This window comes from Muscardinus avellanarius, assembly GCF_963383645.1.
Source record: "Muscardinus avellanarius genome assembly, chromosome: 5".
In the NCBI taxonomy this organism is placed as follows: domain Eukaryota; kingdom Metazoa; phylum Chordata; class Mammalia; order Rodentia; family Gliridae; genus Muscardinus; species Muscardinus avellanarius.
Genome location: NC_137790.1, coordinates 137,515,050 through 137,659,228, shown reverse-complemented (window position 1 = coordinate 137,659,228; position 144,179 = coordinate 137,515,050). Strand labels below are relative to the sequence as shown.

General features: G+C 43.1%; 1 protein-coding gene across 3 annotated transcripts; it reads left to right on the top strand.

Moving 5' to 3' along the window:
* Positions 1-34,739: 34,739 nt before the first annotated feature.
* DNAJC13 (DnaJ heat shock protein family (Hsp40) member C13) lies at positions 34,740-134,821 on the top strand (the record flags this gene model as incomplete). Of its 3 annotated transcripts, XM_080695770.1 has the most annotated exons (56): positions 34,740-34,810; positions 41,638-41,713; positions 42,418-42,567; positions 42,965-43,006; positions 48,556-48,756; positions 51,219-51,425; positions 51,520-51,615; positions 52,628-52,719; positions 55,475-55,641; positions 55,739-55,818; positions 55,898-56,067; positions 56,504-56,603; positions 58,972-59,079; positions 59,738-59,893; positions 60,837-60,893; positions 62,960-63,081; positions 69,043-69,118; positions 69,332-69,427; positions 70,148-70,291; positions 73,648-73,662; positions 74,150-74,232; positions 75,492-75,645; positions 78,602-78,705; positions 78,792-78,951; positions 80,021-80,083; positions 81,609-81,710; positions 83,784-83,888; positions 84,719-84,921; positions 86,197-86,281; positions 87,885-88,039; positions 89,219-89,264; positions 91,019-91,173; positions 92,733-92,934; positions 93,810-93,925; positions 94,903-94,981; positions 96,362-96,497; positions 99,691-99,875; positions 100,269-100,343; positions 101,541-101,660; positions 102,538-102,717; positions 103,381-103,548; positions 105,310-105,423; positions 110,927-111,043; positions 111,964-112,141; positions 117,006-117,097; positions 118,655-118,754; positions 120,251-120,325; positions 120,528-120,640; positions 122,054-122,223; positions 122,488-122,530; positions 122,841-123,014; positions 124,380-124,559; positions 124,783-124,923; positions 126,518-126,661; positions 129,824-129,923; positions 134,715-134,821. In XM_080695770.1, the coding sequence occupies 56 exons, from the start codon at positions 34,743-34,745 to the stop codon at positions 134,819-134,821; spliced, it is 6,747 nt and encodes a 2,248-aa protein (XP_080551896.1). The 3 variants fall into 3 exon arrangements, with proteins under 3 accessions (XP_080551896.1, XP_080551895.1, XP_080551894.1); XM_080695769.1 differs by lacking the exon at positions 73,648-73,662 and having other exon boundaries at positions 34,743-34,810; XM_080695768.1 differs by lacking the exon at positions 73,648-73,662 and having other exon boundaries at positions 34,743-34,810; positions 70,148-70,318.
* Positions 134,822-144,179: the final 9,358 nt, after the last annotated feature.

Genomic DNA, 144,179 nt, shown 5'->3' with positions numbered 1-144,179 from the left:
CAGAGCAGGGCTGAGGACCTGGCTTTGCAAGGTCATGGTGTCAAGGGTGCCAGAACTGCTGGGCTTTAACTGCAAAATTTCAAGTTTCTTTTCCCTTTTTTTCTTTCCTTCCTTCCTTCCTTCCTTCCTTCCATCTTTCATTTCTTCCTTCCTTCATGGTACTGGGAATTCAACCCAGTGGTGATCTTCCACGAGACTATACCCCAGCTGAATTTCAAGTTTCTAATGATTAGTGCTTTTATCTGTGATATTTCATAAGTATGTTGGGGAAATTCAGTAAGTTCACACACACACACACACACACACACACACACACACACACACAGCCTAAAACAATGGTAGCATTATTTTTAGTATAATCTTTCCTGTTGTTTTCTCCTGGGACCATTGAGGAGACAAGAGTAACAACAGTCTACCTTTTCATCTGCAAAACAGGATGCTGGAAAACAGACTAAGAGACCTACTGAATCATTTCACTATTTTGGGATAGAAGATCCTTCTGGAACTAGTTCCTTATTCTCGACACTGAATTTAGTTCTTCCAGCATAATACAAGTTGCATTTTTAAAAGAGAAAGCTGGATTTGGGTTCACATGAGCAACAGAAAATATCTTAACAAATACAACGAACAATGCTTGAATAGAGATTCGGGATAAAATTGTTTCATTAGTCAGTCCAATCATCTTGATACAAAACTTACTAATGGAAATTTACAAAGAGCAAGTCTTTTGAATTTTAATACATGTATGTGAAATTTAGTTACAGATTGAGGTTTTAGAAAGGAATGGCTTTGTGGAACACAGGTTATGCGGAACACTAATTATATGTCCATTAATGAAGCTGTTCATTATTTAACTAACTTTTTAATTAATTCTTTGGAAGAACTGCAATTATAGATTTTCATTTTCATGGGGCAGACCTAGTTCATGCTCCCAGTTGGATATGACACAAATGAATATCAGTCCATAGCTCAACAAGTACCATTTACTTAAAGTATAAGGGCATTCAACTCTTATGGCCAAATACAGATATGCCCCTTGAAGAACTCAGGGTCAGTGTAGTTAGGTCATTAGGGCTGTAATCTCCTTCGTGGACAGATCCATTGCAATGAACTTACTGGGTGGTAACGTAGGCACTGTGCTGTGTCCTGGAATATCCCTCCTTGTTTGCACTCTCTTGCTCTGGCCTCCACGATGTGAGAGCAGTGTGTGTGTGTGTGTGTGTGTGTGTCTGTCTGTCTGTCTGTCTCTTTGCTGCTATGCCAGCCTGTGCTTTTTATAGCCACCTCCTCCCCCTGCCCATAATTCTTGACAACCAATAATTTGTTCCCCTTCTTCACAGCTTTGTGTTTTCAAAGCAGTCATGTAAATGGAGCCGCACAGAATATAACCTTTGGAGACTGAACTCTGGCCCTCGGCATACCTTTGAAATTAATCTGTCATGTTACTGATGCTGACTTTCACCTACAGCTGTTGATGTTAAACTTTTTGTTTCATGTACCTATCTGCCACCTATCTTCACCCTTTGGTGAAATATCCTTATTGAGCCAACTTTTTTAATTGGGTTGTTTTCCTTATTTTTGAGTTTGAGAGGCCTTTGCATGATCTGAATGTCCTTAGTTGACATGTGATTTGTAAATATTTTTTCTCAATCTGTAGATGGTGTTTTCCTTTTCCTAACAGTGTTTTTTTTTTCAGAGCAATTTTTATTGTGATGCAGTTCTATTTAACCAAACCAAGTGTCTAGGTTAGCAGATAGCAGGTGTCACAAAGCCATTTATACAGTTGTCATTTTGGAGGTTTTCCTGCCTTTTCTTACAATAGTGCTCACAGGCTCCAGATACTCTTTCAATCTACAGAGTGTTGAGAACAAGAGCCCCGTTCTACTCACTCTCTTTCAGTGATCTTAATCACAGACAAGTGTCCGTATTTTTGAGACCCAGACACATTAGTATCTGTCAGCCAGGACTGAGCCGGGATGTGTTTGTCACTAAAATGTTATTTCTAAGGGCTCAGAGCCTCTTCTATGTCTAGTTAGAGTGAAGAGGTAACTTCGGTGGCATCACTATATAAAACTTCTATTTGTCCCAATAGGTCTTCGTTATGCCCCTTGAATGGTCTAATCATCACCATGCAAGATGGTTGGGCTCGTTTCTTTCCTCCAATACAGTCATGAACTGCATAATGTGGACCCCGACATTCAAAGATTATGAATGCAGAACAATCTTCGTGGTGCAATATCTGTGTGCGAGCAAACCCATGGTGAAGGAAAGAAACCAAGCAGAGCTCATGGACGTGTTTTTGGGAAGAGTGACACTTCCCCAAGAAGAGTCTCAGGCAGGTCCTTCAGGGGTGGTTGCAAAAGAAGGCATGCTGCTCACAGAGATGACCTCTCCGAGCACATCAACACCCCTGAGGGCTGTCCAGGGACAGGATGCGTAGGTGGGTGACTGATACTGATTATTCCGGTTCTGTGTAGGACCAGACTAATGTGGGTGTTTGTGCCTTAGTTTTTAACCAAAAAGTTTAACAAGCAAAGATGCTAAAAATAAAAATCTTATGGAATGAGGACATAAAGAAATTCTTTCTTTCTTTCTTTTTTTTGCGGGTCTGCAGATGGAACTCAGAGGCATTTGACCTCCGAGATATACCCCTGCCCTATTTTTTATTTTTTATTTTGAAATATGGTCTCACTAAGTTGCGGAGGGCCTCACTAAGTAGCCTAGGCTGTCCGCAAATCAAGATCCTCCTATCTCAGCCTCCCCAGTGCTGGGATTACAAGCGTGCGCCACCACGCCCGGCTAAGGAACTATTTCTTAACAGTTGTACAATGTTTTTCAAGTGTTATTAAAAGGGACAAAAAGCTTTTAAACATTAAAAAAAATCTAAATGCCCTTGACAGTGCAAAGTGGCACACACTGGTAATCCCGGTACTTGTCAGGTTGAGACAGGAGGACTGCAAGTTTGGGGCCAGTCTTGGCAACTTAACGAGACCTTGTTTCCAAATAAAAAATAAAAAGGGATGAGGGTCTACCACAGTGATGGGCTGCTTCTGGATTTCATACCCCTCAAAATTTATTAACAGTTTATAAAGCAAAAAGTTCCATAATCTGTTAATCATTGAAAAAATGTTTTTTTTTTCTTTTCCAGTAGTGCTATGAATAAAGCCCAGAACCTCACGTATGCTGGTGAAAAATAATTTTAGGTACATTTAGTAGGACCTAAGTGTGCAGTATTCTAAACCTACCGTAGTGTCCAGTACGCCTGAGGGCTTTACAATCTCTCACCCCTCACTTGCTGACTTACCCAGGGTGGACTCCACTTACGGCAAATGCTCTACACAGCTGTACTGCTTTTAATATTTTATATTGTTTTTTCATGCACAAATATTTTTCCTTGTGTTAAGACCGCCAACAGCATTCACTACAGTAACCTGCCGTGCCGGTTTGTAGCCTAGGAGCACAGGCTGTACCACATAGCCCAGGAGTATAGCACCCACAATCAGGTTTACGCACGCGCACTCCTGCTGTTCACACAATGGCGAAATCGCCTAATGACGTGTTTCTCCGAGCGCATCCCTGTCTTTGGACTATGACAGGACTGCTGCGGGCCCAGCCACTCCTTTGTGGGTCTAGACTGCCATCTAGTGGCCACAAGTGACCTAGGCGTGTGTACCTCCATGGAAGTTTTAAAAAATGATTCCAAATACGTGTGTGTGTGTGTGTGTGTGTGTGTGTGTGTGTGTGTGTGTGTGTGTGAGCAGCACTGGGGAATGAACCCAGGGATATTCTGGATATTCTATCTCTGAGATATACTCCCAGCCCTATTTTATTTATTTTTTATCTTGAAATAAGGTCTAAGTTGTGGGGGGCCAAAGTTGCTGAGTGGCTCTGAACTTGCGATTGTTCTGTCTCAGCCTTCCAAGTACTGGGATTACATATGTGTGCATCATTTGGGGTTTTTTTTAAGAAAATTCTTTAATTCAGGGTTTATTTGTTTATGTATTTATTTTGCGGTACTTGGGATGAAACCCAGGGGCATTCTACATTCAAGCTACACCCCCAGCCCTAGTTATTCTTCCTTCCTTTCTTTCTTTATTTCTTTCTTTATTTTATTTATTTATTTATTTTGGTGGTACTGGGGTTCCTGGAAGCCCTTCTACCTCCGGGCTACACTCCCAGACCTATTTTTATACATTTTTTATTTGGAAACAGGGTCTCTCAAGCCAGCACGGCTGGCTTTGAACCTGCGCGATCCTCCTGTCTCTGCCTCCCAAGCATGGGGATTACAAGCGTGCACCACCATGCCTGGCCTTATTCTTCTTTATTTTGAGACAGGGTCTCACTGAGTTGCAAAGGGCCTTACTAAGTAGCTGAGGCTGTCCGCGAACTGCAAATCTCTTTGTCTTAGTCCCAAATGCTGGGATTATAAGCATGCGCCACCACGCCTGGCTTAATTCAGCGATTTAAAAAAAAACCTATTATTTATTTATTGGTTTGTTCATTGGTGCTAGGGATTGAACTCAGAGGCATTCTGCCTCCAAGATACACCCCCAGCCTGGTTTTAATTCTCATTTAGAAACACGTTCTCACTGGGTTGCTGAGAGCTCGCTGAGTTGCTGAGGCTGGCTTTGAACCTGCGATCCTCTTGTCTCAGCCTCCCAAGTAGTGGGATTACCAGCATGTGCCACCACGCCCAGCTCTTTTTATTAGTTCTAACATAGGGATCCTGGGTAACTTGTCTAACTTTCCTTCTTCAATGAAGTGTGGCCTGTAACCGTCTTCTTTGCTCATTCAGAGGAAGTGATGGCCAAGCCATTTTATCACTGAAGTTCTGTTCTGATTCTATCTGGAACCTTGACAAAATGAATTCTTTGGTCATTCAGATTGAATACATCACTAAAACGCTTGCCTTATCCCACTTCCGCAGTTTTAATAAGCTCTGAGACATGAACATGTTATTAAATAGGCTTAACGTTTTTATCAAGAGAAACTGATAACTCACACTGACAAGTTATAGGGAAATAACTATCTAGCCAATCATTTTCATAGTTTTCTATTATTTTATTTTATTTTATTTTATATATTTTTGGTACTAGGGATTGAACCCAGGGGCATTCTACCTCTGACCTATAGTCCCAGGCTTCTTATTTTTATTTCGGAACAGGCCCTTGCTAAGTTGCTAAGAGTCTTGCTAAATGCCTGAGACTGGCCTTGAACCTGTGATCTTTCTGCCTCAACCTCCCACGGGATTACAAGTGTGCACCACCGTGCCTGGCTCATTGTCTTCTACTTTAAACAATGCCTGAGTTGGCTCAGAACAAGCACATCACCGAAAATGACAAAGTATAGTAACAGCAATATTGTCTGTTAGGAGAGAGTATCAGACTATTTTACTCCCAAGGAAGCACGTTGACAACCGTCCTGCACCGAGTATTAGAGGCTGACCCACAAGCGACACAGAAGCGCAGGGCAGCTTCTGTCCTTTGATTCTGGACTCCTATCTGTGTCCTGTAGAAAGCTGGACTTCTGAAAAACGCAGCATGGGTATGTTAGCAAAACATAGACAGGAAGCCGGGCGCGGTGGCACACACTTGTAATCCCAGCATTCGGAAGGCTGAGACAGGAGGATTGCGGTCGTGGACAGCCTCAGCTACTTAGCGAGGCCCTTTGCAACTCAGTGAGACCCTGTTTCAAAATAAAAAATAAAAAATAGGGCTGGGGTATAGCTCAGAAGTAGAATGCCCCTAGGCTCCATGCCCAGGACCACAATAAATAAATAAATAAATAAATAAATAAATAAATAAATACACACACAGGCAGGAAAACTTTCAAGGACACTGAGAAGGGATGACATGGCTTGCAGGAGGCCTTTTCTCAGCACCATGAGCTCTGAGCTGTGAACCAAAAATTTGCTGATGGCAGCAATACACTTCTTTGTCCTTTCTTTTTTTTTCTTTCTTCTTTTTTTTTTTTTTTTTGTGGTACTGCGGGTGAAACCCAGGGGCTTTCTACCTCCGGGCTATACTCCCAGACCTATTTTATATTTTTATTTGGAAACAGGGTCTCACTAAGTTGCTGAGAGCCTCACTAAGTAGCTGAGGCTGGCTTCGAGCCTGTGCTATCCTCCTGTCTCGGCCTCCCAAGCGCGGGGATTACAAGCATGCACCACCACCACGTCGGGCCATCTTTGTCCTTTGTAAACAGGCTGGTTTGTAGACCATAACTGTACTGAGCAGATAGCCATCCATCTGTCTGTCTGTCTACCTGTTGGAATTTGGGTTTTTAGCTTTCATTATCAGAAGGATACAGATCAGTTCTCAGTTGGGCTACGTAAAGCTCTGTGATGCCAGAAAAAAAGGTGTTTTCTCTTTTTTCTAGTTAGAAACAGACATGTCAGCAAAAGATATTTGTTTTCTTTGTTTTTTCATCAGCCAAGCCGGTGTGCTGCTGAAACAAAGTGCAGTTGTGACTCCCACGGAGCGGTCGTCCTCTGTTGGTCCTCAAATGCTGAATGGGCAGTCCAACTTCTGCAACGGCCCGCTCTCCTGACGCCAGGCAGCTTCTGTTTTGAGTAATACACTGGTTCCCCAGGAGGAAAGCCAGCCACAGACAGCAGAATGGAGACCCGCGCTTTGCAGGCTCTTTCCAGCTGGCACCTGATCAGTTCCTGCAGGTGGCAGTGCAGACCACCCTAACTCCCTATTAAACGGGTCTTGTAGTTACCTCACTGGCTGCGGTGGTCAAAAGTGGTGCCTTGGGACATCTCACTGGACACAGCGCCTTCTCCGCCATCTTCACATCTTCTCCATGGGGGCTCTGATGAGTTGATTCTGAAACCTGTAGTGACCCTAGCTGACATGCACAGCGTCAAGGGATCCATGCAAATCTGATAAGCAGTGTCTGGTTCTGAGGCTCAGGAAAGTCTGGGGTGCTATGTGGTTCACTCTGTCACCCCCAACAGGCAGGACTTAAGTCACACATGTGTGCATGTGTGCACACACACACACACACACACACACACACACACATTAAGCAGGATGTTTTGTAATAAATGTTGGTCAAGTGATGACTGACTTTTCAAGAGGCCTGCATGTTATGCCCCATCATTCATATATATTTAAAATATAGAAAAGCATATATATGTATATATATAAGAATCCTGGGCTTTGATCTCCAAGAGACCTCTGTGCCCCCTAGTTATTCATATATATAATTTTTTTTTAAAAATTGAAACAGGATCTCATTAAGTCACCGAGGGTCTCACTGAATTGCTAAGGCTGGTCTGGAACCTGCCATCCTCCTGTCTCAGCCTCCTGAGTACTGAGGTTACAGGCTTGCTCTACTGAGCCGGGCAAAGCCTCTTTCATTTGCCTTCAGTCATTTTCTTTACCAAAGCCTTCTGAGTGAGGTTGGGGTGATTTAAAAGAACACAAAACAAGCTGGACATGTAATCCCAGCATTTGTGAGGTTGAGACAGGAGGATCGAGGTTTGTGGACAGCCTGAGCTGCTTAGTGAGGCTATTTGCAACTCAGACCCTGTTTCAAAATAAAGAATAAAAAAATAGGGCTGGGGTGAAGCTCAGAGAGAGAATGCCCCTGTTTTCATATCCCCAGTATTGCAGAGGGAGAGATAAAGAAAGAGGAGAGAGGAGAGGGGAGAGAGGAGAGAGAGAAGAGAGAGATCTTTCAATTCAGGAATAAAAACTTTCATTTTAATATTTGTAACTAATTGTTTAGCATATTTTCTTTGCTTTTTTCTGGAGTGCCAGAGATTTAGCCCAAAGTCTCATGCACATACTAGGCAATTGTTGAACCACTGGGCCATACTCCTAGCCCCCTTTTCTCGGGAGAGAGTACTGGGGATTGAACCCAGGGGCATTATACTTCTGAGATATACCCCCAGTTTTGTTTTGAGACAGTGTCTAAGTTGCTGAGGCTTTAGCTAAGTGACTGAGGCCAGCCTTGAACCCGTGATCCTCCTGTCTCAGCCTCCCAAGCACTGGGATTGCAAGCCTGTGCCACCACACCCAGGTTAGTTTTCTAATATTACATGTTTCACTGATCTGAGTGTTTGTATCCACCCCAAGTTCACATACTGAAACCCTAATTCTAACTCTATCAGAGATGGAATTTTGGGGAGTGTTAGTACCCTTATAAAAGAAACCTGAAAAAGCCTCCTTGTCTCTTTCATGGTGTGAAGACATGTGGTATAGAACTGAGACATTGTCTATGAACTGGAAAGGGAACCCTGGCCAGAAACCAAGTCTGTTGGTGCCTTGAACTTGGAATCCCCAGCCTCTACAACCAAGAGAGAGATTGTTCATAGACTGTAAATTTATGGCATTTTGTTATAGCAGCTCACATGGGCTGAGACCTATTTTTCTAGTAACCAATGTTTCCATACTGGCACAGATTGAGAAGGGCACATTAAACAAAATATATGCCTTCTAAGATTATATGGGGGGGAAACGGCTGTAAAGACCATTCAATGTAGTGATCTGGTGAATTTTTTTTTTTTTTTTTATTGGTGGTACTGGGGGTGGAACCCAGAGGCTTTCTACTTCCGGCCTATACTCCCAGACCCATTTTTTTATATTTTATTTGGAAACAGGGTCTCACTAAGTTGCTGAGAGCCTCACTAAGTAGCTGAGGCTGGCTTCGAATCTGCGCGATCCTCCTGTCTCAGCCTCCCAAGCGCGGGGATTACAAGCGTGCGCCACCACGCCCGGCTGATCTGGTGAATTTTTAAAGAGTTTGTTAATCCAATCTATTTATATGCTTTTTGAAAGATTCTGTTATCATTCCATAAGTGGAAAATTGATACAACTAAAAGTACAAATATGACTATTTTAGATGTAGGAAAAATCCTTAGTGTGGAAGTCTTAATGCCCCTCGGGGGGAAAAATTAACTATAAAACTTCTAAATAGCTATGAATATATACATTTTTCTCTCCAGTGGAAATTCTTGCTGTTTATCATTTTGTAACTCTCTTAAGACCATCTGTGATTGCAGTATCATTTCCCCTTCACAGAGAGAGTGATAATACTTACCATAGCTTATGTTCCGGTCATGACAGACAATCTGAAGTTTCCCAGAGGAAAGACAAGAAGACAATCAACTTCAGTTTATTCTATTTACTCACAGTGTACCTTTCACTTATAAATAAAAACAGTTACTAAGTACTCCAGAGAATCCTGGACTTCTGAATCAGGCAGATCTGGGCTCAAAACATAACTTGGCAACATATTGAACTCAGTTGCTTTGGGTAGTCCCATTAATCCTCTGGACCTTGGGGAAGTTTCCTTTTCTACGAACAGGTACAACAGGTAACAGGTTGTTACACAGAATGAAACACGTAGTTTACTCTGGATACCCTGCAGTGGCCCTCTTACAACTCTTCTTTGATCTCTTTGTGCCTTTCCTAAACTCACATTTTCAACATATATTTATATATAGTATCTTATCACAGGAAAAAATATTTCTTAAAAAAGATACCCCCACTTCGGAGCTGGATTTAAATCCCCAGAGTTCTTCAATTCTACATTCATGGGATAAGTAAAGGAAGAGGAACAAAGTTTTGATGTCATCCATGATTATCATTTTATGTTTTTATTTACTTTTTCTTTTACACAGGAAACACATTGTTCCATCAATTCCAAATTTTCGTTTTCATGGTTATAAATACTGGAAGTCTTGATTGTTTCAAAAATCTCAATAAGCTTTAACTATCTCACAACGGCTGAAGGTCAGGAATTTGGGGGAAAAACTCTTGATTAGTTATGATCTATGTATCTACTTTGCTATCTCTTCCCAAAGGAACGTGAGGACATTTGGGGCTGCCGTAGCAAGATGCCATAAACCGAGCAGCATGTAAACAATACAGATTTCTTTCTCACAGTTCTGGATTTATGTTTATTTTTTTTTAAATAAAACATCATTTAGCATATCCTTTTCAAGTTTCTTTCATCTTGAGGATCCTGGCTTTCCGGGGCCCTACATACTTGCTTAAACTTCTTCTTCCTGTGTGATACGGCTGCCCCAGGTGTTGCCTTTTCTGCTTTTAGAATCTCAGAGCGCAAAAGGCAGGCGAGGAAGGGAGGGGGTTAACAGGGAGCAACTTACAGCAGGAAATATTTGTTTTGATTCAGGGTTTCAGGCCATATTTGGTGGGATCCATTGCTCTGGGATGGGGATGAGGCTGGACACTGTGGTGGAAGCAGGTGGGGGGAGAGTTCCTCAGCTCATGAAGCAAAGAGGGAGAGGAGAGGGAGCCGAGGAGAAGACAGCCTTCTGAAACATTTCCCCAGTGACCCAAGCCCTCTAGCAAGGTCCCATCTTCTAGTGGTCCATCCAGCTATCAATCATTGTCTAAAGGCCCACCCCCAAAATTCTTGTGTTCATCAAGAGACTCTGGGGGTCATTCTACATCCAAACCAGGACACTTTCTTTCTGCTCTTCTATCTTGTTTGTTGTGTTGTTGTTGGTCTGGTTCTTTGGTATTTTGTTCTGTACTGTAGCATGAACCCAGGGACGTTCTACCTCTGAGCTACACTCCCAGCCCTTTAAATTTTTTCTTCTTTTAATTCTGAAATGGAGTCTTGCTAAGTTGCTAAGAGTCTCCCTGAGTTAGTGAGGCTGGTCTCAAACCTGCAATCTTCCCATCTTAGCCTCCCAAGTACTGGGATTACAGGTGTATGCCATCATGCCTGGCTTGCTTTTAAAAACTTAGAAGGTATGAGTTTACCACCCAGTACTGAAGATGAGGATCTGACACAGATAGACTCTCCTCCCTTATCCTATCTTTGAGAGTTTGAGTTGTATTATTCTATTAGATATAATTATACTATTGAATATTAGTTCATCAGTTAGGTGGCATATATGGATTCTTACTAATTGTCAAAACAACTAGAGCTGAAATGATGACTTTCATCTCATGGGAGAGGATATTGATGCTCAAAGGCCAAGAATAGCTAAGGTAGAACTGGGCTTTGAACATTTATAATAGAGCACAAAAGATAGCAGATTAGATTGGTGTGCCCAAATAAGAACACATTGTCAGGAGATAGTTATGAGTAAGAAAAAAGTAATACTTTCTATAATTATATCATTGTCTCTTTCTATAGTATATTGCACTGTTTTCAATTCTCAAAGATTGTCTACAAGGTAGACAACAGGAAGAGTTGTAATAGAACCAAAGTAACTACGTTTTTTTAAAAAAATTAGGCAGCTGCAATGACTAGTGCAGTGTATGTGTTACTTTTATGTTAGTTTTTTTCTTCAAATTGCATTTATTAGTGGGAGCCTCTTATTTGGGTTTACATTGTTTTGCCATTTATTTTTGCGAAATCTACACCATACCTTTGAGAGGCGGTAACTTCATAAGGCTGAGCTTGACATACGACTCTGTTGGTTTGCTTTCCATTTGTGCTAAGTAGGTGGCTGTCTTCCTGCTGCTGCTCACAAGAAGTAAACAGTTATATTTCTCTGTGAAAATTAGTCTTACAAGAAAATAGCAGTCATATCATCTTTATGTGCTCAATGCCAGTAAGAATTTAATTGTGTAATAAAGTTTTATGTTCCCAGATGAGCAGAAATGAATTTAGTTACTATCCAAGACCAACTGATAGACATCCTTTCTTTCTAGTTACAATGAGCTTTAACAAAAGAGGAAGCAAAAACTTCTTTTTAATTTCACTGACTCGCTTTGAGTTAGGTATGCAGAGGGCAGTTGGCAGTCTAAGAATTCATGGTCAAGTTTTGGTTCATCATTTCTCAAAGATGATATTGTGAGGGACAAAACTGTAAGACTCCAAGTCTTTTTCATACTCTTAACATTCATCTATGATTTAAAAAGTCAATTCTCGGTGTTCTCTTATAAGAAAAAATAACTGTACCTTTTTGATATGAAGTATTTTACAATTATTTGTAAGCATATGTAGATAGAGTTATCAAAAACAAACACTAGGCCGGGCGTGGTGGCACACACTTGTAATCCCTGCACTTGAGAGGCGGAGACAGGAGGATCACGCAGGTTCGAAGCCGGCCTCCTCGCTGGCTTAAGAGGCCCTGTTTCCAAATAAAAATATAAAAATAGATCTGGGAGCGTAGCCCAGAGGTAGAAGGGTTCCATCCCCAGTACCACCAACCAACCAACCAACCAACCAACCAACCAACAAACAAAATGAACACTTGAACTTCCCCTTCCTTTTAGCTCATAATAGAGTCTGAATGTCTGTTTATCCTGTCATGGTTATTTCTCTGATTATAAGAAGTATAGCAAATCTGTTCTGTTAAAGAAAACTCAAAGCAAAAGGATTATATAAATAAGCTTAGACCTTGATATAAATTGCAGGGAGGGAACTAAGTTGCTGGGATCTTAGCAACCAAGTGCTCTTACATAAGTTATTTTAACTTCTGCAAATGTCTTGAAGTAAGTATCAATGTCCCAAGTTTTCAGATGAGGGAACTGAAGCTGAGAGAGGGTAAGAGACTTACCTGTGACCCCCTCTTTTTTTTTTAGGTGGGGTCTTGTGTTGTCCAGACTGGCCTTGAACTCATGATTGTCCTGCCTGGGCCTCCTGAGTAGTTGGGATTACTGGTGTGTGCCACTACGCCTAAGGCTTGTGATCTTTTTACAGAGTATTTCCTTCAAACGCTGATGGTTAAAAATACCTAAATAAAAAAATTTCATAGTAGGTTGGGAATCTTGTTCAATTCAAAGCACATAAAGCTCAAGATTTTTCTCAGCTCCAATAATGTTGAAAGTGGTAGGAACATTTGAACTAAAAAATCTTAGCAATGTATGTATTGTAAAAGAACAGTGGGTTTCTTTTTTCTTTTTTCTTTTTTTTTTTTTTTGCAGTACTGGGGATGGAACTCAGGGACATTCTACCTTTGAGCTACACCCCCTGTCCTATTTTTTATTTTTATTTTTTGAAACAGGGCCTCACTGAGTTGCAAAGGGCCTTACTAAGTAGCTGAGGCTGTCCTTGAACCACGATCCTCCTGTCTCAGCCTCCCAAATGCTGAGGTTACAAGCGTGCGCCACCACTCCTGGCTCATGGGGTTACAAAGAATAGAGGCCTTTTCCTCAACCAGTTAAAATTTCAATGTTTAAAATTGTTAAGCCAGAGAAAAGTATTTCCTTCTTCATTCATTTTGGAAAATAGAATCAAGTCTAGATAATTTCTTGTAATTAAATGAAAGCATGTTTCTGTCAATACAAAATATTGTTAAGTCCCACATTCTTTATACATGAGCATCATTACACTTTTTCAAAAGACATTTTAACTCACATTAATAGTAAAACTAGAATTCCTGGGGTGGAATTAAGTGGGGAGGAAAAACCAGGCTATGATCTACCCGCTCCCAAACATAAAATGTGGGAACTATATATATGTATACATATATAGGCATACCTGCCAAGATTTGTTGACATACGTCATTATGTTGTTAATAACTTCACATTTACCCAATTGTTAAAGGAGCACAAAAATCTAATCTATAAACATGTTTACTGTTTGGATTTTATTTTAAGCCAGTGGCAACATATTTTTTAGTGAGACCCTGTTTCAAAACAAAAAATAAAATAAAATAAAATAAAAACACAGAACTGGGGGTATAGCTTGGAAGTAGAATGACCCTGAGTTCCATCTCCAGTCACACACACACACACACACACACACACACACACACACACACACACACATCAAATAAAGTCTGTGAGTGCTTGGAGCTCACCACCTCGACTGAAGTATCTCCTGGTGCTCACTATATATCTGTATAAGATTTTCTGATATCAGTGCTGTCTGAGAAATTTAAATATAAGGGGAGCCATGGATGGAATATCATGTTTTTTTTTTATTACCAGCTCTATCTTAAAAAATCAAGCAAAATTAATGTTAACATATTTTACTGAATCAAATATGTATCCATAATATTATCACTTCAACATGGAACAAAAATTCTTTGCCAAACTTTGGTCAGTCTCCTGAATCTTCTCTGCGGCTGTCTGTGCAACTGTAAGATCCAGTTTTAGTAAAAGAAAAGAGTCAAGCTGAATTAATTTAGTCAGACCAACTTTAGTGTCTGATCATCCTTTTTATTTTACTTTTTTTGATACGGGGGACTGAACCCAGGGACTCTATACCTCTAAGCTACACCTTCAGTCCTTTATGTTATGTTTACAAACAAATCCTCAATAAATTGCTGAGGTGAGCCTCAAACCTGTGATCCCCCTATCTCAGCCTTACATATTCTGGGCTCACAGGCCTGCTGGACTTGGTCATCCTTAATATCTAGTCAGGCTCTTCATCCGCTGTCTTCCCCTGAATGACATCTGATCACCCTGGCCTGTTTTCAGCAAGAATGTTGTTAGGTCAGTTTAGCCAGAATCTCCCTTACCCCACTGACTCCTACCCCACTCCTTGCTCATAAGCTCCCAGCTGCCCATGTGTGCAATACTTGGAGGTGGGCACAATCTCTCTTCCCCACTGCAAGAACACGCCGCTGAGCATCCTTAGCCTGAAATTCTTTGACCAGGAGAGTTTCAGATTTTAGGATATCTGTGTATATTCTATCTGTTGCGTATCATCATCCAAAAATCTGAAAGTTCTCCCAAACTGGGAACTTTTTAAGTGCTGACAAAATTTCTGGTTTTGGAGCATTCTGGATAGAGATGCTTAATCTTCATTCTTGAATAACTTTGTTTGTTTGTTTGTTTAACTTGTCATCAATAAAAATTGTCAAAGAAATATTTTACATTTTTCTCATTAACTTTAAGTGGTCAGTAGACACTTGGGGTTAGTGGTTGCTGTATTAAAAACACAGTTCAAATATTACTGTGTGAGCCAGGCGTGGTGGCGCATACTTGTAATCCCCGTGCTTGGGAGGCAGAGACAGGAGGATCGCACGGGTTCGAAGCCAGCCTCAGCTACTTAGTGAGGCTCTCAGCAACTTAATGAGACCCTGTTTCCAAATAAAATATAAAAAGGTATGGGAGTATAGCCCGGAGGTAGAAAGCCTCTGGGTTCCTCCCCCAGTACCACCAAAAAACAAAACAAAACAAAAAAAAAAACAAAAACAAAAAAACAACCCCAAAAAACAAATATTACTGTGTGGTATAGCATTCTTAGGGATTTATTATAATTTAGGAAGGTCAATTTAGCAGTGATGGGGAGTTCAGTAACCAAGAGTTTGACCTGTGGGCTTTTTAAAATCTTAGACTTCTCCGGCCTAGGATACCATATTTAGGACTTAGGATACTGATGAAAGTTGTTGTCTAAAAAGCTATAAAATACATTTTTTTTTTTTTTTTTTTGGTACTGGGGAATGGACCCAGGAACGTTCTACCTCTTAGCTACGGCCCTAGACCTTTTTGCTATTTTGAAACAGGGTCTCATTAAGTTGTTGAAGTTGACCTTGAATGAACCTGCAATCCTGCAATCCTCCTGTGTCAGCCTCCCAAGTACCGGGGAGTACAGGTGTGTGCCATCCTGCCTGGCTAAAATACAAATTCTTAAAATAAAAAAAGCTTTGAAATGTTATGCATAGATAGTGTAACTTGGATTGTAAGTTTGGTATGTCTGCACTCTGAAAGTGTCAGAAAGGCTTTTGCAAACTTGCATGCGAAATTTAAAAAATGATAAATCTAGAAAGAGGAAGTTCAAAGGTTTGCCTCGGATTTGTCAATTTTTTTTTAAAGAGCAGCTGGGTGGGGACAAACTAATTTAATTCAAAACTAGGGAGAGAAGAGCCAAGTCCTTCAATTCTCTCTGACTCTTTGTGTTTCACTTCAGTGTCTTAAGAAGATGACTGAAGAATGTGTGTGAACCAAGTGAAAGCAACCAGCGGCGTGGGTCAAAGGCTCGGAGCCACATCTTGTTAACAACAGAGGAGCGGTCTAGGGATATGAGTGAGGACGAGTGCATGTGGCTGGGTAGATAGAGGGACGAGGCGGTGAGGAGGAGCAGGGTAGAGGCTTGGCACTGTTAGTAAATACGTAAATGGAGGAAGGAGAAGAAAAGAAAAAGATGCTACTCATGTAAGAGACGGCAACCTGGGCAAATACAAGGAAAGTGGTTTCTAACTACGTAATGGAAAAAGATGTCTTGGGAGGCAGGGCATTTTCCACTCGAGGGGCTGAGAGCCACTCATATTACCTCAGGCTCCTCTTAACTCAGAATCGATTTTATTGGTCCCCAATATTGAGTGGAGAGGCAGTGTGGACGTTGAGTGCTTCACTGGCCTTGATGCTACAAATCTGGTGACTAAAATCTTGGCTCAAGCTCTAGGAGGCAGGTGACCTTGAGCATGTCTCTAGCTCTGCTTTCTCTATAAAATAGAAATAATACACCCCACATCTACTCTGGGGATTGCTGGAAAGCTTGATAACTTATAAAAAGCCACAGAATCACAAGTTTCTGTTTCCATGAAGTAAATCAAAAGGCCCCTTTACTCAGTCCTGCAGTTTGTTTGTTTTTTCTCTCGGTCTCTTCTTCCTTCCTTTCTTTCTTTCTTTCTTTCTTTCTTTCTTTCTTTCTTTCTTTCTTTCTTTCATCTCCTTACCTTCTACTCCATTTCCAGTCCTGCCTCCCCACACCCATCTCTTCCTGGTACCTCCCCTTACATGCGCCTTATCTTACAGCTGCAGTACAGGAAAATCTACTCTAGGGATAAAGCAAATCGTCTGTTTCTGCCCTAGGGCAGGGCAATGGCCACACCATTTTTCATCGTGCAGTTGCATCTGCACATGACATCAGCCACTGATAGAGTCTGCAAGAAATCATAACTTCAGGTTTGCTATACAGGAAGAGTACTAAGCTCCTTAGCAGAGGTCTTTAACCCTCATGAAATAATGAACCACCCTACCTTTTTTTTTTTTTTTTGCAGCACTGGGTATTGAACACAGGGGCCTTTTACCTCTGAGCTACACTCCCAGACCTATTTTTTATTCTTTATTTTGAAACAGAGTCTTGCTAAGTGTGATCTCACTAAGTACCTGAGGCTGGCTTCGAACCTCCAATCCTCCTCTCTCAGCCTCCCAAGTACTCAGATTACAAGTGTGCACCACCACGCCCTACACTGTCTTTTAAGTTTGAGGTAGCATCAGTAATTTTTAAACTGTGGTCGTTATAGCTCAGGTTTAGGAGGAAACACTGACCTTTCCTAATAAAATCACTGTCCATGGATAATACATAATTCCCAGATGAACCTTTGTTTAGTTCCAATATTCCCTCTTTCTTCTCTTCGGGTTCCCCTCCTCCGGCTCTCATATAGCTTCCGGGAGATAAGATCCAGAGACCGTAGGTTCTCAACTAACCTGCAAAACGTAAATTCCGGAGAGGTCTGAGGATTAAAGAGCATTCAGTAAACCCCTAGATATGTGATCAGCAGACAATAAATAGGAGCTATCAGAGTTACCTGTCCAGCACGCCCACCAGCAAAGGCTTTAGGCATCTGAGGCTTTGGTCTCCTCGACCTCCCAGACTATCCAAAATCTAAACCCTGCTCAGCTGTCCACAGAAAGTAAAGAGGGGGCTCTCATCCCGGCCAAGCAGAGGAGTGAGCTGAGGCTTCGACTGCCCTCACGGATGGACCAGGGCACTTAAGTCAAGGGCTTGGCTAGAAAGATGCTCCAAACCGGGATTCAGGAGATTGACAGTGCAAATGACAGGCACCAGGCCGCCGCCCCCCCTTACAAATCAAAGGGCGTGGCCGCTGTAGGACACGCCGGGGGGCGTGGCCCCAAGCCCGCGCGCCGGGGGTGTGTCCCCGTCCGCACGCGCCAAGGGGCGGGTCCCTCGCGCGCCGCGTGCAACCCGGATCCCTTGGCGGGCTTCGTCGCTTGTGCGCATGTGCAGACGCTGGGGGGCGGGCCTAGCGGGCGGTGGACGCGCGTCATTCTTCGGAAAAGAGCGAATGGAATGCGGAGGGCGGGGCCATGCCGGCGAAGGGGGCGGGGCCGAAGGCGGAAGCGCGGGGATCAGCTGACCGGGTCCCGTGACGGGCTGGGCGGCGGCGGCGCAGGCGCAGTGGGGCGCGGCGCTCCGAGCCTGGGCGAAGATGGCGGCCTCCAGAGTGAGCCTCTGAGAGGCAGAGGGAGGAGGCGGAGGGGGCGGGGAAGCGGCCCCGCGGCGGCTCCAGGAACCCGCGGCAGCAGCGCGACAGGGCCCGGGTGGGGGAAAGGGGAAGTGCGAGGGGGCGGAGGCCGGAGGGCGCCTCGTTCCACTCCGGACGCGGCCGGCGGCGGGAGGAGCTCGGGCTGGAGCCGCTCCAGCCTCCCGCGAAGGTAAAGCCGACTCCGGCGTCTGGCGCCCTCCGCAGCCCGCGGGGAGTTGGGGGCTCAGGACCGGGCGGAGGACGGGCTGCAGAGCGCGGGCAGCGGGCTCCCTCCCCGGGCTGGGGTGGCTCCTCCTCGGCGCCCCGGGCGGGCCGGCTCCGATGACATCTGCCCGCGGCGGGCGGGCGGGCACTGCCCCGCAGCCCACCCCGCGCGCCTCCGCTCCTCGCTCTGCACCCCGCAGCCCCCGTGGGCTCCGCCCTCGGGATTCCCTACCAGCCTTGCAGCGGAGCAGCCTTCCGGCTGGATGCCGGCGACTCGAGTTTCCTAGGGTCAGCACTCCTCCTCCTCCCTGCGTTCCGCTTAGACTTTGACTTTCTTTGCTGAGCTTTGTTTCCCCTGGCTGGAAAATCAGGAGCAGCTGCCTAGCTTCTTCTCCAGACCCTCCCTTTTCCAAAATCAAGTGCCACCCCCCGCCCCCCTGCCCCAAGGCTTTTCCATTCTGCAAGGTAGCTTAGCAACTGTGGCCCTTCCTTGGCTGCTGCGATTTCTGCTCTGAAGGAGGCCTTGGAAGTTGGTGAAGTAGGACTCGGGCGCCCAGTGAAGTGGCTGTTAAACGCGTCCTCGAGACTGACAACGCTTAAAGAGTGCCTTCTTTTTACATTGCCCTGTGACTGTACGGTGCTCAGTTATAACCGCGCTTGTTTCCCCTATCAGTGGCTGGCGGAAGTAAAAATCCCTCCCTGTTATAGTGGTGGTCTCCCAAGGAATGCTTTCCTCTTTTCCCCGCGGACCCACCTTGCTTCTCTTCAAAAAGGAGGGCATCTATCTTTTCTTGTGCTGTCTATGAAGAATTTTACACAGTACGTAGTTATTTTGAGCCTTTCTGGGTTAAAATGCTTCGAAAAAAGGTGAAGTTTCAGGGTAATTTCTTCACGACCTACCAGTGATCGTGTCTTGTTTTTTTTTTTTTAACAATGTTTTTAATCTCAATGTATGTACTTGATAGATTTCCAGGTTTGAAAGTACTTCCCGTGGAATTTGAGGAAATTGCTTACAGTGGTCAAGTTTTGTAATATATTACCAGTAATCTGCGAGTTTAGGGGAATATGAGACAGGACTTGCCTTTAGAGAAAAAAGAGAAATAAAGGAAATGTATAAAAAGTGCTTGTCAGAAATTCAGTATCCTAAAAAAAAAAAAAAAAAAAAAAAACGAGATTAAGCCGTTCTTTGGTTTTTGGTAAAAGCTTCATTGTTTGACTTAATTTAACATAACATAAAACCTTGTTAGTATTTTAGGTATAATTTGAAACTGTTGAGCTATAGTACAAATGTGGGTTGGGCTTTTAATGTCACCGTGCATTCAGGGAACATAAATCCTTGTTAAGGAAAATTTCATTATACATGTTTGAAAACAGGAAGTAGAACATATAAAGGGAGGAAAAGAGGAGTCAGTGTTTAGGAAATAGAAATGTGGAGAACCTTAAGGTTAGAGTCCACTTCGTGGAAAATAACAGCATTTTTATTCCACTGAGAGGCAATGAATAGTCCTTTTTTTCTGAAGTGGTGATAAATAGTCTAAAATACATGAACATTACATGACATTAACAAATTTAGTTGCAAACAAAATACTTAGGCTAGAAAGAAAGTATATTAATTATTATGGTGGGACAGCAAAATTGTACTGATGTGAGATGTAGCTGCAGGTTCTTGTTCTGAGCTGTTTTAGAAAAAGAATAGCCCAAACTCTTAAGCAACTTTATTACAAAGGCAGAAAGATATGACAGAAATTAGATTAAAGCACTACTTCATAAAGAGAGTGAAATAGTGGAGTGACTTGAAAATAAGTCACTGGGATTCTGAATACCGAACAGTTTTTATAAAGATTTTTATCCTGTATCTTTGCTTAGTCAATCATCTTCCTGACCAGACATAGGTGGGACCCATGGGGGCAAGTCTTTTGATGTGATGGTTTCTTCCTTTAGGTTCCCCCTGTCTCCAGAACAGACCCAAGCCTTTTGTTACACCCCAAAATGTGTTAATTGATTATCAAAGTCAGGGATCTCTTGAAGGCTGTGGCATCCTCTCACATCCTTGGGGAATTTCAGCTTGTCTGCTACAAGTTATTTATTATATAAAACTTGTCTTTAGAATGCAAAGGCCCTGGGCTACCTCTATTCTGGGAACTCTGCCGGGTTCCTTCGCTGCCTGAGTGCCTGTGCAACACCCAAGCTCCATCTTTCTGTATTTTAAAATTAATGCCAAAGCATTTGAAATCAATACATTTTGAAATTAGTACCAAAGACGTTTCCCAATACCACCACATTAATGGCATCAGTGAAAAGAGTTACAAAATCATGGAAAGCATGAGAATTTAACTTCACAAATAAATGGAAGCTGGGGGCATGAGTAGACTAGACCAATACTTGCTTTAGTAAATCTGTTAAAAGACTGATAGCGGAGTCTGGTTCTTAGTAAATGCTAATTGGTGTGTAAACTCAACTGGTCGGTTGGGTTGAAACCAGTTGAGTTGACACAGGTGAACTTAAGCTTCTGTTGCACATATTTTATCCTGCTTCTCCGAGGTCTTTAACTAGCAAAGTAGAAACAAGGTTGTGCAGGTAAATGGCAGCTCAGCTTGGTTGCTACTCAGGATTTGGCCTAAATGTTTACTATTACTTTTGGTGGCAGCTAAAGGCGAGTTGTTTTGCGGTAGGCTTTTGAGGCGGTGCTTCTCAACTTTGAGTGGACCCAGTGAAGGCTTCCTTTTTATGCCAGATTGTTGTAACACTTCTTTACTATCCTGAAACATCATAACATGACCATCTTCTGGCTTTGCCTCTGGGATGAAAAGAACCAGCTTTGCTTTCACCTTTACAGCCAGTAAGAACTAGACTAACTTCAATTTTTTTTTTTTTGGGGGGGGGTGGTACTGGAGTTCCTGGAAGCCCTTCAACCTCCGGGCTACACTCCCAGACCTATTTTATATTTTTTTATTTGGAAACAGGGTCTCTTAAGCCAGCGAGGCTGGCTCCGAACCAGCGCGATCCTCCCGTCTCCGCCCGGCTAACTTCAATTCTTGACCTTTGAGACCTGTTAAGGAGTTGGGGCCACAGAGCAAACCACCAGCCTAAAGTTGGAAGACAGTGCTTGCTGGGCGAGAGTAGAGTAGATTTGCACTCACCTTCCTCAGACAGTGAGACCCTGGTAAGAAAAGTTGAGCTGCAATAGCTGACTAATTGATGAAGGCTGAGTGCACCATCTCCCCAGCTCTTCTCTACAAACCTCCTCGGCATACTCCTAGAAAAGGCTGGAAGGAACCCAAGGGAGTGCCCTGTGATGCAGACCTAGTGGAAGGGAGCAGCAGCAAAGCATTTAAGAGACCAGAGACTTCTCCCGTTCCTCCTTCTGTTTCTTCTGTGTCTTGTTCCTCATTCTGTTTCTTCTGTGTCTCGTTCCTCCTTCTGTTTCTTCTGTGGAACAAAAGCTTTATTTGTGGAAGGAAAGAAATCTTCGCCAATTAATGAACATATGTTGACATATGTTTAACAATAGGGGAAAACAACGAGGGGGTGAGAATATTATACCTGGGAGAGTGGCCTGAATCCCAAACTGCAGTTTGTAGAGGTTAGGAGAACCACGAAGGTCGCATCCTTGAGATCCAGAGACATAGTGTATGACTTACTGTGAACCTTTAATCGGAACAACAAAGACTCCATCCCCCACCCCTACCCCACACTAAGAAGTTTCAAACAGCGTTTCCATAATGGCAGAATATTACTAGGAAAGGCAGGAGATTACCAAAGAGGCACACACAAAGACTCAGATGTAGCTCTAGTAAACCAGCCCCTACCGCAGATGCAAGCTATTCTACAAATAAATGAAGCCCATGGTAACTGAGGATAACCAGTAGCATCAGAGAACCAGCCCAGCGCCTAAGTAGATTAACATAGACTGCAATAAAGGCCTCACAAACGGTGTGCTCATTTCTAGTGATGAACCTCTTCCCTTCAGTCTCTGCTGTCCTATGTCCAGCTGTCAGTGAAAAAGTCTTGAGGCATATAAAAAGGTAAAAACAATACTACCAAGAGGAAGAACCGTACTCAGATGAATGTAAGTACTATCATCCAACAGGGAATTGAAAATGACTCTTAAAGACTGAAGCAGAAAAATGGGCAAAATGATAAGTGGACAAAAAGATGAGCTACGGCGGACAGTGCAAGCAAGAAGATAGTCTGAAGGACTTTAAGGTTCTGGAAGAAGAAACTAGTGAATGAAACGTTGAGAGCTGAGCTAGGGAGTCCCGAAGGAGGTGAACACCAGCCAAGGTATCAGAAAAGCTGCTTTAATCAAATCTGGCCCCGTTGGCGCGAAGTCAGGCGGCCATGGGGGAAGGGACCGGGAGCCACGTGTCCGGAGAGTCGCACATCATCCCTGTCGGCCGGCTGAGTCACATGTGGCAGGGTGGAAGTACCTGTTTTATAAAGGGGGTGTGGGGGTGGTGTAAGTGTGGGAGCACCGATTTTCTCGCAATATCTGGAGCCTCGTGATGCCTGGGATCTTGCGGCACCTGGATCCTCGTGGTATCTCCGTTTCTGGCTTCCAGGGTTCCACCTCCTGTGCCCAGTGCGGGGTTACTTGGGGGGACCTGACCTATCAACTAGCAACCCAGAATATGTGCCCAACAAAAACATGTTTCAAAAATGGTGTGTTGGAAGGCCGGGCGTGGTGGGCACGCTTGTAATCCCCGCGCTTGGGAGGCAGAGAAAGGAGGATCGCACAGGTTCAAAGCCCGGAGGTAGAAGGGCTTCCAGGAACCCCAGTACCATAAAAAAAAAAAAAAAAAATGGTGTGTTTGAAAAAAAAGGAAAGGAAGAATCAAAACCAAGAAGGATACAGGGCATGGTGGTGCATCTGAAGAGGACTAACAAGATTAGTGTTTACTGACTGACCACAGTCAGACATGCCTTTTCACAAGTAACTGTTAAGTTAGCAAAGGGAGGTAGAAATTAGGTCTAGAAAGTTTCAAGTATGTTTACAAAATGAAATATATAAATAATCACTAACAAAGATTCCAAAAAAATCTTAAGTAAACATATTTCTTAAAACCTTTGGGTGACTTTTTGGTTTTGTTTTTGGTACTGGGGATGGAACCCAGGGGCATTCTACCTCTGAACTACATCCCCAGCCCTATTTTTTATTTATTTTGAAACAAAGTCTCACTGAGTTACAGAGGGCCTCACTAAATAGCTGAGGCTGGCCTCGGACCTCCTGTCTTAGCCTCCAAAGTACTGGGATTACGGGCATGCGCTACCACGCCAAGGCATTTTTAAGTTTTGGAAAGGGAGGGTCATAATATATCCTCCATCAAAAGTGTTAATTTTTAAAATAACAGATAATAGTCTGTTTTTTCTGAAGTAAACTATTTTCTTAGATATAATCCATATACATAGATTAAAGTAGAAGAGATGGATCTCTTTTTCAATATTTTATGTATATTGTTGAATAGAAAAGACCAACAAAATTGACTGTGATGGTGTGTATATACACCCCCTCCTCCCATTGAAATAAAACTAAAAGTGTCTTTATATTTAGGAGGATTGCTTTTTAACTTACCTTGCCTTTTTTTTTTTTTTTTTTTTTTTGCGGTACTGGAACCAAGGGGCATATCTCTGAGCTACACCCCCAGCCCTAGTTTTTAGTCTTTTTATATTTGAAACAGTCTCACTGAGTTGCGGAGGGCCTTGCTAAGTAGCTGAGGCTGTCCAGGAACATGAACCTACGATCCTCCAGTCTCCGCCTCCCAAATGCTGAGATTATAAGCATGAGCCACCAAATAAAAAGGTGTTTGCCTTTTTATTTCATGAGCATATACCCAATTTCTAGTTGAAAAGGAATATGCTTTTAAAGAAGAAAGGAGAGACCTCAAATTATTTTGGCTTCCCTGTGATAGTGGAAGTATTCAGAAGTGAATTCTGAGCTGGGCATGGTGGCACATACCTATAATCCCAGGATTTGGGAGACTGAGAGAGGAGGATCCCAGGTTCAAGGACCACCTCAGCAAGTAGACTCTTAGCAATCTAGCAAGACCCTGTTTCAAAAACTAAAACAGGGCTGGAGGTGTAGCTTGGAGGTAGAATGTCCCTGGGTTCCATCCACAGTACCACACATACACACACAAAGGCTAATTTTGATGTGGCAGATAATGTAACAGCATTAATATAACTTCTGGGCAGTTATTTGGAGATGTGATTATTAGCTGAAAGTTGACATTACCACAGGCTTTTTTAAAAATTGTAAAGCAATATTTCTCTGGATAAATCTAGTTCTTCAGCAAGCTAGGGAGCCTAAAATGGGGTCCACACCCTGATTTGTGGTTTTTGGCTATTTTAAGATACTGCATACATTACATACTGAACTAATGTTCATTTATAAGGAGGAAGTTACACTTGTTCTTGGATCATGTTAAAATGAAACAAAGAGCCAGGTGTGGTGGCTCTTGTAATCCCAGCATTTGGGAGGTTGAGACAGGAGGATAACAGTTTGCAGCCAGCCTCAGCTACTTAGTGAAGCCCTTTGCAACTCAGACCCTGTTTCAAAATAAAAATACCAAAAAAAAAAAAAAAATTAGTGCTAGGGGTGTAGCTCAGAGATAGAATGTCCCTGGGTTCCATCCCCAGGAAAGAAACAAAACTTAAAAATTAAAAAAACATCCAATGAAGTTAATCCCAGCTAACTCAGATGCCTGAAACCGGAGGATTGTGTGAGCCCAGGAATTCAGGGGCGGCCTGTGCAACGTAGTGGGATTTGTTCTCAAAAAAAGGCCAAACCAGAAAAACCCCAGCAACGGTTAAAGTTCATATGTGGCAGTTCCTCCATACACAGCACATTCTGTCTAAGACGGTTTAGTTGTAGCTTCTTAATCTGGGTAAATATTAATGTTCTCTTGGCCACTGATGCTTTTTCCTTCTGTTTGAAATAGTACTAACCTAGTGTTGTGATTCACTCGGATTTCGGATTTAAATCCAGTTACAAACAAAATTCAACTTATTTTTTTTAGCGGTCTGAGCTTTGAACCCAGGGAGATTCTGCCTCTGAGGTATACCTCCAGCCCTATTTTTTTTTCTTTTTTCTTTTTGAAACAGGGTCTGATGGAGCTGCAGAGGGCCTAGTCACTAAGGTGCTGAGGCTGGTGGTAAACCTGTGATCCTCCTGTCTCAGCCTCCCAAGTACTGGCCTTATAGGCCCATGCCACCACACTCAGCTACAAAGTTTGATTTGAAGATGCCAGTATGAAAGGTTCTTTGCGTTTTACTCGTAGTTAGTAACTTAACACTATTCCTTGGTGCACAAATTGTGTTGTTTTCCTGAGCGTAGTCATTCATCCCTGGCTAAGCGAGGCTTGTTTGTTTAACTTTTGCCGGGTGGGCACATTCTCTTGCTGGTGGCCTGGCCGTCACCTGCCGCAGACTGCCTGGGTGCTGGACACTTCATCCAGCTTTTGTTCTTAGTGTCAGAATGATGTAGGCTTGTGCTCAGTGGACCCTTAAATCCTGTACTGTTGTGTCAAAGTTGTGGCTCTTTTTAAGATCATTCTGATTTGACCCACAGATGATTGTAAATGGAGTCCAGTATTACTGCCAGTGATGAATTAGGGAAGGTAGGAACATTGGGTGACTGGAAAGCATGAAGCAATGGGATCCACCGAGAACGGCGAAAGCAGCCCTGTGCTCGCCTCTTGCCCTCAGTGATTCAGAAGAGCAGACGAGAAGCTGCAGCAGGGCTCCAGCGGGGCTGTGAAGCTGGGCAGAATGAGGGCAGGCCCGCGGGACCTGGAGGTGCTTCCAGGCGGCCAGCTTGGCGACGAGGGGTGCATGTGCGGTGTCGCAGGTTATTTTCATTAAAAAGAAAAGCGTGGGGGCCGGACGTGGTGGGCACGCTTGTAATCCCAGCACGTGGGAGGCTGAGGCAAGAGGATTGCAGGTTCGTGGCCAGCCTCAGCTACTTAGTCCCTCCGCAACTTAGTGAGACCCTGTTCAAAATAAAGAATAAAATAGGGCTGGGGGTGTAGCTCGGAGGTAGAATGCCCCTGGGCTCAATCCCAGATTACACACACACACACACACAATGTGGCCCTCGAGAGTCTGAAGAAGAACACTTGTGGGAATGAAGGATTGAAATATAAGTAATAGTTCAAGAAGATAGATTCTGGGTAAGCTGAGTAGCCTCCGACTGGCAGATGAGGGAGTCATTACCATGATCTCAGGCCACAATTCATTAGCATGTGCCTAGAATCGTTTCTTACAGGTACTGCCTGCTTGGTGCTTGACCTCAGTACTAGACATTCTATAGAATTTTCATCATGCAAAATGGGAATTAATCATTAAGAGTTTTTCCTTATAGATAATGATATTTAAACTACTTTTACAGCTTACTTAAAGTATATGCAGAGGACCTGGGTGTGGTGGCGCACACTTGTAATCCCAGCGCTTGAGAGGCTGAGACAGGAGGATTGCGCAGGTTCAAACCCAGCCTCAACTACTTAGTGAGGTTCTCAGCAACTTAGTGAGACCCTGTTTCCAAATAAAGTATAAAATAGGTCTGGGAGTGTAGCTGAGAGGTAGAAAAGCCCCTGGGTTCCACCCCCAGTACCACACACACACACACACACACACACACACAGGATATTATATGTAGAGGAAATACTGACTTGGAGATTAAATTTATTTTATGGAGTGAAGTGTCTTTTTTTCTCTAAAAGTTTCTCAAATCATAGTTAATAGGCATCAAATTAAAAAATATTATGTTGAGCTGGGCACAGTGGTGTACACCTGTAATCCCAGTATTTAGAAGGTGGAGACGAGGAGGCCAGTGCATAGTAACTTAGTGAGACCCTGTTTCAGAATAAAATAGATCTGCTGATGTAGCTGAGAGGTAGGATGTTCTATGTCTTCTTTCTGGCAAATCCAAATCATCATCACTACTCTGTGGTTCTTTACTAAGTAAAATAAGGGTGTAATATGTGGCAGTAGATCATATCACCTGACCCGTGACAGTCTGAGGTGAGTAGGGGCCAGGAGCACATGCAGTGTGGACATGTTGGACAAGAGGTGATTGACAGCCCAGGCTACTCACAACAGTGCAAGTTAAAATGTATGAGTTGTTTGTTGCTGGAAGTTTCCATTTAATATTTTTGGACCACGGTTGCCTGTGGTTGATTACAGGTCATTGAAACAGCAGAGTTAATGTGCACTGACTGGCAGGAGGGTTTGATTTAATAAAAGATTTAGAGACAGATAACTTTAACCCTCAAAATGTCTTCAAAGGTATCGGTGCCTATAAGTACTTAAAAACAAAAAAATAATAGAAGATACTTGAAATCCTCAACTACTGCATATCTGGGATAGTATGCTTATAGTTCAGCAACTATTATTAACTAGATAGTATTAGTTAATAACTTTGAATATTTATTCTAAATGAATTGTCTCAGTCCTCACCCCCTTTGGGATAGTTACTACCATTCATTTGTGTGTGAGGGTGGGTGTGGTACTGGATTGAACCCAGGGACATTCCACCTCCGAGCTACACCCTAACCCTTTTTTATTTTTGTTTTAAAACAGACTCTTGCTAGGTTGCCGAGAATTGCTAAGTGTTGAGGCTGGTCTTGAGCCTGAAATCCTCCTTTCTCAGCCTCCCAAGTAACGGGATCACAGACATGCTCCACCACGCCTGTCCTGTCCTGTGTGGTAGATGACTCGATCAGAGAAGTGAAGACCTTGTTCAGTCATGCGTTCGGCAATGGCTGTCATTATCTGTTCATCTTTAGCCATCAGTGATATTTTAAAAAATGCTCACCTCCGGTGATAGGCTAGCGATTGAAATTTCTTGAGTCTGTTCCTCTCTCTGTGCTTGTGCTAGTCATTGGCTGGCTGGGCGCGTGTGGGACTGGCAGCTCTGGGGTTTGCTACAGGGAGGCCACCTGAAAGTCTTCCTGGATTGACCCCGGAACCCCTAGATTTGTGTCCACTCATTTCCCAGTGGTCCTCTCTCGGTTGTGTTGGTACGTAATGTGGAGTATTCTTGTCCTACTTTTTATGTTTTCCAGAGTCTGTGTGAGTTGTTGCCCTCTTCAGTGAGTTGTGTGTGTGTTGAGGTATCCTCGTGGCCTGGAAGCCTTAATGTAGCTTGCAAACCAGTTGTTAGTCATTGGATATAGTGACTTTATCAAAATGTAATTGAGGCTTTCCTGAGAACATAAACTTGAAACTATGGAGAGGTTAATATATAGGTCCCAGCGCCAAATCTCATTAGTCTGGTTATTTAAAAAGCTCAATGTTAGTTAAAATGACATTTTTTGGGGCCGGGATGTAGCTCAGTGGCAAAGTGCCTGCTTTGCAGGTGTGGCGCTCTGGGTTTGATCCCTGGTTCCAAAAAAGACAAAACAAAAAAGAATACCTTTAAAAATGACATTTTTCTACTGCCAGACTCTCCCTGAAGAATATCCTGAAATTAGTAATGAGAGCTTTTGACCTTCATGTGTTTGTTTTTGAACACTGTTAAAATTTGAAGCGTAGCTACCCATGGAAGTATTTCACAAGTTTCTTTATAGGTGCTGGGATGTTTCCACTTGGAGACTTCCTTTTTCTTTTGTCTTAAATTGAGGATGGTCATTTATTTCCTTGCTTGAAATTGTGGGTTTCAAAGTTATTTCCAATAGGTACCTGACCACATAAGAATAAGAATTGAAACTAGTCCAAACTTATTTCAGGAATGTGCTGTCAAATGATAAATCTGTAATTACATGATGAGAATGGATTTGTTTTGTTCTCGTAAAGTGGAGAGAATGTATTAAGTCTTAGGTTGAGTATAGAGTGTGGAGCTGAGCAGGTTGACACAAAGCCTGCCTCAGCCTGTGTAACTTTGGACAGACGATTTGTTTTCTCTCCGTTTTCATGTCAGTAAAATGGGAATCATCGGCCGGGCGCGGTGGGCACGCTTGTAATCCTAGCATTCGGGATGCTGAGACTGGAGGATCGCAGTTCGCAGACAGCCTCAGCTACTTAGTGAGGCCCTCTGCAACTAAGTGAGGCCCTGTTTCAAAATAAAGAATAAAAAATAGGGCTGGGGTTGCAGCTCGGAGGTTGAATGCCCCTGGGTTCCATCCCTAGACCTGGAAAAAAAAAAAAAAGGGAATCATCATACCTTACCAGTTGTATGGGGATAAAAGGAGAAAAATGCATGATGACTGCCAAGCCCACTCAGTAGCACACGATGGATGAGTACTCAGTAAAAGTTGGTTATTGGGTAATCTTAGGACCTGTCATAATCTTCAGATTTGGATACCCTTCCCTCCCTGACTTTAGAATAGTCTTTCGTGGGATTGCCAGGATTCTTTTCTGAGGCTCTGAGACTCTAGCAAGAGCACTGAATTATCTCATTTATTAGGGTGAGTTGGCTACCTAGCTGCATATGTCCTGCCTCCCTTCCCGCTGCGCACCCCACCTGGCCGCAGCATGATGGAGGCCACGCTTTCCTTCATCAAGAGCATTTCCATTAGCCGGGCGTGGTGGCGCACGCTTGTAACCCCACACTTGGGAGGTGGAGTAAGGAGGATCGCGCAGGTTCAAAGGCAGCTGTACTGGCTTGAGAGACCCTGTTTCCAAATAAAAATATTAAAAAAAATAGGTCTGGGAGTGTAGCTTGGAGGTAGAAGGGCTTCTAGGAACCCCAGTACCACACACACAAAAAAAGAGCATTTCCATTTCATGGACTTATTTTGAGTAGCAATGTCACTTGTCTGCTAAAATATTAAGGGACAGAAAGTTATCAATAATGGAGACTTCTGATATCCCAAATTGAAGTACATCTTTCATTCCTTTTATATTTTTCTGTCGGCATTCTAATCTGCATCAGGAATTCAGTCAGTATTCCTCTGAACAGGCCAGGTAGTCGATAGCTGACTTCTATACCACTGTGTTGTATCTTCTCTCCCATTCTCCTTTCATCTCTTCCAGTCTAAGAACTCTGAGTCCCGAGCTTTCATCTTTGCAAGATCATGGGTCTTCAAAAGTTAAATTTCTAGTGATGCCCATGAGTTTATCCATCTGTTTTCTTGGTGTTTTCACTTTCTTTTGTCTTTCGTGTGTGTGTGTGTGTGTGTGTGTGTGTGTGTGTGTGTGTGTGTTTACTGGGAATGGAAGACAGGAGCATTCTATCTCTAAGCTATACTCCCAGTCCTTTTTATGTTTTATTTTGTTTATTCTTTGTGGTATTGGGGATGAAACTCTGGTCTGCGTGCCAGCCCTGTTTTATTTTTTGTTTGGAAGCAGAGAATTTCACCATTTGCTGAAGCAGTGCTTGAACCTGGGACCCTCCCACTTCAGCTTCCGAAGCACTAGGATTACAGGCATGAGCTCCATGCCAGCTTATATTTTACTTTTAAGCAGGGTTTTGCTAAGTTGCTGAGACTGGTCTTGAACCTGTGATCCTCCCGTCTCAGTCTCCCAACTACTAAGATTGCAGGCGTGTGCCACCCCCCGCCCAGTTCTTTAGGTGTTTTCTTTAAAAAAATCTTAAAATTGTTATTAATTGTGAGATTTTTTTTGTCTTAATTCTCCCCTAGGGGTTTATTAGGATATTCTTTTATTCCTTCTGGGTCGTGCCCTAGGTTCTTTATGGTTATCATTTTTAAACATTATTATTTTTTATTTTTAGTTACTTTTATATGGAATATTAAAAATGGCATACATTCAGAGTGTGCTTCCCCCCACTTCCCCTTCCCCTCCCAACGAGTGTCCAGGTTGACCATGCTATATTCATCCTTTTACACATGTTCAGGTGTAGCTCCTCCATTAATCAACCTCAGCCTTCTTCCTCTCCTTTTCCATTTTAGCGTTGCTGAGGTTTCCCTCCATTATCTGGAGTCCCTCTGGTATCCCCAGTGCTCCCGAGTTTGGGCATATTAGAGAGAACATATGTCCCTTCTCTTTCTATGCCTGGCTGATCTCACTTAACAATGTTTCTCTGACTTTCATTTTAATTTTAAAGATATTAGCAAGTTTCTACTTGGACACATTTTCTGCTCAGTTGGCTTGAAATAGGCTCGTGGTCCAGAGTAGCCAACCTGATATCTTAAGGTCTGGACTGGGAGCCCAAGTCCCACTCTTCAAAATCAACCTTTTCTTCATTTCTCTTTTATTCTAATCTCCAGTTATATAAAGAAAAAAAGCAATATATGTTTTACTTTTTTGGTGACTCCTCAGAGGTGCTACTTTGGTTTTCTAGCAAAATCGCTTCCTGCAAGTGACTCAGAAGGGAGGCGTCTCAGGCGGCTGGCTGTGCCACTCCAGATGCAGGGCCCAGCAATAGGCAGAGCGCCGCACCGGCTGTGGGCTCCACGGGCTGCCTGCGCAGCCAGAGCAAGGTGTCGGGTCGCTGTGGCCATCGTTTCCTTTCTGCAAACAAGAGTCTTCTCTAAACTTGGTGTTACTGGGCTATGGTACTTCTTGTCATCCCTCAGAACATGTTATTTTGTTTTCCCATCAGATTTAATGAACAGTACTCTGGTACTCCTGTTGGGCATCAGGTTGAGGTGGGCATCAGGCTTTCCAGTGAGTTGACTGCACTCCATTCATTCTCACAGTACTTACTGACTGGTTCACAGCAAGCACTTGTGTGGGTTCTGCAGGTACTAGTGAGCTAAACAGACTGCCACTCCCTGGGTACTTTGATAATAATGATTTAGATGAATCATAAATATAAGTTGGACGTTAGAATGTGAAAGGAACTGCGGGAAAAAGAGCAGGGCAGAATGGAATAGGAGGTGTAGAATAAGGAGGATGGTCACAGTTTAAAACAGGTGAGTAGGGTAGGTCTCACTGTGAAGGCAATATTTGGACTTGAAGGAGAGGAGGCATACACCAGTGCTTTGTACAGAGCACCAAGGTTCTGGCTCACTGCTAGTTCAAAAATTGGAGGAATGAAGAAAGCAATTTCAAAATAGATCTGTCTTTAAAAATGTGTTTGCAGCCAGGTGTGGTGATGCACACTTGTCATCCCAGCATTCGGGAGGCTGAGACAGGAGGAGCGCAGCGTGTGGGCAGCCTCAGCTACTTAATGAGGCCCTTTGCAACTCAGGCTCTGTTTCAAAATAAAGAAAAAAAATAGAGCTGAAGTTGTAGGTTGAAGGTAGAATTCTGCCCCTGGGTTCCATCCCCCGTACGGCCAAAAAAAAAAAAAAAAAGTTTTTGCCACCAGGTACATACCAAAGAAATGAAAACATGTCCACACAAAACCTTTTTATGCCTATTCATAATAACCAAAAAGTAGAACCAACACAAATGTCAGTCACCTGACGAATAAACAAAACGTGCCATATCTGTGCAGTCGAGTACTGTTTGGCAGGGCGTCCAGCGGAGGTGACCCTCCTGTGATGGGAATGAGCGAGCGGCTGCTGTGGCTGGCTGAGGGCGCCAGGAGTGAGTGCTAGCAGGTCTCTTATGGGGGTGATGGGAGTGTTTCTGAAGTAGCGGTGGTGGTTGCAGAACTCTGGCTACAAAATGCCATTGAATGGCACTTTTTTTTTTTTTTTTGAGGCACCCGGGATGGAACCCAGGGATATTCTGCTTCTGAGCTACACCCCCAGCCCTATATTTAGTATTTTTATTTTTGAAAAGGGGTCTCACTGAGTTGCAGAGAGACTCACTAAGTAGCAGAGGCTGCCCGCGAACCACAATCCTCTGGTCTCAGCCTCCCCAGTGCTGGGATCACCAGCGTGCACCACCATGCCTGGCTTGAATCATACATTTTAGAAGTGAATTTTTGGTGAGTGAGTTGTATCTCAGAAAGCTGTCTATACAAATGTTTTTCAATGCAATGTTTCTAATTATGAAAAGAACGCTGGATTTAAAGAATCAGGATGTAAAGATGTAGCCCAGGCTGAGGTGAGCCATAATTCAACCGTCCCACTTGCATTCTTAGCACTTTGGTGTGTATGCGCCAGTGTTTTCCAAGTGCATTCTGATTACTAAGACTGGGAACAAGTAGGCTACAAAAGAAACAGTTGCCAGCACTCACTGTTAACTTTTATTTAAAATAAAGTAGCTGATGTGGTATTTTCAGAGTTTATCATTAGCCTCACTTTAGTAGCTATCCCAATAATTCATTCTATAAGTGAAATCTGAATTTTTATAAAATAAGTGGCTCTAGGGTTTTATGCCCTTCTGGATCATAGCCAGCACTCCCGTGACTGTTATGTAGCTCCTTTGACATGTGACCCACCCCCACGTGCATTCAGCGGCTGGCACCTGCTCTATGCCCTGTTCAGCCAGGAGCCCATTAACCGATCTGCTAGGAAAGTCTGAACACTCCTTTCAGTTTCTGTGCTTAGCTTGATTCAGCCTGGTAACACACAGTTGGTGACTACTCTTGGAGTAGCAATGTCCTAGTCTATTGCTAATGGCACGCAGCTGTAAAAGCTACTTATCCATGGGGAAAGGTTACTATTCTGTGAAAACAGGCAAAGTCCTGTCAATGACAGCCTTGATTTTGTTAAAAAAAACAACAACAACATGGTTTTCCAAATGTAAGAAAGGATTTTCTTAAATGCTAGAAAGGACTCTCTTTGGGTGCTATGATGCAAGATGACCAATACAAATTTTAGATTTTGTGTTAATGGACGTGCGATATTTTATCTTTTTCAGTACTGGGGGTTGAACCCAGAGGTATTCTACCTCTGAGCTATACCGCCCCCCAGTCTATTTTTTTCTTTATTTTAAATAGGGTCTCACTAAGTAACTGAGGCTGTCTGCAAACCACAACCCTCCTGTCTCAGCCTCCCAGATACTAGGATTATAGGCATACGCACCATGCCCATCTTTACTCTTTCTTTTGAAATAGGGCCTCACTAAGTTGCTGAGACTGTCCTCTAACCTGTGATCCTCCTGTCTCAGCCGCCCAAGCACTGGGATTACAGGCGTGCACCACCACACCTAGCTTCATGCAGTACTTCATAAGGAGAACGTTGATACTTTTAATTTTGTATGTGCAGGAGGTCCCCTTTAAAGTGACAGTGAGGCCAAGTGACTGGCTCAGGAAAACCCTTTGGAACTGCTTTGGCACTTGGCAGACAATTCTAAGTGCTCTTTCTGTGTCGGGCATTCAGTGTTTGGTGATGTGAGATCTACAGATTGATTTCCTATATCTGACTTTTGTTGTTGTTAGATTCCATACCCTCAAGACGTTGGTCGAGGGCAGTTTTTGTTCTCAGGAAACCGTCCGGTGAGGTAACAATGGGCAGACCTTCACAGTACGGCGCTGAAGCCGTAGGAGCATGGGGCAGACCATTCCCTTAAGCCTTCTGGCCTGGCAGAGCTTTGAAAGCAGAGACAGCATAGCTTCCACATGGGACGTTTATGACATACTGAGTGTACTCATGTTTTGTCTTCCAGGTTTCAGCACAAAATGAACATAATTAGAGAAAATAAGGATTTAGCATGTTTCTACACAACAAAACATTCATGGAGGGGAAAGTAAGTATTCTTTTGGTTTATGTGTGCAAAGTATCATTTTAAGCGTTACTGTGTTTCAGTATCGTAATACTGTATAGTTCAGTAGCACAATTCTCTTGCAGTCATATGTACACATTTTAAATGCAGATGCTGTATTTGGAATAAATTTTTGCTCTTTTTTTTCTTTTGACATTTCTCATTTTCTGTCTGTCTTGAGAAGGAATGTATTATAAGAAATGCAAGATGACAGTAGAGGAGGGAACCCGGTTGCTCTCCTGCCTGCCGTCAGTCAGTGCCATAGTGCCCCCGCCGGGCAGGCTTGACCCTGCGGCTCTGCTCCTCAGAGCCTGGCCGTGTGTGGTCAGCACGTCTCCATAGCCAGTCCTCTCTCGGGGAATGTGTCGTTGATTCTAGGGAAGTGGGCCTCCTCTCTCTAGGCCTGTGATGAAATTTAAAAACTGGATTTGTTCTTCTGTTTCCCTTGAGATGGCGCAATCACATTTTTAGGAGTTTTCTTAGTATTGCTTCTCTTCTCTTTCTGTAAGATGGGTGGTGATTCCTCCCCTCAGATGGCTGTAAAGCTTAAATGAGTATAGGAAGGTTTTTAAGCTATGTCCCGAGCACTTTGAGTATTCAGGGAGGCCCCTGTCAGCCATCACCAGGGTGGCCTCTTCCTCAGGGGCAGCAGTGAGTGAGCATGTCGCCCTTTGACAGGTGGGCGGCCACATCAGTCCAAGTCAGGCCACACATAGGGTGGCACACGCACGCTAGTAGCGTAGTTCCTTTTCTTCACTTTCACGTTCTGGTTGATGGAAAGTGTAATCTCTTGTGGTGGTGCAGCGTCTGAACTTAGTGTTTCTGGTTGCACTAGTGAACTGGCTACGCTTGTGGAAGATTCCAGTGTCGGCTTTTGTTTCCTCTCAGAAGCCCAGTGAACTCCTAAATGAGCGAGCATAATTGTTACCCATGTGGAATGCTCGTTTCTAATTCTTACTGAGCAAAGTTAGAAAACTGGCATATTCAAAGTAGCCTGACTCTTTTTAGTTCTTTGAATCAGACTTAAAGAAAATTGTATATTTAAATGATCCTTATTTCTCCTCAAGGGTTAGATTGCCCTGGTTATCGTAACTTCCGATTCAATATGGTTGTAGCATACTGACGCATTAATTCTAAAGAACAAACTTACTGCACTACTTTTTGCTTTGTGAGCTTTTTGGTAACTGTGATCATCTGAAAACTTAAAATATTCTTAGAGAGTAGTAGTGACTAAGCCCTTTTATTTCCCCTTTTTATAACAGTTTGGAGCAGAGCTACTTCTGTGCTCTTAGCACAAATTCTTTCTTCCATTCACACCTTAAAATATAACAGCTTTTGGATATAATTTACATGCCATAAAACTCACCCTTTCAATGTAGACAAGTCCGTGGTTTTTGGTGTATGCTTAGAATTATGAACCATCACCACTGTTTTTAGAGTACTTTCATCACCCAGAAGATACTTCCCATAAAAGCTGCCTACAAGAACAGCAGCAGTGGTGCACACCTGTGATCCCAGTGCTTGGGAGGCCGAGGCAGGAGGAGCGCAGGTTCAAGACCAGACTCAGCCAGTAGTGAGGCCTGTTTCATCATCTGACTGGAGGAAGTATTCTTGCAGCTATAATCTAAAATACTGACCATCTGATTTAGAAGAAAGAAGATTTATTGTGTTACGGTTTCGGTTCAGCCCACGAGGGCCAGGGGCCGGGGACCTCCGATCTCAGCCTCCCGAGTGCTGGGATTACAAGCACGTGCCGCCACACCTGGCTATAGGGATGTTTTAAATTACCTGCAGGTATCCGCCGTTCCCTTAACGGAAGTCCAGCTGCCTTCTGGCCAAGGTGACTGGCATGGGGAGTGTTGGTGGAGAGAAGAAGGCTGAAGGGGAAGGAAGGGAGGGGAAGAGAAAACGTTGCTCTCCTGTTTTCCTTATAGGCTTCTCCTTAAGGCTTTAGGGCCCAGAAATAAATGGAAAGATTGCTTTGAATTTACTAGTCAGGACAGGTTTTTGGGCCTAATGTGCATATAACTCTAGGATCTTTTTGCTCAGGGATCTAGAAAGTTTTCTTTCCAAATACGGTAACCACTAACCACATATGACGCCTAACGTTTATGCTACTTAAGCTTAATTTACTATACAATTCAGTGGATTAGTTCTGTTTCAGCTGCTCATCAGCTGTCTCATGGCTGTCTCGTTGGGCAGTGTGGGTATAGAGTGCTGTGCTCGGATCACAAGGTTCTTTGTACAGCGCACATCCAGATGACACAGAATGTGATAAAATGCTAACAAGGGCACGATAACATATTCTTGAAGAAAGTAATGTGAAAATCCTCAACAAATACCAGTGGACCGAATCAGTCACACATGGAAGATTAGTCACTGTTCATTTGGGATTTGTCCCAGGGACCAAGGATGGCTTAGCATGCGCAAACCAACATAGTGACATACCACACTGACAGACTGAGGGTCAGAGACCACGTGATCTTCTCGATAGCTGGAGAAGGAGGTACTTGATAAAACTCATGATTCCTTCCTGATGAAAATGCTGGACAAATCAGGCATATCTCAAATAATAAAGATCATCTATAACAAGCCAATATCAACATTACACTGAATGGGGAAAACCTGGAAACTTTCTTTCTAAGGTGTGAAAGAAGGCAAGGATGCCTCTTTGTACCACTGTTATTAAACATAATACTGGGAGGCCTAGACAAAGCCATCAAGCAAGGCGGACATAAAGGGCATCCACATTGGAAAAGAGGAAGGCACGTCGTCACCATTTGCAGATGACATCATCTATACACAGAGTCCCAAAGACTACCAGAAGCACTGAGACTAATAATGAGCCCAGTACAGTGGCAGGATGCAGATCCACTTGTCCTTGTCAGTAGTGTTGCTATACACGGGAAGCCAGTTACCCTATAGAAATCAATGCAGGCTTAATTATAATAGCTAGAAAAAGCAACTCGGTGTAAATCTGACCAAAGGAGTGGAAAACCTCTACAGTGAAAATTATAAAACATCGATGACAAAAGCTGGAGAGCATACAAGAAATGGATGGAATGGTATCCTGTGTTGAAGGCTTGGAAGACTCAGTCTTGTTAGACGATTTAGTGTAATCCCTATCAAATTACCAATGGCATTCTTCATGAAACCAGGGAAATTATCCTAAAACTTGTGTGAGCTCCTTGCCCCAACCCCAAGAAGCCAAAGTGCATCTTCAGCAGTAAAATAAATAGAGCAGGAGGTTTGCACTACCAGACTTCAAAATATATTACAAGGCTATAGTGACCAAAATAGCATGGCAGTGACATTAAAAGAGACACACAGCCCAGTGGAAAAGAACAGGAAGCCTAGAAGTAAAGTCACACACCTGTAGACAACTGATTTTCAGCACAGGTGCTAATAACATGCATTGAAGTAAGGACCGCCTCTTTAATACACGTTACTGGGAAATCATATATCCACATACAGAAGAATGAGACTAGACCCCTGTCTTTCACCAGATACAAAAATTAATTTAAAATGGATTAAAGTGTAAGACTTGAAACTATGAAATTATTAGAAGAAAACAGGGACAGTAGACATTGGGATGGCCCTGGGTCTTTTGGACAAGAACCTCAAAGCACAGGAAACAGAAGCAAAAGCAGACATAAAAATTACATCAAATTAGTCTATGGCCATACTACCCTGAACGCGCCCTATCTCGTCTGATCTCGGAAGCTAAGCAGGATCGGGCCTGGTTAGTACTTGGATGGGAGACCGCCTGGGAATACTGGGTGCTGTAGGCTTAAAAAAAAAAAAAGAAATCAAATTAACCTTCACAGCAAAAGAACGAATCGGCAAAGCGAGGAGACAGACGACAGAGTCAGAGGGAACATTTGTAAAATATACAGTAGGTAAGAGTTTAGTACCTCTAAGGAATTTCAAGAGCCTGTTGGGGGGTGGAGGGACCTCAACTAACCCAAATAAAAAAATAGGCAATAGACCTAAGTTAAAATTTTCAGAAGAAGACTTACAAATGTCTAGCCAGTTCATGGAACAAATGCTGCTTTGGTATGACTAATCATTAGAGAAATGCAATCAAAAGAGATATCGCCTCATTCCAGGAAGAATGGCTACAGTCGAAAAGACCAAAGATAACTAGTGTGGGTGGGGAGAGGAGAAAAGGCAATCTTGCACGCTACTGCTAGAAATGTAAATTAATCCCGCCATTGTGAAAAATAGTTTGAAGGGTTTCAAAAAATTTAAATAGAACTGCCACGTGATCCAGCAGTCCCGCTCCTGGTACATATCCAGAGGAGATACAGTGTGTATATCAGGGACTTGTGCTCGTGTTTACTGAAGCACTGTTCACAGCGGCCATGACGCCTGTGGCCCTCGAATGACGAGCGGATACAGAAAGTGTGCCTGGACGCGAGGCAATACCAGCCAGCTCTGACAGGGAGTGGAGTTCTGTCCCTCGCAGCAACCTAGATGGAAGTGGAGACGGTGATGTTTAGTGACATGAGCCGGCGAAAGACAAGTGCTGCGTGAGGTCGCTCAGGGTAGAACCTGAGGAGGGGGTCTCATAGAGCTTGAAGAGAGCAGGCTGCGGAGGTGAGGGGGAGAGAAGAGGGCAGGGCTGGTTAGTGAGCGTGAGCTCCAGCTGGACAGGCCTGAGCTCGGGCCCTGCGTGCCTGTGTGCCTGCGTGCCTGCCTGGAGGCCCTGCTGTGACCCCACCAGCACAGCCAACAAAGCAGCCAGCAACTCCTCTGGTGTGCTGTGCACAGCCATTGCGTCTAATCACAGCATGTCACTGGGAGAAAAGATCCAGTAATGTTTCCACCGTAAAGAAGTGACACAGCTGCGTAATCCCCGCGCTTGGGAGGTGAGAGAGAGCGAACAGGTTCAAAGCCAGCCTCAGCTATTGAGTGAGGCTCTCAGCAACTTAGTGAGACCCTGTTTCCAAATAAAGTATAAAATAGGTCTGGGAGTATAGCCCTGAGGTAGAAAGCCTCTGGGTTCCACCCCCAGTACCACCAAAAAAAAAAAAAAAGAAATGACACCTTTGAGGCGCTCGATGAGCTTAACCTAATTGGTGCTTTCTTTCCACAACGCATGCATGTATGGAAACATCACACGGTGCCCATTAAGATGCAGTGTTTTATGTTTTTATGTATCCATTCAATTTAATAAATTAAAAAACAAGGTGTCAGAAGGGGCTTAGATGCAGTGAAGACTGGAACAACAGATATAAGTGAAAAGATTCTTGACTGACACTAAAACTCTTCACATGATAGCAGTTGACATTTGAGATATTGCAGGCATCTAATCCTTATATTTTTTTTTACTTGCAGAATAAAATATATTTAGTAGTTTTATTTCGGCATTATGGAGAGTCAATTTTGACATAATTGATTCTGAAAAATAGAATTTGTGAATTCATATTTCTGCTGAACATTCAAGTTTCATTGTATAATCTTTCAAATACTGACTTGAGCAAGCTCTTCACTCTTTGTCTCAGTTCCCATTAATTGGCCATGCCTTTGAGGTTTTGAGACGCTTAGCTGTTGAGATAAACATTTTCCTACCTCACCCGTCTCCTACCTGCCACTGGGAGAAGTGAATGCATGTGAGAAGGAAGTGCTTCGAGTCTTTAGCTTCCTACTCTGTCGACATGTAAACGTAGGAAAGAAAAAAGCAGGGCTGGGAATGTCGCTTGGCGGTAGCTGCCCCTGAGCTCCATCCCCAGTACCACCAAAATTAGAACTGTTGTTATTACAAGTAATATTTATGTTCCCTCCCTCTGACCCCGCCCACTGTTGTACAGGTTCATGTTTTCTTTTTCTCTTTGTGTTAAGAAGCTGAGACACTGGCTGCCTTGGTCTTTGGGGCAGCCAGGCAGTGGGCCTCATCCAGCCCTCTCAGGCTGCGTTGCCCTTGCTGCCGGGGAGCCTGGCGCTTCTGAACAGTGCAGTTCTTTGGGGGCATTCTTAAATTTCTGTGTAGTGGTTGATTTATTCTTAATTTTCAGCATAGTGTTACAGTAATTTTTTAAATTCTTTATCTAGGGGTGTGAATTATTTTTATTCTTAATATTAATTTTGTGTCTTTATAGTACCTGAGGTCTTACCCACTTAATATTTTCTATCCATAGAACTAATTTGTCAATTTTAAGTGTTTTCCTAATTCAGTTTTTACTTTTACTTTATGAATTTCTTTTCATTTTGAAATACCGATATCCTTATGTTTTTTTCTTGTTCAGATATGTTACTTTAAGTAAAGGAAGTGAAAATTTGTTTGTGGTGTGAGCTTGCTGCTTCTATAAAATTGTAGCACTTAAATGTAACAGGTGGTTGCTGCAGTAGAAATTAAGGTTCCAGGATATGGCCACGCCGACCAGTTGTGGGTTGTAGCTTTTCCTTCCTTTCCATGAAGCCTTTGTTGAAAGGATATTTTGAAAGAGTTGGTGGTGCTCATGGTTGTTAAAATAAATACGACCACTTAGAACCTTTTAGCGTCCTTAGCTGGTGCTTTACTAACTTAACCTATACTAACATCCAGTGCTGCTTGTATAGGTCATACTTTTTTTTAATGTAGGAATCATAATAGTTCACAGTAAAAATGTGTAGTGGCTAGAGTTTTATACCAATAACATTTTAGGACACTAAAAATCAGAGAATAAAAAAGCTACATTCAGTCACCATTAATTAACTGACATATTTCTACTTATTTATTAGAGTGTTCCTTTTGTGTTGGTATTGTATATGTTTTCTTTTTTGTTTGTTTGTTTGTATATTTAAAACTAAGCACTTGTCTTCCTTTATAGGTATAAGCGTGTCTTTTCAGTTGGAACCCATGCAATTACTACATATAATCCCAATACCTTAGAAGTAACAAATCAGGTAACTATGTCAGATGTTGTTAGGTATTTGTGTGAATTCTTCTTGAGGTTAAAAAACCAGGATATGATCTGTTATCCCTGCCCTGAAATCGGTATTTTAAAACAGTATCCTTATATATAATGCTCTGTGTTCAGGGCCAAATTTAAAGAAATAATTCGGGCAAAAAGTGCTTATTTCTAGGCTATCAGAGAAAATGCTGATGTATCCTTATTAACTTAGCAGTCTGTTTAATTTTAAATACTGGCATTATAATGCAAGCATGTACTACTTGCATCACGAATATAATTGGTGTAAAATACTTGTCACGGTAACAGGATTACTTGTTTATAAAGCCAAGACGGAATGAACATGAGTAAGTTTACTTAGAGATACCCTAGCATGATTGTAGATTCCTTTTCCTTTTTAACAAACTTATGAAGAGTCAGAAAATGTCATTTTATAGTTTTTCTCACTTTTAAATGCTTTAGAATATAGTCATTCGTCATTAAAATTGGAACACAGATGAATTTTTTTGTTGTCTGTGATGACTAAAACCTTTTGAAAGAATTTGAATTATAGAATTGCTATAAGATACTTCTAGACTGCTGGTGTTTTGTAAACTTTTTTCATTTAATCAGTGAGTATAAAATTAAAGTAATAAAAGCAAGCTTTGCATTTTTACCATATCTCAGCACCAGTTGAAAGAATTCTTTCATTTTTGACAGTGGCCTTACGGAGACATTTGCAGCATCAGCCCTGTTGGAAAGGGTCAAGGGACAGAATTCAACCTTACATTTCGTAAAGGCAGTGGGAAGAAGTCAGAAACTTTAAAGTTTTCTACAGAGCACAGAACAGAACTTCTTACAGAAGCATTGGTAAGAAAGATTTCGTGTTTCTGAACCACGTTCTTTTCTTTCCTAAGTGAGATAGTAACATTTAAGTACAGATAGTACTCTTTTCAGCTCCTGTGTGTTCAATGCTTGTTTTTTCTTACTAACTTTTAACTGTGAAACTTTCTCTTTTCTCTGACAGAAAGATTGGAAACCCCTTTATATTTGATGGTTTTTCTTAGCCTTTTAAAATGCACATGCAGGGCAAAGCATTATATGTTTAATCTATTTTTCTCAGTAAGGTTGCATACTCTTAAGCTATAACTTTAATAATACTTTTTACTATCAAAGTCAGGAAATTGTGGTTTATACCTGTTTGGGGTAGAAAGAATCTTTCTTTCCAGTCTGTTGTCATAAACTGTGGTTATGTTCTCTCTTTCAGAGATTTAGAACCGACTTTTCAGAGGGAAAAATCACAGGAAGGGTAAATATTTAACATTCATTACTGGTGTTTTTATTTGTTTGAATATTGTCTATTATTATAGAAATCGTTCTATAACCTTTGTGTTTCTCTTATAGAAAAGCTAAAAGGAGAAAAAGAAACCTTTTTTTGTAGTACCAGGGACTGAACCCAGCAATACTCTATATCTGAGCTACACACCCAGCCCTATTTTATTTTTTATTTTGAAACAGATCTCACTAAGTTGCACAAAGCCTCACTAGGTTCTTGGAGTAGCTACAACAATCCTCCTGCTTCACTCTCCCAAGTACTGGGATTACAAGTGTCCCTCAGCTGAAGAAACAGTTTTAATGTCTCCTGATACCATGTAATAGAGATGAATGTAGCTTTAACAGGAAGCTCAAATGAGTAGATTTAAGACTTTTAATTCTGGCAGGAAAAATTTATCAGGACCCCCACCCCCCAAAAAAATCTGTGTATAAACAACACTATAATCATTCAGATGGTCTTTATTCAGAATTCTAAGCAGTAATGTGATCCCATAAATACTGTACTGATGATAACACTTGTCGGGACAGGCAGCAGTGTTTGGTGTAGGAGTTTCTTGTTTCAGAAGTATTAAAGTTTTAAAGTTTGAGCATATGAAACTTCCTATTACGTGTTCTTGCCCTGGATTCGGCCCACCTAAAGCTAGGCGTAGTACACTCCGACAGCTTTGGGGAAAGTCACAATTGCTCTTAGAATCTTAACTTTCTCTTAGAATCTCAGCTTTCCAGCTCTGCTTGAATCATGTTACAGCAGCAGTTAAACTATGCCACAGACTTGGGGAGAAGTAATAGGAGTTTATGGGTTTTTAACTGTCTTGAAATACTGAGTTTCAACCTATTGTAGAGGTCTTTACCTCTACAGTGAAGATTATAAAACACTAAAGAAAGAAATTGAAGAAGACCTTGGGAGATGAAAAGATCTCCCTTGCTCTTGGATAGGCAGAGTAAACATCATCAAAATGGCCATTCTACCAAAAGTGACCTACAGATTCGATGCAATCCCTATCAAACCAGTGTTATTCTCCTAGACCTAGAAAAATCAGTCATAAACTTTATATGGAGAAGCAAAAGACCCAGAGTAGCCAAAACAGTTCTCAGTAACAAGAACCATGGAGGAGACATCACAATTCCTGGCTTCAAATTATACCACAGAGCTGTAGTAATTAAAACAGTATGGTATTGGCTCAAAAACAGGCATAATGGAACAAAATAAACGGTATAGAAACTAACTTACATACTTATAGTCAGTTGATCTTTGATAAAGGGGCCAAATACATCACTGGAGAAAAGACAGCCTTTTCAATAAATGGTGCTGGAAAAAGTGGCTATCCACTTGTAGAAAAATGGAACTGAATCCTTACCTTTCACCCAGCACAGAAATCAACTTGAGATGGATCCTTTGACCTGGAAGTTAGACTAGAGTCTTATGAAGCTAAGGTTCAGTGCTCCAACATATAGGCACAGGTATATCAACAAGACCCCCAAAACATATAGGCACAGGTATATCAACAAGACCCCCAAAGCTCCAGAATTAAAACAAGAATTAATAAGTGGGATGACCTCAAACTAAAAAGTTTCTGCTCATCAAAGGAAATCAAGAGTCTAAAGAGAAAGCCCACAGAATGGGAGAAGATCCTTCTGACAAATGTCTGACATTTAGAATAAACAAAGAACTTAAAAACTTTACACTAGAAAAACAAATAATCCAATCAAGAACTGGGCAACTGAATTGAATAGACACTTCACAAAAGAAGAGACACCAATGGCCAGTAGATGAAAAACATGTTCATCATCATTAGCCATCAGGGGGATGCAAATCAAAACCACACTGGATTCCACATAGCCCCAGTCAGAGTGGCACGCATAAGTCAAATAGCAATGAATGCTGATGAGGCTGTGGGGAAATAGGCACTCTTCTACATCGTTGGTGGGAGTGCACACTAGTCCAGCCACTCCGGAGATGAGTGTGGGAGTCCTTAGAAAATGGGAATGGATCCACCTTATGATCTGGCCATACCACTACTGAGTATCTTTCCAAAGGGCTGGAAACCAGAGAACTACAACAATATATGCATACCCGTGTTCATAGCAGCACAATTTACAATAGCCAAACTATGGCGCCAACCTAGGTGCCCATCAGTGGATGGATGGATTACAAAATTATGGAAGTACACACAATGGAATTCTACTCAGCAATAAAAAAAAATAAAATTACAACATTTACCAAAAAAAATGGAAGGACCTGGAGAACATTATGTTAAGTAAGATTAGTCAGTCACACAGAGTGAAGGGTCATTTTTTTTTATAATATGTGTAGGATACAGAGTAATTGGGATATAAGAGAGACTCCAGGTGATGAGAGGAAACCTCAGGGGAGCCGGGGAGTAGATATGAGGTAGGAGTGGAGGAAGACGGAGGTTCATTAATGGAAATACCACCATAGACTATGTGTGTACACGTGAATGTGTACCACCGTAGTCCAGGCTACGGTACTGGGGGGAGGGAAATGGGCATCAAGAGCGTGCGCACGTCTGTCATTGTCAACATGATTTACATGATGTGAGATTTTAATGCACCAGTAAAAGCACACACAAAGAAGAGAGAAGGAGTTTCTTGCTATGAAGGTATTACCCAAAATGCTGCACCCTGACTAATGCCTTGCTCAAGATTACCTCGCCACTAGCCCACCACCCAGTGGCTTGCACGCCTACTCCTGTGCCCCCCTTCCTTGCCCCATTAAAAGTCCCAAGCCTGGCCGGGCATGGTGGCGCACGCTTGTAATCCCCGCGCTTGGGAGGCAGAGACAGGAGGATCGCACAGGTTCGAAGCCAGCCGCACACGCTGGCTTAGGAGACCCTGTTTCCAAATAAAAATGTAAAAATAGGTCTGGGAGTGTAGCCCAGAGGTAGAAGGGCTTCCAGGAACCCCAGTACCACCAAAAAAAAAAGTCCCAAGCCTGTAAGGAGGCGGGCTCCTAACCCTCGTGGGCTCCACCACCGGCCCGTTGCCTCCTCCAGGCTCTTTTTCCTGAGGAAGCCTGCGCCTGTGGTCGGGCCATGTTCTCTTTGTGCCAAGACCCCAGCCGCGAGCTGGCGGGCTTCATGTTCCTGATCAGTCATGGTCAGGTTTCTATAAATTATAACGGAGAGTGCTTGTTTTGTGTTAGCAGAGGAGTTTTCTGTTTGTTGTCTCTGTCTGGAAAACAACTGATTCCAAAAGCATACTTGAGAGATTTTGTTTCTAAGCGTCTCTCTGGGTCAGTAAACTTCAGTCACTTAATACTGTTTAAAACTTTGAGGTAGAAACAGTATCTCTAGAAGACTGAGAGATAGTTCACCTACTTTGTATCTGGTGTCAGTCACACTGCACTGGCCCCCAAGCTTAGGCTCCACCCCAGATGCTGTTCTTACTAAACCAGGCTATGCAAGTTGAATCTGGGCCAAGTCTTCCAGTGCCCTGGAGAGTGAGGCTCCCTCCAGGCCCTTCTGACATGGCTTGTACGGTCCTCAGGGTGATATGTTCATTAGTATATCTTACTAATGGCAGTCGGCCGTTCCCTGGGAGGAATAGAGTACCCATGGAACGGGTTTGGGACATGTGAACAAGCCCACTTTGAAAAGCACCACAATTTTTTGTGGTCTCTTCCACCTTCTTCCAGCTGGAGAGGGTCAGCAGCGGTCCCTCCTTCAGTTAAGATCAATATTCTGAACACATTCTTGTGCCAAGGCAGGCCTTCTTCATCTCCCTGTGTCTTGTTCTGATGGAGCTGCGGTGTGCACATGCCGTAGGTAGGGATGCTGAGGGGCTTGAAGGGATGCCATCCTGTGCCTGTTGCCAAGTTTAGTGCCGTGACTTAGTGGAAGTGTTCATTACTTAATGCTTTACTTTTTTCTGAACACCTACTAAAGTAATGTTCTTATTTTCATATCAGAAATAGTTGTAAACTGGTCTTGGTGACACACTTGCAATCCCTGTACCTGGCAGGCTGAGACAGGAGAATCACAGGTTCAGGCCAGCTTCAACAACGTAGGCCCTCAGCAACTTAGACTGTCTCAAAATAAATAAATGAAAATAAAATAGGGATGGGGGTTGTAGCTCAGAGGTAGAAGGCTCCTGGAGTCAAATCTCAGCACCACAAAATAAATAAATAAATAATTAATTAAAAATAAATAAGAGAGAGAAAAGAAGAAAGGGAAAAAAGAGAAAGAAAGAAAATTGTGTTCCTGAGCAACCACTTTGTTTTTACCTTAAGAGCTGTGTAGTCGATCTGTTTTCCTCTCTATCTAGGTGGGTTGGAGGCTCTGGCATTTGGGCATGGGAGGGGTATTCATTTCACATGTGACACTTTGTTTTCCTAATTTTCTTTGCCTCAGCCTTTAAACCTTTTCTCTTTTATATCATATCCTTTTGTTTATAACTTCAATTAAATCTTTTTTTCTTTGTAAGAATAGTCAGCTACTTAAATTAACAGAGGCATGTTTTCTATATAAAATTTTAATTAGAAAAGCCCAAGGTCAAGTTTAGGTTTCAGAATTTATCTAGAAAGAAAATATACGTTAATGCATGAAGCCAACCCACATTGTTTGAATAGAATATTATAACTTCCCCTGAAATGTGACTTAGTTGTTTTTGTATCTAAGGTGAATTAAAATAATGCATCATGCCGGGCGTGGTGGCGCACGCTTGTAATCCCGCGCTTGGGAGGCGGAGACAGGAGGATCGCGCAGGTTCGAAGCCAGCCGCGCGCGCTGGCTTAGGAGACCCTGTTTCCAAGTAAAAATGTAAAAATAGGTTTGGGAGTATAGCCCGGAGGTAGAAGGGCTTCCAGGAACCCCAGTACCACCAAAAAAAAAAAAAAAAAAAAAGCATCATCAGCTGGGCGTGGTGGCTCATGCTTGTAATCTCCATGCTTGGGAGGCGGAGACAGGAGGATCCTTCAGGTTTGAAGACAGTCGAGCTGGCTTAGGAGACCCTGGGAGTGTAGCCTGGAGGTGGAAGGGTTTCCAGGAAACCCAGTACCACCAAAAAAAAAAAAAAAAAAATCATCATCAGAAGTTTAAGTCTTCTTCCCAAAACTCATTTAGCCTTTCTTGTAGAATACAGTTCTACTTAGGCTCCTTTTTAAATGTGAGATGGAGCCCGACTCTCTTCTTCTGGGACTCCCAGGGTCAAGTGATTCTCCTGCCCTGGCCTCCTGAGGAGCGGGAACCACAGGCCTGGATCACGATGCCTGGCTTCTTCTTTTCTCTCTCTGGTTTACATAAAATTGTTAAACAAAATTCTGTAATTCCAAATATTTTCTAGTTAAGAAAGAACATACTGTCCAAAGGTAGTGTGAACATTTTTAATTAAACAAACATTTGCTCCCCCTCCAGCTACATACACTTCATGTTATAACCTTCGGAGAGTAGCTGTAAATATTTATAAAGTTGTTTTGCTTTTGGTTGCCTGAGCAGTGACTGATACATAAAATATAACTATGGTAAGCTCCAATAAAAACTTAAAAGCAATACTGTTTCTTTCTAGAGATACAATTGCTATAAGCATCACTGGAGTGATACAAGAAGACCTGTCGTCCTGGAAGTAACTCCTGGAGGCTTTGACCAAATTAATCCTGCAACCAACAGAGTTCTCTGTTCTTATGACTATAGAAATATTGAAGGCTTCGTAGATCTTTCTGATTATCAAGGAGGATTTTGTATACTTTATGGAGGATTTAGTAGACTGGTAAGTAGCATTTTTAAAAAGGCATTTTAAAAGGGATATGACTATTTGAAGGAAAGCAGGGTTTTACACTTCATTTCGAAACTTCACGTGAATCTTATGGGAGGAAGTGTGGTATTGCCAGGTCAGGGTTCAGTGTATATCAAAGGTACCCAAGCTTGAACCTGTCTGTGGCTCTCCAAAGAGGAGAGTCAAAGGTACATCCTATGTCTGTTGTGAAGACTGGGCACGGTTATCTAAAGGGTTTTACACAGTGGGTGGCTTAATCGCCTGCAGTAACTGGTGGTTTTAGTTATCTTCACTAGGATTAGTGTTTCACCTGGAAGTGTCTCAGCTTTCTTTAAGAAAAGCAATCTGAAATCTCTTATTTTTATGAGGAGTGTTCTGTCCTTCGTCAAGCTGTTTATAATATGAAATACGAATATTCATTGGAACTTTGCATTTCAAATTCATTGCATGTTTTGCCTTGAATTCTGAATTATTTGTAAGTAAATTGTGGGGCACAGCAGAAACTACTTAAGATGCTGAGACCCTGTTTTTAAATTAGTAATAAGAAACTGAACTATAGATGATGATTATCTTTGAAATATCTTGCCTTTCTTAGTAAAACTTAAGACTCAGATCTCAAGTTTAAGCAATGTAGAGAGCTTCCAAAAAGAGAGGCCAAATTGTACTTACTTGTGAGATTTCCTTAAGACTTTTAATCCCAGTAGTGGCCTTGAAATATTACCCCTAGATTTAATGTCTTACGGATAACGTATTCTTCCCTCGGTAGTAAGGCCAAGAAAAGCCTAGCCTGTTCAGATATATGAGAGAGTAAGTATTAACAAAAGGAAAATGAGCAAAATAATAAGGTGGGGGGCTAGATAATGTAATGCATAAAATAGGATTTGCTGAGCTGGGTGTGGTGGTGCGTGTCTGCAGTCTCAGTACTTGGGGGCTGAGACACAGGATCTCAGGTTTGAGGCCAGCATCTAGTAACTTAGACCGTTCAAAGGAAAAACTAAAAAGGGCTGGGGATATAGTCTAGAGTTAGAATGTCCCTGGGTTCAATCCCCAGTATCTCTCCCTGGGCCTTTTTACCCTGGATTTCACTCTTTCCCCACTTGCTTGGTCCATCCTAGTTTCCCCCAAGTAAGAACAAACAGCAAGATAGTACTTTAACCCCTTTGAGTCCAGACTCAAAGGCGAAGGCCCAAATAAAAATGCAAGTTGCCTTTCCTCCCCTAGAGCAGCCTCAAGGCCGCTGCCTAGAGCTGTCCAAAGCTGCCTGTTCTCGGAGCGCGGCAAGCTTGCAATGATTAACCTCCCTGTGGAAAGCATTCGGCTTTTCTGGCCCTAATAGCATAATGTCTGAAATGACTAGGCCAAGCTGCATGTGTTTGTCAGCTTTGCCCATATTGCCTATTTTCTAAGTACAGCCAGGTCTCTGTGTCTCTGGGTTCTGTATTGATTGAAAGGGATTGAAAGTGTTGAGGGGGAAAATGCACGTGGACGGAACACGGGCAGACTTCCACGTCATCATTTCCCACAGTACCATGTGGAATTACGTGTAGAGTGTTACACTGCATCCGTTACTGTGAGCTGCCTCAGGACGGTTGAAGTGTACAGGAGACTGTACGTAGACTATATGCACATACTTAACCATTTTACCTAATGGACTGGGGACATCTTCAGATTTTGTTACTCATGGGGTGTTCTGGAACCAGTCTCCCACAGGTAATGAAGGACTAACTGTATGTATATCCTCTGCCTTTTCACAGAGACTAACTGAAATAAAATTTCCTACAAATAAGATACCATAAAGACTAATTCAGCAAAACGTTGATATCTTGTAATCGGTTTTGACTGTGATCAGGCTGACAGTAGTAAACTGACCCAGTCCTGCCTGTGTTTCTCAGCAGGGGAGCTATTAACATTCTGGCCCCCACATATCTTTCTTGCGTGGCAGGATTTGCAGGACATTTAACATTTCTGGTTTCCAGGCACCACATGCAAGCAGCTATACTTACTCTCCTTACCTTTGTAAACACAACCCTGTATTTTGGCTTGTAACATCAGAAGGGCCGTGACCGGCAAACCTTCAAAGATTCTACCACATAATCAGAAGGAAACTCATTATGTAAAGCGACTTAGATCAGAACTGCCTTCAAAAGGGGAATCCTGCCCTCTGGTACTCATCTGCCCCACTGGCTTGACTGAGTTTCCTTGGGAAACACAGTGTGTTGTTTTGCAAATGAGGCCCTAAGAAATGATGAGATAATTTCCATTCATTTAGTTAGTTGTGAGACTATATCCCAAACTTCTTTTATTTTAATTTAGTCTTTCAACTACCAAACACTGCTTATTTCTAATAAGTTCTACTACTTATTTTCTATTATATTTGCTATTTTAATCTCTCCTGTAAGTTGACTAAATATTGTTTCATTTCCATTGTTTCAATTTTGACGGCTAAAAATCTGCAGCATTTATTTGCATCAGAGCAAAGAGAAGAGATTATCAAAAGCGCGATAGATCATGCTGGCAACTACATAGGTATCTCACTGCGCATCAGAAAGGAGCCTTTAGAATTTGAGCAGTACTTGAATCTTCGCTTTGGGAAATACAGCACCGATGAGTCCATCACGTCTTTAGCAGAGTTTGTGGTCCAAAAAATATCACCTAGACATTCGGTGAGAACTGTGCGTTGAAAATAAAAATTTGTTCATCTGATTTGGACAGCTTTCTTTAATGACTTTTTAATATGTCTTCATTTATTGTTTGAAGGAGCCCGTAAAAAGACTTCTAGCACTTACAGAAACATGTTTAGTAGAAAGGGACCCAGCAACCTATAACATCGCAACATTGAAGCCCTTGGGAGAGGTAAGTTACAGCCTTTCTAGCTTAAGTGGAATTTCTTCTTCTTAATGAATTTAAATAATTTACATTCTTTTAAAATACTTATTCCTACAGAATGAGAAACAGAAACTGGATCTAATTATTAATATGTTTTTATTTATTGACCTTAGAACAATTAAGATTCCAGAAGTTACTTTCCAAGTCTATAAAGAGTAAAACCTTTTATTTAGTAATTCTGTGAAAAATTGGATGGACTTTTAAGAAACTCTAAACTCTGATATTGTAAAGTTTTCATTTTATTTTGTTTAATTTATTTTTTTTACTTTTTGTGGTACTGGGTATTGAATCTGGGGCATTCTACCTCTGAACTATACCCTCACCTCTATTTTGCTTTTTATTTTCTTTTTTGCAGTACTGGGATGGTACTCAGGGGCATCCTACCTCCAAGCTACATCCCCAGTCCTATTTGTTTTATTTTTTATTTTGAAGCAGGGTCTCACAAGTTGCAAAGGACCTCACTAAGGAACTGAGGCTGTCCGCGAACCATGATCCTCCAGTCTCAGCCTCTCGAATGCTAGGATTACAAGCGTGCGCCACTTGCTTAGGGCCTCGCTAAGTTCTTGAGGCTCTGGCCTTTATTTTGTGATGCTCCTGTCTCAACCTTCCAAGTACTAGTATAAAATACATACAGCACCATGTTCAGCCCAGTATTTATTTATTTATTGCGGTGCTGGAGATTGAACACAGGCATTCTACCTCCCCGCTATCCCTCTCGACGCTATTTTATTCTCAGTTTGAACAGGGTGTCACTAACTTTCTGAAGACCTCACAAGTTGCCGAGTCTGGCCATGAACCTGCAATACTCCCGTTTCAGCCTCCCAAGTACTGAGATTCCAAGCCTGCACCACCACACTCAGCTCAGTTTTATTTTTAATTAATTACCTTTTGTAAACTAAATAATATGCAATGTAAAATGACATGCCATAAAAGTAAACATTTTATTGTTGTTGTTGAAATTATTATTTTTTTTCATTAGGTATTTGCATTGGTTTGTGACTCAGAAAACCCACAAATTTTTACCATTGAATTTATAAAGGGGCAAATTCGGAAATACTCTTCAACAGAAAGGTATTTAAAAAATTTAAATTCCTCAAGCTTCTGAGGCCCCCGCGTGTGAAAGGCAAAGTGCATGATGGAGGAAGAGAAGCGCAGACGTGCGGCCCAGTGCTTTCATGTGGTCAGCTTGGGGAGCGGGGCTCGTGTCTAAAACGGCCTTCGTTCCGGGCTTAAGTCCCTAAAGACAGCAAAGATGCCGGCTGGGTTTTAAATGGAACGATGTCAAGTGCGTGTTTGTAACTTTTATTATTTTGTGGTACCGGGGATCTCACCTGAGTCCTAAGGCACACTCGGCACACTACATCCCAGCCCACTGAGGTTTTTAAAGTATTTCAAAATAGCACCTGTGACTTGCAGCATTCAGTAGTTTGGGTGAGAGCAGCAAGTTAACACGAATGCACTTTAATGTAAAGTTGGTTTTACAGTTGCTGGTGTACGTGGACGTGCTTGCTTGTTTTCGCGTCGCTGTGACTTAGCTGGGAGCACTGTCGCTCTCGAGTCCCTGTGAAGTCAGCACACACACATGCCGTTGCAGGAGAACGTCTGCGTCTCCCTTTGTGCCAGTGCCACTCTCGTGTCGTGAGGCAGGCAGTGCTTATGTTTCTGGTAGTTCCTTCGTTCCCTTTTGTTGAGTTGGACTGGGATGGAATTTGCTTTTTAACGCTAATCCACGGTTATGGTCTGTCTCACCACCATGCACAATACAGCCTATTTTTTTCTACTTTCTATAATATGACCAGTAAGAGTTCATTATCTTAGCAAGCATTCAGTCTGAGGTCGACAAGGCTGGAAGCATAAGCAAAAGGTTCTGTTTTTTCCTGAGTTCCGTATTCTGAATTCACGGGAAGAGAAGATCTGAAAGCCATGGTGCAGCTGTGCTGGGCAGAGGAGCACACAGCGCCAGCCTGTGCGTCTGCAGTCGCTTAGCACGTGCCTTGAGTCTTCCTGACCGTCCTGACTGTAGAAAAGATCTGAAAGCCATGGTGCAGCTGTGCTGGGCTGAGGAGCACACAGCGCCAGCCTGTGCGTCTGCAGTTGCTTAGCACGTGCCTTGAGCCTCCCCTGACCGTCCTGACTGTAGGCCAGGCACACCGAGCCGTCATTCTCAGGAATGCTCACGAGTGGGAAGTAGGGCAGTCTCTGCAACTTCCATTAGAAGAGACTTCTTATATATCATATAAAACGTAATTCAGAATAGAAAAAAGTTGGTTAATTAGTCTTCCCAGAATTTAAAACTTCGACACCGTTCAGAAAAAGGAGACAAACTACAGATAGGGATAAAGTATTTGTAAAGTGTGTTAGCTGATAAAAGACTCGTATCTCAAATATATAAAGAACTCTTACAGCTCAATACTAACAAAATAAAATCAGTTATTTTATTTTTTTCAATGGGACTGGGTATTTAACTTAGGAATTCTCCCTCTAAACTCCACCCTGAAACCTTTTTAATTTTTTATTGTGAAATAGTGTCTCGATAGGTTGCCGAGTCTTGCTATGTTGCTGAGGCTTCCTCAAACCTGTAATCCTACTGTGTCAGTCTCCGAAGTCCTGGGACTCCAAGTGTGCACCACCACACCTGGCAATAACCCAGTAATATATGCCTTGCAAGAGTAGATGTATGAATGATAAAAACGTGAGAAGATCATGGGTCACTGGGGAAATGAAATTAAAACGAACGCAGATCCACTAAATGGTTAACATCAAAGCCTTCCCGTGCTAAGTGCTGTGCTGACAAGGATACAGGGAAGCTAGACCACTCCCCGCTCGTACACTGCCAGGGAGAAGATAAAATGATAAGACCACTTTGGTGACTTCTTAAAAGACCAAACATATGCTTATCAGATGGCCAGCAATTCCACTGCTTGGTATTTAAGAGAAATAAAATCATATGGTCAGGGAAGGCTTTTCATATGAATGTTCAAAAAGATATTTTACCACTGCCAAACCCAAACGACTCATGTACACATCGGCTCGTGAGTGGACAGAGAAGATATATGTCCATACAGTGAGATGCCACTGAGCGGTACAAGGGACTGGACGACCAGCACACGTAGCGACCTGGGTGACCTGCAGAAGCACACGGTGACAGAAGCAAGCATGGCGTATAAGACTTCATATTGTCTTGGGAGGCGGAGACAGGAGGAGCGCACAGGCTCGAAGCCAGCCTCAGCTACTGAGTGAGGCTCTCAGCAACTCAGTGAGACCCTGTTTCCAAATAAAAAATATATAAAGTAGGTCTGGGAGTATAGCCCAGAGGTAGAAAGCCTCTGGGTTCCACCCCCAGTACCATGAAAAAAAAAAAAAGACTTCACATTGTCTTCTGTTCTTATGACTTTTCTTGAAGAAGCAGGACCACAGAGGTAGCAGATGAGTGGTTGCCAGGACTGGGGAGGATTGTTTTTTTGTTTTGTTTTTTTTTTTTTTTTTGCAAATGGGCAGAAGGAGGACATTTTTTGTGGTGATGGACATGTATCACAACTGGATGTGATGCTAAGTATATAGCTATATAAACTTGTTAAACATCTTTATTGGGTGAATTTTATTTTTTTTTACCTTGGCCCCAAGTGAAGCTGTTAAAGTGATTTTTAAACACAGGCAGGAGCTGGTGCCAGGGCGCAGGCGCTCCCGAGACTCCACTCTGGTGCTTCCCGTCTCAGCCGCAGCGCTCCCCGAGCACGTTACCCGCCAAGGGCCCCGTGGTGCGTTTTGAATCAGAGTTCCCCCTCGCTGCTGGTCCTAACGCCTTCTTCCTCTTGACCTTGCTTAGAGATTCCTTGTTAGCAAGTTTGCTGGATGGAGTGAGAGCCTCGGGGAACAGAGACGTTTGTGTGAAGATGGCACCGACCCACAAAGGCCAACGCTGGGGCTTGCTCAGCATGCCCGTGGAGGAGGAAGTCGAGAGCCTGCACCTCAGATTCCTAGCTGCTCCCCCAAGTAAGCGGTGTGGCTGCATGCCGTCCGTCACTTGATGATGGTGTCAGAGTTAGAAATGCAGACCTGAATCTTTTCAAACCTTCTCATCCCCTTACAGACGGCAACTTTGCAGATGCTGTGTTCAGGTTCAACGCTAATATCTCATACAGTGGAGTTCTACATGCAGTCACACAGGATGTAAGATGCATTGTATGAGTTTGTTCCTTAGCCTAACTTTTGGTATGGCATCTTTTTGAAGCAGTCTTCCTTCGCCTAGGGTCTCTTCTCAGAAAACAAAGAAAAGCTGATCAACAATGCCATAACAGCACTGCTGTCCCAAGAGGGGGACGTTGTTGCTTCGAATGCAGAACTCGAGAGCCAGTTCCAGGCCGTGAGGAGGCTTGTGGCTTCCAAAGCTGGCTTTCTGGCCTTCACTCAGCTTCCAAGGTAAGTTGTCTTCTGAAGTGGGCTGCTCTTGGGTATTTAAAACAGCTCACAGGAGTAAATACACATAACTTATTTTTTTGTGCACAACTAAACCTGATGTTTCTATCTGATGGTTTGGTGGTTTTTACTCATGAGAAAAGAAAAGGAAAGAGAAGAGTAGGGCTAATGTTTGTGATATTGGTCTTTAATCATGAATAATATCACTGATTCCTTATTTTAGCTAAATTCAAATGGAAACACTTGTCTTATAAGTTTTAATAAACACTAAAATAATTTCCCCCTCAAAAAATGTGCATGAAATTATATTCCAATGGTAGGACCCAAAATATGTACTTGCGGCCCCACCGCAGGGGGAGCTACGCAGAGCTCCTGCGTGGTAAGAGTGACTGAGCCGGGCGTCCTGATGGCGCTGTCCCACGCTTGCTCGTTGCCCCAGGTTTCGGGAGCGCCTGGGCGTGAAGGTCGTGAAAGCCCTCAAGAGGAGCAACAACGGCGTGACGCACGCCGCCGTGGACATGCTCTGTGCGCTCATGTGTGTGAGTAGGCGTGCCTGGGGAGGCCCCGTTTCTATGGGACTGTTTTCTGCAAACCCCGATTTTCATTGTACCAAGGAAGTTCCTGTGTCCGCCTTTGCTAAGTAGCTCTCATGGCCACGTGTTTATTGAAATCACATGGTTTAGCGTGTTCTGTACGTCGGGCATTGTTCTGTGGTGCTAAAGATACAGAGATGCTAAGACGCGGTTCCCTCTGTAGTTGCTAAAAGACCAGTAATACGGTGGGCATTTGTATATAAGGTAAAGAAGCAGGGGCTCTAGGGTCACTGGAAAACACTACTTAAGTTTTGTTTGGCCGGGAAGTGAAGGTGAGAAATCCTCAGACAGGCTTTCTAGGGATGTCAGGCTTGGTCTGAACCTTAAGGGTGGGCAGGGGTCTTCGGGTCTGGGAAGGCTTCCCCGGGTCAAGAAACCATGCACAAGGGCAGGCTGGGAGGCTACAGTTCCGTAGGGTGGGTCCCGGGTGTGTGGGGTAATCAGGAGTCGCATCTAGAGATGCGCGCAGACCGTCCTCTCAACAAGCCTCTGTGTCAAAGGGCTAGATTTGTGCCCTTACTGAGGAACGACTTGAAGAGTTTTCACCAGGGAGCAGCAGCCGGATCAGGCTCGACTTTCAGAAATCTCCCTGGTGGTGTGAGAAGAGCAGAGCAGAGGTTAGAGCAGTGAGCAGGTTCTCAGGGAAGAAATGAGATGCTAGCCAGGTGGTAGCTGGGCCTGGCGGAGGGGCCCGTGGGAAGCTGAGCGGTACTTGGTCAGTGGCACATCCTGCAAACCCAGGACATGGAGCTGAGGCGGGAGAATTGCAGGTGTGAGGCCGCCTCAGCGACTTAGCCAGGCTCTGTTTCAAACTTTAAAAAATAGGGCTGGGGGTATAGTTCAGTGGCAGAATGTTTTTGGGTTCACTCCTTAATTCCATATAAAACGGAGAAGGAAAACAAAAAACTGATCAGTAAACCTGTAGCTGTGTGACATTTTATTTTTGTATTTTTTCTCTATTTGTTGCTGGGTGGCATTTTATACGGAAGAGGCAGCTCGTTCAGGCAATTTTGAAGTTTCTGCCTCATTTCCATTTTGCATATTTTATCTAGTGCTTCCTTACATGAGACATTTGGGGAAGCCTTGTATAGGACAGACATAAGGAATCACTTGCACAAAACCTTGCCTTATTTCCAAGTGAATTAAAGTTTATCTTTTATGCTTACATTCCTAATAATTTTATTAAAGAATTAGTGAGGTAGTAACTAATAATCCCATGAAACACACACATCATGTCTTCATTACACATTAGGCCTTGGCTGTGTATTTTACGTGGATCATCTCATTTAAGCTTTATACATGATAATAAATGTTATTAATTCTACAGCTCAAGTCAATTTGCCTTGTCTTAAGTCTCCTAGGTGTAGTTGGTAGGATACAGCTCTACTGCTAAGAAATTATGATCTGGACTGTATTTCTAACTGTCCTGTTAAAGTGCTTTTTATACTGAGTTATCTTAACAGTCAAAATCACTTGGAAACAAAGACATGTACTACTAATTGCTTTTAAATGGGAAATTTTGTCTTTTTTCTTTTTTTGGTACTGAGGATTGAACCCAGGGGTATTGTACCTTTGAGCTATAGCCCATTTTATTTTATTTTTTTTATTTATTTATTTATTTTTGGTGGTACTGGGGTTCCTGGAAGCCCTTCTACCTCCGGGCTACACTCCCAGACCTATTTTATATTTTTGAAACAGGGTCTCTTACGCCAGCACGGCTGGCTTCGAACCTGCGCGATCCTCCTGTCTCCGCCTCCCAAGCGCGGGGATGACAAGCGTGCGTCACCACGCCCGGCTCTTATTTTTTTATTTTGAAGCAGGGTCTCACTGAGTTGCAGAGGGCCTGGGGCCTGTGACCCTCCTGTTTCAGCCTCCTACGTCCTGGGATTGTACTGTGCCCGGCTTAAACTTTGTCATTCTACACTTCTGAGTGGGGGAAGAGGATGGAGTTTGCCTTTAAATGAGGATACCTGGGACTTTTATTTTATTTTTATGTGGATCGTATTGAAAATGGCATACATTCTAACAATGCTTGGGTGCCTTCCCTCCCCCCGCCTGAGACTGTGACTTTTAAGAGTGCCTTATACAATGATAGATTTGGTTCTTGTCAGGCAAATTATCTATGAAATCTGAACAGATCCCAGAAGAATTATCAGTTCTGCCTGCCTGTCGTAACCACGAGTTTCCTTTTTGCTTTATACTTTAAAGGCTGTGGTTTTAATTCTTTCAGTTGTAGTGAATAATCTTTATAAATGACTTTCGTATGGTGCTAGCACATGAGACTTTATGAATTATTGCTGTTTTTAATCAATAGCCCATGCATGATGACTATGACTTAAGACAAGAACAGCTAAACAAAGCCTCTCTTCTCTCTTCAAAGAAGTTTCTGGAAAATCTACTGGAGAAATTTAATTCCCATGTGGTAAGTTGTGATGAAACTGGTCTCCGTGGAAAATGCCACGCCACTGTTGACAGGTGTCCTACAAGTGCAGCATGGAGTTTCTTCTCTCGCAGCCCCAGCGTCAGTTCTGCTCAGCCGCTAGTAATAAGATACTGTGTCATTCATCTGGGGAGGATATCTTGCCAAGCCTTTTGATTTTTCCAGTGAGATTCCAGACTTTTGTTTCTTTTTTCTTAAAAAATCGAACTGTGATAGCAACAGTTATAAACTAAGTCGAATCTTACCTTAACTGACTGCCAGTTCTTCAGTTCTTGGTCATAGTTTTGGAGATGGATATTCTATGCCTTTAGAAAGAACGGGAACAGATTGCCAGAGTTTTGCAAGTGTCATCAAAGATCGTTTTTTATTCAAATACACCACCTGAGTATACACACTTGAGACTTCTCAGTTACTCTGTTGAAATTTGACTGAATTTTAATTATGTTCTCTTTGAGAATAATGGACAATGTATTTGCTCCATTAGCAAAGGAAGTACTACCTACGAGTCCTCAAAATTTGAAGCTCATATTGAGAAATGAAAGTCAGTGTTGATGTCTGACATAAGAATAGAAAGGAACCCATTGCTGGGGCTGCTCTGGGCCGTCTCCAAGTCCTGAGGCCATGTGTTGCTTTGTTGCAGGACCATGGGACTGGTGCCCTAGTCATTAGCTCACTCCTGGACTTCCTCACCTTTGCCCTCTGTGCTCCGTACAGTGAGACAACGGAAGGGCAGCAGTTCGATATGCTCCTAGAGATGGTAGCCGCCAATGGAAGAACCCTCTTTAAGCTCTTCCAGGTGAGATGTGTGTTTTTCTGTCAGCGACTCATTTAAGAGAATCACTGTTTTTTTGTTTTGTTTTGTTTTGTTTTTAGTACTGGGGTTGGAACCCAGGGGCATTTTCCCTATGAGGTACACCTCCAGCCCTATTTTTTATTCTTTATTTTGAAACAAGGTCTTCCTAAGTTGTGGAAAGCCTCACTAAGTAGCTGAGGCTGTCTGTGAACCGCCATCCTCCTGTCTCAGCCTCCCAAGTACTGGGATTACAAGTGTGCACCACCACACCCAGCTCAAGAGAACTACTTTTTGTGTCAGATTGTTTTAAAACATATGAATGCTTCTCTCTACGACAAATGTAGCCTAGTATTAGGATCTTTATTGTGTTAGGATATTTTAGTCCACAGGTTTCTTGGTGCTTCATGGAGAGCCCTGTTGATGGCTAAGTGAACACTGTTATGTCAACTCTGCTCACCTTTTCCATCTTAGAAGCAGTAAAAACCTCATTTTCTTCAGTAGTAGCCCTAAAATTCCCTTTTCCATACAAATTCCCTAATATTAGGAAGGCTATTTGTAAACACACTGGAAAATGTTTATTTCAAACAATACCATAGTACTTATTATGTACAGATATGTCTTTGTATTTTTGTTATTTTAGTATTGTTATTGTTTGATATATCACTCAAATAAGCTTAATTATTACTCAAATGATTCTATATATTTCATTGTCAGCTGTTTCTTTGCGATATAAACTTGTGGTCGTATGTCTGTATCTGTGAACCTCTACTGTAACACTACCTATAAAATATAATCAAACCCTGACCTGATTTGGAAACGTCTCCTTCCCTAATTTTATGGCGTATAGCCTTACATCAAGCTATGTATCCTCCTCATATCAAAAGCTAACTGTGTCGGAATAAAATTCTCTGTTACTCACTGATACTTTTCCTCTTTCATTTCAAAGCATCCTTCCATGGCAATTATAAAGGGAGCTGGACTGGTTATGAAGGCAATAATAGAGGTGAGAAAACAATTTTAAACTTCCTTGAGTGTTGATTGTAATTAAAGTTGACAGAATTGCCTTTCAGTCTTTTATGGGAAACCTACAGTACTCTGGGTAAGAGAAGTCATTTTAAATCTTTATTCAAAAATTAGTTTTAAACTAGTTACAGAAATGATTCTCAATAATAAAATCTGAAACTCTTGAGAATGTGGAGTTATAAAGCAGATAAGTTTGTTCTTTTATTATTTGTTTTATTTAAAAGAATTGAAAGTTGGCATTCTGTCTCTCTTACTCTTTCCCTGAGGTTGATGGTCAAGGTATTGAAATCTCAAGGTACTGAGATTACGTAGAAATTGTTAAGGTGTCAGTTCACAGCAAGCTGCTATCAGATGAGAATGGCAAGAAAAATTCTGCCTGTGAAGCACATGTGAAACCAAGCCCCAGGCAGCAGGAAATGATATTTTAGGTCATGAGATACTTGCTGCTTTTCCAAGACAGTGGCTTTAGCCTTCTTTGTTGTTTCAAAGATAAGTCCTGGATGTGACTATCAGCTGTATACTCTGATGTTTACAGTGACATCAATCTAAAGGACTCCTGGAGTTTTAGATTCTTTTATTGTCAGCGTAGCAATTTAGATAAAACATGAATGTGCTGTTTTCTAAAAACAAAACTCAGTGATTACAGTCACCATTACAGCTCACAAGTTAATAAGAAGCACAGAGTTAATATGTCCTTAAGTATCTTTTTTTTTTGAACCCAGGGGAATTCTACATCTGAGCTCCACCCCCGGGCTCTGTGTTCAACTTAGCTCCCAGAATGAGCACTACATCTTTCACTCTTGGAGAGCTTGGGGTAGGAGAGTTAGGGCTGTGAGGCCAAGTGCAAGTGTGCTGGTGACCTTGATGCACCCGGATGTTGCTGCTCATGCACTCCACACCACTCACTCTTGTATACAGAAATATGGATTGACAGCCAGGTAGAGCCAAAGTGCTGACTTTGGCTTCAGGTTCAAACCACACGTTAGATGCATAGCCAGCGATGAGAGCTGATGTCTGTGAGAAAGACTATTTTTACCTAAATCCTGGCAAACCAGCTGCAGTGGTGAACACCTGTATCCTAGGACCTGTGAGGCTGAGACAGGAGAATTGCAGATTGGAGACCAGTCTCAGCAATTTAGCTGGACCCTGTTCCAAAAGGAAAGAAAAAAGGGGGCGGGGGTGTACCTCAGAGATTAGAATGCCCCTAGGTTCAATCCCCAGTGCCCAAAAAACCCAAAAGAACAGCAACAAAAACCTTGCCAAGTATTCTTTTTTAAAATTGTGAAGTCAGTCTCTGATCTTTGAAGAAAAATCAGGATGTGTAGAACAATACAAGGAACAAAAATAAATCTGTATTTTTACCATCTAGAGGTAACTTCTATTAGCATTTTGATAAATTTTATTATATTCTGTATACTATTAAGATTGTAACACTTAACACGTATACGCATGGTATACATGTTATACTCCATATTCGTTTAGTATTATACCATATACTTTTTTCACTAATGTGAGCATTTTTACTTTTTGACAGGTTGAAATAAGCATTAAACTTATTGGATTACCTTTGATGATTAGTCCTATTTTATTGTTTGCCAAAGTGAGACCATATAAGCAAAGTAAAATTAGTATAAACAGACCATTCATCACACCATTCATCCAAAAATAGTTTTATTTATCATGAAAATGACTATATTGTTAATAACAAAGCAGACCGGGTTTGCAGATAATTTTAGTAAGAATTGCTGATTTCCCTGAGTTACTTTTCTCCTTTGTTGGCTGATACATATTCAGGAAATAAAACTAATCTTAATATTAAATTTCTCAAGGCACAATTCAATACATGAGGCAAATTTACCTGGAAATATTTAGTCCTTATTCCAAAAGCAGATAATATCTTTAAAGTTGCCTGTGCTGCTACCCCTCCGTGTTATCCTTGATTAACTGGAAGTCACAGTTTAAATTTTTGGTTTCAAGTCAGTGTTTGAACGTGGGATAGCTTGTTCTAGATCGCTGCTTAGGGATCATCGTACCCTTTTTCCAAAGGAAGGTGACAAAGAAATTGCTGCGAAAATGCAGGAGCTTGCTCTCAGTGAAGGCGCCTTGCCCCGCCACTTACACACCGCCATGTTCACTACGAGTGCGGATCAGAGGGTGCTCACCAACAGGTAGGTTCTTTCATTGAATGTTCTGGAGTTGCTGTCTAGAGAATGGATTTAGGTAGTACCTAAAACAAGCTGAATATGTATTTGGATTACAAAGATAAAATGTTCTGTTTTCTTTCGATCCACCTCATTTTCCTTAAAGGAAGGCTGGGCCGGTCGTGGTGGCGCACGCTTGTCATCCCCGCGCTTGGGAGGCAGAGACAGGAGGATTGCGCAGGTTCAAAGCCAGCTGCGCGTGCTGGCTTAGGAGACCCTGTTTCCAAATAAAAATGTAAAAATAGGTCTGGGAGTGTAGCCCGGAGGTAGAAGGGCTTCCAGGAACCCCAGTACCACCACCAAAAAAAAAAAAAAAAAAAAAAAGAAGAAGGCTAGGCTCAGATGATCACCATCCCTACCTGTGGGCAGCGTGGAAGCGTGGAGGGGACGGGTTCATTTTCCCCCACGTCTTATGAGGCTCTTAGTCCACAGCCAAGGGGCTGGGACACAGAAAAGAGGGCCTGGAAGTTATGGAGCTGTAACCCCAGCTCCAGTCTTTCCCCTCTGAGAACCGTCATCTGTGACATGACTGCAAGTGGGAACCTTGTGTAACTTTAAATACCTCTGTTCATTTAGCTACTCTTTTTTAAATAAGAAAAAAATTTAAATATATTTCTAGCCTAAACTAGGCTTATGCCAGATTTCTTGTAGGTCAACAATTTTCTTTTTGGTAAGTGATCTCTCTTGTCCAGTAGTCATTCAGACATATACATCTGCTCACTTATTCCAGGCTAATGAATCCCAGCCCTTCTGATTTCTTTTTGTCGTTCCTGTTACACTTTCAGCTGACCACAGCATACCAGATTATGGCATTTTTTTTTTTTTTTTTTTTTTTTTTTTGGTGGTACTGGGGTTCCTGGAAGCCCTTCTTCCTCCGGGCTACACTCCCAGACCTATTTTATATTTTTGAAACAGGGTCTCTTACGCCAGCACGGCTGGCTTCGAACCTGCGCGATCCTCCTGTCTCCGCCTCCCAAGCGCGGGGATTACAAGCGTGCGCCACCACGCCCGGCTTAGTTTTACTTTTTAAGCAATAGTACTAATAGTTGACTTGTGTTTATTTTGATGCTGTAAACTTTCGTTCTTGGTCACCTATGCCATGGTGTGGTGCCTTGCCAGTAGTTTTTTTTTATTATTATTATTTGTACTGTTGGAAGTTGCCCACATAGCTCACTCGTAAATGTTGGCCACAGAAGTAGTCATCTGTATTACCTGAGAGGAAAAAGGGGAAGAGATTTCCTTAGCACTGCTTATTAGCACTGCTAGATCCCATTTATCATTAAAATACACTGTTATCTTATTCCATTAAACCCGCACATTAGCTGCTTATTGCTTGTTGGGTTCCTGTCTATTATAGTTAATCAGTCAAAATTCCCCACTGTGATCAATTACTGTATTTATCACAAAAACACTTTAATTTGGAGAAGGTTCTAAAATATTACTAATACTTGAACTGCAGTATTAAACGCTTTCGATTTGTAATAGAAATAATACTTATGTTACTTCTTTTATTCCATATTAATTAATTAATTTATTTATTTATTTTAGTGGCACTGGGGTTCCTGGATGCCCTTTTACCGCCGGGCCACACTCCCAGACCTATTATATATTTTTATTTGGAAACAGGGTCTCCTAAGCCAGCGCGGCTCCTGCCTCCGCCTCCAGGCACAGGGATAACAAGCGTGCCCACCGCGCCCACCGTGCCCGGCTGTATTAAAACTCTTTAAACCTGCACTGCTGTGAGGCCTCCTGATGCCGCTGAAGAAGTTAGACCCACAGCCAGTGGCTCCCCGAGCTTTCAGAAGGCTCAGGGCAAGTTTAAGCGCTCACTTTCACATGGCAGACATAGTACAGCTAGCTTTGCTATTAAACTTGGCTTTTCTGGGAATTTAACATGCAGAAATACATAAGCCTGAGCCAGATGTGCTGGCGCACTCTTGTAATCCCAGGACTTGGGAGACTGAGACAGGAGGATCGAGGTTCGCAGACAGCCACAGTTACTTAGTGAGGCCCTCTGCAACTCAGTGAGACCCGGTTTCAAAATAAAGAATAAAAAAATAGGGCTGGGGGTAGCTTGGAGGTAGAACGCACCTGGGCTCCATCCCCAGTACCACCAAAAAAAAAAAAAAAAAAAAAAAAGAAAAAAGAAAAGAAAAGAGATACATAAGCATATAGGTGGTTATTTTCCTAAGTTTGACGACCATTCTTAATAGCAAATGTCCAAGGTCTGTGCTGTGGAAGTTAGAAGGTCCAGTGTGGAGTAAAATCGGGTTAAATAAGTCAGTGTTAAGTACAATCAGACAGAGTTGTCATGAAGGTTAAGATTAATAAACAATTAAATGTCAGATTCAATGCAGATCTTAGACTTGCGTTTTGAACCAAAGTATGCTTTCATGTTTTAAGTGAAGTGAAAAGAAAAATTTGCTGTAAATACTTTAGGTCTTTGCCCATGTTCCAAAACCAAAAATAGTTTTTTACCTCTGGCCTTGCCAAAAAAGGTGTTCTTAGAACATAGTTGCTGGCTTTTGCTTGAGTTTAGAATTCCAGAGAAGGCCAGAATGCTGTTATCATTATAATATCAGGACTTGTTACATAAACTAAATGTATCATGAAGCCTAATTGTAATTTTACTTTTTACTTTTTTTTTTTTTATTGGTGCACTGTATTCATACATCATAGTGGGATACAAACTTTTGTAGACATATATGCACACATCACCCAGTCAGCCCCCACCCGATCCCCACCCCATTCTCTCCCCATCCCTCCTTCCCATGCTTGGCTTAGTGGTTGACATCTAGTTTTATAGCAATTTATCCAAAATTAAAAATGATAATCTCACATTACAGTTTCATTTGCCTGATACCAAGCTTTTGATGACTTAAAGATAACATTTCAATATTTCTTTTTGCTTTCTTTCTTACCAGAGAATATTTTTTTCTATTTTTCTTTTAGTTGAAACTATCATATATTTATATATTTATTTTTCAGAAAAAAAATCTATCCTACTATGGAATATGGATTCTAGATACCCAGAACAATCTTGAAAAAGAACAAAGCTAGAAGATATATATTTTCTGATTTCAAACCATATAAAGCTACAATAATTGAATCAGTGTAGTACTGTTCTAAAGGCAGATATATAAACCATTGGAGTTAAATACAAGCCTAGAGCTAAATTCTTCCCTATATTGTCAAGTTATTTTTGACAAGGTTTCCACGAACATTTGGTTGAGGAAATAATAATCTTTTAACTAAATATTGTTGAAAAATAATACTTACATGGAAAAGAATAAAATTGGACCCTTACCTAATCTCATATATAAGTATTAACTCAAAATAGATAAAAGACCTAAATATAAATCTTAAGACTATAAACTTTTAGAAGAAAATCTGGGTCATAAAACCTCACAACATTGAAATTGGCAGTGATTTCTTGGATATGATTTCAATAGCACAGGCAACAGAAGAGTATACAAACTCCCTAAAAAATAAGAAAATATTGTATATCCAAAGACAATGTAAACAGAGTTAAAAGTTAATTAATAGAATGGGATAAAATATTTCCAAATGCTATATCTGAAGGTATATTAATATTCCAACTAGAAATCCTAAAAATTAGCAACAATAAAAGCAAATAATAAAATTTAGAGATAGGTGAAAGACTAACATAAATAATGAATCTCCACAGATAACCAATCTTAGTTGTCTGTTGGATGGAAAATCTTGTTTCTCTGGTTCTGGTGTGTGTTACCTAATTCTTCTTTGTAGTTAATCTCTTTGAGTATTTTCTCTAGCGCTGGTTTTGAAGACATAAATTCCTTCAGTTTCTGTTTGTCATGGAAGCTTCTTATTTCCCCATCTAATTTGATAGAAAGTTTTGCTGGGTAGGAAATTTTTGGCTGGAAGTTGTTTTCTTTCAGAGTTTGGAATATGTTACTCCAAGCCCTTCCGGCTCTCATGACTTGGTTTGGGAAGTCTGGAGTGATTCTAATTGGTTTGCCTCTGAATGTCACTTGGCCCTTTGTTTTTGTTGCCTTTAAGATTCTCTGCTTGGCTTCCACATTGGTCATTTTGACAATTATGTGGCGTGGGGATCCTCTTCTCCGATCCTGTCTAAAGGGAGTTCTATAAGTTTCCTGGATTGTGTATCAACCTCTTGCTCTATGTTTGGAAAATTTTCTGCTATTACTTCCTTGAAGAGATTGTTGATCCCTTTGGTTTCACTTTCTTTTCCCTCCTCTTTTCCAATTATTCTTAGGTTAGCTCTCTTAAAATGAGCCCATATTTCTTCAATGTCAGATTCCTGCTGTTGGATATTTTTTTCTAGATTAGAAACTATGAGTTCATTTTTGGAATGATCATCTTCTAAGAGCGAGATTCTGTTTTCCATGTGGTCTAATCGGTTGTTTGTGCTTTGAATTGAGGCCTTTACTTCATTAATTGCATCCTTTATCTCTTTTTGGCTCTCTCTGAGTTCTTTTCGAAGCACCTCTATTATTTCTACAGTTATTTTCCTGATTTGATCTTCTAGAAATCTCTGATTTTCTGTTTTATCGGGTTCTGATGTTGTGGGGTTGTGGGCATTCATTGCTCCATTGTTATTCCTCTTTCCCATGATTTCGGAAGTTTGTGCCTTCTCTGGGTTCTTCCCTTGGGTCACTATGACTTCACTTAAGGTGCTCTGGATCTCGAGTCTGTAGTATCTCAGATCCCACTACTCCTTTACTGGGTTGTATCACAGAGTCTCCGACCCAGGGAGTCGATAGAGGCTGCTTTAAACTATGGGGGGTGCCGGGTTGCACATTCTCCTATGGTGTGATATCTCTGCCACCGCCACTCCCCCACTGGGTCAAGTCCCAGGGAGTACAGTACTGGGATTTCTCCTCTGTGGCCCGCAATTTGACTCACTGTTCTTGAGTTCGCAGATGTAGCTGTACTGGACTCGGTGAATTCGGTGCTGCTGCCGCCGGTGGCGATATGGCGCCGCTGCTATGCCCTCGGCCGTGAGGCTGGCTTATTTCTTCTTGGTTTTGAGTTCCACTCTGAATCCCTGCAGCGTGTGCTGAGCTCAGCCACTGGGAGCTTTAGATGCTCTCTGCGCTGAAAAATCCCACCTGGCTGTTCAGCAGCGGCTCACCTCGGCTTGCTGTAGCCATAAGGTGAACTCGCCGCTGCCGCCGGCAGTATGGCACTGCTGCCGCGTCCTCGGGCGTGAGGCCGGTGTATCTCCTCTGTGGCTCTGATCTCTGTTCTCAGTCCGCTTTCTCTCTGGAGCCTGGTGATTTTTTTGTTTCTCTGGTGATGGTGTTTTCTGGCTATGAAAGGCGCTGATTTTGTGGTAATGGAGATTGGTTGTTAGCGGGGCTCTTAAGCCCCGCTTTTCTCTGTCGCCATCTTCCCAGAAGTCCCCAATTTTTACTTTTTTAAGATGGTCATATTCAGGCTTAATGAAAGGTATTAGTGTAGCTATCAGGGAAGTACTTCAATTTGGAGAAAATTCCAATTTTATTTTAGTGTGTGTGTGTGTGTGTGTGTGTGTGTGTGTGTGTGTGTGTGTTGTGGTATTGGGGATTGAACCCAGGGGCATTCTATCCCCAAGCTGTACGCCCAATCCTATTTATTTTTGAAACAAGGTCTCAGTAAGTAGCTGAGACTGTCCAAGAACCTGTGGTCCTCCCATCTTAGTCTCCCAAGTACTGAGATTACGAGTTTGCACCACCATGCCCCTCTCCAATATGTTAATATTTGAATTACTAGCTCAAATAGCTCTCCACTTTAAAATTTGCGTTTTTAATAATTTTAACATGAGAATGATTTCTTTACTGTCGCCATATTTTTTATAATTATGTGATATTTTGGTTCGTAAAACTTCCTTTCTGTTGTAGCTGAGTAAAGCGGCAAACCTTTCTCCATATCTCCTTTTTTCAGGCAGCTCAGTAGACACTTGGTGGGACTCTGGACGGCCGACAATGTGACCGCAACAAACTTGTTGAAGCGCATTTTGGTAAGTCGTTCAGAATCCAGGAGGGCCTGCGCTTCCTGTCCGTAAGGTGCTCGAAGTGGCTTTCTTGGTGTGCAGTTGTAAGACTTACCACGAGTAAATGTCACCCTCATTGGCTGAGTCACGGTGTGATAGGTGTGAGCGCGAAAGTTGCCGTTCTTTTGTGCAATTGTTTTGAAATGGATTTTGTGTTTTCTTTTTCTTGATGGTTTCCAGCCACCAGGCTTGCTGGCGTACTTGGACAGCTCAGATCCAGTTCCTGAGAAGGATGCCGATCGGATGCATGTTAGAGACAATGTGAAAATAGCAATGGTAAATAGGGGCAGGGGTGTGCAGAGTTTGTCTTCAGGGTGAGGAGTACCGTCACATGCTCCCCTCCGAAAGACTATGGCGTTTAGAAATAAGTCCAGGACTCACTGTATTGAGTTGGAATATTCTCTTTATCATTATCTGAAGCCTTTTAAAAGAAGTAGAGTTTACATCCCATAAAATTCACCTCTTTTAAAGAATACATTCACTAATTTTTCATGTATTAATAGAATTATGCAGCTAATTTTAAAGAGAGTAGTCATTTTATATTTTTTTCTCTCTCTTTAACTATTTGGCACATTCAGGAATGAATTTCTGCTTTGAAATTTCAAGTGCCTGATAGGGTGTTTTACGTGTAATACAAAATTGATAAATACTGTTGAAGAGACAAATGGCGGAAAGAGTTACTTGAAGCTCCCGACCTCTGCTCACTGTCGGGCTGGCCGCCTCCCACGATCAGGGCCTCGGCGTCTCGGTGTCCTGTCCCGCTGCCTCCCTCCCTCGTCCTCATTTGCTTCCCGTCCCCTCAGAGAGGGCTGTCTTGAAAACTGCACGGAGAAGTGCTTTGCAGACAGTCTAACTTCCTGTAGGAGTTTTCACTGTTTCTTCACTGAGCCCTAACTTCCAGCATTCATCATTTGAAATAGTGCGACTCAGCTGTTGGTAGAATTTTAAAATAAATTTACAAAGAGTTATGCAATAGATTTCAACATTGTTTTATAGGATCAGTATGGGAAACTTAATAAAGTTCCAGAGTGGCAAAGACTAGCTGGAAAAGCTGCTAAAGAAGTTGAAAAATTTGCCAAAGAAAAAGTGGACCTTGTGTTGATGCACTGGAGGGATAGAATGGGCATCGCTCAGAAAGAGGTAAAAACAAGACCTGCTTGCAGACCTGTGGCGTTCCTGGTCTCCGGGGCTGGCTTCACTGCTGCCCTCAGTGGTCCTCGGGTCTTTCTGACTAATACCTGGTTCATGTATCTTCCCCAGTTCATAGTTTTATGAATGAATGTCTAGGATCTTAGTGTGCTATTTAACATAGAATTGCTCTCTTAAATTTTTCCATAAATTCCAGTTTTTGTACTTCTTTATTTCCACATATTTCCTCCCTTCCTTCTCTGCATTTTGTTTTGAACCTAGAAAAATAAGATGCGCTTGTTTAGCTTTTTTATTGAGAACTATCTAGACAGATGTTTTGGAGATAGAATTTACACATTTAAATGTAATTTATTGTGTGCCTTTAAATCTTGCAATATGAGTTCCTTAAGTCAGAGTCAGATTTAAGAGCATTTTAGTTTCATTCTTCCTCATATCAGATGGCCACTGAACCTGGGTCCCTGGCGCACTTCCTTCCATCTCTGATGTGGAGTGCAGTGGTTAAGAATGAATTAAGGTGTCATTTTCTTATTGAAGGAAAAGAATTTTAATGTCTTTCTTTTTTTTTTTTTTTTTTTTTTGGTGGTCCTGGGGTTTCTGGAAGCCCTTCTACCTCCGGGCTACACTCCCAGACCTATTTTTACATTTTTATTTGGAAACAGGGTCTCTTAAGCCAGTGCGCGCGGCTGGCTTCGAACCTGCGCGATCCTCCTGTCTCCGCCTCCCAAGCGCGGGGATTACAAGCGTGCACCACCATGCCCGGCTAATGTCTTTCTTAAAGGGCTTTTAAAATTAATTAGCAGAATAGATAGAACAAATATTATAGCCTTCTATGTCTATTTAAAATTTGGATGGGTCTTAGTTATTTAAAACTTGAACATAATAGGTAAATGATAACGTGTGTGATACGTGCAGTAGAAAGGATGACTGGACGAGCTTTTAAATGACTAGGATGGTAAAGAGAACACTGAACTTTGAATTGGTTCACTGACACCTGAGCCTGGCTCCACTAAGTCAGAAGAAAAATACCACCCTTCCGTATAGGATTGCCTTGATGTAAAAGCTAGATAATAATAAAAGCATTTCATACACATCTGGTCATAATATTGCTGTAGCCATCGAACAGTTGAAAAACCTATGGGTATGATATAAATTATTTTCATAGTTATTAAAAATGACAAGCCTCTGGCTTCAAGTAGATAAACTCATTTCTAAACTAGCAGTTGACTTAAGCCGAGTGAGTGAGTGTGTGAGTGTGTGTGTGTGTGTGTGTGTGTGTGTGTGTGTGTGCGTGTGTGTGTGTTTACAGTTCTGGGAATTGAACCCAGGGCCCTGGGCATGCTAGGCAAGTTCCCCGCCACTCAGCCTCATTCTAGCCCAAGCTGTTTGAATATAAATGACATACTGCAAATGACTTTTTAGCATTAGGTTTCTTATGTGATCTGTAGCCAGCATAAACTTGAACATAAAACCAGTTATCTAGAAATAGGGACATCTGTTATTTAAAAAACAGTAATTCAGAGTGAAAAGAATGTACATCTGATGTTTTGCTTGTTTGTTGGTTTTGTTTGCATGGAACATCTAAAATTTTGAGCAAATAATAACACCCAGTATGTTCCTGCGGAAGCTCTTTAGTGGCACCAGCTCATTCTCATTGCTGCCTGGGCTTTACTTTTTTTTTGGTGGTGGTACTGGGGTTCCTGGAAACCCTTCTACCTCTGGGCTACACTCCCAGACCTATTTTTATACTTTTCTATTTGGAAACAGGGTCTCTTAAGCCAGCGCGGCTGACTTCGAACCTGCGCGATCCTCCTTTCTCTGCCTCCCAAGCGCGGGGATTACAAGGAGCACCACCACGCCCCCGACTGGGCTTTACTTTTAACATTAACTTCTTTAGAAAACAATAATCTTGGTGACTGTTTTATTCATAAAAACACAAACATCACAATAAAGAATGAGTCTGTGCGTATTTAAACTGAATGCAAACGTTGCCGCGATTGGCTGGCCAATCTGAGTAAGCGGCATTTCTTGGTAACGAGAGTATTTACGAAGTCATTTCTACTTCTGGCTGCATTGGATTAGTATTTGCCTTTAGCTCAGGCGCAGTTTGTTTATTTCTAGATTAGGGATTTGTTTACTACCCGTGATGCTTAGCAGTGTCTGACTCAGCTCCTCCGTGTATTCAGGGTTAGCTGCGCTTATTCTCTGTGGCATTCACAGTTTCACACTGTGTGCCGCCGCCCTTTGTCCTGATGAGGGAAGAAAGCTCAAGTTCTTTGTAATTGGATGTTTAAGGGAAGCCACGTTGGTGGTGCATGAGCAGTGATGCACAGCTGTGACCCCAGGAGGGTCACAGATTCCAGCCCAACCCCAGTAAACCAGACCCTGTTTGAAAATAAAGCATGAAATAAGGTTGGAGATGTAACTCTGAGGGAGACTTTCCCTGGGTTCAGCCCTTAGTAACTTCCCCAAACAAAGAAAAGAAAAAGTTTTAAGGAAAAATTTTTTTATGAAAACTAAACTTTAAGTAATTTGTATACTTTTTTCAAGTCTCTTTGAGTTAGTTTTTATGATAGGACACAATTAAAATGTGTAGGAAACATTTTCTCATCTAACCAACAGATTTTATTATTATATTTCTTTTTTGTGGTACTGGGGATTGAGCCCAGGGGCATTCTGCCTCTGAGCCACACCCCTAACCCTGTCTTATTTATTTATTTATTTTTTAAACAGTCTCACAGAATTGCAGGAGGCTGACTTCAAACCTGCGTTCCTCCTATCCTAGTCTCCCAAGTACTGGAATTTATAGGCATGCACTACCATGCCTGGCTCACATTTTACATTTTAAACAGCATTTCCTTTTTTATACTTAATGCTCATTTTTACCTTATTGGATGCAGTTTGTTTTCTTCATTTATATAATCTCTCGCTTTCATGAAGTTGTGGGTGTCTGTGGGTCAATCTGTGCCGCTTGCACTCTGTGCTTCTCACACTGAGAGCGAGAGGCCCCTTGTCTGAAACATCTGCACAACCACTTGAGCAGACACCCTCAGGCTCGAGTCCAGGGGCAGACTTCAAAAGGTTCTCTGAAATCTCCTTCGCCGGCTGCACACCTCTCCTGTGTTCCCATCTCTGGAAAATGCTGTAGCTTTGTTTGCGTTTGAGAGGATTCTGACTGCCTAAAACTTGAGTTTGAAAAGTTGATGATTCTTTGTGAGGCTTTGAAAAGTAGATGGTCCTTTTTCTGTCTTTCTCGCGCAGTTGCATGTAGCTGAGCAGATTTAGGCTTGTATTCTCTTTCCTGTTTTCTTTAATTTTAAAAATGTTTTCCTTCTTACGATTGAATTCAGGAGAGAAACAATGCGGTGAGTTTAAATCTCCGTGTGTGTGTGTGTGTGTGTGTGTTAGCCGGCGTGTGGCATCGTGTCTACCTTGTTGAGTAAATTCAGCTCTCACCTCACGTGTGTCTGGGTTTGTTCTTGCTCCTTTTGGCTTAAATAGCCTAGAATCTTTTGCATTTTTATGGCTTTTTATTAATTGCATGTAAATGTTTGAAAGAAATGAGTTTCTGACAAGTCTTACTAGTGATCACTCTAAACTTTGTAAGATTTGGTGTTCAAACAGTAAATTTAGGCTTCTTGGAAAATATTTGGGCAGCGCTGTTATTAAGTGTGCTATAACTTAACGTCATTTATATTTTGTAGCTTTTATTTCTTTCATTACTTTTGTTTCCGTCTGAGTTTGATGAAAGTGATGTTTCTTAATGCTTGTCAAGTGACAGTCTTCTGACTCTCTTTGGTAGCCCCAGTTTGAGCACTATGTAGTTTTTTGTTTTTTCTTTTTCTTTTCCAGAATCTAAGTCAAAAGCCAGTAGTTCTTCGAAAGAGAAGACAGAGAATAAAAATAGAAGCCAATTGGGATCTCTTCTATTATAGGTAAACCTTAGGCCTCTTTCCCAGCATGCTTTACACTGATACTGCCATGGGAGGACCAGGGCAGGTTCCCTCTCTGCAGACAGAGCTTTGTGCCGCAGGTATTTTACACTGTCAAGCTCAAGAGAGAGAACTGCTAAGAATGGTTGACTAGAGAGGCCTCTGTAAAATTAGGCTTTACAGTGTTGAGTCTAGGGAGATAAAGATTTCATTAAAGCTTGGAGATGATTATTTAAGACACTTAGATCATGGGTTAGAAGTGATTGCTTAGTTACTTTAAGCCTTGTTGGAAATGAAGTCTTAAAAGAGAGGGATAACAGAAGCATAAGTAGGCTTGTGAGAAAGGAATAGCCAAGGTAGCTGATCTCAGGTTTTTCTGGCTTTTGCAGCAAGGTAGCCCCTTCTTCTCCACATTTTTACCCCTCCCCTTAACATCTGCACAGAAGGACAGCGGCACGAACATTGTAAAGATTTACAAAACTTTAACTCACAGTACTTGGTCAGGAAACTGACAGATTCATTATTCCTTGGCTAATAAAGGAAAAGGGATGGTTTGAAAACTTTCAAGGTATTTAGTGTATAGCTAGTATATCCTTAATTATATACTTTGTATTTCTTCCTAAGGAGTCTGTCTATTGCATTGACCCCCTCGCCCCCAGCTTCTTTGAAACTCATTGAAATGAGACTTTTCTAGAGGGATTGCAGATATGAAGTTCAGACTTTCAAATTTATTATAATAGCTATTCCAAGAGCACAAGAAAGGTATTTTTACAATGCCCGGTCATAACTGGCAGATTTTAGGTATTTTATTGGATAGTCTGTAAGCTTCAAATATAGAATGTTGCTCTTCTCATACATTTTACACCAAAAAGTCAAAAAATTCTTATTCCCATCCTGAAATTTGATGCATGACAAAGAGTTATTTTAACTCAAATTTGCATTAGTAGCAAATAATTGAAATAGCAGTTCAGGTTCTGAAAATCAGATATTTATTTTATACCTTAGATTCAATTTTCCCCACTATTGTGTATGAAAACATTCAAGCATAGGGAAAAGGTGAAATAGTTTTACAGTGAAATTGTGTATTTATCACCAAGATTCTACCAGTGAGGTTTTATTGTACTTGCTTTACACAGATGTTATTTTTTTATTCTTGCTAAACTTTAATTATTCCTAAGTTTCCATGCCTGATGTATGATGTAGTAAGGCTATTCGTCATTTTTAAATGCTTATTGCTATTTTCTGATTATATATGTGTCTAGGTTTAGTCAAGACCATGCCAGGTCAAACCTTATCTGGAATTTCAAAACACGAGAAGAACTGAGAGATACTCTGGAATCTGAAATGAGAACATTTAATATTGATAGAGAGCTTGGGAGTGCTAGTGTGATCTCCTGGAACCACCAGGAATTTGAGGTAAAGCTTACTTTTTACAGTACATTAATCTTAAAAAATAAAGCATATATTGTCTTTGGAGTAATTTTCAAAGTATTTATAATTATTTAACTTCTATCTTCTCATAATAGAAGGAATATTGTAAAACTTTATTCTTTGAGACAAAGTAAAAATTTTGTTAAGCAACTCAGCTTTATACCTCAGGTATAAAGGAATCATGCAGCGGTTTAATAAACTTGATCCTATGTGTTCTGGATCTGTTCTTTGTGGGGGTTTTTTCTTCTATTTTTTTGGACTTTTAGATTCTTTCATCATTAAAATGTAGACTATTTGCCTTATTTCTTATAGCTTGACTGACTTTTTGTGGTAATTAGATTCTAAATGTCACTAAATTTTACTGTTATATAAAAATATTGACATGAGACTGGGCGTGGTGGTGCACGGTTGTAATCCCAGCATTCGAGAGGCTGAGGCAGGAGGATCAGGGTTTGAGGACAGCCTCAGCTCTTTAGTGAGGCCCTCTGCAACTCAGTGAGACCCTGTTTCAAACTAAAGAATAAAAAATAGGGCTGGGGGTGCAGCTCAGAAGTCAAATGCCTCTGGGTTCCATCCCCAGACCCACACACACACAAATACTGACATGAGGAACTGGGAAAACAAGAGCAAGAAGCATCTTCATAGTAGACGTTTTCCCGTGGGTGTGGTCTAACTCAAATCTGCGTAGTGTCTGACCTCATGTTTTAACTTGTCTGCTCTACAGACTGTAGTAGCCATGTGCTCCATACTGGTTTTTTGGTCGGCTGGGCCCCATATGCTTGTTAGTGGCCCCAGCAAGATTATTACCTAGTGACGTAGCCACTGAAATCGGCAGACGTCACCTCTCCCAGAGTGCATGTTCAGCGTTAATCAGTGCGGGGTTGCACGGATGTCTAAGTTGTGTCAACCGTGCGAATTAAGTATGCAGGTCACCCCGCAGTCTGCCTTAGCCCACCCACATTTCCTCCAAGGCGTGGAGTCAGTGGAGTGTAGTCATTCCTTCCGCCTTGAGCGTTTTTTCTTTACTTTGGTTTTGGTCGTGCGTATTTTCCCGCATTTTCTCCGTGGGTGCGGTCTTTACTTTCTCAGGCTTGTTAGTTCATTTCTCCTTATGGCTGACAACTAGACATTGGCGTGGGCCTCTTCACTCATATTCACGGCATGGTGATCTCCTCGTCTCACGACTACAGGGTTTTCTTTGCTGATGGCTTCCCAGTTTTACTGCCCGCTTAGACTGTCTACACTGCGTTCTTGTATCCCATCAGTGGACACTGATCATCATCTAGAACTTTTCTCCAAAGTTGTGCTGCAGCAGTGCTTCCCTGAAGCCTCCTTCTCTTGCAGTCTTTCTGATCTTTGATCATGAATACTGCTAGGCCCTTGTCAAAAGCCTTGAGTTGCATTTGCACACAATTCCATCTCCCATCCTTCCACCTACGTTGTGTGGGTGTGCTTAGGGGTGAAGTACATTGACACCCCGCTTGTTAAATGGCACGCGTGCTCTAGTGGACTTGGCTGCCTGCTACCGGCTTTGCCTCTTTCCAGCAGTGTCTGGACAGTAGCTGTGGCATGTGAGGAAGCCTGTAGGGATAGCCACGGGCCGATGAGGAAGTCGGCGTCCCCATCGCTGTGTGTTCCCAAAGTTCATAGCGTCAGGGAGCAGAGAGCCGTCCTGGACGCACAGCATCGTTTGTGTGCCCTCGGTGCCCGCTGGAGGAGGCCCGTGCCGTGCACAGAAGCCTTCCCTCTCCTCACTCTCCTGCTTTGGCGCAGTCCTCGGCACCGGCTGCCGCCAGCTGTCATATATATTTTACCTTTCCAGAAAGTGTTGCGTGTTCACCGCTGGCTCTGCTGTGCCTGAGCAGGGCATGGCATGCACTGTATTCTTAATAAATAGACGCTGAGTGCATAGAACGCTCGGAATTTATAGAAGATGATTAAAATGGAGATGAAATACTTATACACCGTTGTGTCATTTATTTTTTATTTTGAAATTTAATTTATGCCAGACGTAGTGGCGCACGCTTGTAATCCCCGTGCTTGGGAGGCAGAGGCAGGAGGATCGTGCTGGTTCGAAGCCAGCCGCGCGCGCTGGCTTAGGACACCCTGTTTCAAAAAAAAAAAAAAAAAACAAAACAGGTCTGGGAGTGTAGCCCAGAGGTAGAAGGGTTTCCAGTAACCATAGTACCACCCCCCCCCAAAAAAAAATATATATATATATATTTATGTATTTATTTATTTATTTCCTCTATTTTGTGGTACTGGGGATTGAACCCGAGTACTCTACCTCCGAGCTGCACCCCCAGCCTTTTTGTTTATTTACTCTTTAATATTGAATTAGCCCCGCTCGGTAGCTGAGAGTCTCGCTGTTCTGCTGAGACTGTCCTCTAACCTGCAGTCCCCCCGTCTCATCTCCTCAGGTCCTGACACTGTAGGCGTGCACCACCATGCCCAACTTAGTTTATACTTTTAAGCATCAGTACTTTAGGCTTTGGGAAAGGAATTTCGGTAAACTTGTTGGGAACTGCTTCCTGCAGTTGCCTTTGAGGCTTTCCTTGAGGCAAAGAGCCTCAGTGCAGGGGTCGTGATGCTGTCCGACTCCTCACCTGGGACGTATCCCTGACACTTGACACACACAGAGGGTACCGTACAAAACACAGACCTAATGTGTTGGGTAAGGGGTGGCTGTGGCGGGGGACGCCTTGACTCACCTGTGTGTGCTGGGCACTCTGGGTGCCACCGGACCGGCTACTCCTCACTTGATTCTGGCAAACCTGGCAGGGACGAGAGAGGTTAGTTCTCTCTCATGGACACAATGAAGTGTGTGACAGTTTAAGAAATGGCAAGGTCTAAACAGAAAGAATTTTGAGAAATAGTTGTGCAGAAAATGCCAAACGTCTTTTGTAAACTAAAATAACATAATTTGTTTTTATTAATGAAGGTCAAGTATGAGTGCCTGGCAGAGGAAATCAAAATAGGAGACTATTACCTGCGGTTACTGCTGGAGGAAGACGAGACTGAGGAGAGCGGGTCGATTAAGAGATCGTGAGCCGCTCTTCACATCTCTAGTGTTTGTTTTACTTTTGGTTTCTGTGGCTATTTCTGTTAATGAACTTTTTTTTTTAATCTAGGTATGAATTTTTCAATGAGCTCTATCATCGCTTCCTGTTAACTCCAAAAGTCAACATGAAGTGTTTATGTTTACAAGCCCTTGCGATTGTTTACGGCAGATGTCATGAAGAAATCGGCCCTTTTACAGACACGAGATACATCATTGGAATGTTAGAGAGGGTGAGTCAGCGTCTACGGAGCCTCCTGGTCGATGTGCCATTTTGATATTTGTCCTTGACACTGTATTGTGTTCAGTTGCTGCTTTTGAGCAACTTTAGTGATCTATTTGCCAATCTTTTAAGTTTAAATGTGAATGAACTGGACAGATGTATAAAAGAAATAGTGGCTTCTAATCTAAAAGTAGTGTGTAAGTTTTGTTTTCCATTTTGAAAAAATAGCAAGTGGTACTAACATATCAAACATAAAAGTGTAAAATTAGTAAACGTTTTTATAATGACAGTGATAATCCAAAAAACAGAATCTTGGCATATGCTTTATAACACATGAGGACGGCGGGGAGGACAGACGGATCCACTCATGTGACAGCACATTCGAGCGTCACCTGTTAGCTGCAGAGGACTCGCTTCATTCCTTCGTCTGTGTTTATGTTCTACTTACACTGGACAGTTTAAACTTCAGTGAACTGCTTTAGAGAGAACCACTTTGCCAATTTTCAAAATAGCCATCTGTACTTGCTAGACGCACAATTAGAAACGTGCTTTGTACATTAGAAAAGCGGTTCTGGTTAACATAACAAGACATGTAGAAAGTAAAGTAATGAAGACAGAATCCTTATTGTTTATTTCTAAATCAAACTGCACTTTTGAGTTCTAATTTGTTCGTATTCTAGTGAGATTGAGGACTGTGGCAAGCCATTTGTATTTTAAGCAGATTTGTTTTTCTTTCTTGTTTATGTTCATTTAGGTGGCACATCACCTACCAGTTCTTTAGAAATTTTAATTCAAGAGTATATTGTATTTCCAATTTTACATATTTTCTTAAAGCTATACATCAATCTGCTTAATGACTTTAGAAAATCAGCCTTTTTAGAGTGATAGGTAAGTTATTGAAAATTATGGAGATTGTGTAAGACATTGAGGAATTGCAATATTGACAGAATTCTATGATTTTCTCTTTCTTTAAAAGATGACCTATTTCTTACGAGCAGTTGGTTGATGTGTGAAGTGGCTGTAATGTTTTAATTTGTGTTTCTATTCCCTTCTGATTGCATTCTTATTTGTTTCAATAGTGCACAGATAAACTTGAACGAGATAGGTTGATCCTCTTCCTAAACAAGTTGATTCTTAATAAGGTACAGTATTTGTGCACACCTACCTTACTCGTCCAGGTCGCGGGAGCATGTCCCAGCTTACCACTGAGTTAATTATCCAGAGATGATCCTCTTTTAATCTTCTTTTTAGATAAAAAATTGAGTGCTTTAAACTTTTTGAGAGAAAAGTTTTTGCCAATATTCTCTGAGTAGTCTGCCCTGATATTACAGTTGCCAGAGAAACTAATGATAATCAAATTCTGAATGCAGAGTAGTGAGGAGCAACATTAGGAGGTGATTTTTCCTTTAGGATTAAGTTTTAAGTAGGACAAATGCCAGAATTAAAATGAGGAGGTTTTAATTCATCAAAAAATCATTTTGATGATAAAAATAATTTGAATATATAGAATGAGGAGTCATTTTTCTCGGTGTTTCTTTTTAAAGATGTTTCTAACATAAAGAATTTGTGGTTGTAATATATAACATTGGTTCCCAATATATGATCTGGAAATGAAGTTAAGCAGATTTTTATGTCTTAAAATTTTGATACTAATACCAATTTCCCTAGTTTTATTCACATTTTAGTAGTAAGAATAATTTCTTAGAAGTTTTAATTTAGATAATGTCTCTTCCTAACTTCTGAGAAATTATTAGTTTTATTTAAATGTGCAAAAAAATAGCCAGACGTGGTGGCGCATGCTCGTAATCCCAGCGCTTGGGAGGCTGAGACAGGAGGATCTCACAGGTTCGAAGCCAGCCTCAGCTACTTAGTGAGGCTCTCAACAACTTAATGAGACCCTCTTTCCAAATAAAGTATAAAATAGGCCTGTGAGTGTAGCCTAGAGGTAGAAAAGCCCCTGGTTTCTACCCCCAGTAGCATAAATCAATCAATCAATTAATTAATGTGCAAAAACAGGCTGGAACATTAAAAGAAATTAACATAACATTTTATTTCTGATTATAGAAAGTTTAACAAAAATCCTTGGGTAGATAACTTTAGAACCAGAATTTTATAATACCACTCTTTAATTTTTTATATTTTTGTTTAATTGTGGGATTTGTGTGTGTGCTTAAAACGTATTTAAGTAGAAATTCTTGTTTTGATCCCATTATATCATATTTTTGTCCTTTTGCTCTACCTAATTTATGTTTCTGGTTTTTTTTTTTTTTTTTTTTTTTTTTTTTTTGTGGTACTGGGGGTGGAACCCAGGGGCTTTTCTACCTCCTGGCTACATTACATTCCCAGACCTATTTTATACTTTATTTGGAAACAGGGTCTCACTGAGTTGCTGAGAGCCTCACGAAGTAGCTGAGCCTGGCTTTGAACCCGTGCAATCCTCCTGTCTCAGCCTCCCAGGCACGGGGATTACAAGCGTGCACCACCACGCCCAGCCTAATTTATGTTTCTGGAGGACAAAATCCTGAAAATACCAAGTAATACCTGTTATATACCAATCATTTCCAAAGAAACTCCAAGCAGTCTCCTCTTTGAGAATCTTTCAGATAGCAGTATCTATCGAACAGAAAGGCTTTAGAGTATGTAAAAATAAATCTTTTCCTCTTCCAGAAAAATGTTAAAGATCTCATGGATTCAAATGGAATTCGAATCCTTGTTGACCTGCTTACCCTTGCACATCTGCATGTGAGCCGAGCTACAGTACCCCTGCAAGTATGTATCCTTGTGTAGGTTCTTTGAATATCATTTCAGGTCAAAAAAGTCAAAGGAAGCTCAAAGTGTGTCAGTAGGTACAGTCAGTAAGTATTTCTCCAGTGACTGGTAGTGCTACCGCCTGATAGAGTAATCCACACCAGAGCAGTGTAATCACCGCAAGGACAGTCCGAGATGGACAGCAGTGGTCCAGCTTAATTTGCAGTGTCTTTTGTTTGCGAAAGTAGCTGCATTTTTAATGCGGCTTATTTTGAGCCAGTGAAAATTGATTTAAACTCAGTTTACCAAATATGTAGCTAGTACTCAGCATTGATACGCTCTGGGGATGTGCTTTGTCCTAAGAAATCAGGCCTTATTGAAACCAGCCAAGAAATAGCTGCCGGGCAGCTGAAAGGCCTTTTCTTATACTGAGGTGGTAAAGCGCCCTGCCCTTAGCTCATTGGAGGTTTTTTTTTTTAAATATAATTTTTGGTTTATATTTGTTTAATTATAGGAAATGTATCACATTTGATTTTTGTCTTACATGTGATTAAAAGTGCTATGTACATATTTAGAATATGGCATTTTCTGTCAGCAGCTATGAATACTAATCACAGTGCTCGCTAGTACACCATTAGAGTGTGTCAGTTGCTGTCCTCGGATACATAATGCACTTGTTCTGTAAATCCCCAGCCTCAGGAGTCGGTTGCCATCATTTTGCCATCTATTTAACAATGAGGAGACCAAGGGCCATCGAGGGCAAGTAGATGGCCGAAGGCGCCCCACAGTTGACAGCCCGAGTGAGCGCTCAGAACTCTGCTCCTAGGCACCCGGCTGTGCCCTCTGGAGGAGTCCAACTGAAAGCTCATAGCCAAGGGGTGTTTCAAAACTGTTATGATAAAATAGGCCAACTACATACAATTCTATCCTCATAAAACATTGATAGGGAAAATTTTAAGAATTATCTGGGGCGTTAAAAGAGAAAATTATAGCAAATCTAGTTTTGAAAATCTTAATTGGTGTTATTGTTGATTCTGGAATTGGGTGACAGTCTGGACCAAAAATGGTGCAGAATTCCGTGCCCCACCACATAGGCGGATTATACTTAAAGCCAGGGGAAAGGAAGTAACATACTGAAAGTGGAAGTCGGCTGCAGAAACAGCTGGGCTGGTTATAGCTTGCATCTGTCTCATTTGAACACATCCCAACAATTGGCTAGCTCATTTACGAGCTGTGATTGGCTGAGACTCAGTAACTTGTTATCAGGGTATATTTGTGCATCAAGTTAGGTTACTGTTCTCCACGTATGGAGAAACCTTTAGAACAAATCTAAATATGTAGAAGACAGCTTTTGAATAAACTTAATGCAGTTTAGGGTAACAGATTGAAGCGAAGTATTTAAAACCTCTAAAACTTTCCAGTTAGCACTTCAGCTCTTTGATTACAGGTGCTTATTGAAACTTGTTAGAGTGAGTTTTTCTCCAAAAGAACTTTGATATTTTGAGCATACGGTTTATTGGTATTTGTATATTTATGTAACTCTTTGCAGTATTTCTTGCTACTAGAGTTTTAGTGTCCTGAGGCCTTATTAATGATCATATGGAATGTAGACAAATTGAATTTAATTTAGGTTACTAAGTGAATTTAGGAAACCATTTTCTTTAATTGCATATTACTAAGGAAATAGCCTTTTCTTTTTTAACTGTTAGGTTAGGCATCTAATCTTTAATTTTTTTTTTCTTTTTTTTCTTTTTGCGGGTCTGGAGATGGAACCCAGGGGCATTTGACCTCCAAGCCACATCCCCTGCCCTATTTTTATTCTTTAGTTTGAAACAGGGTCTCACTGAGTTGCAGAGGGCCTCACTAAGTAGCTGAGGCTGTCCGCCAACCGCGATCCTCAGGTCTCAGCCTCCCGAATGCTGGGATTACAAGCCTGTGCCACCACGCCTGGCTGGCATCTAATCTTTAACTCTTAAGGTCACATAAAATTTCTTGTCTTTCCTCAAGAGATATAAATCCCTAAAACGTTGGTTTTTGACATGCATCTTCTCTATTTCGGCTTTGGAAAATAACTCAAGCCTTTTTAATACCTAGAGCAATGTCATCGAAGCTGCTCCAGACATGAAGAGGGAGAGTGAGAAGGAATGGTACTTTGGCAACGCCGACAAAGAGAGGAGCGGCCCGTATGGGTTCCATGAGGTGCGTGTCGTGTTCCAACTCAGAGGAGCAAGGAGACCTCGTGACAGTCTCCACTTCTCTGAGACACACACACACAGATGTGTAATGTGTCAAAAACGGCTCAGATTGCTCTCACCAGCTCTGGGGTGCTATACCTTCACTCCCCCATGAAGGATTGCACTTTCTAGAGAACCTCACATGCATACAAAGTCGTGTCTTCAAACCTCACTTTAAAGCTATTGTTCTGGAGGGAACGCTCAGGTTTTTTATGAATTTTATATAGTAGCAGTCATCATCTTTTCCTCCTTTGCTGGGGTTGAACCTTGCGTGTGTGCGCAAGTGCTCTACCACTGTTCTGCGTTCTATCTTAGTAACCGTGTCACTAATGTTCCCATGAGAGGAGCAGTTAAGTTCCATGTCCACCCTCTGATTCACTGAGTCTTGGTTGTGTCCATAGCTGGGGCAGTTTCCTCTTCATCTGTGATAGCTGATTCCATCCTTCCATCTGCAGCCTCCCAGGGTTAGCTGGAATTTGGCCAAAGTGGTTTTATAGAGGACCAGGCCTTCTGCTCTTACATATGATCATTTTCCACTCTGCCTACCACTTTTACTCTTTCTAGTGTTCTTATATTCTGTGATTGATGAATTAAATGGTTATTTTTCTTATATTTTTAGCCAAATTGGTTCTTGATAGCCTATCAACAAAAACTTATTTTTTTAAATAGTGAACTTGTGTGTTTACTTCGTACTATATTACTATTTCCAGTGTATCCACCATAATACAGGAAACATTGACAGGTTTTCCATTTTATTTTGTCTGTCTGTAATAATGATGTCTTCCATCAATTAAGATGCAAGAATTATGGACCAAAGGAATGTTAAATGCAAAAACCAGATGCTGGGCTCAGGGCATGGATGGATGGCGACCCCTTCAGGCAATACCGCAACTTAAGTGGTGTCTGTTAGCCAGTGGACAGGCTGTGCTGAATGAAACTGACCTTGCTACTCTGATTTTGAACATGTTGATCACAATGTGTGGATATTTTCCAAGCAGGTAAAATGTAATTAGTGTTTTCATGGTTAATACAGGGACTCCATGACACTTTGCTTTCCTCATATGTATGGGTACTTCCTCAGTAACATCATGGGATTACTCTGGTAATTTAAAGCAAAGATGTCCTACTTGTGGCCTTAGAGGGTGCTGCTTTGGCCTTAAGAACTATTTGACAATGTTCTTAAACATATCGAAGTCAACCACTAAGCCAAGAAAGGGAAGGACGGACGGGGAGGGACTGGGGTGGGAATTGGGTAGGGGTTAAATCAGTGATGTGTACATGTATGTACACACAAGTTTTTTACCCCAATATGATGTATGAATATAATACACCAATAAAAATTAAAAAAAACTATTTGAAACAGTTATGAAGAAATATTTTGCAAGTTACATTGATAAAGTAGCTAAAAAGCAGTCTTCTAGGGGAAAAGTCAAATGATACAACACTGAGACCCAGCTATACGCCAGCAGCGGTAACAATGTTCACGTGAATTGGGTATGAATATTTTAAAACAGGGCGAGTGCCAGCCCCTGGCCTGTCGTGTTAACCACCCTGGTGGGGCAGGTGATTCTAGGCCCACGACTTGCCCCACTTGACTAGCGAAGGTGAGGATTTATTCTCTGTGATAGTCACAATTATAACTCTGGCATAGAACTCATTCCTTACAAAATATTTGCATACATATAATTTGCATATATAGTAAATTACATATATGTAATTTACTATAAATATGTATAGTAACAATATATATAATGTTACTATACCACTGATGACTTGTTGTGGAAATTAGTGTGAAAATGTCACATTGTAGCTTGAGGTAGTCATGGTTCCCTTTGTCTTCAAAGATCAGACTAGACTCAGAACCATTTAAATAGACATTAGAAACAAGACAGCATTAAAAATAAGCCTGTATTTGGAAAATGCTGATTCTAGATAAGGTTTAGGTTAATGTTATAGAACTTGATAGGCCCTTTGGGGGAACTGTCCACTTGCAGTGTGTTGGACAGCACAAAGTTGAATCAATTAAATAGTAAATAAGAGTCTTTGGCTCTTCTAGGGTACTGTTTTGCAAGGAAATCTTGTGGAAGGAAAAGAAGTCATATTAAGCAGCCAAGTAGATTTAAACCAAAATACCTAATCATGCTCCCAGCTGTTGAGAGCTTAGTCTTCATTAACAAAAAGTAAGGTAACCTGCTTCATGCCTGGTAGATTGATGTGAACATACACATTTGCGTAAGTATACTAAATGTTGACCCGTATTAAATGTTTCCTAGGGATCAGGATAACGCCATCATCCGGCCTTTGCCCAGGGTGAAAAGGCTGCTGTCAGACAGCACGTGCCTTCCACATGTTATTCAGGTGAGTTGCTTCTGTGTCGCCAAACCAGCAGTGAGAGCTTTCTTTTATCTTTTGTTTTGATTTATTTTGCTGGTACTGGGGATTGAACATAGGGGCATTCTACCTCTGAGACACCTCCAGCCCTATATTATTTTTTATTTTGAAACAGTGTCTCACTAAGCTGTGGAGGGCCTTGCAAGTAGCAGAGGCTGGCTTTGAACCTGCGATCTCCTGACTCAACCTCCCAAGTACTGGGATTAAAGCATGTACCACCACTCCCAGTTTAGGAATGATATTTTAATAATGAGTCCTCATTATTTTACCATAAATTACTTCGTTTTCAAGAAGCTTGGACTCTGATTTAACATTTATTTCACTCCTTCTTAATTGAGTTGGTATTCTGAATATGCTGTGGAAGGTTGTATGTCCAGGAGCCTAAACATGTGAAGTCTCCAGGTCCCAGAGTTACTAACTCAGAGGGTCTATGTATTAGTCATCCTTGCGATCACACTGTTGTGATAAGCGGAAGGTGCTTTCCTCCGGATCGTGGTGCAGGTGATGGTGGCAGAGCGCTGGGAAGCACGCCTGGCTGAAATATGAGTGATTTAGCCGGGCGTGGTGGCGCACACTTGTAATCCCCGCGCTTGGGAGGCAGAGACAGGAGGATCGTGCAGGTTCGAAGCCAGCCGCGCTGGCTTAATAGACCCTGTTTCCACATAACAAAAAGTATAAAAATAGGTTTGGGAGTGTAGCCCGTGGGAGTGTAGCCAGAGGTAGAAGGGCTTCTAGGAACCCCAGTACCAAAAAAAAAGAAATATAAGTAATTTACATAGAAGATATGTAGTTCTTCCTTCCGACATCTGTGTCTGTGACTTGGGCGCTCTGATCTGGCACAAGTACTTAACATTTTGCGTTGTTGCTGTTTTTCTGGTGGCATTTGACTCAAAATCGGAGTTTCTTTGGAGGCAAGTGCTTGAAGAAAATTGAGAAACCATCCTTGTTACGTTTCATGGATAAACTTTTTCAGTGTGTTTATCAGTGCTTGTTCATAGCAATTCTGCATGACTTTTCTCACCCAGATTCCTGACCATGGTGTCCATCTCTCTCTTCAGTGTGTCTAGCCCAGTTCCCAGGGTCCTGTTCTGCCGGGCGCTGCAGGCCTGTGCGCTCTCCCGGGAGCACCTCGAGAGCTGCTCTCGGGTGCCGTTTCACTCCGGCTCCTTGAGTCCTCACAGAGCATTCTGGGGGTTTCTGTGTCAGCTCCACTGAACTGAAACGGAACCATCCTGTGGCTGGCTTTCTGGTTGTTCTTAACAGAAAAGGCCCTTCAGGAAGATTCTCCAACAGGGGGCAGTTTTACCTGTAACATCACGACAAAACTACCTTCAGGCACATTTGGGATTTTTCTGAGTACATTTTAGTCAGTTCTTCATTGATCATTTAGTATCTCTGCCCTAAATGTTGTTGAATGAATCATTTTCAAGTCTGATTTAAGTCTGGATTTTTATTTTAAAACTTACATAAGAAGCTATAATCTAAGCACATGAACTAACATACGTAAAGTAAATGAGGATATTTGACGCCTTTTATGACTTGCTAACCTCAACACTGGATTCCCTTCCAGCTCCTGCTGACCTTTGACCCTATTCTTGTGGAAAAGGTCGCCATTTTGTTATCCCACGTCATGCAGGACAACCCGCAGTTACCTCGGCTCTACCTGAGCGGAGTGTTTTTCTTTATCATGATGTACACAGGTTCCAATGTGCTTCCTGTCGCTCGGTAAGGACCTTGAGGGTACTGTCTTTTAAATTCATTGAATTACCTGTGGGCACACTTACATCATTGAACTTCTGTGCATGTATCATTGCTTTTGTTTAATTTCTCATCCTAAAACCACCTTACTATACTTGTCTGATCATTCAGGAATAGATGGGTGGGGGGAGGGTTACTCAGAATTGTACCACTTCACCACATCCAATATAGGAATTTTATCATCTAGGATTTTAATATGTGTTCTAATAAAACTGTTTATATGTATAAGCGCATTTACATTTTCTTTTTTTAAAAAACGAGTAATTTTTTATATTGCTTCTTAGGCTTATTAGGAACACATATTAAAAGTTTTTCCAAACCAGGTGCAGTGGATCATGCCCGTGTCTCTGACTTTGTCCCAGCACTTAGGAGGTTGAGACATGGGGATTGCAGGTTTGAGGCCAGCCTCAGCACCTTAGTAAGACTTTGTTTCAAAACAAAAAGGACTGGGAGTATAGCATGGAGTTCCTGCCCCTGGGTTCAATCTCAGTACCAAAACAAAAAATATCTTTCGAGAACATTTAAATTATTGCCTTAATCACATATGAAATATATTTTGATAAAATAGATTTATAAGATTCCTTTTTGGGTTTTTTAATCTGTAAGAGATCTAGCCTTTTTTGGGGGGAGGGGTACTGGGAATTGAAGCCAGGGGCATTCTACCTCTTAACTATACCCCTAGCCCTTTATATTTATTTATTTATTATGTATGTACGTATGTACATATGTGTGTATTTAGTGGCACTGGGAATTGACCCCAGGGGCATTCTGCCTCTGAGCTATAGCCCTATTTATTTATTTATTTATTTAGTGTGTGGCACTAGGGATTATCCTTGGGAGTATTCTACCTCTGACTATACTCCCAGGCCTATTTTAATTTTTATTTTGAAACAAGGTCTCACTAAGTTGCTGAGGCTGCCTGTGAACCCCCAATCCTCCTGTCTCAGCCTCCCAAGTACTCCTCAGCCCTTACTATTTTTTATTCTGAAATAGGATCTAAATTGCCGAGACCAGCCATGAACCTGCCGTCTCCACCTCGCAACTTCTGGGACTGCAGGGATGTACCTCCACGCCCACTGAGATCTAGACCTTAGAGACCTAAGCACTAAATCTACACGTTGTCTGACAGATCTGTTTTCTTTCTAGGTTTTTGAAGTACACACATACCCAACAGGCTTTCAAGTCAGAGGAGGTAAGCCAGATTAATCCTCTACATACCTGACACAGTGTGAGGCTCCCTGAGCCATGGAGGTTTACTAGATTATAAGTGCTTGAGGGCAGGTGCTGTTTTATTGTTTTGGATTTTCTTTTCATCTTTACAGCACGTGGCGTGTAGAAACTGAGCTAACTCTTTTAAACGAGTAAACCCCCATTATATTGAAATTGAAGCTATGAATTATACAGAAATCCCATAAATGTTCTCCTTTAACTAAAAGACTACTGGATGATTTTTGTAATGATTTCATTATATAGCTCCATCTCACAGCCTCCTAAATAAAAACGACTGGGAGCGTAGCTTGGAGTTTCTGCCCCTGGGTTCAGTCCTCAGCGTGTGTCTCCATGCCCATCTAGAACAATTCTCTTTACCCAAAAGTTTAACAGTGAATTCATTATTTTATGAGCAAAATGCCTGAAAATTTTTATCTCCTAATTTGTCTTTGCATCAATAGGTAAAACCAAGTTGTTTGGGTTTTACCCTCATGTTTAGAAAAAACTAAGAAAAGCATTTATAGTCATTAACATTTTATTTTCATCAAGGAAATAAACGAACTTAAAATTTTGGCATCATAAGCCAGGTGTGGTGGCACACGCTTGTAATCCCAGCAGTTGGGAGGCTGAGACAGAAGGATCGCTGGTTTGTTGCCGGCCTCAGGAACTTAGTGAGGTCCTCTGAAACTCACTGAGCCCTTGTTCCAAAATAAAGAATAAAATAGAACTGGGGTGTCCCTCAGAAGTAGCATGCCCCTGGGCTCAGTCCCTAGTACCACAAATTTGATTATTAGCCTGATTTCATTTGGCCAGCCAGAGAATATGGACTACTCAATACACTTAATTATAATTACTTTGAATAGAAATTGTCCATCTAAATCCTAATCACATTTCATCAGGGTAGCCTCTTTAAGAAGCTGAATGTGGTGGCACAGTCCTGCAATCTCGATACTTGTGAGACTGAGACAGGAGGACTGCAGGTTTGCGACCAGCCTCAGCAATTTAGGAAGATCCTATTTTAAAATAAATAATGATGCTGGGCGTGGTGGTGCACGCTTGTAATCCCCATGATTGGGAGGCGGAGACAGGAGGATCGCACAGGTTCGGAGCCAGCCATGCTGGCTTAAGAGACCCTGTTTCCAAATAAAAATATAAAAAAATAGGGCTGGGACTGTAGCCCGGAGGTAGAAGGGCTTCCAGGAACTCCAGTACCACCAAAATAATAATAATGATGATGATGATGATGATGATGATGATGATAAATAAAATAATGATAATAATAATAATAATAATGATAAAATATCACTCACAGGTAGAATGCCTGGGTTTAAGCCCCAGTACCAATAAAAAAGAGAGAGAGAGAGAGATCTTTCCAATCTTGTGGCTGTGCTAGTTTTTTAAAGTAGAAGCGGCAGCACAGGTGGGCACTATAGCTGAGAGTTGTGTGCGGTGCCTGTGCGTGGATCTTGGCAGCCGCTCCAAGGTGTCTGCCCTGTGGCCCGTGTGCCCAGGCCCTCCTGGGTGGCCCTGGTGGCAGCCCCAGAGCAAGGAGGCAGGCCTGCCAGGGTGGGCCACAGCTCTGCCCGGGTGCAGGCCCGCAGGCCCCTTGCCGGACTCCCACGCCGAGCTCCCCTGGCTCTGGTCTCACACCCTGTGCGCTCCTCTGAACTGTTTTGGTCCCAGTTGACTCATCTGGTCACTTAAGTGCTTCCCACTGTATTTTGTTTTGTTTTAAAGACAAAAGGACAAGATATTTTTCAGAGAAGTATTCTTGGGCACATCCTACCCGAAGCAATGGTGTGTTACTTAGAAAATTACGAACCTGAGAAGTTTTCTGAGATTTTTCTCGGGGAATTTGATACCCCAGAAGCGATGTGGAGCAGCGAGATGAGGTGAGCGGATGGAGGGCTGCGGCCCTCAGGCTCTGCTGCCGCCTGGCCCCCTGCGCACCCACCCAATCCCACCACCCAGCCCCACTGCGGCACCCGTTGGGCTCTGCTGCCGCCTGGTCCCCTGCACACCCGCCCAGCCCCACCACCCAGCCCCACTGTGGCGCCCGCTGGGCTCTGCTGCTGCTTGACCCCACTGCGCACCCGCAGGGCTATTCAGCTCTCACCTTGCCAGTATGTGACGACCACACTCGGTTCCAAAACAAGTGATGGGTTTGCCGAGGCCTTAAACTGTTTTCTGTTCTAATAAGATTTGACAAAACTACTCTTACCCTAATAGAGCTTTTAGTAAGAGTATGGCCTCCTAATACCAGTGAGCTTGTAAGAATGTAGGCATTGAACTGAAATATATATGTGGGCATATATAGAGATAAAATCCAAGCACACCTCTTGGGTGTTTGGAAATAGGATTGTACTCCACTGACTAAAAACCATGCCCTCATAGACTGGATCAAACCAGAGAGACCCAGAATAACTGCAGGAGGAGGGCTTCCTCACTAGCACATTTGACATTCACTAGGAGTTTGCATTCCTAAGGAATGTCCTTACTAAGAAGGAAATGCCGTAGGAGAAACCTGTGGAAGCACAGTGAAAGGAGAGGCCCGCCAGGCTGTGCAGGAGGCAGCCCTGCTTGTGCCTGGCTAGATGGGATCGATCCAGCCCAACTCACTTCTCCCTGCCACCTGCTGGCTGTTGCTGCACGTCTAGGGCGGCGACCTGTGTAGACCTGTCATATTCTGGCTACTAGTTTTCATATGTTCTATATGAGTCATATTTTTTATTAGGAAAATATATTAGGAATAGAGCCGGGTGTGATGGCGCACTCTTGTAATCCCAGCATTCGGGAAGTGGAGACAGGAAGATCGTGGTTCAAGGACAGCCTCAGCTACTTAGGCCATCAGCAACTCAGTGAGACCCTGTTTCAAAATAAAGAATAAAAAATAGGGCAGGGGGTATAGCTCGGAGGTCGAATGCCCCTGGGTTCCATCCCCAGTACCACACAATAAAATAAAATAAATATATTAGGAATATGAATAAATTGCCAAGATAGGTTTTTAGTGTAGTGTTTTTCTTCTAAGGTTGGCTGAGTCCCCATCTAAATGACACATCTCTCTGCACTGACCAAATCAAGTAAATTTAATGTCCTGAGTGAGCTCCTCGGTGACAGCTAGTGTGGGGCTTCTGGCTATGTCTTCAGGCATCATTCCATGGACCCGCATAGTCGCTGTTTTTTTTTTTAATATAGGATATCACTTAGCATATCACTCTTTTTCTCTCTTTTTTAACATAAAGGTATTATAGACATGTTTATTTCTACTGAGTATTTTCATACAATAAGATTAGAAAACCCTGAGTACCATCCTTTTTGCTCTCATTTTAGGCCAATATTAAGTTACCCTAAAGAAGGTAAATATAACGGTCTTCCATGATTACCTGCCTTAGGCACCTCTCTTAAGTAAGACAGCCCTTCAGAATGCTTGAATGGAGGTTTCTTATTACAGGCGCCTCATGATAGAGAAGATTGCTGCCCATCTGGCTGATTTCACACCTCGTCTTCAGAGTAACACACGAGCACTTTATCAGTATTGTCCCATCCCAGTCATCAACTACCCACAGCTAGAGAATGAACTGTTCTGTAATATTTATTACCTCAAACAACTTTGTGATACACTCCGTTTTCCAGATTGGCCAATTAAAGACCCGGTAAGTTAGTTCAGTTTGTGCCTTCTCAAACCAAAAAGCAGCCTCTACTCACTTCTGGGTAGTTTTCTTTCCTGTGATAAAATGAATAACGATTTCTTTAAATATTCCCTCTTACGGAAGCACTGTGTTAGTCAGTATACTTGGATATAGCTCCAAATGAAAGGTAATTTTCTAAAGGAGTATTAAGAACCTGGCAAACTGGATCTGTGTGACAGACCAGGCGAGCACGACGTCACGCATACGGCAAGGCTGGAAGCTCCAGGAGCGTGATGTCACACATACGGCAAGGCCAGGAGCTCTGGGAGCGTGATGTCATGTGTATGGCATGCCGGGAGCATGACGCCACGCATAGGGCAAGGCCAGGAGCTCTAAGCTGGCAGAGCTGGTCTTCACGTTGATGACTGAGCTCCTGAGGGTGGGTTCGGCAGTCTGAGATGGAATTTCAGTTTGGCCATTAATAGTACTATTTAACATTCACTACACTGCCTGATTCCTCCAAGCCTCAGTTCTCGTCTCTAAAATAGTGGTGATGGTAATAACGGCAGCCACCTATGGTGGTTGTGGTGAGAATGAGAATTTATGCAAGCGCAGTCCCTGGCTCTAGACCTGCAAGGCAGTAAGCACCACTGCCTGCTTGTATAACACTGTGCTGTCTCCCTGTCCAGGCACCCTAGAAACACATCTTACTACCTAGCTATGTAACAGTGTGAAGAAGGTGGTTTTAAGCTCTTTGTATGTCAGAAAGCTGTTGATTAGATAGACCAGACATGCTGATTTAATGAAATAAATACAATGCAAGTATTCTATAATTTAAAGGTTATATTCGAAAATAGTTTTGCTTGAGTAGATACAAATCTTTATCCTCTGTCTGTAAGGTTAAGCTTCTGAAAGATACCCTCGACGCTTGGAAGAAGGAAGTAGAGAAGAAGCCACCCATGATGTCCGTAGAGGATGCCTATGAAGTGCTTAATCTGCCTCAGGGACAGGGACCGTGAGTTCCTTACAAATACTAGCGTCAACCACAAACTGTATTTGAACCAGCCATTTCAGTACTTTTATCTATTTATAGCGAGGCCTATGAGGGTAACAAACAGAACTGTCTGTATGTGACTTTTATGTACTACAGATCTGCTAACTAGACGGCATTGTTCTTACTAGTTAAAGTCCATCTGCAGAGTGCGGGCACTGTCGCCTGGCGCTTGGCTTTCACTCACGTATTGGTTTTCCTCTTGCAACTTCTGTTATGAGGAAGAGATTTGACAGCAGTGTGCCTAGGACCCTAAGTCACACGTCAAAAAAGAACACAGATTGGCCGTAGTAATCATCAGTGAAGTTTTATAGTAGAGTAGCTATGTTAAACAAAAGTGGTTTAAAAGGCATTTTCTAAGTACAGACTAAAATTGTTGTACATTTTGGCAATACTGACAGTATCTTGGAATTAAAAGGTTTTAAATTGGCATTTTGAACACTTGGACAAATTAGTGGGCTTAAAAATACATTTCTTAGTTCTTTGGATCTCAAATGTGACTTTATAATTTAAAATGAATGATAGCCATGTAGAGGGAACTTTTAGGTTTTATCTTTCACGTGTAAAAATAACACATAAGGCCAGGCATGGTGATGCACGCTTGTAATCCCCACGCTTGGGAAGCGGACACAGGAGGATCACTCAGGTTCGAAGCCAGCTGCGCTGGCTCAAGAAACCCTATTTCCAAATTAAAAAAAGTATAAAGTAGGTCTGGGAGTGTAGCCTGGAGGTAGAAGGGCTTCCAGGAACCCCAGTACCACCCCCCAAAAAAAAATAATATATATATATATATATTTATTTTTTTACTGGATTTAATTTGATACCTAATATATGATCACATAACTCCTGATATAAGTAAAAAATTTTAAAACACTTTAGATGATTATATAGATTTTTTTCTCATTTCTTACTTTATTCATAAGGCAATTTTTTTTTAACAGGCACGATGAGAGCAAGATTAGAAAAGCGTACTTCAGACTTGCACAGAAGTACCACCCTGATAAGAACCCAGAGGGGAGGGTATGTACTGCCTCTGGGGTGGGCTTTGGGGTGGACTTCTCGCTCTGCTATTATTTAGAAAGAGAAAATATACCCGTCTCTGCTAATATCTGCCTCATAATACAGGCTGGGTGGATATTTAATAAACTTCTAGCTGCATGCCCAGTTTTGTGTGTGAACAGTCCTCTCTCAGTATACAGAGGGTCTTCCTATTTATTCTCTATCCATACCCATATCTGTCTGTTTGAGAGTTGACTCTAATGGGGCAGTCATGACCATAATTAAAAGTCAGGAATGTCTGTAGGTAATGCCATTTGCCATCTAGAGTGCTTTCAGTAACTTATATTTTTCTAATGACAGCAAACTGCATATAATTCTACGTGTAGAAGTGGAAAATTTGAACCAGGCATGGTGGTGTATGCCTGTATTCCCAATACTTGGGAGGCTGAGACAGGATCACTGGTTTGAGGCCAGCCTCAGTACTGTAGTGAGACTCTCAGTAACCTAGCAAGACCCTGTTTCAGAATAAGAAATAAAAAGGGCTGGGGGTGTGGCTCAGAAGTAGAATGCCCTTTGGTTTAATCCCCAGTACCAAATAAATAAAAAGTAGAAAATTTGTTAGATTTTAAGTCATTTGCTGCTAGCATTCTCTGACCCCACTTTGTCCAGTGAGAATTCATAAATGATAAAATGACATTGGAACCACTGAAAGTAGTCATCTGTTGAGGGAAACTTGGGGATAATTTTCACTGATTTTAGGTCAGTTTTCTTATTGGAAACAGTATTCCTGAACAGGAAGACTTGACATTGAAAAGATGCCACTTTTTATCAAAACCTGGAGTTCTTTCTCATGTTTTTGAGAGCTCCCTAGAAACGCATTCAATGAGAGGGGGAAAATATCAAGATAGGAAGAAAGTTTAGAACAAGTTATTATTGCAGGACTTAAGCTATTAGTTATTAAAACACTCCATAAAGATGCTTAGAAAGCAGTGTGCAGCTGACAGAGAACCAGCAGGCAGATCAGCGTGCGTAACGGACACGCACAGTGAGGGTGCGGGCGAGGAGGGCCTGGCGGGCCCGCAGCCGACTCCAGGCCAGTCCTACCATGTGGGAGCTGCAGCACCTGCTGTGAACGCGGGGAGGGCCTGTGCACGCCTTGCAGGGCTCTTCTGAGGATGCGACAGGTCCTGGTGCTTGCACTGTTGAGATCATTGCATAGCTAGTTGGACAGAAAAAAAATAGTATTACCTTTAACAGTACACCAGCTAGATTACAGTTGGAATGATTCCCTTAAAGTGGAAGGTAAAATAACAACTAAGTAAGTTATTGGTCAACTATACACCAACAGTTGTGATTTGAAATAATCCAAGTTAAACTTTAACTATTTTTGGTTACATATAGGATATGTTTGAAAAAGTAAATAAAGCATATGAATTTTTATGTACCAAATCAACAAAAATAGTGGATGGACCAGACCCAGAGAATATAATTTTAATTCTGAAAACCCAGAGCATCCTCTTCAACCGTCATAGAGAAGGTAAGGCGTCTGTTACCCACAAATTTTAACTTAGCATCCAGGTAATGCTACCATGTCACTTTTTTATACAACATATTCTAATCAATTTAGAACATTACAGCAAAAGATTATTGGCATCATGCTTCTTGTTGTTGGTACTGCAGATAGAACACAGGGGCATTGCACCTCTGAGCTAACCCACCAGCCTATTTTAGTTCATCTTGAGTTAGGGTTTTGCTGAGTTACTGGTCACTCCTCCAACCTGTGAGATCCTCCTGTCTCAGCCTTCCAACTACCGTGATTATAGGTGTATGCCATCACACCTGGCTTGGAATCATCTTTTTGATATAGGAAAACAACAATTTTCTACAGAAAGACCCAGAATATTGTGTTTTACATATATATGTTGCCCTTCTCACCTGTGTGTTCCAATATTACAAGGTCTCATTATTTCCTTCTGAATGACATTTGTGTTCTGTGGCATTACACTGTTAAATTTTGTGTTTAGCTTTTTAGCAGCAAATATCTTAAATGAAATCTTATATGTTAAATGGTATCTAGAATCTAAGGATTATTTAATGTTGCTCCTAAGTTCTTTTATATAACCAGGACTGTCTAACCTTCAAAAGCCTCAGAAGATTGAAAACACCAGGAATGTTCAGGTTTTTAAAAAGCAGTAAAGCCAGGTGTGATACAGGTCTGGACTCCCAGGATTTGGGAGGCTGAGATGGAAAGATCGCGTTTGTGACCAGCCTCAGCAACTTAGCAAAACCCTGATTCTAAATGAAAATAAAATAGTGCTGAGGGTGTGGCACAAAAGTAGAATACCTCTGGGTTCAATCCCCAGTACACACACACACGCGCGCACGCATGCACGCACCCATGCAGGTGCTCAGTAGAACTTTTCGAATGATTGTCTCCTTTCTTTCACGTCTCTCCTTTGCTGTTGTAGTTCTCAAGACCCTCAGGGCCCGTGGAGTAGTGTGGTGTTGGGTTACAAGGTAATCTAGCACTTTAGTAGGGCCCTTGTGGTAGTGATACTGGACACCAGAACTTTGCCTTGATAGCCAGAGGAATAAAACTGGCTACTTGACTACAGATGCATAGGCGGCAGAGCCTTTAATGTGGCCCCGCTTGGGAAGGGAGACACAGCTCCAACAAGACAGCGTCAGGCTGGCTCACTGAAACCAACAGAAAAGGCTAGTTTGACTGGAGCTTGCAGGGCTAGGGTTCTGCCATTTGCTTAGCAGAAGCCCTGGCTCTCATGCTGTGTATGCCACCGTTGAAGGCTGGATACACATTTTGTATCCAGCATGAAGGTGGGGCCTTTGGGTAGCTGTGAGGCGATGGCCAAGGCCCAATGGCACACGTGTTCTTCGCTCTAGTGTCTCAGTAGTCCCAACAGTAGCAGCCCAGGAGGCCAGCACCGTGTTGGCGACATCAGATGCTCTGTTGAGGTGTAGGAGTTAGGCTTAATATAGTGGATGTCCTCTGCCTGGGAACGGAACGTGGCTTATGGCACAGGGTGGGAGACTATGTGCTCGAGGGTGGTGCTGGGAGAGAAGGGATAGAGGCCGGTGTGGACTCGGGAGAGAGAAGCAAGGAGTCAAAGGCCAGGTGGGTCGTGGTCTAAGTGTCGGGGGACTTGAGGACCGAGCTTTGGGTCTTTAAGGAGAGGGGTGATCCACTGGTTCACTTCTGAATGCGGGTTGAACAGCACACATGTAAAACGTTTTAGTGCTGGCCTTCACTGGTGCTCAGATCAGTTCAGGGACCTTTTCCAGCCCTCGGTTGCTCTGTAGTGGCTGATGCTGAATTAGCCCCTGGCATCCTGTCTGTTACCACAGCTGCCAGCAGTGTCCTGAGCTGGGAGGACTTATATCCACTCTTCTGTCTTACCACATACATGTGTGTATGCGCCACTGTAGGGAAATTAGGACCAGTTTTAAAAGGTCCTTTTTTAAAAAAGTCATCTTATGAGTTTTAATTTAGGGCAGGTTATTGGTAAGCCTCACAAAGCCAAAGGCTTTATGCTGATCTCAGATGGAATTGTACAGGTAGAAAATCATGACCAACTAATTGGAGGAATTCTAATAGATTCGTTTAAAAAAAAAAAAAAGAGGCCGGGCATGGTGGCGCACGCTTGTAAGCCCAGTACTTGGGAGGCTGAGACAGGAGGATTGCAGGTTCGAAGCCAGCCCCAGCAGTTTAGTGAGGCTCTCAGTAACTTAGTGCAACCCTATTTCCAAATAAAATATGTTTAGAGGTATAGCATGGAGGTAAAAGGCTTCTGGGTTTCATTCCCAGTACCACAAAAAAGAAAGATGAAAAAACATTAATTTTTAACATTAATATCTGCCAGCTTTCACCTTTAAATTTGCTTATCAAAACATGGTAACTACACTTAATAAGTTAGCTTTATATTTTATAATTCTGGTAACAAATTACCTCCAATATTTTCAAATGTTTATTTTAAGGTTATTGGTAAAATCAAAAGAAAAGTACTTCTGCTATCCAGAAAGCTAAATATAAAATATTCAGTTTCATTTAAATAAAATAAATATATTCTCACATTTTTTTCTTTCAAAGACATGCATATCATGAATGTTAATTCAGTTTTGGTGTATTTGCTGTATCTTGCTGTCTATGATTGGGTAGAAAGTTAAGATCAGACCTGGTGTGGTGGCACACACTTATAATCTCAGCATTTGGGAGGCTGAGACAGGAGGATCTCGGTTTGCAGAAACCCTCAGCTACTGAGACCCTTTGCAACTCCGTGAGACCCTGTTTCAAAATAAAGAATAAAAGAAAAAAAGATAGGGCTGGAGTGTAGCTCGGAAGTAGAATGCCCCTGGGTTCCATCCCCAGTACCACCCACACACAAAAAGATCACATTGTATTCTGCCAAGGATCAAAACAACTATATATTATGTATAGTTAATTTACCAGAAAATAAAAAATATTATTTTTCTACTGGAAATATTTTAGAAAAATCCACCAAACAAGTTTGCTAAAAAGTAAAGATCCGAGGCACTCTACTAGGGTTAAATTTTTGTTTATTGAAGATAGGAGACATTTAAGATGTTGAATATTTTCATTTTTATTTTTTAAGATAACAAAATTGAACATGGTATTAAAATTAACTTAAAACCATGGCATGATCAGTTTTTGTTGCATGTTTTGCTTTCCTAACACTGACCTGTGGTTATTTTAGACCTACAGCCTTATAAATACGCAGGATACCCCATGCTAATCAGGACCATAACAATGGAGACTTCAGATGACCTCCTCTTCTCAAAAGAGTCCCCACTGCTGCCTGCAGCCGCCGAGCTGGCCTTCCACACCGTCAACTGCTCCGCCCTCAATGCTGAGGAGCTGAGGAGAGAGAACGGGATAGAGGTACACGGTGCCTTCCAGCAAGCTTGACGCTGCTGGAGGCACGCTAGGGAATACACCCAGCACACATGCAGTCGCCGTGGTTTCTCCCTCTGATCGATTCCAGCAGATAACACGGTGTTACGTTCTCTGTGTTCTGGTGTCAAAGCTAAAGGCAGAGGTGGAGCTTTCTTTCATAATGTTAAGTGGACAGTATTGGGTTCAAAGTTGGTAAAGATAGTGTTGCTTACAAAGTAGTTCATTTCCTTTATTGTTTACTTTAAAAATGTTAATCGAGCAAACATTCAGATACCAAGTATCTGAAACTAAAAGGTTATTCATATCTTATTCCTGATAGAAAAAGCCTTTCAGACTGGAGATCAAAATGAAATTTATTACCTGCTTCTTTTCTTGCAGGTCTTACAGGAGGCCTTTAGTCGCTGTGTGGCTGTCTTGAATCGCTCTAGTAAACCAAGTGATATGTCGGTACAGGTGAGGCTGTAACTTAGGGTTCTAAGAAAGTTCTCGAAAGCAGTGGCTCACACTTCTAACATATGTGATCCTCAGCTGGGGTGCTCATTAAACATGGGTTGCTGGCTTCATTGCACTCCACACTTGGTTCCTGGTTCACTGGTTCTAGGAAAGAACCTGAGTGTCAGAGGCCTGAGAATATGCCTTTCTAATGAGTTTCCGTGAGCTGGAGCACTGGTGTGTATACATGTCACACTTCTAGAACCACCGCACAAGTCACCTGTGATACACTGGCCTGTATTTTTCTGCTTTAAAGAGTAGTATACTGGATCCTTATTTCTCCATCACCAATTTCAAAATTTGTCATTTTTTTTCTTCCTTCTTTTACATATCTCCCAACACCTCTCCTAATTTCTTTCTCTACCTCTCTTCCCCATCCCTAGTAATTTTTTTTAGCTATTATTTTTGTTAAGGTTATAGTAGTTGAATTCTTGACAGGCAAATTCATTCAAAATCATTAAGATTGTAGGGTACTTCTTTTTATGTGGCCCCTTGCTTATGTTAGCAAGATTTAGAATATAGAATAGTTGATTACTGACTTTGAAGTGCAGTTTTTAAGTAGAGTTGTGATATTCTGCCCTTCAAATGAGCTGAACAGTAACACCTCATCACAGATTGGCAACCCTTTTTTAAAATAAAGTTTCAGGGAGTAAATATTTGAGACTTTTAGGCTATTTGAGACTTTTGTGGGGCTTTTTGTTAAGTCTTTAAAAATGTAAAGACCAGCTGGGCATGGTGGCGCATGCTTGTAATCCAGGTGCTTGGGAGGCGGAGACAGGAGGATCGGGCAGGTTTGAAGCCAGCCTTGCTGGCTTAAGAGACCCTGTGTCCAAATAAAAATATAAAAAATAGGTCTGGGAGTGTAGCCCGGAGGTAGAAGGGTTTCTGAGAACTCCAGTACAAAAAAAAAAAAGTAAAGACCATTCTCTGCTCATTGCTAACACAAACATTGGCTTGGTGCTTGGACCATCTGGCTGGGGCTTGACAACCCTTGTATCTATAAGAAATCTCAATAAGAGAGACTGGTGATCTAATAGAAATGTTCTGCTTAATTTTGGAGCATCGTATAGACCACTAAACATTGTCCACACGTCTCTAGATTTGATTTCCACTGTGTCTTAAACAGGATGCACATGTGCCTCTCCTCTGTGTCCGCAGGTGTGTGGGCACATCAGCAAGTGCTACAGCGTGGCCGCTCAGTTTGCAGAGTGCCGAGAGAAGATCACAGAAACGCCCAGCATCATCCGGGACCTCTGCCGGGTGCTGTATTTTGGGAAGGTATAGAGTGCCTTTTAGTGCTTTCTCCGTTCAGTCTGCGCAGGTTTTGTTAAATAGCCAGTCCCCAGTTTATCAGTAGACTATTCCTCCAAAATTATTGGCAGGTAAATTACTTAGAATTCAAAGCAGCTTTCACAGAAACTTCGCTCTAAATGAAGACTTTGTTCCTAGGCAGGCCGACACAGAATAAGAAGGGAGTGGGCCTCGCCTCGTTTCTAGTGACGGGGGGTGGGGGAGCTGCACTGAGGGTAGAGGACAGTGTGAGGCCTGACTTCAGGCTCAGTCACTTGCTGAGAAAGGCCTCGGGCTGAGGAAGCACTGCACCTCGGTCCAGAGCTGTGGGGGGACGCTGGCTGTGAGGAGATGCAGGAGGGGCCTGGGAAGGAGAGGGGCTTGTTAGGTCAGTGGGCCAAGTAAGCTTGTTGGCAAAACAGGATGGAGGTGCTGACCCCGGACGGGGCTCTGCAGTGAGGGGCCTACCGGCAGTACCTCCTCAGCTGGGTCTGCTGATGCCCTTGGACGTGTTCAATACAAATACAAACTCTGGTCTAATGAAGCTGAATTCTCTACCTGCACAGAAGGCATCTTCATATGCCTAACATCACCAGTGTGTGAGTTACTGCCGATGCCTTATCTTCCACTAGATGAAATAGAAATGAGATAGGGAAAACTCTGTTCCCAAGTCTTTGGACACTAGTCTCAAAGAGAGTGGCTCAGGGATCTGATCAGAAGTTATTTTAGGCTTTAAAGGGTTTATGAACAGGGAAGAGTTTTGCAGAATAAGTAACCACCTTGACATACATTGCAACCCGTTCTCTTGGCATTTTTGTTTTGTTTTTTAACCCTGTAAATGAATTCTTTGTTCTTATTCTCTCAGAGTATTCCACGGGTGGCCGCCCTTGGGGTGGAATGTGTCAGTTCTTTGGCTGTGGATTTCTGGCTGCAGACGCACCTGCTCCAGGCTGGAGTTCTGTGGCACCTGCTCGGTTATCTGTTTCATTATGACTATACACTGGAGGAGAGCGGCATTCAGAAAAGTGAAGAAACAAACCAGCAGGTGACTTTGGGCTACATTCGACCCTGGCCCCACGCAGGCTGGGGCTGCGTGACAGGAAGCAGGGCTCCAGCCGCCCACGCCCCAGGGATGGACTGTTGAAGATAACTTAAGTTTACTGCTCTCTAAGCCTCCAGCATTTTTATCTTAACTTATGCTTGAAGGACTCAAGGCAAGGAAATTTGCACTAGTGTATAATGGACATGATTTAATATTTTGCTAATTCTCATTCAGCTTTATGATTCCAAAATTCCGTTTGTGTAGCAGGGAAATTTGATAGCCGGGGCTGTGAGAGCTGGCTCCCACAGACACTCGAGCACTGGCCTGACTTTGTCGCCATCATTGCTCCTGTTGGCAGCAGGTGCCTCCAGCACCAAGTCTGGCCACCTGTCCCTCTTCCTGCCCCCCTTCCAAGTGTGATTCTGTAAGATGCTTCACTGGGTGTAAATGAGCACATAGGTTCTGGTCTTTCCTATTTAAAAAAAAAAAAAAAAAAAAAAGCTCTAGTACATAAGCTTTCTGATATCAGTGTTGGGACATTGTGCCCCCCTCCCCTTTTTTTAATTTCTGCTGCTTAAAAATGGCCCACACAGTTTTGACTTTATCAAGTTGTTGTCTTATCTAAGAAAACAGTTGGGCATTATTCTCTTAATTTTTTTGTAACAGGAAGTAGCCAATAGCCTGGCCAAACTGAGTGTCCATGCTCTAAGTCGCCTTGGAGGGTATTTGCCTGACGAACAAGCAACCCCAGAAAATCCAACCGTAAGGAAAAGTTTAGCTGGCATGCTGACACCCTATGTTGCTAGAAAACTTGCTGTGGTTAGTGCTACTGAGGTATGTGCTTGGGGAGGGGCCTACGTTTCCACACTGAGTGCATGACCCTCTGAGTAGTGAAGGAGCAGTAACGTGGCTTGTTTAGGAAACCTGAAACCTGGAGGCGTTTAATGCTTGTTTTCTCTGCCAGGAAATTCAGCTTATTGTGGATCAGTGCAAATAACAGCTCTTCAAGTCTAGTCTCTACAAGTGTACATTAACTTCCTGTGTCTCAGCCACAGGCCTCCATAATCTTACATTAACTTCCTGTGTCTCAGCCACAGGCCCTCCATGATCTTGCCAGCCTTGAGGTGCAAAGGCTGAGGACAAGAGTGAGAATTTGTTTGTTCACAGTGAACAGAGCCCTGGCCGTGAGGAGATGAAGTCTGTTTCTAGCTGTGTCTTCTGAGCCATAGCTGATCCAGACTCGAGGTTGAAATTCTGAATGTGATTACGTACAGACGTACACGAGCGCACATCTGCACGACAGACGCTTTACAGAAGCACAGGCTCGGCAGACGCCAGTCTGTCCTCTTGTGAGGATCGTGGGGGACAATCTAGGAATACAGTGTTAAAGAACTAGATAAAGTAGAAAACTAAAGACACTGTAGACATCTACTAAAACTACAGAAATCCATGTCACGTGCCTTTAGTTACAAAAGAATACTCAAAGATGTAAATATTTTTAAACAAAAGGTGTAAATCCCATTTTTGGTATAGAAAAATGGATGTACTTATGAACATATATCAAATATTAACTGCATTTATCCTCAAATAGGCTATTTTTCTTGTCTCTAATCATTGATTATTTTCATAAGGAAAAGTCCTCAGGGTTTCAAAATATAAAGTGTTTTTAGAACTTAAGCAGCTTATTTTTTAAAGTTAGTCAGCCTGGTCTGTGCTGTCGGGCTGGCCCTGTTTTCCAGTGCCCCTGAGAGAGAGGCAAGAGGTTTAGACATCACTGTCATCTTTTCCTGGACTTTGTGCTGACCAGTGTGTCAGACATTTTACTAACTGAAAACATTCTCTCCAGAAATAACAGCAGGTTTGTGATTAACTTGTATAGCCCTATAAGTTTCGTAGCATTTCAAAATGAAATCTGGGAACAAGCTGTGTCTAGACTTCATGCTTACTTTAAGCTGTCAGGTCTTGAAGTTTGATGATCTCCTGACCATGTACTTTTTTCAGTCATTTTGCTTAACCAAGTAGTTAAACTGCTGTTGAAAACAAAGATTATTCCTGCCTAGCTCTCCTCCTGGCACAGAGCCCTGTAAGCGTAGAAGGCTTTCATTTGAACATTTGAGAAGCTTGAGGCGCTCTGGGTGCTAAGCGGCCACCGTCTGTGTCTGCAGAACTCTTTAGTGAGCCTGGAGCCAGGGCCCCAACAGCCTGAAGTGCCCTTGTCCCCCTGAGGCTTGTTCACTTCCACAGGGTGTGCTTCCTAAAGACTTAGGCTTTATTTTCAAAATGTATGTTTGTAAAGGTAATAGAGTATAATCTTTTTTTAGTATTTTCTGAGTACTATTAAATACTTTAATATAGAATATTGAATTTTCACCTTTGCAGAACAGATGTTAAGGTGTGGAAATGATTCAAGTTTGAATCCCAGTTTCACTACTGATGGCCATGAGACCTGGGACAGATCATTTGATCTTCATAGCAACCCGTTACACTTAAGGCACCTATTATGTAGTGCTTAGCACGTACTGGGTATTTACAATAAATGATTATTTCCGTCATTTTTTTCTACGTGTTACAGTGTAGTGGTGTTCTGTCTCCTAGATTTTGAAGATGCTTAATAGCAACACAGAGAACCCCTATTTGATATGGAACAATTCTACAAGAGCAGAACTGCTTGAATTCCTTGAAATACAGCAAGAAAACATGATTAAAAAGGTATGCTGTTGATTCATAAATTTCTTGGTAATTTATTCTGATGGAATCTCTGGAAATACAACAACATTGATAAAACATAAATGCCCCATTTATCAGGTTAGTGGTAATCGAACCAACAGCTTTTCACCACCTAAGAACAACATTCTATGGTATAAAATAATAGTTACATTTTTTGTTGTTACTGCTTTCAGTAGTCTCCTACTTTAGTCAGTTCTTATACCCTGAGGCATTCTCATTGATTACTTGAGCCTCTTTGCTCCAGGAAATGGAAGTTGCTTTTCGTTATGAAAACTTAAAATTTCTCTTACCCTGCTCTGCCATCTTCTAGAGGAGAAGCTACTAAGCCATGGGGGTTAAAAAGAAGTAGATGGGAGTCGGGCGTGGTGGCGCACACTTGTAATCCCTGCGCTTGGGAGGTAGAGACAGGAGGATCGCACAGGTTCGAAGCCAGCCGCACTGGCGTAAGAGACCCTGTTTCAAAAATATAAAATAGGTCTGGGAGTGTAGCCCGGAGGTAGAAGGGCTTCCAGGAGTCCCAGTACCACCCCCCCCCAAAAAAAAAAAAGAAGTAGATGGGAGGAAGGAACAGCATGGTGACCCGCTGCCCACTAGATGGCAGGGAGGGACGGCTTAGAGACAATTTTCTTTATTAGTTTTTACTGTGGTTTTTAAGCTAATTCCAAGGTAGTTACATAGAACTCTATAGATAAAATTTTTGAGAATTACTGAGATTAGGGAAATCAGGTCTCATGTTTCTTACATCATCTAGTCTTTAATAATGTCCTGTCTTTGTTAGTACTTTACAATTTATCATATACATTTATTTTTTATTTTTATTTATGTATTTATTTTTTGGTGGTACTGGGGGTGGAACCCAGAGGCTTTCTACCTCCGGGCTATACTCCCAGACCCATTTTATATTTTTTTAGAAACAGGGTCTCACTAAGTTGCCGAGCGCCTCACTAAGTAACTGAGCCTCACTAAGTAACAGCTTTGAACCTGCGCGATCCTCCTGTCTCCGCCTCCCAAGCGCGGGGATTACAAGCGTGCGCCACTACGCCCGGCTTATCATATACATTTATTTGTTATTTTAATATTACCTAAATTCCTTGTGACTTCAGCCTAAGTCTTTATGGAAACTGGCCCCTTCCCTCCCCCGTCTTTCCTCCTTTCTTTTTCCATAAATGAAAAGTGTTCTTGGTTTTTCCAGCTCTGTCATGTTTCTCTTTGGAGACTGTTAGCAGGAGCTTTGATTCAATGTATTATTTTTTTATTTTTTATTTTTTTGTAAGCTTAAGCAAATTTTATTATTACAAAGGTAGAAAGAAGGGACAGAACTATAAAGCACTGCGTCAGAGAGAGGGGCGCAGTGAGCTTGCAAGTAAGACTGAAGCTTTTGAACATAGAACAGTTTTTATAAGAATTTATTATCTTCCATCCTGTTTAACCAACAGTCTATCTGCCCCTGCCCTGATGCAGGTGTGGGCCCGCCCATTATCTCTGGTGCAAGCCAAGATGTGCTACTTGGTTAACAAAGTCAGGGGTCACATGGTATCTGCCCTCTTTGATGAAGGCCTGTACCATCCTCCCACATCCTTGGGGAGATTTAGCCTCTATCTGCAAGAAGTTAGTTATTATGTAATCTTGCCTTGAGAGTATGGAAGCCTTGGACTACAACTCTTTTGTGTACTTGGTAATCAATATAGGGTTCTCTTACCAACTTTAACATTCCATGTTTAGCTGGGCTGAAAGCTAACTTTTAGCTGACAGGTCAATATTAGCTGTAGCTCTTGGTTGACAGATTACAGGCGGTTCAGAAAAGGATTTTATTGTTTTGCCTAAGCATGGAAACTTATTAGCCATTAGTACTGCTCTCATTAACAATCAATACAGGCTCAATCCCCATCAAATGCTTTGAAGCAGCACATAGAGTTTCCTTTCCTATACTGGAGCCAAGCCAGGTCATAGAGGAAAGGCGGTAAACAGAGGCTCTGATTGGCTCTATATAATTCTTAGGGCTAAAGGCTTTAATAGTCTCTAAGGCTGTTTCTATAGGTTGATCATTAGAATGAAGAGCAAAGAGAGAGGGGAACTCTGCATTGTAATAGCTGCCTCTCCTACCCGCCTGCGTGCCTATGCAGCACCCAGACCTGACTACTTTTTTACATTTTTGAAATTAATACCAAAGCATTTTTCCAATACCGGCGCATTTCCCCCTCTTTCATTTAACTTCCTGACACCTGTCAGGCCAAAGGGACTGGGGATGAAGAAAGTCAGTCGAGCTACTTTCATGCCAAGAGGGGTCGAAGTGGGGCTCCGGGCTTGAGGGTGTGAGGAAGTCACTTCTGAGAGTTAGATCAGCCGATGTTTGAGGTGCCCGTGGCTGTCCAAGGGGCTCTGGCAGACGTTCATCTGGGATGTTATCTGGAGCATCATCTGGAGCTTGATGGCGTTAACTCTGTTGAAGACAAACTTAACCACACAATTTAATAACCAAGGGCCAAATATAAGTATGAATGGAGTGACCTCCAGGGGTCTCAAAAGAGGTAGACTTAATAGAAACTTACTGTAAGTTTTTTAACTAAGTGTTTTTAATATATTTATTTATTTATTTATTTTGGTGGTACTGGGGGTGGAACCCAGGGGCCTTCTACCTCCGGGCTATAGTCCCAGACGTTATATTTTTTATTTGGAAACAGCTTCTCTTAAGCCAGCTGAGGCTGGCTTCAAACCTGTGCGATCCTCCTGTCTCCGCCTCCCAAGCGCGGGGATTACAAGCGTGCGCCACCACGCCCGGCTTCTAAGTTTTATATAAAACATTTTTTATCACATATGCAATATATTTTTAGAAACTTTATTCCTTTACAAACATTTCACAAACACTTTGTGACTTTCCTCAGCCCTTTGATTTTTATCCTAGTCCTTTCTTTTTCCATTTGGGACACTCTTAGGATAAACCTTACTTTATACAAAATGTTTTCTTATTTTTAAAAATTTTCTTCCTTTTTATCCTTTTCTCTACCAAAAACATTTTATACCCACACACTTTCTACATCTGTCTCTTGTTTCTACATACAAACTGACCGCCCAAAATGCCATTTTATAGTGTTGTTTTTACACCAACAATTTAGAAGCCCATTTAATAGACTCAAGTGTTGCTCTTCGCATTTTAAAGCATTTCTCACACTTTACATTTACCCAACTTAATAATTGAATTATAGATTACTACAGAAAATTAAGACATCAGGTAAGCATCACTAGTGTCTTAAGACATTTTTTTTTTTGCCAAAGAATAAAACCTTTAAAGACAATGCATATTGTATTTGATTTACATTATAGTTTCCTTTTAACAAAGGAGTTAGAGTCTCTGGCATAATTAAGAATGGGAGAAGTGGAGGTCACCCCAGGAGCAGGCTAGTTTTTAATTAAAAGTGTTTTAAGGGCTGGCCCGAAATACCCTGAACTGTTACTTTATGAGAGGATCTTGGACCAGGATGGGATATAGGGTACAGCAGAAAACCTGGCACCCATATCCACTAAGAACCTGACAGCTTGTGAGCCCACTGTTAAGAGTTACCCAAGGTTCCTCAGTCTTAACCCAGGTGGTGGGAGCCTCGAGAGGCAGCCCTGGGGCCCGCCATTGGGGGCGCAGAGTTGAGGACCCCCAGATCGCTCTGGATCTGGAGGCACTCAGACTTCCAGTAGTCCTGTCTGCCTTTGGGCAAGGCCTTGGAGGGCGTTTGTAGCCTCCCGATCCAGGGCACTGGCTTTGGAAGTGCCCTGGCTTTTCACATCTGAAGCAGACCTGAGCCTGGGTTTTTGTGGGGTTGGCATGCACTTGTGCTATGGAATTGCATTTGGACACATTGCATCAAGGATTTCCCCATGGCATTTTTTCCTTTTCAAGTCTCTCTTATAGTAGACAGAGTTAGCCTGCACAATTGTTCCAGTGTGTATTTTCCCAAACCTTGCGTCAGTTTTTGGAGTTTCCTCCTTATAGCTGGCGCAGATTGGGTTAAAAGCTTGTCCCTGAGATGGCCTTCCCTTCTACAGAGTCTGGAGTCAGGCTGGTGAATTTTATCATGGCAGAGGGGACCCCGCTGCACTCTGATGAGTGGCAGCCAATACGCCGTAGCTGAGGGGTTTGATCGTAGCTCTTTTTAGTCCCTCAGTTATGCGGTATAGAAAATGGGTCCTTTCCCAGTCAGGCCCTTATGGTTATGGTCCCACAGGGGATCGTCTGACAGGACAGCCTGTTCTCCCGTTGGGATCATTCATCTGTTCTCACAGAGAGCTGTTGGGAATTATAGTAATCATCTCCTACATCACTCACCACCTTACATACGCCGTCTCTGTCCATTGAGGCCAGGGTCTGCTCTAAGAGCAATTTTACGTCCCTCCAGGTGAGGTTGTATAAAGAACTGAGTAACCTGAATGCCTGCACATACTGCTCAAGGTCAGAGGTGTAACTACCAAGGTCCCTTTTCGTTTCTGTAAGCTCAGCAAGTGAAAACAGCTTACGGACAGATTGAGCTCCAAACTCCCCACACACACATGCTGGCAGGAGAGACATTCCTTTTAGCCTCTTGGAGCTGAGCCTGACTGCTGTCTTTTAGTTTGGGTGTCCCTCGGGCCCCTGGTTGGAGGGCACCTATTTAAGCACTGCATCCTGAGTGTAAGGGGAGCTCTGCTGCTGCTCCAGCTCCTGCAGCCAGCCATCCTGCTTTGCTTGGGCTTGCCTGGTCTTTGGGTTTTGCCTCCACTGCTCCTGCTGAAATTGCCTTAGGCTTGCAATCTTTGAATAAGTCTGAGTAGCTCTGGAGATAGTAAAAAAAAAAAAAAAAAAAAAGATGAATATATAGCCTCTCATTGTACTTGCCCTCACAAGTTTAACTGCAAAATAGTATTATGGTTTAAGCTTTCCTGTGTGGCTAGGCCTCCTCATCCCTCAGTGAGAACTGTGGCCAGGCTTGAGTGCCAAAGAAAATGAGAGCTCATTTCTTTAAGATCTGAAAGTCTAACCTATCCCAGTGTCTGAGCATATTGCTGGAATCCCATCTAAGAGAGAGAAAGGGTGTGATTGGAGGGTTGCAGAGGGGTATATTTGTTTTAGAATCCAGGCGGATGTGCTCATCTCCCGGATCTTTCCCCCGAGGCCCTGAGCCACTGTCTGCTGAGCGCAGGAGAAAGGGCCCGGTGTCCGCGCACCTCAGGAACTCTGGCTCTCACACGCTTTGTGGGCTCACCTCTGCTGTCTTTTGGGATTTTGAAATGAGTCATAGAGTACGTCCTTGACTGCATTGCTGATGTAGGTCTAGGCCTATTCCAGAGCCATGGTACTGAGTTTCAGTGTTCACCAGCACTGGGTGCTTTGACATGTCACACATTTTTTTCGTGGATTTCCTCTAGTTATTTCCAGTATCAGATGGACAGGGACAGATTTGCAGACTAGACATTAATGATCCCAGTTTCCATCTGACGGCCTGTTTTCTTTTTTTAAAAGGGAGATTGCGACAAAACGTACGGCTCAGAGTTCGTCTACAGTGATCATGCCAAAGAACTCATCGTGGGGGAGATTTTTGTTAGGGTGTATAATGAAGTCCCCACTTTCCAACTAGAGGTAAGCTCCTTGCTCTTAGTTTTGTTTGGTGCCTTTGGTCATTTCTTACGAAAAGCTACTTGTCATTTCTTACGAAAAGCTACAAGTAGCTTTTCAGTGTGCACACTGAATTGATGCCTCTTCTTTGCTGAATGATATATAAGTGAACGGGGTAGGCTTGTGACCGGAGTGACCTCCAACAGCTTATGAGCCCCTTTGTCTGAATGTTGACGAAGTGAATTTTGTCAAGTCCATGAATCAGAAGTCAGCCCTTATCAAGCCACTCCTTATGTTTTGTGCATGGTGCTCCTCCTCCCCATGCAGTTTTGTAGAGGAAGTATAGATTGATGGGGAGAGATTTTTTTTAGATGACTGAGATCTAAAGCATAGATTTGTTGGTTGATTAATTTGTGAGGCAGAAAGAAATGAGTGAGGATTTGTTGAGTTTGCTATTAGAACAAAGGAGGAATTTGCTAAGCTGTAGTGTATATTATTTATCACACTATGTGTGTGTGTGTGTGTGTGTGTGTGTGTGTATTTATAAAACAATGAGTAAAGTGATTTGTGAAGTCTCTTTAACAGCTATCCACTGAATTTATATTCTAAATATACAGGAAGTTTTGTTGTGAAAGTGTAACTAAAGTGTAAAAGTTACATATCCCGGAGTTACTTTGGTGAAGGGAAGCAGTGCTCTGATCTTAGCCCTGTTGTGCGGAGGCACCGCTGGGGTCATCACATTCTGAAAGTTGAGGACTCCTGCGTCTGGGTTTTCTTCCTGCCCTGTCCCTGTGCTGGTTGTAGTTGTCCCTGTGCTGGTTATGTATACCTGAATCCTGCTCCCTCACTGTCATAGCTTGAAGTTCTTATCTTGCTGTGAAGTTTCTGTACGAGGCTATTTGTGAGGGCACACGCATTTCTTAAATTTTGTCTGCTTGCCTCAGCTTCCGAAAGCATTCGCTGCCAGCCTCCTGGATTACATCGGCTCCCAGGCCCAGTACCTGCACACGTTCATGGCCATCACACACGCTGCCAAGGTGGAGTCGGAGCAGCACGGAGACCGCCTGCCTCGAGTGGAGATGGCTCTGGAGGCTCTGAGGAATGTCATCAAGTACAACCCAGGTGCCTGACCGTAAAGACGCGTTCAGCTCTATCAGAAAAACTCGGGGAAGGCCACACTTGGTGTAATGCTGAAGGAAATTGACCCGATGGTGTTTCCTGTCTAGAAACAGTGGGCCGGGGAGAGGTCAAGACGCCACGTTTAGAAGAACTCATGTTTTAAGAGAAATGAGTCTGAGTGGAAAGGCGAAGTGACTTGATAGCATAAAATTTCAAACTGATGATATAAGTTTGCATATCAAATGTTAAGTGCTTGTATTGCATTTACTTATTAGGTAATCTGGTGTTTGCCTCTCTTTTAGTCCCTAACACAGTTCTATAGACATTCCTGTTTTTGAAAAATGGCCTAAAATGTAGTGTATAAAAATTAAAATAATAAAAAGGTTAGAGTTCACACTCTTTGACATCTTTAAGAGGACATTTCCAAAAATATTGCCACTCTAGCCTGACCTCAAGGAAATGGATGAGTAAAAATCAAAAGCTTCTTTCAGTTCTAATTTTAACAGCTTTGATGTGATAATAAGCATAGATGTAAGTCCTAAAGAACACGAAGGTAGTCTAAGTTACCAGAAAGCTCCCAATCTTCTTAAATAACACTGAATATTATTTTGCAGGTATTTATTTACTCATTCCAGTATAGATTACTATTAAAATTTTGACTTGCAGCTAGAAATTTTTTCTAATAAAATACCCAACAGTAATGTTAGGAAAATTAATCATTCATAAAATGTACGTTGGAATGTTATTAGAGACAGTGTTTTGAGAGCTTTATTTATTTATTTTTTTTATTGGTGCACTGTATTCATACATCATAATGGGATAAAAAAAAAAACTTTTGTAGACATACATGCACACATCGCCCAATTAGCCCCTACCTGATCCCCACCCCGTTCCCTCCCCATCCCTCCTTCCCATGCTTGGCTTAGTGGTTGATATCTAGTATTATAGAAATTTATCCAAAATTAACAATGCTAATATCACAGAACAGTTTCATTTGTCTGATACCAAGCTTTTGATGACTTAAAGATAACATTTCAATATTTCTTTTTGCTTTCTTTCTTACCAGAGAATATTTTTTTCTTTTTTTTGTGTGTGAAACTATCATATATTTATTTATTTTTCAGAAAACAATCTATCCTAATGTGGAATATGGACTCTAGATACCCAAAACGATCTCGAAAAAGAACAAAGCTAGAAGATGTATATTTTCTGATTTCAAACCATATAAAGCTACAATAATTGAAACAGTGTAGTACTGTTCTAAAGGCAGATATATAAACCATTGGACTTAAATAAAAGCCTAGAGATAATTTCTTCCATATATTGTCAAGTTATGACAAGGTTTCCACAAACATTTGGTGGAGGAAATAATAATCTTGTAACTAAATATTGTTGAAAAATAATAATTACATGAAAAACAATAAAATTGGACCCTTACCTAACCCCGTATACAAATATTAACTCAAAATAGATAAAAGACCTAAATATAAATCTTAAGACTATAAACCTTTAGAAGAAAATCTGGGTCATTAAACCTCACAACATTGAAATTGGCAGTGATTTCTTGGATATGATTTCAATGGCACAGGCAACAGAAGGGTAAACGAACTCCCTAAAAATTAAACAAAATATTGTATATCCAAAGACAATGTAAACAGAGTTAAAAGTTACTGATAGAATGGGATAAAATATTTCCAAATGCTATATCTGAAGGTATATTAATATTCCAACTAGACATCCTAAAAATTAACAACAATAAAGGCAAACAATACAATTTAGAGATAGGTAAAAGACTAACATAAATAATGAATCTCCACAGATAACCAATCTTAGTTGTCTGTTGAATGGAAAATCTTGTTTCTCTGGTTCTAGTGTGTGTTACCTATTTCTTCTTTGTAGTTAATCTCTTTGAGTATTTGAAGACATAAATTCCTTCAGTTTCTGTTTGTCGTGGAAGCTTCTTATTTCCCCATCTAATTTGATAGAGAGTTTTGCTGGGTAGGAAATGTTTGGCTGGAAGTTGTTTTCTTTCAGAGTTTGGAATATGTTACTCCAAGCCCTTCTGGATCTCATGACTTGGTTTGGGAAGTCTGGAGTGATTCTAATTGGTTTGCCTCTGAATGTCACTTGGCCCTTTGTTTTTGTTTCCTTTAAGATTCTCTGCTTGGCTTCCACATTGGTCATTTTGACAATCATGTGGCGTGGGGATCCTCTTCTCCGATCCTGTCTAAAGGGAGTTCTATAAGTTTCCAGGACCTGTGTATCAACCTCTTGCTCTGTGTTTGGAAAATTTTCTGCTATTACTTTGAAGAGATTGTTGATCCCTTTGGTTTCACCTTCTTTTCCCTCCATATTCCAATTATTCTTAGGTTAGCTCTCTTAAAATGGGCCCATATTTCTTCAATGTCAGATTCCTGCTGTCGGATATTTTTTTCTAATTTAGAAACTGTGTTCATTTTTGGAGTGATCATCTTCTAAGAGCAAGATTCTATTTTCCATGTGGTCCAATTGGTTGTTTGTACTTTGAATTGAGGGCTTTACTTCATTAATTGCATCCTTTATCTCTTTTTGGCTCTCTCTGAATTCTTTTCGAAACACCTCTATTATTTCTACAGTTATTTTCCTGATTTGATCTTCTAGAAATCTCTGATTTTCTGTTTTATCGGGTTCTGATGTTGTGGGGTTGTGGGCATTCATTGCTCCATTGTTATTCCTCTTTCCCATGATTTTGGAAGTTTGTGCCTTCTCTGGGCTCTTCCCTTGGGTCACTACGACTTCACTTAAGGTGCTCTGGATCTCGAGTCTGTGGTATCTCAGTCCCCACTACTCCTTTACTAGGTTGTATGGCAGAGTCTCAGACCCAGGGAGTCAATCAAGGCTGCTTTAGACCATGGAGGGTGCCAGGTTAGGCATTCTCCTATGGTGTGATATCTGCCACCACCACTCCCCCACTGGGTCAAGTCCCTGGGAGTACAGTACTGGGATTTCTCCTCTAGGGGCCACAATTTGACTCACTGTTGTTGAGTGCACCGATGGGGCTGTAGTGGACTCCGTGAATTCGCTGCTGTCGCCGCCGGTGACAATATGGCGCCACAGCCACACCCTCAGCTGTGAGTCTGGCGTATTTCTTCTCTGGTTTTGCGCTCTGCTCTGAGTCCCTTCAGGGTGTTCTGAGCCCAGCCACTGGGAGCTTTAGATGCTCCCTGCCAAAAAATCTGCCAAATCCCGCCCAGCTGTTCTGCAGCGGCTCACCTCAGCTCACTGTCCGCCTCTCCTCTCTGGAGCCTGGTGGGCTGTTGAGTGCGTTGGTCTGTAGCCGTCCGGTGGACTCGCCGCTGCCGCCGGCAGTAAGGCTCTGCTGCCGCGTCCTCGGGCGTGAGGCCGGCGTATCTCCTCTGTGGCTCTGAGCTCTGTTCTGAGTCCCCCTCCTCTCTGGGGCCTGGTGCTGCAAGGGAAGATGGTGCCTGCCGCTCCGCGCCGCGGCTCCGGCGCAGCACTGTGGTCTGGTTTCTTTCTGTGTCTTATTTTTCCAGCCCTCTTTTTCTCTGTCCCTTGTAATTACATTTTTTATTTCTCTGCTGATGGTGTTTTCTGACTATGAAAGGCACTGATTTTGTAGTAATTGAGATTGGTTGTGAGCGGGGCTCGTAAGCCCCGCTTTTCTCCATCGCCATCTTCCCGGAAGTCCCAGCTTTATTTTTATTGTTTGAAGTTGGCACAATAGAAAGTTACTAGTGGTCTGTGAGGTACAAAGAAACTGCAGCAACGCAGGCTTTTGATTTTTGACCTTGTTAAAAATTGGGACCTTCATGGAAATTTAATTTCATAGCATTCATAAAGTTCATATATTAGGCTTATATGTGCTCTTGTAGTTTTAAAGGTTTAGTTTATATGTCATTAATGTATTTATGATGGTTCTTAACCATTAAGAAGTGATTTTAAAACAAACTTAAAGGCACTGTATTTATATTCAAACTCTAAGTTAAAGAGGTCGTAGTCCTTAATAGATTCCAAATTATATTGTATATTTTGCTGCTTTGTAGCAAAACAGGTATATAGTGAACAAAACCTTCCTGTTTATTATTATTTGTATTTATTAACAAGAAAAATAACTGAGCCTGGTGGTGCCTGCCTGTAGCTAAGACAGCAGGAACTCATCAACTTATTGAGGCCCTTAGCAAAATTTTCATTTTGAGATGCTGTTTCAAAATAAAACTTAAAATAGCACTGGGGATGTAGTTCAGGGGTAGTATACCCCTAGGTTCAATCTCCAGTGTCACACAATAAAAAAGAGAGAGAGAGAAAGAAAATTATAGTAGATATATTAGCTATAGGTGGTTAGGTTTTCTAGTGGGTAAAAATGGAAATACCCTTTCATTTTCTGTATTTTTACCTGGAATCTTTGTATGTGCATATCTGTTTATTTGTAAGATAGTCTTCGAGTGGCAGAGTTCCAAACCAGTTTTACTTAAAAGTCAAATGATGTTAAACTCCCCAAATATAACCAGGTTGTGGGGGCAACCTTAAGATCCAGTGGTAAAGAATAGAATTGTCACCTTATACTTTAGATGTTTAAGCTGTATTTGTATTATTTATTTGAAAAGTTCTAAAGCGAGGGAACTAGAAGCAGGGATGGGAGTAAAAACTGAAAACAAAACAAAACTAAGAAGCTTTAACATTTTACTTTTTAACTTCAGGCTTTAGTACCACTTACAGATACTCCACTCCTTCTTATCATAGATGTTTAGAAAGGTTCATCAGAGCCTTCCGATTGACAGCAAACAGCAAAGTGTATGGCTCTCTAAAAGTCTATAATTCAGAATATCCCTTGGAAATAAAAAGTACGTATTTTGTTCTTGCTCTCTAGGTTCTGAAAGTGAATGCATCGGGCACTTTAAGTTAATATTTTCTCTTCTCCGAGTCCATGGAGCTGGTCAAGTGCAGCAGTTAGCTCTAGAGGTAAAAGTATTTTGTATTAAGATTTGTTGCCTTTCCCACCACTTACTGTATGTATTTTGAGCCTTGATTAACCATCATCTTAGGATGGATGAATAGAAAGCAGGGCTGCTGTCTTCTTGAGTATGATATTAGGACTATTGAGTTTTCTTTCATATAAGAATATAAATAAGAACATTGCATTTTTTTCTTGAATCTGTTATCCCATTTAATGTTCATTTAGTTCTTTTGGAAACTATTCCTAATCTTTATTTTGTTCTGTTTCTGTGCTTTCATATAGCATTTTCATTGCATTTCATTGCATTTCATAGCAATGTTTTGTGACAGGTAACTATGATAAATTTAACCAGTCATGAGGATTTAAATAATGTGTGAATAACCACACAGCTTTTACATTAAAATGTAATCTGGACACAGAATTAGAAGAAAAAATATACCAAAACATAAGCTGCATTACTGTCATTTTCAAAGTATGAAATGAATGTTGAAAATAATCAAACAGGAATGGCAATGTTCTGATTTTAGTTCATTGGTTCATGTTAATTTTTCCTTGATTAGATATTTAACAGTAATTAATTTTTATTTCTCTCTACTCTGTGGTGGAAATGTTAAATCATGATGGGTTTTGCTACCAGCTCTCAACCACTTAACTTTCGGAGAATACTCCTTTTGGGGGGATTTTGTGCTTAGAGGTAATGTCAGAAAATGTTAAGCATGTCCTTCTTAAGAAAATATAACATTCCTAATTGTCTTATTACCATGGTAATTCAAGTAAATTAGAAATATTTACCTGCAATCTTGAATTATAATCCGGATCTCAGCTTGATGTAAAGTAAATGAGCAGTTACTGGTGGATTTTTCTTTTAATGATTGGTGTAAACCATAATCCCATAACATGGTTTCACTTTAATATTTACTTATCTTTGTCCATTCAACAATAAGAAAATTATAGGAGATATCTGAGAATTAAATTTCTAGGTTCTTTGAATGCTGGATTTTCTTTCTTTCCCATCCATGACAGCTATTTAAAGTCACTCAGAATATTCAGGTTTACACATTAGCTCTCTCTTAGGGAACTGCTATAATTCAGCTCAAAAGTGTATCCTATAGCTCAGTTACATACTGACATGCAGTTGCAATTTACTGTACAGCAAAAATGATTCAAGAAAAAAACCACATCACAGTGTCTGTTTACCTTTGCATAGGCACTCATTTGTATTACTCTGCTTTTAACGTTTGTACTTGGATAAAATGCTTATGTATGTATAGGAATATCACAGTGCAAGATGCCGCTGGTCCAGACCAGAGTAGTAGAGTTATTTTGTGAAGAGAAAAAAAAGATGGGGTAGCATTGAGAGTGCTCAGTCTCCAGTTACTATTCCTCAGATCAGTCTCAGAGATGAAAGTAACACTAAAATTATTTTAACATTAACTTTTTCTCTAAAATTAGATTTTTTTTGTCCTTCAAACATTTTTCTCATTTTTGTTGTCTGTAGGACTTAATTTGATTAGGTCCATAATTATTTCCAGAACTTAATATTCCTGCTGATTAATTTTCAGGTTGTGAATATAGTGACATCAAGCCAAGATTGTGTCAACAATATTGCAGAATCAATGGTTTTGTCCAATTTATTGGCTCTTCTACATTCATTGCCATCAAGTAGGTATTTTTGCAAATGGAGTTTTGGAAACTATAGCACGACTAATCCAGGGGCAGGAGTGAGAACGTAGTTGATACAGAACTTCAGGCAAATGTCACCCGTTTAGTTGTTTTTTCTTTACAGTTGCTTTGCCCTCCTGGTCATGTTTAACATAAATTAGTAAAATTATCTTGGGCTTCTCATATCAGAAGTTGAGAGCTGGGTGGGAGAGGTCCAAACACAAACGCAGAGTGTCTACGGTTTCCAGTTGTTCTAGAGTAATCTGAGCGTAGGTCATTGGGAATTAAGGAATATTCATGGCTTAAGAATTGAAATACTTGGTATGGGATGCCAGAGAACATATGAAGGTCAAGGCTGCTTGTGTTTTGTGAAGAAGCATCAGCCCCATGCACTTTGTGTTCTCCTGGTGGACTAGCCACAAGATGAGAAGACACACCAGCTTCATCCCTTGCACCCAGCCTACACTAGCGAGGTTGGTAGAAACTGCACAGCCGTCTAGTTTTTAAATTGAGTCCTCAGTCCAGCAGTGGCAGGGAGTCCAGGGTGATCCGCCGTCACCACAGGCTGCCAGAGCACCTCGCTCAGCTGGCGTGCTCGGCTCCCGGCTCGGTGCCCTTCACTCCTCCTCAGTGTAAATTCTCTCCTCCTTCCTGGGTCTTGCGTGGCTTCCAAGTTCCTTTATGTTCAGTGAAGTGGGTGGAGTTGGATTTTCATTGGATAAACTTTTTCTCTGAATAAATGATGCACTTGAAATGGCTTTTAAATATGGCAACTTTGGCCAGGCATGGTGCACATGCCTGTGATCCCAGGACTCAGGAGGCTGAGACAGGAGAGCCACGGGTTTGAGGACAGCCTCAGCAACTTAGCAAGACACTCAGCAGCCCAGAGAGAGCTGTTCCAGAAGGAAAGAGTGAAACCGGGCTGGCCCAGCACAGAGGCAGGATGCCTTTGAGTTTACTCCCCAGTGCTGCGCGCACACACATAAAATCTTCACAAGTCATTTGCAGATTGTTTTCATTATATCCATAGCCTTGGTTGGTGTCTTCTGTTTCTTTTAATTGGTTTTTAATAGCTTTTTAGTTGACTTTGTATTGGTTTTCACTGTCTTAAGATTGGAACTTCTTTGTTTTCCTAAGACAGTAGCACTGAGTCAGAATTGAAGATACCTGGTAGGGTGTCATTCTGACGTCAAGAGGGAGAATATTGTCTGTGTGCAGTGAACAGTGAGAAGGGAGAACAGTGGTTACGGTGTGGGCTCGAGTCAGACAGACCTAGACTAAAGACCAGCCCCACCCGCTGGCTGAGGGGCCATGAGCTGGGTACGCGGGCCTCGGCTTCGTCTTGGTAACGCAGCCCTGGCAGTCCTTGCCTTGCTGGTCACGGTGCAGTGAGCCTGTGCTGAGCAGAGCCTGCAGCTCGGCACCCACAGAGCTGACGCCCCAGCGTGCAAGCTGACGGGCTGCGGTGTGCTCCTGAAACGCCTTTCAATCTGCAGGTCGCCAGCTCGTTTTGGAAACTCTTTATGCTTTGGCATCAAGTACAAAGATCATCAAAGAAGCAATGGCAAAGGGTAAGGTATAGCGTTTTCTCACCCAGTCATGCTCATACATAAAGCTTATTTTGAGCTGCTTTTGCATTCTAATAAGCTAAAAGAATGCTTTACAAAAAGCAAGCTTCATTGAGCTGAAGTCAAGTTGATAATGAACACTTGAGTGAAGAGTCGTATTCCTTGTGCGTAATATAACACTGATTATTTCTTTCTGCTGTCGTAGGAGCTTTGATTTATTTACTGGATATGTTCTGCAATTCAACACATCCACAGGTTCGAGCCCAAACAGCAGAACTGTTTGCCAAAATGACAGCAGATAAACTCATAGGTCCAAAGGTGAGTACAGATTAAGTTCTCAGAAGAAAGTTATTAAAGCTGTTACTTTGCTATTGATTTCCTAAAGTTTACTGTAAGAAAATGATTTGAAGGTGAAAGTTGGAAGGCTGACATTACTGGAAAGGCTTCTGTGTATTACTATTCAAGAAATCTAATTGAGGAATCCTGCATCAGAATCAAGGTGTCCTGAGAGAATGTGTGGACTGTGGTGGTAAACTGCTTGTCTTGTCAAAGAGAGAGCAAAAGTACACTTAGGTTATGACAGAGGCAGGTCAGACAGTCCCACCGCAGGCCCCGGCTCAGGAAGGCAGCTAGTGCAGGCACTGGTGGTCTGTGTCTCACGTTCTGTTGCTTGGGGATAAGGCCATGTCGCCTGCAGAAAGGGAGGCTGATGAGGACGGTGCGTGTACCAAGCCTTCACCTTCCCACTCTGCAAGAGGGTCTTTTATTCCAAATCTGAGATGACCAGATGGTCTCTGGAGCCAAAGTCCAGTTTGGAGAGTAGGAACTTGTTAAAACAATTAGTTCTGAATAGCATTTCATTCAGAAACAAGTGTAATCAAAGTCCCCTGACTGTTTTGAGTTGGGTTTCACGAGGAGCAGCGCTCATGTGCCGGCCCCCGAGCGCCGCAGACGGTAACTCTGAATTTCCACAGGTGTCCTTTGTGCGGCACAGAGGAGGGTGGCATGTAACTGTATTGTGTGCTGTTAGCTGCTTAAAGGATGCTTTGATGTTTACAATAAGTATGTCTTGGAAGCGAGCTCCTGAGTAGCATTTTTGAGCTTTGAAATACCTGAGCAGGACAAGGGAGGGTTTGCATACGCCGAGAGTGGGCAGAGCGTGGCTGGAGAGACCCGCGTGGCAGGTGAAGGTGCGCCGCCTGCCAGCACGAGTTCCTCTCCCCACACCGCTCCAGTCCCCAGGCTGTGCGCGTGCGTGCTACTGTTTAAATCCTTCCTGAGAAAAGGCACCAGACAATGTAAAACAGTAGAGCCAAGTAAATGCATTCAAATGCAAAAGTAGCATGAGAAAAGGTGGTTCCTGTGAGGGGGCATTGAAGCCCAGGCCAGCTCAGAGCACGCTGGAAGGAGGGACCCCAGGGGCACGCTGGCAGCGTCACGCTGGGCCCTCGGAAGGCTTCACGGTTCTGAAGTGAGAGTGGGGATGGGAATGGTCTTGATAGGCGAGTCAGGCTGGGCCAGGCCAGGGTGAGTGTTGCTGAAGTTGCCTTTGCATACACCGAGGCTTCTGTCTCCTTCCACTCCAGAACTCGGGTAACGTGTATCTCCTACATCATCCGTAGCACAAAATGCACTCATCCTCTGTCTTAGAAAACCGTAAAAAGGAAGCCGGGTCCGCAGATGTTGCCAGTGAGACCGTTCTCATTTTCTTTCTGAAACTTCCTCCTGCAGGTTCGAATTACACTGATGAAGTTTCTGCCTAGCGTTTTCATGGATGCTATGAGAGACAACCCAGAAGCGGCTGTGCATATCTTCGAAGGAACTCATGAGAATCCCGAGTTGATCTGGAATGATAGTTCCAGAGATAAAGTGTCCACAACCGTGAGAGAAATGATGCTTCAGTGAGTAAAGGCTGAGAGAGGCTCCGGGGCCCCGGGGGGCGCATCTCCCACCCTGGTGCAGCAGCTCCCTGTGCTCAGGTGAAGAGCCTCCGGGGCCCCGGGGGCGCATTCCCACCCTGGTGCAGCAGCTCCCTGTGCTCAGGTGAAGAGCCTCCGGGGCCCCGGGGGGCGCATTCCCACCCTGGTGCAGCAGCTCCCTGTGCTCAGGTGAACACAGTGTTATCTTGTGACTGAAGTGTGGTATCCCTGCCCTTTTTTCCCAAGGCACTTTAAAAATCAGCGAGACAACCCCGATGTTAACTGGAAGGTAAAACATACTTTTATTTTCTGCTTTGAAAAAAATTCCTGCTCACTCAGTTTAATGTTGGCCTATGGTTGTGCTATTAAGGCACTTGGATATGCCCCTGGAAAGTAAAGTTTGTGACAAAGAAGTAGGAATACTCATCTTTTAAGTAAGTAATCAGTAAAAAAAAAAAAAAAAAAAAAAAATCTGAACTTTACTAAGAGAAAACAAAACTCATAATTATTTTGGTCTGGTTATATTAGGATTAGTTCATTGTATGAAATTTGCATTAATAGGAGTTGTATTTTGACTAAGATTCTTTCTCTTTTTAAAGTTGCCTGAAGACTTTGCTGTGGTCTTTGGAGAAGCAGAGGGTGAACTTGCTGTTGGAGGAGTTTTCTTGAGAATCTTTATTGCACAACCAGCTTGGGTTTTAAGAAAGCCCAGAGAATTTCTTATTGCACTGTTAGAAAAATTAACCGAACTCCTGGAGAAGAATAGTCCTCACGTAAGTTTCCGTCCTCCACAGGGCATTCCAAAGAGCTTGCTTGATTCACCTGACATCCTCACTCATCAGCTGACTGTACAGGAGAGACCGATGGCCTCTTCCAGCGTAGCAGCCACATCTAAGTTAAAAAATATTCATTGATCTCTGTTATTTTTAGTACTGAAACTCTTTAGTAAAATGGTTATTGATAAAAAAAAAACAGAGTTGTCAGAGCCGGGCGTGGTGGCGCACACTTGTAATCCCTGCGCTTGGGAGGCGGAAACAGGAGGATCACATAGGTTCGAAGCCAGCCTCCGCTGGCTTAAGAGACTCTGTTTCCAAATAAAATATAAAAAAATAGGTCTGAGAGTGTAGCCCGGAGGTAGAAGGGTTTCCAGGAATCCCAGTACCACCACAAAAATAATTTAAAAAAAAAATAGACTTGTCTCTATTGAAAGAATGTTATTTCTAACATTATAGAAGCCACCCCATCCCCGGTGATTATATAGCTAATGAGAAGCCAAAGTGTTGAGTGTGTCTGTAAAAGTGTGTTGTGTCCTTCACTCCACTCTGTGTGTATGGCAGGGAGGGCCCTTCTCACAGAAATTGAGACTAGAACCCACATGGTCGAGCCCTGTGCCTCTGCTCAGAACCAGAGGCCGCGGGGAATAGAGGGAGCCGGGAGGTGGCCTTGGCCTTGGTCTTGGTCTGGCAGGTCAGAAATCCTGAACGTTGAGTTTGAAAGATCGTAAGACATGACTGGCATAATGAGGCAGCCCAGCTTTGGAGCTGTGTGGAGAGACAGCCCGGGAGCCCAGTCACAGCTCGCCCACTGACGGGGCTCGGCGGCCTCGTGTTTAGAGTGATTGCTGCCCTGCCCCTTTGGCGAGCTTTAATAAGTTAGTATGTGCGGGACACATCACACAACGTCTGCTCACTGCGAGGGCTCACGTGTGTTAGTCACTGTCATTAGTTTGGCAAAACATTTTTTAAAATGGGATTAGTGTGCTAAATACTTATCAGTGTCACTTTCCACCATCATGTTTCTCTCCACTAAGACTTTTGTTCATACATAGTTGGCCTCTAAAACACATTCCCAGGGACAGGGAGGGTGCCCGGAGGCCTTGGGTTCAGTCCCCAGCGTTGACATGGAGTGATATCTTTAGGGAGTTATCTTTTACATCTGCAATAGAAATGGCCCAGTGAAGGCTTTTAGATTAAGAGCACATTCTTAAGTCCTTTGTATTCTTGTCTTTATCAAAGACATGGAAAGTTTGTTTTTCTCTTAGGATTTGTGCATCAGTTCTCCAGTGTTGTCACTTAGAATTCTTCAAATCCTGGTGTATGTCTGCTTCTCAGCATCCTAGTTCCTTCTGTACCTTCCAGGGGGAAACTCTGGAAACTCTGACAATGGCGACTGTGAGCCTCTTCAGCGCGCAGCCACAGCTGGCAGATCAGGTGCCGCCGCTGGGCCACCTCCCCCGGATCATCCAGGCGATGGGCCACAGGAACAGCGCCATCCCCAAGAGCGCCATCCGCGTCATCCACGCCTTGTCTGATAACGAGGTATCGATGCGTCCGTCGCGTTAGCACATGCTTCCTCTTCCGGGCTAATGCCCATGGTGGTGTAAATCCTTTTTCCACCATGTGCTTTTATGCATATGAACTGCATGGTATTTCAGTGACTCTTAAGCACGTTTAAATAGTGTAATTAATAGGGGATGGTAATTTCGTCCCCATGGTATCTACTACGCCTTCCTACAAGTAACTTTCTCTTTGGGGCACATAGCTGTGTGTTCGAGCCATGGCATCTCTGGAAACCATCGGCCCACTGATGAATGGGATGAAGAAGCAAGCGGACACTGTCGGTCTGGCCTGTGAAGCCATTAACCGAATGTTCCAGAAGGAGCAGGGTGACCTGGTAGCACAAGTAAGCGACTTTCTAGATTTTATCACTGTTTTAGGAAGACAAACATACCGGACAAATATTCCCTGAGTTTGATGAGAGGTAGCGTATGCGTCTGTGCGTGCTCAACTTTAGATTTCATCTACACATAGAGAAAAGCGGGGTCGGATGTCAAAAATTCTACCATCCTCCAATACTGGTCATCTTCTGGGGCATTTATCCTTAGCTTGCTAAACTCCTTGGAAAAATTTAATCTATTTTCTATTTTTTTTATTCATTTTTGAACGCATGCTGTAGAATGCCAAACTTTTTATTGTTCTTTTCAAAGAATATTTCTCTAGTGAAGCCAGGACTTGCTAGGTGTCAGGGTAGAGTAGACAGATGCTGAAGGATCAAAAAAATCATAAGATGAATTTAGCAACCATTACAAATAATCTTTCTAGAACAAATTCATGGAAAGAGTGCCAGCGTTGTGGTGGGCAGAATGGGGTGCGTTGGTTAATGGCATAGCTCCTCAGGAGTGATGGCTTTTTAAAGTTATATCGCACAGCATGGTGACTAGAGCTAACAATATATATTTCAAAGTTGCTAAGAGGACGTTTTAAATTTTCTCACCATAAAAATAAATGTTTAGAGTGATAGCTGTGCCAAAGCTTCCTTTCACATTGTGGATATACATAGTCATTTTGTATTCCATACATAAATATATGTAATAAAAGTAAATGTTAAAAAGTAAACTATAACCTATCTACTCTTCATCTTAAAAACCCCTCAGTGGTTCCCTATTACCTCCAGATGACCAGGTACATGACGTCTGTAGCCTGCAGACCAGGCCCACACTTCTGTTGTCTGTGCTTCTCCCTCTGCCCGCCTGGCAGCCTCGCCTGCAGCCCCACCTTGGCACTAAAGTCCCTGGAGACCAAGGAGGGGGAGAGGCTGTCAGTGCGGGTTGGGAAGAGCAGGAGCCTGCTGCCACTTGGTGGCGCTGCGACCTCAGGTGTGAGGCTTCAGAGCTCAAAACCCTCAGGAGTGGGAGGAAAAGGAGGTGTGCCGCCAGTGTCCCTCCCCTCACCCCGCAGTTCCAGTGAATATGTGATACCAGGAGACTACTGAGCGTTCACTAGGCTGCGATGCACCCTGTGGTGGCAGCAAAGACTGTGTCTTGAGGAAATATGAAAATATTAAGACACTTCAGAGATGGTCGCCTCATCATGGAGTGTCCTTAGAGCAGGTGCCCAAGCCAGTGGCTGACAGCTCGGGGTCGCCACTTCCTTCCAGATACAGACCCCGCCCCCAGCTCTGCGGTCATGAGCACGTGTCTTGCCCTCTGTACGCTGGTTATTCCATCTGTGATAATAACAGCACCTGATCTGTCAGGGATAGGAAGGTTAAGTGAAGTAATTGGTGTATAGCATTTAGAACCGCTGATGGCAGAGAATAAAATCTCATTAAATAAGAATGCCATTGCCGCTGATTATTAAAGTAAGAATCTATACCTGACGTTAAAATACCGTGAAAACAGGGTCGTCTTCCAGGTGTGGTTCTAGGGTAAAAGTGCTTCTTGAGGGGTGATGTACACGTTTCCAGTAGAGTTATGCATGTTTCCTGTTCCTTCTAGGCCCTGAGAGCAGATCTGGTCTCTTACCTCTTGAAGTTACTTGAAGGCATAGGCCTTGAAACTCTGGACAGCCCGGCGGCCACCAAGGCTCAGATCGTGAAAGCGCTCAAGGCGATGGCGCGGAGCCTGCAGTACGGCGAGCAGGTAAGCGTGCGGGGCAGCCTCCTGTGAGGCCCACGCGCCAGGCCGGCCTCCCGCTCAGGGCCGCATCCAGGTGTGGTTCTGCAGCTGGAGGAGATCCCAGGACCGAGGACTGGCTGCACGGCGGGGCACAGCTGGAAGAAAATCTACTCGGGGCTCTTCTGCGTAGGGCTGGCATGCTGTGCATTGCAGGAAGAGAGACGCCAAGATTCTTGGAGAAGCAGCACCGATTACTGGTCAGGGAAGCTGGCAGTTGTAGTCGATCGGTGATGATGGCCATGGTCATTACCCACTCACAGCATTGTAAAGGATGAAGAATGTTTCCGTTTTTATCTCCTTTCTGTTTCCTTTTGTTCTTGTAGTGGTGGTGGTGGTGCTGAGGATTGAACTCAGGGCCATCCTACCTCCAGGCTACACCTCCAGCCCTATTTTATTTTGTTTGGAAACAGTCTTACTGGGGTCCTGGTGCCCTCACTAATCTGGGGCCGGCTTTGCACCTGCAATGCTCCTGTCTCGGCCTCCCACATCCGGGGTTACAGGCGTGCGCCTCGGTGCTCCATTCCTTTCTAGCATTTGCCAAGTGTTGGATTCCTCCCTGGCTTCCATGTGCATTAATCTGTGTTTCAGCTGCTTACATCTGCCTACTTAAGGCCTGTTTGGCAAAATGTTCTTCTTTTATTATTGTTGCTTTTGAGAAGGTCTTTGTTTGATTTGCTGGATAGCCTTGTCTACTAATAATCTTTTTATTAAATTAATTTTCATGGCATGAAATCAACTATATTACGGTGAACAGTTAATTGGCATTTAGCATTGTCACAGTTTGGGACAGATACCCCCTTATCTAGCTCCAAAACATTGTCCTTACACCTGCCTTGGTCGGCTTTCTGTCGCTGTGGCCACAGTGCCTGACGGGCCCAGGCTAGAAGAGCAGAGGCGACCTGGCTCAGGGCACGGTCGGCCCACTCCGAGGTGAGAAGCTGGGCATGGCCCAGAGCGCCGTGCAAGCAAAGGCGCCGTCACCTCACGGTGGCCGGGCAGCCGAGCGAGAGGCCAGGTAGAGACCGTCCCGGCCACAGCCCGGCGCCGCCGCTCCAGCACAGGAGCCCCTCTGGGGACGCTGCATGCCCAGCTCTGACGCCGCCATCTGTGAGGCCGCTCTGTCCTTTCCCTGCCCCAAAGGCGGCAGGAGTCTGCTTTCTGTCTGTAGCCTGTCTACTCTGGTGCGTCCCTAGTTGGCGGCGCGCCACGCGCAGCCCCGTGTCTGGCTTCGGTCCCTAGCGTGTGCTTTCTCTCCGTGCTGAGCGATGCCGCTCATCCCTTTCCACTGATGGGCCTGGGAACGGCGTCTGCCTGCTAGTGTTCTTCTAGAGCTTTCAACTTACTTCAATGAAAGCTTTTTTGTGTGTGTGGTATGGGAGATTGAACCTGGGGCATTCTACTAGCCTCCGAGCTACACTCCCAGCCCTGTTTTTATTCTTTATTTTGAAACAGGGTCTCACTAAGTTGCTTAGGGCCTTCCTAAGTAGCTGCGGTTGTCTGTGAACCGCGATCCTGCCGTCTCAGCCTCCCCAGTGCAGGGATGACAAGCCTGTGCCACCACGCCCGGCCGAAGCCTTTCATGAGTGAACCCACTAGGTTTGTGTGTCCCAGAAGAATCGGTTTTGCTGCCGTTGCCCTTAGTTATCAGAGAAGATAGACGGCATAGGTTGCTGCAGTCATTAACTGCATGTCTGCTTTCTTAAGTACTCTTTGGTTTCTGCTCGTGGGTGCTCTGAGTCCACCCAGGGGCCCTCCTGCATATCCCCGGGGGCACTTGTCTCCCCCTGGCTCTGCCCCAGGGTCCTGGTGAGGACATTAGCAAAGGACCGTGATGCCAGCTCTTCACTTTCAGGAGAGCGGCGCGAGATTCAAATATAGCTCCTCTGCCCCCTTCTCAGCGCGTCACTTGCTCCGCTCCAGGGCCCCCTCCAGCTCCATGACCTGTTCTGCATCAGTGCTTTCCAGACCATTATCTGGGACTGTCTGCCCCACCCCCAGGCCGCCAGCTCCCCGGCTTCCGAGAGTCTTCTCACCGCTGTGCCGTGCCCACCTCCTAAGAGCCATGCAGTAAACATGGAGTTTGAACGTGGGCCAGGGAGACACATTCTCTAAGCTGGCACTGCTTGAGCATCACTGTCTGTGTCATAATGAGAGCGCTTTCGTCTCAGCCCACTGCACACTCGCACACTTGTCAGTTGGGCTCATTACTGAGTTGACAGAACATTTACCCACTTGATATGTGATGCTTTGAAACTTTCTGTATTTGACCATTTCATTTTCTAAAGTATGTTCTTCTGCCCCAGTGGACTTTATAATCCTCTTAACAGGTCACAACCCATAACTTAAAAGACTGCTTTAGCCGGGCGTGGTGGCGTACGCTTGTAATCCCCGCGCTTGGGAGGCAGAGACAGGAGGATCGCGCAGGTTCGAAGCCAGCCGCGCTGGCGTAAGAGACCCTGTTTCCAAATAAAAACAATATAAAATAGGTCTGGGAGTGTAGCCCTAAGGTAAAAGGGCTTCCAGGAACCCCAGTACCACCAAAAAAATAAATAAATAATAAATAAAAGACTGCTTTAAGCCAGCCATGGTGCACACAACTGTAATCCCAGTATTTGGGAAATTAAGGCAGGAGGATCACAGGTTTAGGCCAGCCTCAGCAATTTAGTGAGAACCTGTTTCAAAATAAATAATAAACAGTCTGGGGTTCAATTCTCCACCACAGTTAAGCAGTGTGGCAGTCAGTGACTGTTTTAAAGTCTTAGCTCGTGTCTGCAGCAGCCCTCCTCAGACCCTTCCCCAGAAGCAGTTCAGCAGCCCACTCCACGCTGTCGGCCATCTGCTCCTGTCCTGTCTGTCAGGAAGCCTCTTGTTAAGTTACGTGTGCGTTAGTGCGCCGTGGCTCGGGGGCGCTCCCCCCCGTCAGGGAGGCTGGCTGTGCGCCGTGGCCTGCGTGCCGAGGAGCCCAGCAGCCGCGGTGGGCTTTGACGAGCGCGTGTTCTTGCTCCGTCCTGCGCCGTCCTAACCGACCTTCCCGGTCATTCTGCAAATTGCTCCTCTTTTTGAACCGTCTTCCCACACATAGTGCCTAACGTACTCATGCCAAAAGCCTTCGCTTCGCTTCCGCAGGTGAATGAAATCCTGTCTCGATCCTCAGTCTGGAGTGCCTTCAAAGATCAGAAACATGATTTGTTCATTTCTGAATCACAAACAGCAGGATACCTCACAGGTAAGTCCTGCGTAACTGGTTACTTTAAGACAGTCGGCAGAAGCCGCCTGGACCTTCCTTTGTCCCTGAATAGACTAAAACGGTACCCACAGTGTCTTCCTGGTCCACGCTGTCCTTCCTTGGAAGTCCTATGAGCATGAGTTAGACTGCTGTGTTTGTCCTCGCACCGTGTGCAGCTATTATCGTGTAGATGTTAAAACATGTACTTTGTTTGGTTTGGGTCCAGTTAAATAGTGGTGTCAGCCTGGTGTGGTAGCGCATGCCTGTAATCCCAGTACTTGGGAGGCTGAGACAGGAGGATCACAGGTTCAAGGCCAGCCTTAGCAATTTAGCAAGCCCCTGAGCACTTAATGAGACCCTGTTTCCAAATAAAAAATATAAAGGGCTGGGGGTGTAGTTCAGAGGTAGAATGTCCCCCGTTCGCCCCTAAAAAAAAAATAGTGCCCATTTAGAAAAAAACAAATCCTGATGTCATAGGTTATATTGGAGCACATGAGTATTAAGGTATTTATCTCAGCCAGGCATGGTGGCACATGCCTGTAATCCCAGTACCTAGGAAGCTGAGACAGGAGGGTCTCGGGTTCAAGGCTAGCCTCAGCAACTTAGCAAGACTCTCAGTGAGAGACCTTGTTTCAAAACAACAAATGAACAACAGGCTGGGGTATAGCCTGGAGGTAGAAGGCCCCTGGGCTCAGTCCCTGGCACGGCCCTCCCTCCCCTGACAGGTCTCTCTCAAACATGTGTCAGAACCCCGGCAGCGTCGGCCATCCCTGTAAGAACAATCAGCGGCACTCCGATGCCTTCGCCGACTTGCTGAATATTTAGGATCGGCTCTCTTCTGGGGGGAATGTGTGAGCGTCATAAGCAAAAGGATGTTTAACTTCTTAATGTTCAAAGGTCATCCACGTCTGAGGCTCAGAACGCACGTCCACCTGACACACTAGTTGCAGGATCATTTTAGAGTGGTCGTTTTCACATTGGCTCCCATTTAAGTACGAGTCTTCAAGCTGCCCTTAATTTGAAGACTAAAGTGGTTCTTCCCACGTGCCGGAAGTGAGAGCGTGCAAAAAGATGCCAGCCGCGTCCTCCGACCAGGGTGCTGCGGGCCAGTGGCGAGAAGCAGTCTGCGTTTCTTGTACGGTGTGGCTGTGCTCGTGATCCTGGCTGCAGTGTAGAAGTTCATTAATCCACGAAGCCTGGGTCTTGGGTTTTCAGACACAGGGACTGTGGGGCGTTCTCCTGGCCTTAGTTTGGGGCTTGCTGTGGCGCCTGCCTTCCCTTCACCGCGCCCATGCGGCTGTTCCCCACTCCCAGCGTTAGTTGGAGCAGACCCTCAGCTTGATGCACGTGGCGCTCTGGCACTTGGCCTCCTGTGAATTGGAAGAGACTGTGGCAGGTTTTCCTTCTCCCTTCTTCACGCCCTGCTTCTCATTCCTGAGACCTCGGATGTGGTCCCGTCTGTGTCTGTCTCTGGAATGTGGGGTAACGCTGTATCTTCTAAGTGGTATGTTCTCACAGGCACGCTGAAAACCGTCTCTAAACTCCTTCCAGCCTGCACATGTGTATCACTTTGCATATGAGGGAGTGTGATGGGAAAGTCCGCTTATTTTTCTTAGTTGTGAGCACTTACAGGCTGGCCCAAGAGCAGGATTGTGTCGATCTCGGGCCACTCTCCAGAGGCCCCTTCTGATGCGTTGCTGTCCATGGGGCTCAACACGCCATGACTGAAGGTGAAGCCGCAGTGTCCTAGACCGCCTCGGCGGGCTGTGGCCAAGTGCGCAGCCTCAGCCCTGTCCTGGTGGAGAGGCTTCCTGTCATGCTTCAGCTGAGGTGGCCTCTGACTGAGCCAGCAGATGTGGGAAGCAGGAGGGGTTGGGGAAAGAGAGGGAAGGTTTGCAGAGCCCCCCTCCTCCCTGGGTGGGGCAGGGAGGCAGCAGTGTGAGCCCCCTGGCGGCGGCCTGGGTTGCTGGGTTATTCTAGGGTTGCAGCTGAAGGCTGCGGTCACTCCTGCGCAGTGCCCTCGCTGCTGAGGCCTGGGTTCTGGGTCCCTCCTCTGGCTTCGGTCTGTTCTGCTCCAGGGCCGAGCTCGCGTTCAGTTCAGCGCAGCCGAGTGGGTGTGGGCTCATTGCCTGGGTTGCCGCGCTCGCTTTGTGTTTGAACACAGACATTCCTGTGTTCTTCCACTGATGTCTTGTGTGTCGAGAGCCGAGTAAGAGAAAACACTTCAGTACTGGTAAAATCCCATTGTGTGGGCTGCATGGATGAGCCCGCGCTGGGCCGATTTGGAATGTGGTTTCATCACAGGCACTGGAGCTGCCTGCAGGCTCAGAGGGTGCAGGTTGGGCGTGGCACCTCCCACTGCTTGGAGTGAGCTGGGGAGCGCTGGGAGCGCCCCGCCAGCCTTCCTTGGACAGGCAGGCCGAGGACGCTGCGGGTGATTTTGAAGGCGCAAGGAAAGCCATTACCACAGCATGTCGGAGATGAGAACAGCCAGATACGTTCATGGTTTTCTTCTCCCTGGCCCCTGAGCAGGTTTCATTCATTTGCACACTCAGACTTTGAGAAGAAGAATTTGAATCCAGGTAGGGTTCAGAGACTGCCTGCGTCCACGGTCTCTGGCTAGCCGGGTGTGCTGTTTTCTGTCAAATACTTATTTGAAAGTGCCCACGCGGGTTCTTCCTGTGGCTGCTTGTTATCCAGCACCTGCAGCTACTTGGCCATTCATGAGCTTCTAGAACAGCATGGTGCCAGTGAGCTCAGAGCTCTAACAAAGAATGGCTGTCCGCTGTGAAAATCCCCAGGTTAGCTCACCAGAAAGTCAGTGACGAGGAACATGGGGGTCCAAGAGTCTTCAGACGCTTTCGGGAGCTGGAATTGGGGAGGAGTTCGCCATGCAGCCACTTCATTGCAGCAGGCGTTCTGTGCTGTTGGACCCTTTGCTAACTTCTGTCCTCATTCCCCTGAAGCGCACCCTCCTCATCAGTGTCACCACACGCCCTGGCTCCTTGGCTCTTCCCACTGTTCTCTGGAGACTCTTAACTGCTCCGTCCCTGTCCTGATGACCAGGCATCTCCTAGGAGAGGCTGGAGCCGTGGGCGGGGGGCGCCGCAGCCTGCATTTGCAGAAACCCAGAGGACTCGGTTTGCCTGTCCTAAAGAGCCAGATGGTGGCATTAGGATGTGTCCTCCCTAGGCTCATCATTCCACAGTCCAGATCCTAGCCCCAGAGAAGCTCACGGTGCTCGTAATGCCTCAGAAATATTTTACCCATGTGTAGGCAAGAGAAATGCCTAAGAGTTTATGAAGGCATTATTTCCAAATAACTGGAAAGTAGTCGTTCACGTGACTGGTGGTCAGTAAGTACTGCGGTGTTCGAATGTTGAGTCCCCAGCAGCACACCACCTGTGAATTTTCCCAGGGTGCCCAGTACCCAGTGCAGTAACTGCACCAGTCCACTCTGCGTCCCATTCACGGTCTCGTCCCGTCACCGACTCTCGCGATGCGCACTGAGTTGTGTCCGGTCAGGATTGCTCAGGAGCCACCGTCCGGAGTGAGTGAGGCTTTTCCCGTGAGGGCCGCGTCTTTGGTGAGACCTGTGTGACGGCGTTGTAGCTACTTGGCTTCTGCCTACACTGCCCAGTGGGAGCCGGGCCGCGTGGCGCCGTGGCTGGAGGGCTCAGCGACCTGGCGGCCTTTCCCCCGCGGGCTGTGCAGGCCCACGCTGCCGGGGAGAGGCCTCGGGCTGCCCGCTTGGCTGGTCACGCTTCCTCGCCTCTGCCCTGGCTGCTGACGTTTCTTTTCTCCCCCCAGGTGTCTCTCCTTCCCTTCTAACTGGCAGCAGCCCCCTTCAGCTCAGGAGCGGGCTCTAGACCCCTGCCAGGCAGCTTGCTAACTTCTGTGTAGCTCTCTGAAGCAGGTAGAGAAACGTTTTGCTAAATGCATGCCGCTCCCACCACCTCTCTAGTCCTAACCCTCCGTGTTCTGTAGCCATTTGCCTCCTTCCCGCAATTTCAGCTAAAATGTCGCTCAATATTCAGTATTATGCTATGATTTCTCTTGCAAGTACGTGTTAGTGTGTGCAGTGTTGTTAGGATGTAATTACATGTCTGTGCAGTGTGTGAGCTGAGCCCGGGAGCACACAGCGTGGCCGAGCCGGCCTCCACGGTGCTGTCGTGCAGCAGGGACTTTAGATGAAGAGACACATGCATCTAACACGACACAGTTTCCGAGAGCATTCCTGTTTTGACCTATGACACGTCCACTTCCCTCGGAGACCTGGTGTAGCAGCCCTGGAGACCTGGTGTAGCAGCCCTCGCTCATTTGGTGCCACTTGTTAGAACTGCAGTTCTTGCACCAAATGAAAATGGGCAGACTTGAATGTTGACACAGTGTTGCCGGTGAGAGGCCCATCCACCCGTCTGCGCCCGGATGGGGATGGGCTGGGCTGACTCGGGGGTTCTTTTTTCTGTTTGTTCCCATTTTTTTCCACTTGATGTAGCTCTTTCATTGCCTAGGATTTTTTTTTTAAATCCAGACATGAGAAGGAAAATATTTCACACCAGTGTTACCATCCAGCATAAATTCAAAGTGATTTTTAACCTTGTCATGGAGTAAAGCAGAAGCTGTAGAGATGCACTAAGCAGCTGTTGAGCGCAGGCGCACACTTAGGTAACTTGTGTGTCGTGTCGTCAGCCTCCTGCTGGGGCAGCTGACCAGCTCGGACCTTCTCATAACCATCTGTTTTCTCAGGACTCCACTCTCCTAAGTAGCATGCTTTCTTTCTCTCTTGCAGGACCTGGAGTTGCTGGCTACCTTACTGCAGGTACCTCCTCATCAGTCATGTCGAACCTGCCACCCCCAGTCGACCACGAGGCAGGCGACCTTGGCTATCAAACTTGAAGTGTTCACAGAGACTGTAAGCGCTGAGAGGCCAGTTCCAAGTCCACATTCCCCCAGCTGACACGTTGAAGCAAACTTACTGCCTTCCTCCTGGTGTCATGACAGTGTTACTCCGTTTTCTATAAATATATTTTTATTTAGGAAAAAAGTCAGCGATTCTAACTATCACGTTTCAGGAGAGCACTCTGAATGAACCTGCGTGGGTGCACAAGGACCTTCTTCCTGATGTGTGTAAGCACATTTTGTTCCTTTATACCTGTTTACAAGACTGTGAATCAAAAGAAACCTTTCTTCCTAGTTTTTATAATGTTTTTGAATTAGTGTGACTGTGGGGGTTGAGCTACAGTCTACAGAAATCGGGCTAAGTCACATATTCCCGGAAAGGACGCCCCCCATCGTGTTTCACGGCCGTCCACTCCCGTCATCGGACACTCTGAGGTTTTTGTCCCTTTCCCTGTTCACTGGAATCCAATCATTAATCTTCTGAGAGCTCACAGTGCACGTCGGTGTGTATAACTGGCTTTACCAAATTGAATGAAAAGGAGCTTGTGCAAAAAAATTTAAAAATTTTAAAAATGGATGTCAAGATGTTATGTAAGAGATTAGTGTAATTGTGAAATGTTCTATACATTATCAAATATATAAAGCTTTCTATATTGAATGTACATTATACAGATCATTCATATGTGTACATAAAATTTTAAAAATAAAGGGAATTGACTGCTTTGTTAATGAGATATCTTTGGTCTAGTTTAGGATTTCCTTGAAGACCTGGTTTTTTGTTTTCTGTGACAGATATAGCAGTTATAAATATACTTTTCCTCAAATTCACAATGTCTCAGGAAGAGAGCCTGCTCAGACACTTCTGTTCATTCTTAACTCCCTTTATCGATATTTCAGCCATATGTAAGTTTCTAAAAACATACAGCATCTCATTTATTTTCCATACATATGTAGAAATAGGCTAGGTGTTGGTAAGCACTTAATGTACATTAATTCTAAGATTTTTAGAGCAGAGAAAATGAAAGTGCCAGTGCATAATTTCAAATAAGAGATCTCAGCACACAGATCTTGTCGTATGACTACAAACTACAAGAACATAAGTATACACAGCACTTCTTGTTTGTTGTTGGGTTTTGTCCTCTTCTTGGTGCTAGAGAGTGAACCCAGGACTTTGCACACGCAAGGAACGCACTCTTCCACTGAGCTGTTCTAGCCCCAAACGCTTCTTGGAGCATGGGCAGCCAGGCGTGGTGGTGCACACCTATAATAACCAGTTTGAGATCAACCTTAGCAATTTAATGAGATCCTCACTAACTTGGCAAGTTCCTGTTTAAAAATGTAAAAAAGGGCCACGGTATCTCTTGGAAGCAGACTGCCCCTAGGTTCAATCCCCAGTATCAAATAAAAGGAGGGGGATCTCAAAGCTCCAAGTTGCCTTGGAAGCAAGAACCAAGCGTATGCCACAGCTGATGGTAAGAATGAGCAGCGCGGGCGCTGGGGCGCTTGCCCAGCACTTAGAGGCCTCGGGTTTGATTCTCCGCACTCATCCCCTCCAAAAACAGTCACACAGCTACAACAAACCAGTTCAAAGCTGTGCGTCAGATTTATCATTTCCCAAATTAAAGTTATGGAGTAATAAACTCATTAATCTTAATATGTAACTGTCTTAGTTTCTAAATTTTTTGACATAAAAATATAGTCACAAAAAGAGATTTTTACAACTAAACTGGGAGTGGGTGTTTAGGAGACCATAAGTCAACAGCAATAGTTTTCCTTAAATGCTAAGAAAATATAAATACTGTGAATTGATGCCTGGCACTTAAAGCCCCATTTAGTCTTCAGTCATTGGTGCCTGAATGCCAGCATCAGCTGATCTTTATTAAATATTTACTCTCTGCCAAGCAGCGCATAACCTTATTTAATTCTCTCAACAAATCTTTGAATATAATTCCCGCTTATCAGTTAAAGAACATGGGATTCAGAGAAATAAAGCAACTTAGCCAAAGTCACACAGCTAGTAACACAGTAAGAAATGAAAGCCACTTCTGCGTGACACAGGTAAGCACTCTGCGCCACCCGCAGGACGGCCGCGATCCCGAGCACAGGCACGTGCCTGGGAGCATGAGGCCTCGCTCTCGAGGTGGGAGCTTTTCCCAAGGCCTCGGCACGCAGCGTTTGCCTTCCTCCCCAGGTAGAGAAGGGAAACGGCAGAAACCAAGGCACAGGAAGTGAACACAGGACCTGGCCAGGCGCCTGGTGTAGGGCCTGGTAGGGCCTGGTGTAGTTGGCAAGTGAGGATCCTGAGAGGGGAGCCAGCCTGAGACCCGGGGCTGGCTCACTGGGCGTGTGCGGTGTGCCAGGCTGGGCTGCGGCCTCCGGGGCCAACTCAGGAACGGATCTGGCTTTTAAGACGAACAGTGGGGAGGTGCGAGGGATTCAGTGTTTGTCTCGGGAGCGCAGTCAGGGGTGGCAAAATCTGAAAGCCACACCGGCAGCCGTCCAGGGTGAAGACACTGGAAGCAGGGAGGCACTCTGGGCTGTTGAATTGCACATTATATGATGAAAATAAGTAACTGTGTAAGTCACTGAGCTTTCTTAGGATCTGAAGAAGAGCACCTGGAAAGCATTCCTGATAAACTCAGCCCGGAACTGAAGAACTTCCTTCAGCTCGTGAGAACTCATGGCCTCTTACGTGTGGCCCCGCCTTGTCCACAGTTTGAGTTACCCAGGGTCCATTGTGACCTAAAAACGTTAAATGGGAAATTACAGAAATACTCATTTGTTTAAGTTATACGCCATTTCCTGTAAAAGGGTTTATAAAAGCCTTTTATTGGCCAGAGATGGTGTGGCCAAGGAATAGAAAGACTTTGAGTTTATTTTATTATTTTTAACATTAGGTTAATCATTCTTAACTCATTTTCTCACAGGGTTGTTATGAGGATTACGTACAGCTTTGAAAGGCCTTAGGAGCTACAACAACGATAATAGTGTGCTAAGTTAGCAGTGACCAAAAAAGTAATTTTTGTCTGGGTGCAGTGGTGCACACCTATAATCCCAGTACATGGGCGGCTGAGACAAGAGGATCATGGGTTCAAGACCAGCCTGGGCAACTTAGTGAGATCCTGTTTCAAAGTAAAACAGTAAAAGGGGCTAGGTGTAGCCTTAGTGATCTAACAGCCCAGGATTCAATCCCTAGTACTGAAAGAAAAAAAAATCTATTTCTTTTCATTATCTGTATACTTGAGATCAGAGCTAGAATAAAACAAATTTCCAGGACCTTTATGTCTAATGTCTACACAAAGTAATTCGTAATTGAAAAGAAATAACATTCGGGGTTGGGAATGCAACTCAGTGGTAGAATACTTGCTTAAAAAGGCCCTGTGTTCCATCCCCAGCAAACACACACACACACACACACACACACACACACACACACACACACACACTTATGTTGCTCATTGATTTTTATAATTATCTTGGCTCTAGACTCATAGACATCATCTTAGTCAGCAAGACCATCTGTTTCCTACACTAAAAACATCTTTCCCCTCGAGCCACAGCCTGTTTACCAGCAGATGAAGTTCAAGTAATAAGACCCTGAAAATGACTTAGTTTCCAAAATGAGGAGGATGCTTGGCAATTGGGTTGAATAAAGAGTTTCCTCCAAAAACCAAGACATGGACTATTCTCACAGTCAGACCGACTTGTATCCTAGAGAAAATGCAGAAGCGAGAGTTTGGAATTGATTAGAAACAGGTAGTGTGCCCAGTTCCTAGGGACGCTCCGGCTCCAGTGGGGCCTCCTGACAGGGCCAGCCAGTGCACTTCTTGTGGCCATGAGGGCTGAAGACTCGCCTCACGAGGGTCGGGCAGCAGGGCTGAGCGCGCCAAGGGAAGGAACCGGCCGTCGGCCCCCACTTAACCCCTCCAGGGGCTCCTGGCGGATAAGTCTTCTAAATACTCTCATGCTTGAAAGAATTACCATGTGAAATCAAGTCTGAGTTTCCAGGTAAAACCAGGTTCTTAAAGATGGGCAACCCTTAGCCAGGCGTGGTGATTCACGTTTATAATCCCAGTATTTGGGAGGCTGAGACAGGAGGATCACAGGTTCGCTGACAGCTTTAGCTACTTAGGCCTTCCATAATTTACACCTTGTTTCAAAATAAAGAAACAGGGCTAGGGGTGTGGCTTGGAGGTAGAGTACTTGCCCCTGGGTTCAATTCCCATTACCCAGTGCCAAAAAAAAAAAAAAAAGATGGGCAGCCTCCCTCAAAGTCTTTAAAACCAAACAGTTTAAGCCGGGCGTGGTGGCGCACGCTTGTAATCTCCGCGCTTGGGAGGCTGAGACAGGAAGATCACACAGGTTTGAAGCCAGCCTCAGCTACTTAGTGAGGCTCTCAGCAACTTAGTGAGACCCTGTTTCCAAATAAAATATAGAATAGGTCTGAGAGTGTAGCCCAGGGGTAGAAAGCCCCTGGGTTCCATCCCAGTACAGCAAAAAAAGAAAAAAAAAAAACAGGCTAAATAGAAAATGTATCTGCAGATAAAACTTGGGCTAAGGGTTACTGTTGCTACTTCTGGGGGTAAAATAGGAATTTCAGTTGCCTAGAAATAAGATAGAAACCAGTGTTACTAAGAATAGACTGAGCTGGGCATGGTGGCACACACCTTTTAATCCCAGTACTTGAGAGGCAGAGACAGGAAGACTGCAGGTTTGTGGTCAGTCTCAGCAACATAGTGAGACTGAGCAATTTGGCAAGATCCTGTTTCAAAACAAAAAAAGAAGATAGTGTTGGGGGTGAGGATCAGAGGTAGGATGCCCTAGGTTCAATCCCCAATACCAGCAAAAATGGAAAAGGAGTTTTGCTAAGTCAGTTGTACAACTGAACCCCCCCCCCCCGCTTTTTTATCTTTTTGCAGTACCCAGGATGGAACCCAGGGGCATTCTACCTCCTAGCTACACGCCCAGCACTATATTTTTTATTCCTTATTTCGAAACAGGGCCTCACTAAGTTGCGGAGGGCCTCACTAAATAGCTGAGGCTGGCCGCAAACCGCGATCCTCCTCTCTCAGCCTCCCAAGTACTGGGGTTACAAGCGTGCGCCACCACGCCTGGCTTGAGCTCCCTCTGTAATGTGCACTAACACTCGAGTGTGCTTCTGCCACAGTCGTGAGAGGAGGGACCACAGGGACTTCGGGGAAGCTGGTGTGACATCGCAGAGTGAGCAGTTTACCCCCATGGATTCCTCTGTGGGAGGCCCGACCCCCGGTGATGCTGGGGACAGGGTCTTTGGGAGGCTCTAGGGTTAGGTGAGGTAGGTCTGCCTCTGTGATGAGATCACTGCTCGTAACACACGACAGAGCCCCGCTCCCCACCCTGTGCGAAGGGCGTGTGAGCACGTGTCCAGGCGGCCGCTGCCCGCCAGCCCCGGGAGAAGAGGCCTTGGGGTGAAGCCCACCGTGCTGGCACCTCCACCCTGAACTCCGCCCTCCGGTCCCGTGAGCGGTAAGTTTCTGTTTATAAACTGTCTGTTCTGTGGTGTGGTGTTACTGCGGCCAGAGCCGACTGCCATGGTGTGGGCTGGAGGAGCGGATGGAGGAGAGGTCATCCTCACAGAGGACACAGGGCTGGTCAGAACCAGAGCTATGGTTCAGCTCCAGCTCCTTCAGAAGTGTGAGTGAAAGCCTGTCCTTTTCTATTCTTTGTTTTTTTATTTTTTTTATTTCTACTACTGGGGATGGAACTAGATGGATGGAGCACCTCCCAGCTACACTCTTCTTTACTTTTTATTTTTTTTATTTCTAGTACTGGGGATGGCACCCAGGGGCATTCTACCTCCAGCTACACTACCAGCCCTATTTTTATTCTTTATTTTGAAACGGCCTCACTGATTTGCAAAAAGCCTCACTAAGTAGCTGTTAGAACTTGCGATCCTCCTGTCTCAGCCTCCCAAGTACTGTGATTACAAGCGTGCACCATCACGCCCGGCTCTCTATTCTTTAGACAACTTAGTGAGACTCTGTTGTTTTTTTTTTTTTTTTTTTTTTGGTGGTACTGGGGTTCCTGGAAACCGTTCTACCTCCGGGGATTACACTCCCAGACCTATTTTATATTTTTATTTGGAAACAGGGTCCCTTAAGCCAGCGCGGCTGGCTTCAAACCAACACGATCCTCCTGTCTCTGCCTCCCAAGCGTGGGGATTACAAGCGTGCGCCACCATGCCCAGCCAAGACTGTTTTAAACATTAAAAAAAAAAGTAAAATAGAGCCCATGGGTTCAATCTCCAATATAAAAAAAAAAAATCCATTTTCATATGCCCAAATCCCAGGTGGCTATGTGGATTCTGAGTCCTATCCGGTGACCAGTGTGTCATCTTGTAGGACTCAGCCTGGCAGAGGGGAGTGAGTGCATGGTTCCGGAGCCAGCATGAGCTGTCGTTCTGGCCATCCACTTGACCCTGGGCGCCTCAACTCAACATAGAGGTTACTAACAGCCAGACACAGTGACGCATGTCTGTAATCCCAGGACTTGGGAGGCTGAGAGAGGAGGATCACAGGTTTGAGGTCAGCCTCAGCAACTTAGACCCTCAGCAACTTAATGAGCCACTGTTTCAAAATGAAAAAAATAAGGGCTGGAGGTATAGCTCAGAGGTAGACTGTCCCTAAGTTCAGTCACCAGTACCATTTAAAAAATATGGAGGTCCACAGGTCTCGAACACCATGGGTGGATGGGTGATACTGCAGGTAGGCGAGCAGCTGAGACCACGCCACCTTGTGGACGGAAGGACCTGGTGGTGACGAGGCCCAGTGGGAGGAGAATCTTGACTGGCCCTGCCCAGGATTCTGGTCTTGGTCTTCAGTATCTTCTACAAAATCTCTGAGTTGGTTTGGTCAAGAAGTCTTACTTGGTGTTAAGAACATGGTGAGTGATATATAAATTATCTACACACAAGAACACACACTTTATAAAAATCGTTTTGCAGGTACTGGGGATTGAACCAATGGAAGCATTGCTACTGAGCTACACCCCAGCCCTTTTCTACTTTTTATTTTGAGACAGGCTTTCAAGGTTGCTCTGACTGGGCTGGGACTCAGTTCCTCTGCTCCAGAGCCCAGAGTCAGTGGGATTATGGGTGTGTACCATCACCCCGGCCATCATCCCTCCTCACATACCTGTCAAAAGCCATGGATGTAGCTGGGCTGGTGGGCACGCTTGTAATCCCCGCGCTTGGGAGGCAGAGACAGAAGGAATGCGCAGGTTCGAAGCCAGCCGCGCTGGCGTAAGAGACCCTGTTTCCAAATAAAAACAATATAAAATAGGTCTGGGAGTGTAGCCTGGAGGTAGAAGGGCTTCCAGGAACCCCAGTACCGCCAAAAAAAAAAAAAAAGCCATGAATGTAAATCCTTTAGTCTTAGAACGCTGACGTCCTTTTCCTCCAACAACTGGGCTTACCACGAAACAGAATCCGTTTCCTTCGTTACCGCAGAAACATCCAGGAATCTGTCCTACTGACTCCTGCATGTCTAGTCGTAACTGTGTGTTGTCTATAGTGAAAGCAAAGGCTTCACGCCTTGATTGCAGACTGTCCACTCCTGTCCAAGTCCAGAAAGTACAGGGTGGCCCGCGGGACTGGGCGCCAGGGCCACGTGTAGAGGAGTAGGGGCAGTTTACGATGATAGTTTTGCCCTCGAGCATTTAAAAGATGTGTGCCTGGCCATCTACAAATCCCTCGTACAGGGAAAGAGAGGAATAACTGTAGAAGAGAAAAAGTCCCCAGAACTGCTAATGGGAAGTCTCGGTTATGCACACAAATAAGAATTAGTGTTTAATCCTTGTGTCTTCAACATTGACAAGGTACATGGTTTATACGGCGAAGTTATGTGGTTATCATGTATAAGAACTTTGAATAGTTCAGGGGCAGTTTATGTAAAGTCGAATGTCTGCAAAGAACATTTGCCTTGTCACACTCTGGCTCCTGTACAATGTCCGTGAGCAGGAAAAGGGGCCTCTTGCCCTTGATCTTCACTTCATGGAAAAGTTTATAAGGCCATGGCTAAAATCAGTAAGGAATGAGTCATTTCTCTTCAGAAGGAAAGGTCACATGGAAATAAGTCTGTAAATATTTAGAGAAAGAGAGAGAGAGAGAGAGAGAGAGAGAGAGAGAGAGAGAGTGTGTGTGTGTGTGTGTGTGTGTGTGTGTGTGTGTGTGTGTGTGTGGTGTTGTACTGGGGATTGAACTAGGGGCATTCTACCTCAGAACTCTAGCCCCAGCCCTTTTTTGTATTTTGGAAGAGGCTATCATTAGGTTACTGAGTCTTACGAGGTTGGCCTAAAACCTGTGATCCTGTCTCAGCCTCCGAGATTCCAGGCATAAGCCACCACACCTGGCTTATATATTTAGTTTTGTGTCAACTCAGGAAAGTTGCTTCAACTGGAATTTCAGCTCCAATCCCAGTCTCTCATCTTGTTTCACATGACTGAGTCAGCCCTTAACCACGTCTGTCAGACTTCTCAGCACTCCAGGGCAAGAAATGGAACATAGTTTCTGACACTAAATGTAAGAATTGTCCCAAGACTATTTTGTGAACCCTAAAATGATAGATAAGCAGATAGATAAAACACATATATAGACTCATGTCATCTAGAAACAGGGAGAACCTGTCTCTTGCCAGCTCAGACTCCTAGCACCACTGAATAAAAGTGGCGAGAGTGAGCACTCTTACTGTGTTCCTAATCTCGGAGGAAATGAGACGGCTCTTCCCTGTTTACATAATATCGGCTATGGATTCGTCATATGTAGCCTCTATCATATTCAAATACAATTCTTCTGTACCTAATTTTAAGGATTTTATCTTTGCATCCCTGGATTAAATTCATTCTTTTTTTCTTTTTTTTTTTGGGGGGGGGGCGCACTGGGGATTGAACCCAGAAGCATTCTACCTCCAAGCTACACTTTTTTAAAATTTTTTAATTGAAATAGAGTGTTACTAAGTTGTTGAGGGCCGAAGTTGTTGGCCATGAACCTGTGGTCCTCCTGTCTCAGCATCCCAGGTACCGGGATTACAGGTATGCTCTACCACGACCTGCTGTGAACAATTTCTTGAAGTATTGCAAAAAAGAAGAGTAGAAATTGAGGTCAGAAAGAGAAGGGTAACAGAGAGAGGGCTGTCTCCACTTTTACACATTTAAGGTGTGTGTGTGTGTGTGTGTGTGTGTGTGTGTGTGTGTGTGTGAGGGGGGGGGGGCTGGGGACTGAACTTGAACTCAGGGGCATTCTACCTTCAAGCCCCCCCCCCCAGCCTCATTTTATTTCTTATTTGGAAACAATTCATAAGGCTCTCCAGGTTAACGAGAG